This window comes from Epinephelus lanceolatus, chromosome 21, assembly GCF_041903045.1.
Source record: "Epinephelus lanceolatus isolate andai-2023 chromosome 21, ASM4190304v1, whole genome shotgun sequence".
Taxonomy (NCBI): domain Eukaryota; kingdom Metazoa; phylum Chordata; class Actinopteri; order Perciformes; family Serranidae; genus Epinephelus; species Epinephelus lanceolatus.
Window position 1 is genome coordinate 9,133,463 of NC_135754.1, and position 144,179 is coordinate 9,277,641.

The 144,179-nt window shown below is 40.2% G+C and overlaps 3 protein-coding genes across 5 annotated transcripts; all 3 read left to right on the forward strand.

Annotated features, from left to right (window-relative positions):
- The first annotated feature begins 1,725 nt into the window (after positions 1-1,725).
- abcc3 (ATP-binding cassette, sub-family C (CFTR/MRP), member 3) lies at positions 1,726-84,173 on the forward strand. Of its 2 annotated transcripts, none has more exons than XM_033612279.2 (31): positions 1,726-1,990; positions 25,239-25,415; positions 26,748-26,873; positions 30,553-30,690; positions 37,696-37,854; positions 38,061-38,122; positions 42,519-42,650; positions 48,387-48,629; positions 51,474-51,651; positions 51,876-52,037; positions 53,399-53,491; positions 53,769-53,972; positions 55,203-55,349; positions 55,436-55,523; positions 56,326-56,392; positions 56,494-56,620; positions 58,175-58,351; positions 58,579-58,746; positions 60,093-60,276; positions 60,382-60,490; positions 60,708-60,864; positions 61,256-61,463; positions 61,970-62,280; positions 70,853-71,052; positions 73,337-73,463; positions 75,632-75,733; positions 76,336-76,482; positions 76,569-76,727; positions 77,270-77,436; positions 77,540-77,734; positions 83,347-84,173. In XM_033612279.2, exons 1-31 carry the CDS (start codon positions 1,955-1,957, stop codon positions 83,456-83,458), a joined length of 4,662 nt encoding a protein of 1,553 aa, XP_033468170.2. In that variant the 5' UTR covers positions 1,726-1,954; the 3' UTR covers positions 83,459-84,173. The 2 variants fall into 2 exon arrangements, with proteins under 2 accessions (XP_033468170.2, XP_033468169.2); XM_033612278.2 differs by lacking the exon at positions 61,970-62,280 and adding an exon at positions 65,184-65,497.
- An 8,280-nt stretch (positions 84,174-92,453) lies between these two features.
- LOC117247441 (WAP, Kazal, immunoglobulin, Kunitz and NTR domain-containing protein 2-like) lies at positions 92,454-95,341 on the forward strand. Of its 2 annotated transcripts, XM_078163543.1 has the most exons (3): positions 92,454-92,987; positions 93,216-93,822; positions 93,937-95,341. In XM_078163543.1, exons 1-3 carry the CDS (start codon positions 92,802-92,804, stop codon positions 94,764-94,766), a joined length of 1,623 nt encoding a protein of 540 aa, XP_078019669.1. In that variant the 5' UTR covers positions 92,454-92,801; the 3' UTR covers positions 94,767-95,341. The 2 variants fall into 2 exon arrangements, with proteins under 2 accessions (XP_078019669.1, XP_033467898.1); XM_033612007.2 differs by having other exon boundaries at positions 93,216-95,341.
- A 42,621-nt stretch (positions 95,342-137,962) lies between these two features.
- Positions 137,963-139,719, forward strand: LOC144459404 (uncharacterized). Its single transcript, XM_078163357.1, has 2 exons — positions 137,963-139,243; positions 139,322-139,719. The coding sequence occupies exons 1-2, from the start codon at positions 139,129-139,131 to the stop codon at positions 139,603-139,605; spliced, it is 399 nt and encodes a 132-aa protein (XP_078019483.1). The 5' UTR covers positions 137,963-139,128; the 3' UTR covers positions 139,606-139,719.
- Positions 139,720-144,179: the final 4,460 nt, after the last annotated feature.

The following is a 144,179-nucleotide window of genomic DNA, read 5'->3' on the forward strand; positions in this document are numbered from 1 at the left end:
CTCTTCCCTCTGTGTCTGCATTTTGGGTCCTATTCCTAACTGCCATCACAGTGCTGGTCATTATCTTGAGGTTTCTCATTATTATGAGATTTCTCAATATTTTGAGAGACTTAGTCATTGTTTTGAGATAGGTAAATCATTATTGTAAGAACTAATCTCATTGTTTTGAGATACTAACTCATAATTCCAAGAAACTCTCTTATGTTGAGATACTAAGTCATTATTTTGCTATCAGTCATTTTTCTAAATAGACCAGTAGCTCATTAAATCAGAAATGTTCTCATTATAATGACTTACAGGCTCTTTTTTTTTCATCACTCTAGTGAAAATGGGTATGAGATCAGGGTATGAGCTCAGCTAGAGTTGTGGAGGAACAGGTAGCCTCTGAATGGGTGGGGCTGAGCGGTGAGTATGTGCATCTGTGAGGTTGTGTATGTGAGGACTATGTGTCATGAAATCCAGACTCCCGCTTTCCCTTTGCCCTCATTTAGCCCTGAGAAGTTGCACAATGGACTTGTCTACACTCTGCCATTTACCTTGTTGCGCATATTTACACAACCACCCACATGTCATCTCTCACACACATACATTTGTTTGTAACGGCTTTAACCCCAAACCTCTCCTCTTGCATGGAACTGATATTGAATTTATTTGGCCATAGTGAGGATCATTAATGTTTCACTTAGGGACTGTTCAGCTTTTTTGAGGGGGGAGGGATGGTGCAAAAAGGGGAAGGCATGTCAAATATTTTTTTAACCATTTGGGAGGGACTTATGTTTTATTTTTTATTTATTATTTTTACTTTGGTTTAAGGAACGGGCATATGGATTTAAATGGTTGTATTTTGTATTTATTTTACTGCAGTCTTTTTTTCCAAAAAAAAAAAAAAATTACAACATTTATCATTTTATTTTATTTATAAGGACAATGCACATTAATTAACATTTCTGTAAACGTGCCAGTGTTAGCCAGCTGGCTAATTTTCAACTGCCATCCTTTGGCAAGATGTTTAAAAACATAAAAAAGGATAAAGTTCACAGGACAATTCACATGACAGCCAGAAACTGTAAAAACAAATTATCTGTGGATTTCAACTTTCCAGTGGCCCTCGGACACTTATGTGTTATGAAGGCTTCTATCAGGAAAAAAAAACAAATCAAATCTGAGCTTTAGATAGTGATATTTCATCAACACCACTTTATTCTACATCTTATTTAAAATTTGCCAAAAAATAAACCTTTTCCACTGACTAACCAGCATGCACAGCCAGAGTGAAAAACCAATGCTTTTTTCAAATCCAGGATTTTGTCTTCAATTTTTCACTTTTACCTTTCAAACATCAAAGAGTAAGAGGCTCAATGAAAAATAGGCTACTTGTAGCTCTGGAGAGGATCAAAATAAAAATCAAACACAAAAAGTCACACCCCAGCCACTCCTGTCCTCTGATAAGTACAGAACAGTCCCTCAGTGCCAATTTCACTTGTAAATGTGTAAAGCTCACTTTCCCTCACCTCTAAAGGGTGACTACATGAGTCGGCAAAAACGAGTGATTACATGTTGTTGAGTCATGTTGTGTGTGTGTGTGTGTGTGTGTGTGTGTATGTATGCATGAGAGAAGAGAGATAGAGAGAGTGGAGGAGGCGGGGCATCATAAGCTGACGCCCTGCCTTCTCTGCCATCACGACAACTTCCCATTGAAATAATTCTTCGCTGGCTCCGGATGACTTTTCTTTTCCGTTTCTCTGCAGAGCGGAAGAAGTGGAGCGTTTCTGACGCAGGTCCGTCCACGCTGTCCGAGGCGCCTCCGTAACAGATACCTGTCTGTGTGGCATGTGACAGCTAGCGAGCGTCTTTATACGCCGAGGAATACATAAGCCGGTCGGTAAGAAGGGGCTCGACCGGTCGAGGGGTTAAAGAGCTCCCCGGTGGTTCCCGGTCTCCCGCCGCGACGGAGATGGAGCGGCTGTGCGGACCAGACAACCCTTTCTGGGTGAGTACGTTTCGTTACCGGTGTCAGCGCCGGTGGGTTGTTATGACTGCCGTGTATGTCACAAGATACACCAACTCCATTGGCCTTGTATATACTTCGCGTACTACCTGACAAGGTTGTGCAATGTTATGTCATGCTTTTGTTTTCTTTCCGGGCAGCCATTCAGAAGTAGCCTACACCACCGGCCATAGCTAACTATAAATAACCCACTTAATAGCATTTACTGTGTTAACGAGCTCCTGAATGTCACGCTGAATTACCTGCTTTCGTTTGTTGAAAAAGTCACACACTGTCCTCTTCTTTCCTCGAGGACCAGCACTCCTGGCAAGTACAGCTAAATGTTATTGTTATTGTAGTATGTGTGATACACCTCCGACATGATAAGGCTCATAACTTATCTCAGGCTCAACATACAGTAGCTACGTCCCTCCAATAATATTAAAGTGAAAAAACAGCAGAGATAACACCGTAGCCTGTTACAGATACACAAGTGTCACTGGGAATATTTCTCCATGGTGATAAAATCACATACAAGACTAAAGGCACTGTATCCTAGGATAGTGACTCCCAACCCGTCTCCTCAAGGGACACTTTTCTATCACTAAGTTAAGTGACAACCCCTAAAAAAGTGACATACTTTATGGATTGTTCGTTTTTTATTCAATGCATAACAATAACAGTACATAACTGATTAGCTGCTTAATTTAGTCAAATAGTGAAGGCAATAACTGCAGGAAGCTTGTGTAAAATGAGCAATTTGGATAATAGCTAATGATAATCTAAACTTTTAAAATAATTTTATTTTGTTTTCATCATAGAAATAAATGAACAGCTGAGATTAAAGTTTCCTCACCCCACCTTAAAATCAAGAAGGCTTTGCAAGCTTTGGCAGGGTCATGACCCTCAGGTTGGGAACCGGTGTCCCAGGAGACCAAATTGTCTGAAACAAGAAATCGTCACATTGATGGAATACTTCACTTCCCAAATAACCATTTGTATACCAATTACTCACCCTGTGTTCTTTTTAATATGGGAAAGAAACTTTGTTAGTCACGCATGCCTCCACAGTAAATGAATAATCCCCCCTCCAAAAACAGGGAAAATTCTTCATGATAAAGTCATAGGGGTCCATGCAAAGCTATATCAAAACATCCATCTACAAACTCTGTCCGGTTAAAAAACTTTAGGTTTAATTTCAAAATGCATAGAAATATAAATGAATGTTCAAACTTTTTATTTATTTTTTTTGGTAAGTGACCATGGTATCAGCGGGACGAGGTGTCCATTATCAGTTTTTAATGGTCTTCACAGAGGCCTCTGCTGCACGTCTGATGGTTCACGCCTCCACGATGGGCATTCAAAACTGATAATGGAGCACCAATGTTAGGCATTATCCTTTACTTTAAAGGTATAGTTATCATAAATATTACAGGAAATGAGAAATACCATAGGCTATAAAGTAGGATAAGGTCACTGCTTAGTAGTACCACAAACACATTAAATTCCAATGGGAATATTGTGGAAACTTTCAATTTCTTACACTGTGTAGTTTTCTTTAAAGACCCACCTGGACAGAGACTACCTGGATGTTGACCTCTGTGTTAGAGGTAACTGGAGTCATGCTCAGTGTCTTTCTTTTCTCAGAAATAGGAATGCAGGTTTTATCTTGCAACGGTACAAGTTTTTCTACAGCCATAACAAAACATACCACAAGCTCCTGCTTGTACACAGATATTGATGTCTGACACATCTGGTGCTTAAATTGATCCTGAACATTTGTAGATTTTGAGAATGAAAATTCTGCCGTGAGAGGACGTTGATAATTCTTGAATTTAATATTGGTGTCAGTGTGACAATGGGGAAGTCTGTTTATACATCTGCTGCTGTGATATATCAGTGTTCCCTTCTAGGCCTGGGCGATAAAGAGAAAATGTGTGAAGTGTAAATTGTGACTAGGATGTGAAAAGTGAACACAGACGCGTGTTTCAAATTATTTTGTTCTGCAAATCTACATTTTGTTTTCTGTGTAATGACAGAATCAGAACAAGCATAACTTTGAACTTTAACATCAGATATGAACATGTAACATTTCTAACAATGTTCAGTATGTTCAATACATTAATGAGCGAAAAACACCCTCAGTTACCAACTTCACACATGGATGTGTTTCACGTCTGCAGTTACTTTACAGTAAACCTGTGGTGCCTCCTTGGTAGTTTTTTGGAGGTTGGGTCTCAGGGTTCATCACTATGAATGACCCATTTCACATTAAACATGGTCATTTGAAACTGCTGCTGTTATTATGAAAATATGACACCAACTGTTGTGTTTGCTGGAGCACCAGGCTGAGGTACCACTACAGCTTTGTTTTGCTTTTTTATGCCAATCAGATGTCGTCATGCTTGGGGCATATGTCATTTGTCTGTGTCAGGCTGTATCCATTAAAGGAACACTTCACCTCCAAAATGTTTATTTGTATATCAATTTCTCACCATGTGTTACACTGAATTTATGAAGAAAAACTACGTTTTTCTCGCATGACTCCACGGTGAACCAAGAAACCCAAAATCGAAAAAATTCTAGGTGAACTGAAACAAATGGGGACCGTGTTTAACAACAGCATTTAGCTTGTAAAGTGTCATTTATCCGGTTGTATGCTTGTTCATTGCCCAGAAAGCAACAGGTGTGGGTGAGTGACATCAGAACTCTTGGCCAATGAACAAACTGGGAGGCAAGATTTCAATGGAATGTATGAACAGAGTTCAAATGCATGTGTTTGCCCAGGTGCACTACTTGTGCATTCATTAGACTGTTTATGCAGAAGTGTTTTCAATAGTACTAAAACTAAAAAGTTTTAGTGAAAATACATGTGTTAAGGAAGTACTGAGCATTCAATTGGATAAATGAGACCTGGATTATACTGCATGATTTGTGCGAGAATTTGCAAAGGTAAAATAAAATAAGGTCCCCTGTGACTTCAATTCATCAAGAATTTCCTCAGTTCTTGGATTCTTTGTTCACTGCAGAGGCATTTGAGAAAAACACATTTTTCATCACAAAAATAATGTAACACAGAGTGAGTAATTGACATAACAAATTATTATGTTGGGGGTGAAGTATTCCTTTAAGAAACACCTCTGTGCAACAAACTCAAGAGCTTTGAGGGTTGTTTCAAAGAGGGGTAAGACTGTGCGCCACAGGGCTGTCTTGTTTTTGAGGCCATCTGAGGTGACCTAAACTAGTTGCTGCTGTTTACTTCCACTTCAAACAAACTGTACGCAGTTGTAATCCTCCATCACTCAACAATGCAAGTTCAGTGCCAGTCAGGTTAAACACTATGAGGCTTGACCAAGGATTTGATTTGCAATCTCTTTGTTTGTGAAAATGTGTCATATTTAACCTGCATCTTTACCTCTACTTTATAGGTCAAAAAAGGTTTACGCTTGTAAAATCAGCACTCGCACTGGTCATTGCTTTGCTGGTAGATTTTAAAATAAGCTTTTCAAAGAATGCCTGGTCACAGTTTTAAGTGAAAAGGAGGTGTGAATGTCTAGGTACGCTAAATGGTAGGTTTTCACTTTCGTGCTTTACAAGAGAAGATTGGAAAATGCGATTGATTCAGATCTGATTTTTTTATTCCAAAACACATCAACGTTGAGACCCAAACTGTTGCTGGACAAGAACTTTAAAATCATTGAAAACCGCTTGAGTTTGACATTTGTGTCAGTCTAACTGCGGGGAAGTGTGTTTATAGTTGGCAGTGGTAAATCACTGTTTCCCACATGAAAGCTGTGTGATGAAGAGAAAACTTGCAGTGTGTAAATATTATGGGGTGCAGCAGTATCAGTTTGTAATTGTGATACAATTATGCTGTTCTACTGTTCACTTTAATATCCCAGTATTTTGCAATGTCTTGTGAAAATCCAGAGTATAATTGGGATGAAATTGAAATTGTATTATTTTTGCAGTAGTGCCCTGAATGTCGAAGATTTGAATCCTCAGTCAGGAAGAGGGGCTTTCACCAGTTAGGCTCTGAGATAATGTTATTTTCTGCCTTCTGTTTAAACATTGTGAATTTACAGCTCACAGCAACTTAACATGATACAATCTCTGGCTTTTGTTTGATATCTAGTGTGGACGAAAATTGTTGTTGCACATTTCCGATCTATCATAAGTGTAGTGTTTACCGACAGTGCAGATGCATTTGTTGTACTGGGTGGGATAATGTGTCACTCATCAGGAGCATGTAGCTGGATGCTGTGGCTGGAAAAATGATTTGCATGTTGTGTGATCTTTGCTTCCTGTCTGACTCTGCTGGGTCATGAAGGTCCAAGATATTGAGACTGAAAGTTCATTATTGAGTTAGCAAACAGCAAGAGGTGTAACATTCTCAAAACAAATACCATTAGTAAGTGTTGTAACTTTATTTTTAGTGCTTCTCATCTTTGTTGGAATAAAAAATTGCGATTGAAAGTTAACCAATAACCCTTGAAACAGCAGTTGGCAACTTTGAAGCCAACATTGTGGTTCTTATCACATCACTGTGACTGCTCCTTCTTGTTTCAACACTCCCTTGCAAAATCAAAAACACCCACTAATGGGAAATGTTGAAAATTACATGATCTTGTTTTGTAGACTCATATTTGATAAATGATTGCAGTAAGTTCAAACCACAGTGACAAATACAGTGTTTCCTGTCGCTGCAGAAAAGCCACCCCCTGTTACGCCAATTGAATGCTGAAGCAGCAGCAGGATGTTCTGTTTGCATTAACCTAATACAGCTCTGATACAGCATTAGGAGAATGGACAGTCAGGCTGGTATCAATGGGCAATAAAAGCTACTATATATAGAGGTAATTACTGAATACATTGAATGGCTATTGCTGACAAGATGTTGACCATAAATAGCATCATCAACTGGATTAGATTTCATTAAAAAAAGCTTAAAAATGGAACTTCATCTGTTGAGGAAGATCATGTGATACAATCAAACACTCCTGAACAGCCTCTGATGGACCTTTGGGTGAGATTGTTTTCCCAAGTCCTCAATATGTTAAATGACAAAAAAAATACCAGCGCCTGTTCAGCCGTGGCACCAATAACTTACTCAATAAGGAGAAAATCTCTACTTTTCCAATATGCTCTCTGATATTTTTGACAACACTGCGCCATATATCAAATATCAATTTATCAATACATATTGATTCTGAATATTTGAAATTATTTCTGTACTAATTTTCTGCAGTATTGATACACCGGTACCAGCTGCACTTCTTATCGTTCTTTACAACAATCATTCTGCCGCTCTCCACTGCTTACCAAGAAGGGTAAGCAGGGCGTGACATGTAGCACATCATTGTTGGCCTTTTTGTGTGACATAAACCATTCACGTTAGCAGCACTCTCTAAACAATAACAATGGCATTAACGTGTCAATAATAATAACTTACCATCCCTGTTCAATGGCGGCTGATCTCGTCCTCTGCTCAGAGGGCATTCAGAGGGCCAGATCTCATTGTTTTCCCAATTTGCGGACATTTTCAGCTGCTGTTCTTCTTCTTTGAGTTAGCTAACTGTTATTAGCTACTTTTTAAATCTCCTGTGGTGGGTCGTAGTGACACTCATGCTGCCCATAATCCCATCCTGATGGCTGTTCCTTTTATACAGATGTCTCTTCAGGGCTGTTACTACAGCCCCTTTCACACTGCCAGATTTTCTGTGAATGTTGGGCTGTTTTGCCGGCAAGCTTACAGCGTTTAGACACACAGAGCCGGATTGGCGAGTTGATCCGAGGTGCCCAATTTTCTGCCTTTTAGGGTAGTGCTATTGGCAGAACCCTTTTAGTTTAAAAAGACTGAGGCAGCCTTCCACCACGGGAGGGGCTGTTGAAGACTTGTGGGAGGAGCTGTTGATGACGCCGCACGTGCGACCCACTGGCGGTGGATAAACAGGAAACAGCTGATAGCAGGAATTAGCGATCAGCTAGTAGCAAGAGGGAAACGCAAACCTGACAGACACTGTAAAGATTAACAACTGAGGAGACAAGGAATTGTGCGCCCTCCTTGCCCTTGCAAACGAAGAGGCCATTAATTGTCAAGTGACGGGGACAGTGAAGAACGGGCCGACTTACGAGAGAATCGCCGAAGGACTGACTAGCCGCAACTTCCCTCCCACGTCACTGTTTACGTCATACGCTGAGCTACACGTTTTGTTACTTGCTCACGCCCCCTATTGCCCTGAAATTGCCGCCTGCCTACAAAAGTAGGCAGGCGGCATTTGAAAAAAGAGTGATTGTGCTTTCTCCTGCAAGTTTGCACAATTCCTATCTAAAAGGGGCTTACCTCTGATGTCACCTTAAAGGAGTGACAACTCTGTCCCCCTGTTCTGCAGTTGTACCTTTTGTACTGAAGCGGAATAACAGCATGAAATTCCTGCCTTGAGGAGGCAGTATAAAAGGGACTAATAATTCATTGACTACTGGTGTCATTGAAGTGTGTTAAAAAACAAAAGCAATGGTGGATCAAGTGTACTAGGATGTAATAACCACTCTACTGTTACTGTTCTACGCTGGTGTGAACACGCCCGCTCACATGAAGCAACTAACACATGTACTGATTGTGTGTACTCCAGTACCAAAAGCTATGAGACAGGGAAAAAATAACACCTAGCAAGCGCAAAAGTGCAAGTAAATTTTCCATTAGGTGGAAGAATTCTAGAAGGCTATCTGCCACACTGGTGGGTAGATGTTTGTACCAAAATAGTCATAGTCATAAAAAGCTGCTCTGCTGCTCCTCTCTTGTCAGTGTCACAGTTTAACTCACACACAAACACTACAGATGTGTTTTTATGCAAAATGTACTGTGTGTACTGCGAAACTAACTGTCTTGAATGCACCTAGTTTTGTAGCACTGTTTACCGTACTAGACATCAACTGATCTGCTAAAATATCACTTGCTGCCAGTCTGCTGCTAGCTTCAGTTAGGCTAATGTAAATCTGAGGCTCAGCAGTTGCACCCAAACTTATGACAGTGATAAAATAATAACAGGCACTGTAGTTTGAAGCAAACTTTTTATTGCCTCCCGCATTGTTAATGACAGCACATCAGATTTTCTGCTTCCATTCTTACCTTTCACAATAAAAGTCCTTGACATATACACCGCATCGCTGCTTACCAGAGGGAACTTATTCACATGCTGAGGCTGTGGTGATGAGTTGTTTAATCTATTGAAAATATTTTTCTTAAAATTTTGCTTTGTCCTCCATTTAAGCTTGTATTCATGTAATGCCTTATTATCATAATGGAATGTACTGAAACAAATATATGACAGAAAAAGGCAATGTATTATTTCGGTTGGTAAAATATGCTCGACCAGTGGATTTTTTCATCTATCAGTCGCCTCGGTCGGCAAGTCAAAAAGTTAATTTTGGACACTGCTATTAGTAGTGTACAAGAAGATGTAGCAGATGCGGACAGCATGTCTGGCATGTAGTACACATGAAACAAGCTAGTCCAAAACCTATTTATCAGCAGCAGTAAATACCAACAATTCAGTCTGTCAGCAGCAGCTTTGATTACAGTTGTGTTGATAGAAACGCAAACAGAGTTTACTTCGAATGCACTGTGTTCTGACAGACTGTGTAAACTATAAGGGATTGCATAAGTCCGGAATAATTTATGTCTTTGATAGTTAGGTTGGGTGCTGTTGGCTGAGGCTGGATGGAAACTGAAAAAGAGGAAGCTGTTGTAATTGAAGAAGTCAGAGTCATGATTGACAGGGGACATTTGGTGGGAAATGCTCACCAGTAGTTAGTGTGCATTTGTTATGTTGTGATTCCTTTTACTTAAAATGAGAGAAAGAAACATACTGTAGCTAAAGGTCACACTTTCCACACTTTAAATGGACAGTCTGACTGTAGTCTGATTGTAGGTAAACAATAGTAGTATTGATAATGACTGCATAATGAAATGTAGAAGGAGATTAGGCAATTGTTTTCTACTTTTGGCTTGTCATTTCTTAGCTCCCAAATTTTGTCTAAAAATCACCTCCAACTTTTCATTTTTATTTCTATATGTAATTGTGTCCCATTAAAACCAACTCCCAGAACTTATTTTTTTTCTTAGACAATTGAATAAATAAAATAGTTTGAGCCAGAGTGCACAATTGTGACTCCATAAAAATAGAAAATGTTACAACATCAGAAGTTGGAACCTGGGAAGGATCAAGAGCTTTGACAGTTTCTGACTTTTGCATTAAAAGTTCTTTGATGATTAGACAGATGCTCATTCATTTATGACCAAATCTGTGCCCGGCCACGGCTTTCCTTAGCAACACAATCGCTCCCTACTGGTCAATTGTGAAATCAGTTTGGGGACATCTTTTAACAGCTTAATTAAAAATATCAACTAAGTTTAGTGACGTTTGGTCTTTGATTTGTTGACAAATTTTCCATCAGGCAAGTGCACTTGTTCTGAACTGGTAGCGCCCTTTATTGAATGATTACAAAATAATTTTACATACAAGGTCCAACATTGTTATGAAACATATCCTGTTTGTAATGATTGGACAAAGAATTTATGATTTATAGTCTGATTTATGTTACGCCACGCACATTTTCTTGCATTTGTATCCCCCCCAATGGTCAGTTTCAATGAAACTTTCAGGTTATGTCTTAGGTACTCATGTGGACCTATTTTGCAAGTTGTGATGACTGGCCCAAGTGTTGTAGAGTTATGTTTACTTGTTTGCATATATGCCGAGCAAAGCCCTTTTTTCTGTTCATTGGTCAGTATCTTCAAAACACAGTAAGATATCAACAAGCTTTAGCCTAACATTTGATAAGTTTGGTTCAATAATGACAGGAAATTTGGTTGCAATCTGACCTACAGTTTAGTAGATGTCAAAAATGTGTTATTCAAAAAATTTATAAATCTTGTCAGGTGGACTTCAGTGGTTCTTGAGGCTTTAAGGAGAGGACACTGAGCTTGACTTCTTTGCTGAAATTCAAGTCAGTCGGACTTATGGAGTGAGGAATGTGGCCTTTCCACAGTTGCATTTTTGGGCCTTAATTATAGCGCCCCCATTAGGTTGATTGTGGTCATGTTTGTTGAACAGCATATTTGCACTCACCTTCAGTCATTTGTGAGAATTTCATGTGTCTTCGATCTACCATCTCATGGGACTTAGCAAAAATGTTAGGGAAAAAGAGTAATAATGATAATGATAAATTGGCATAAAAACAAGGGTTTCATCTCTGAGAGCTTGAACCTCTAAGTAAGTCCTACTTAACTTAGCTGACTGGTGTACAGCCTGTGGAACTGCAGTGTCATGAATAGAGAGGGGGATGGGGATCAGTGGTAGGTCGTTGGGTCCACACATTCGCAGCTCAGTCAAGCTCCTGTTTGTAACATTTAATAATGTCAAAGAAAAGCCTCCTCTGTTACAGCTATTTCCTGAACTGAAAGCTTGCCAGCCCAGCAAAAAAATCAGGAATTGAGAATGGTCAAGTGGTGTCTTTTGAGTCTTAGAATGAAAGGGATTTCCCAGCCTTGTGACCAAATGTTGCTAAAAAAAAGTGCTAGTGGCAATATGCCAAAATGCTTTTCAAAAATGCAATTTACATTTATACAAATAAAAACACAAATAAGCCCTTTCAGAACATCAAAGCTAGTTATTTCATGTTATCCATGTCCTCCTACAGGCTGGTCTGTGATTTATTATCCTTACAGTCTGGGTCACTTCCAGTGTGTTCTGCAGCTGTTTTTATTGGTTTTCATTCCTAAGTAAGACATCAAAATCCCTCTAATCAATCAAATCATAACCATTGCATTGCGAATAGGAATGTCTATCCTATAATCGGCATTTCAGGAATATGGTAGTGTCCAGTAAACTATGAGGAACACAGATCCATGAATAACATTGCAAATGTTTTCCATGTTGGGAGTGTAAATGAAAATGGCCAGCAGCAATTCCTGTCCTCCTGCGGTCTTTATTGTCGTCAGCCTTCCATTCATACTACTCAACAGCTTTTCAGTGTAACACAGAACAGATGGACAGCATGCTGCAGTTTTAATAGTCCACCCTCTAAATTCACTAGAAAGCATAAGTGCGTCACCCCCACACCACCTGCACTACTTTAGAAGTGTGTTAAATGTAACTGATCAGTATAACAACACTAATACAAATACCTTGTTTTTTTAAATGATCTTCCTGGGTACATAACATTGCTATTAATGCTTTGAGCAACAGTAGGAAAGCTCATGTGATTCACTAGATCCACAAAATGATACAGTAATTTAAACCAAAATGACACAGAGGTGAAATAATAAGATAAGAGTTAAGGAAATTGTATCACACTATCACACTCTCCTGGTTAAGCATGCTTTAGCCTCTGCAGCCTTATACCCAGGCATAGTGATATTAAAGAAACTAATCTATGGCCAGCCATCTATGGCCTCTGAGAGGCAGGCGGCTGCGAAAATAGCAGCACGCAATTAACCGTAATCGCATCACGATTATTGCACCAATGCTGGCAGCACTAATATCAACATTTCAGGAAATAGGCCAAGCATTAGATGAGAAGATTGATATCATTCTCTGTGGTAAATATAGAACTTCCATCAGCTGCTGGTTAGCTAAGCTCAGCATGAAGACCGGAAATGGGGAAATAGCAAGTCATCTAAGGGTGAAAAAAAAAAAATCCAGATATGACTCAAAATGTTATCATGATAAAGCTTTCAGACAATTTTGATAATTAACACAATAAATGTCTAATTATCATTTCTTTCAAGTTTGAAGGCTGATTTTTGCCCCTGAATGAAAGTTGAAGACACCAGACAGTTAATTGTGGTTTAAACTATTATTTATTGTCTGAACAGTCACTTCACATCATGACATACACTCGCTAAACAGTGGACATTGAACAAATCTGAGGTAGATTCGGCAGCATGTCAAACTCTTTGGGCAGATGGTTTAAACATTTTGTCAGTGTTTTAGCTGACAATGGAAAAGGAATAAATAGACAAAAGAAAAATCTCAACTGTGGTCAGTGTTCTCTGTACAAGTTTTACACCTTGTATTTGCATTAGACTGAAATCCAGCTGGGGAGATAGCCAACAGCCAATTGGGGAGACCCAAGTCAAATATTCACTATCTATCTAGCTTAGAATATGCCGCATAGTAAATGTGCTGTAAAACCAAAACAGTGAGCTAAAACATGCTTAAAAGCTCAGCAGAATTGCAGAGCAGGATAAAGCTCTAAAATGAAAGAAAAAAATCTGGAGATGTGGAGTACCAGACTTCCTACTCCTCCTCTCTGCCTGAGGCTAGATGCTTGAGGCTACATTAGCTGCTACACCTGAATCTCCAAACAAACTCTTGCCAGTCAAGTTGCATTGTTGGAAATGTAGGCTCAGGTTTCGACATGGAAGAATGTGTGCAATAAAAACAACAATGTCTCTGGTTCTGGTGCATCAATTTTAATCATTTTTGAAAACCTGTCTCATTGTGAGCCTGACAGTGTTCCTGGAGCGCAATGCTAAATGGGTGGAGTACAAATCAGCTCTGACTGTCTCAGTGTGGAATCAGTTAATGTTTCCTGACCGAGTCCTGTAGAAATGTATCAATCACTGAGTTATGTATAAATGTTCAATTTAATTTTTGTCTGTGTGATTTACCAAATAGTTTTTGACCTGGCACCAGCTTGCTGCCAAAGGCTTTACCACTAATGTTGTCTCAGTCAATTATTCTCCATAATGGCCACTTACTGTATAGTTCTATATCATTTTCTGACATGACATGAATCGAAAATGGTTCACTGCACATGTTTCCAGGAAATCTCTGCCGGCCATATGGCAAGTCCATGTTGTGGGCTCACACATGTGACATCTGGAATAGCCGTGGGGATCACAGAGAAAATCATTGGCAGTATTTTCACAGCTTCATTTTTCTGTCAGACAGCGTGTTCTGACGGGGAAGCCGTTAGCAACTTCAGTTCCCCATCTATGCTCTTGTCAAAACCATCAGACACCATTGATAAAAACAGTCATGTTAGCTTACTGAACGTGAGCTGCTGGTCTGTTGCTGCTATAGTCAATTAGTTCGTTTGTGTTGTTGTGGGACTTTGGAGAGTCCTGACTCACCCTTTTAAATGTACAACAGCACACCAACACAAACAAAATAACTTCTCGAGGCAGTAGTAGACCAGCAGCTCCGCTCTTTACGGGGAACTGCCCATTGGTCCGACAGCCCATTGTTCCGACCATATTAAACCCATTGTTCCGAAGTCTGTTCCGAAATCATCATGATGCCCTGTGGTTAAGGTCTGGTTAGGTTTAGGCACAAAAACCACTTGGTTAGGAGATCATGGTGTGGGTTAAAATGAAAAAGAAAGTGACAAACACATAAGCCATGAGCCTGCTTCGCCTCAAGCCTTTCCCAGCTGACCCAGAGCTGGTCGCGGCGCACCATCAAAGTAGAAATACGCCCGCTGGGAGCCGTTCAGCACCGCGGACAGTCGGACTAATGGGATGTCGGACCAATGGGCTGTCGGACCAATGACATGGACCCCTCTTTAGGAATGTCAAATAATGTTTTTCTCAATAGAGGCTGGCTTTAAAATGGCTGACAGCAAAGTACACATTAAAAATATTATAAATATAGGTTAAACGTAAAGTAACAATTATAAACCATAAGTAACTACTGTAACATTTGTACTGACCTCCATGCTGCTTTCTACTGTTTACTGACGTTGAATGTGACAACCCAGGAAAAAAACAAAAACAGAAAGGCATACTACAGACAATGGGAAAGGAGTCTGTTGCATATTCACAATGGGTGTTCCTATGTTTAAAAACCCTGTATGCACTAATCTTAAAGGAACCTTGCAACCTTGCTCACCATTTTAACATGCTTTTCAAATTTTAGATGGGAATCTAATACAAGGCTGATATATATATATAATTTCTGAAACCTGTTCAGTACGTTTCCCGTTAATCTTTAAATTTAACCCATTAGTTTCTTTTAAAGGGCCAGTGTGTAATATTTGGCATGGTTTATTGTCAAATCTGAATCTGAATCTTCTACCCATTAATATGTTTATATAAGTGTATAATCTCTATAAAATAAAATTCGTTTGGTTTTCGTAGCCTTATAATTATGCTTTTATTTATATATATATATATATATATATATATATATATATATATATAGCAAGGGCCTTGCTTTAGAGAGGTCGCCATCTTGCACTGCCATGTATGTAAGGCAGCCCGAGCGGACAATCCAGCCAGCCAGAGATTTGCGTGTATAAATAAACCAATGAAGACAGCGGAAGGAAGGAAAAAGGAGGAGGAAACAGCAGGGAGTGTTAGTAGTTCGTCGAGAGAGTAGTGAAAAGTTTTTTTAGTTATAAAGTTTGCGAATGGACCACACTTACCACGCAACAGGAGAGAATGAACCCGAACCGTCATCTGCGAGGAAAAGAAGACGCAACTTCACTCCTTGTGATGCACTCTCTGCGGCGCTTTTCTTTGATGATATATCTCCCCAACGATGGTAGCACCGAATCCCATTCTGTGCAGCAAAATGGGAGCGGAGGATTCAGCCTCTCTTCTCGCCCGCTCAGCATCCAAGTTCCTCATCTGTATGCTCCGGCTCAAACAGGTATGGCTCTGGATCTGTGTCCGCTACAAGAAACTCTTCAAAATCACGTTCAAAGTCGTCCATTGCAGCTACTATAGTCCGGAGATATTGCTAGGCTAAATAAACAGCTGAGCTCTGTTTACCGGCTACGCTGTCAGTCAGTGTGCGGGCTGGAGATTGGTGGAGCACAGAGAGGAGGGGGTACCCGCTAGGTACTGTAAACGAGTATGTGTGTATGAACTGTGTGTGTTTTACGCTAGAAGAGTCAGAGTTTGGGACGGAGTCTTTTACCCCCTGGAGTGCTACCGGAGTTTTTGGAGTGCTCAAATAAACTGGCCTTTTTCCCGAACGCTACTCTGGTCTCCTGCTCGTGAGGGATCCATTACAATATCGTAACATGGTTTAGATTTCTAAATAAACATTTACCTCGTCGCTAGATAGACCTACTCCTGAAAAACTCGTGTCTGCGCAAGGCTTTTTGTCCCTACGAGGCCACCGTCATTTACCCGACGGGAGGGGTGAGCGAGTGAGCCCTGCAATCTAGAATTTGACCACTGATGTCACTGTTTACAACCCATTTTACACACTGGCCCTTTAAGGGCCTAACCCTGGAAGAAAAGCAAACTGACAACTTTTAAGCATCTGTGCCGACAATAGCCATGGCCAGAGGCATTGTGTTTTTGGTGGTCTGTTCACTGTGACCTCACAAAACCCATTTTTGGGCATACTTCAAGCATTCATATGCTAATTATGACAAAGTTTCACACAATGTCTACTAGAATAAAACAGTGAAGTACTGACAATTTAAATCCAAAAGGTCAAAGTACTGTGACATCAAGTTGTTCTGCAAAAACTCTGGCCAAACTCTCTGGCCATTATTCAGTGTCATATTTTAGTAACTTTTGTGGGATACTGAACTTGTGACACTAATCTTGGGTGTCAGCCTTGAAGCTGTGCTGATTGTTTGGATCTTCTATGCTGTCTGGTTGAGGATGTGTGTGAAGCATCCATGCATTAGAATTTGTAGCTTCTTTGCAGCAACATTGATATTTAAAGCATAGTCAACTGTCATGGCTACATGAGTCTGGACAGACATGGATGTACACTTAAAATGCAACCTGACTGGTTTGCGGAGGCATACAACCACAAGGCTCTCAAACCACGCTGCTATGGACTGTAAATGATATGACAGCTGTGTGGAAACTCTCTTCTATTAACATTGATTCAGTTCATGCTCATTAGCACTGATAATTAATGTAACTTTGTGTTTATGAAATCAGATCCCGGCAGCTCTAAAACCATCCTTCGATAATAACTAGATGCTATGCAACAATCCCAGTGAGTGATGAGAGTCACAAGGGTGGGAAATGCCTGACATGCAGGTTAGCTCTCTCTGCTTCATCTTCTAAAGTTGATTTGTTTTGGACTCCCTGCTCTGTTAGTATTAGGTTTTAACTTACTCACTCTGTCTGTGTAAGCCTCTACTGGCTGGCTGATACTGCAAAGTGCCGCACCCTTTTCATGTCACTTTTTGTTTAAGTTTCAGGTGTCAGGTTTCAATGTAGTGAAAACTGCCTGAACCAAGTCTGTGAAATGGAATAAAGGCCGACCATTCTGGATTTAGCAAGTGCTGCAGTCTGTTCAGAGCAGTTTTCCTCATCTTTTCCATGATAAACATCTGTAAAAGTTTACTTTGTGATAAAATCATTGTAATTTCTGATGCCTTTTTATAACTGCTAATTGTCATTTTTAATTTTGTTTATATGCTTCTTGCAGTCAGCGAATTGACTGTTAAGGTTTGTGTGTTTGGATTACAAATACTCATTATCAATTGGCTTGTTTAACAATATTAATCGTTTCAGATTCTGTGTCAGATTGTATTGGTAAGCTTAATCATGTTCAGGCCACGGCTTTGATAAGCCCTGATGGAGAAACCAGCCTCCGTATCAGATGAAATATTTCAAAAGGGAGTGAGTTTATGCAAGAACCACATGCTTTCATAGCAACCAAATAGCTAACAAATCATAGCCTTTTTTCTCCTTTCATCCATGAAAACAATCTCTTCTTTTACTTTCAAAAGAAAACGATTGTTAGTATCTATTAACGAACATTAAAATATTTTCCACAATCTCTTATATGCTCACATGAATGTTTTATTTGAAAGGCGAGCCAGCAGCTAGCAGAAACTAATTAAACCACGTTTTATGTACATTCACTGCCTTTGTTACCAAGATAAGTATTAATGTGATGTGTGTGAGCAAAGAAAAAACTCCTTGTCTGGTATGGTTAGTTATTAAACATGGTATTGCTCACTGCCTTTTCCCCAGTGTGCATTGGAGATACCTGAATGCTTTTAAATTTGACATTTACTTTTCAGCACTCGGTTCCAGGCCCACTGAGATAGGGATGTGTGTTACATACGGTATGAAAACAAACAATGTGCTGTTGGCTGCTCAGGCTGGCATGAGGGAAGGAGAAATGTGGGAATGGAGGACATATTAGTTGTCCTGAGGGCACATTTGCAATGCAAACACTGCATAAGCCATTATTTCACAGATATTATAGCAGAGGCAAAAGCCAGTAATAAGAATAGACCATCAGTATGCTCTGTTTGGCTCCACTGTTGTTTCTCAGGTTAAACTGAAGCCACCAAAACTTTGACATTTTGTAAAACAATAAATCAATTATCAAAATAGTTTACTCCCTATTATATCTTGTGTTTGTAATCTGTATAAACATCAAAGTGTAAAAATAACAACTTGGCTTTTACATGCGGTTATGTGAGGGGTTGAAGCTATGACTTTGTTTTATTTATATCTGCATACATGGAGAAATAAGTGTTTTTAGAATCAGTAGTATTTATATTGTTTAGAATGAGTAGAAAATATCTGATTATTTTAATCTAGCTGACGTTATTTGGTCATTTAGTCAAACATTAGCATAATGTTTTGTAATTTGAGGTATGTTGTGTTATTTTTGTAAAGGATATTTTAAAATCTTCCCAGTTGATTGCATTATTAAGCATTATTTTATCTAGTTCAAAACTAGCTAAAATGTGTTGACCATTAGCTCCCATTACTCCTGACTATATACTGGTACACATACTGTATAAGTTAGATATTAGCAAGCTAACAGTCAGATAGCTATGCAACACTTACATGTAGCAGTTACTCTGTGTTAATATTTACTTACCACTCATCTTTACATTGGAACAAGTTTGTGTGGTGCAGCCTGTTATAATTTAGTGATAGGTAGATCTTCACTTAGTAGGTACTTGTGTTATAATTAGGCAAAAATTGAACTGAAGCTGAGAGTTCAGTTGAAAGACTAAACTGACTGGCTGGGCACACCTACCCAGTATGCCTTGTGGAAATACCCGCTCCTACTCTGCCTCTAATTGGCTATAGACTGAATCACAATATATGTTTTCAATAACTTAAGAGTAAACAAAAAAAACCAAACACAAATCACGTTCATAAAATGAAATAGGGTTGAACATACTCAGTAGGGCTGCACGATATATCGTTTGAACATCGCCATCGCGATGTGTGCATGTGCGATAGTCACATCACAGGACATGTGATGTTTTCTCTTTTTTTAGAACACGTATACTTTTGCTGTAGTGTGCTCACCTGTGTGTGTGTGTGTGTGTGTGTGTGTGTGTGTGTGTTCACACGTGTGTGTGAGTGTGTGAGTGTGTGTGTGTGTGTGTGCGTATACAGAGAGCAGAGGAGAGACAGAAATGACATAATATAAATAACATAAGGCTATTTAGTTTGTTTAATAAAAGGACAAGGTATAGACATGTTCAATAGGACAGGTAACCTTAAAGGACTGATGATGAATCTGTTAAAATTAAATAAAATTAACTTGCCTGGATGAATAGAAGGGTATTATATACAACAGTGTCATGGTGAGTCAACCTAATTCTTTCCAAATAGAGCTATTCAAGTCATCTGGTGAAAATTCTTGTATTTTTTGATATCGCAATATACAGTATATTGCAAAAAAATAAAATAAAATGGCAGTGTCAGTTTTTTCCAATATCGTTCAAACCTAGTATTTAGTATTAATTGGTTAGTTTTTATGCCCCTGTGCTGGCAATACTGGCCAGAAGCATTATGTTTTTGGATTGTCCGTCAGTCTGTCCCATTCTCGTGAAGGCGATATCTTAAAAATGCGTTGAGGGAATTTCTTCAAATGTAGCACAAACGTCCACTTGGACTCAAGGGTGAACTGATTAGATTTTGTGGTCATAGGTCAAAGGTCAAGTTAACTGTGAACTTGCATCTATCTCACTCTCTTGAACAGGATATCTGAAGAACACCTTGAAAGAATTTTTCTCAGATTTGCCCCAAATTTTAATTGGACTCAAGGATGAACTGATTAGTTTTTCGTGGTCAAAGTTCAAGGTTACCGTGACCTAGCGTTCGTCTCATTCTCGTGAATGCAATATCTCAAGAAGTCCTTGAGGGAGTTTCTCAAATTTGGCACAAACGTCCACTGGGATTCTAGCATGAACTGCTTAGAATTTGGTGGTCAAAGGTCACTGTGACCTCACAGAACAAGTGTTTGGCCATCACTCAAGTATTCATACGTACAAAGGTCAACTTCACTGTGACATCATAAATGTTCTACAAAAACTCTTTTCTGGCCATTACTCAACATTGTATCTCAGACACTGAGGGGGGAGATATTTAGGGGCATACTGAATTGGTGACACTAAACTGGGTGTGAAATTGTGCTGATTGTATAGATCTTCTGTGCTGCTTGGAGGAAGATGTATGTTAAGCGTATATGCTTTCAAAGACATGGATGTAGACTGCAAGTTCAACTTGACTGGTGCACTGAGGTATACAACTGTGTGGCCGTAATTCTAGTTAGCCACCTTTACAAAAAAAAGACTGACCTATAAAGATCAATATCAGTGTAAAAGTACACCATTTTTAAGATATTTTAACCACTTTAAAAACAGTGAATTTACTTAACAGAAAACAGGAGTTGCTGGCCTACCGCTGTCTTGATTGGTTAGTGTGTGTACAGTGATGAAATATAGCTTATACTTCAACTGATACTGATTTCTTTGAAGTGGGTCTTTTTAGGTGGCTAAAATATTGTTTTGCTGCAGCACTCATCCACAGCAGTAAATTGCTTAGCTTCAGTGCTTGTAGATTTGGTTTATGAAATAGTAAGGCAACCCAATACATTAAAAAAAAGCACAGCAGAAATGTCAGATATGTCGGACTAACGTGTTTAACTATATGTCTATAAACGTCCCAGTAACGGCTGAAAATGACAACAGAAATCAACAAGTTTGCCAATTTCACATATCTCCACAATTCAAATCAATTGTCAGTTGTCTACCCGGAAGTGATTGTTGTTGTAAGTGCAATGTCACTATGATTCGGTCTGTACCTGTCCAGGCATTTGCTAAATGCTAACATTATGCAAACTGGTGCTACGTTCATAAAACTGCTAATATTTCCTCCCGGATCTGTTTAGTTCATAGTGCCAGTTAGCATCATAGCTAGGCTAACATTTGTCAAACACCTGAAAGACTATAGAGTTGTGCAGGAATGAGTCCTAAAACACGGAAATTAGTTAGCATTTACTGTATCACTCCTGGTTCCCTTGTCTTGAAGACAGTGGGTTTTTTGAATTGTTTTTTGGTTAGATGCCTGAGATAAGGTCTGTAATGAACACAAGCTTAAGAGACTTTCATGTTTGTCCTACAACATGGAATGCGTCAGTTAACAACCCCACTTGTGAAATGTGAAGCCTTAGGTGTCTTAAAACTGGTGTCTGCTAATAAGCTACTAAATAAGACTACTGCACCCGGACAAAAGATAACCCCTCACATAAATACTAATAAAAACAGAATTTGTAGCCCTAATACTAGGGTTTTTCTAGGGACTAAGCCTTTGGAGGAGCTAACAGGTGGATTTTGTTACTCTGTAACAGAGCGAGGCTAGCTGTTTCCTCCTTTCCGTTGTTTATGCTAAGCTACCCAGCTGCTGGTGGTAACCTCATGTTTACTGCATGAACAATAGAGTGGTAAAAGTGCATCAAACTATTCCTTTAAAAGAAAACTAAAGAGTTCAATTGTTAAATGAACAACAAACCCTACTTTATAGAATTAATTATGTTGTATTTCCTCCCTGGGATTTCAGTTAGATGTACCGTTTGGAAGCACAGACACTTGCTAAAATGGAAAAGTCCAATAGAATAACAATATGTTTATATCTGCTGCAAGTGTTTATTCAATTTTTTGTTGAGTCATTATAGGAACTAGAGTGCATTTTTGTGGTAAAGCTTAAAGATGTGTTCCGGGTGTGTGACAGACATGAGGAAAATATCTAGAAGATTTTTACAAGATGTAAAATTCAAAGGTCATAAATAACAGAAGCTTTTTGCCTGTGGTCTGTGAAACCCTTCCTGTGAAGAAGAGTGATGATACCAGCAGCTCAACACACTATGTGTTTAGAGCCCATGTGCCAGAATGACAGAACTTATGAAGCAGAGATGGACACTTTACAGCTGCCCTCCACACACAGCAGCTTGAGCAATTACCCGTCACCTCTTTACCACCGCAACACTTTTCTCACACACACTTAGCCGTGCACGCATGCTTCAGCAGATGGGTGTGGTGGTGTGTGGAGAGTCGGAGGCTGGCAGCTGTGTTTATCTTGGTTCCATCTGTGGGTGGGCCTTCAACTGTGTTTGACAAGGGGAGCACGATAACCGCTGTGTCAGGGCTGTATCTCACTAGGATTCATGTTTACTTTACCTTTCTCCTGCGGATGTCCCCTGGATTACTCAGTTATTGTTCTTCGGTAGCAAAATAAATGAATCATATTGTTTAAATACAATGATGTGGAAAAATTTAACATTCACACATCATCACATGCAGACCTTGTCTTAGAGAAGTTCCTTAACCTTTAAAAACCTATGGCCATGTTTTCAGGTCCCTCCATGCTTTTGTTATTATTTTTAAGAGTGTGTAATCAACAGAAGTGGCCTAAAAAGTTAGGGCATGTTCGCACTTTGCTTGTGTCACAGATAAACCTGTACTTGATGCAGGACACCGCTTGCTGTTGCTTTAAATATTGTTGTGTAAAGCCCTTCTCTGGGCATTGATTAACCCCTAAAAACTAATCTCTGTTTCCAAAATTGCCTGTTAGCATTTTTTCATGTGATAGCTGTTGGCAAAGGCAGTATGTTTTCTGGTTGTCCGTATATCCGTCTCATTCTTGGAAATGCAATATCACAAAAATGCCTTAAGGATTTCAATCAAATTTGGCAGAACGTCCACTTGGACTCAGCAATTGAGTAATTAGATTTTATTGGTTGTAGGTTAAAGGTCAAGGTCACCGTGAGATTGTCTCATTTTTGTGAATGAAATATCCCATGAAACCCTTAAGAGAATTTTTGTCAAATTTGGCACAAACGTGCAGTTGGACTCAAAAATGAACTGATTAGAATTTGATGGTCAAAGTTCAAGGTCACTGTGACAACACCAATTTTTTTTGTCCTTAACTTCAGAATTTATATGGAAATTATAACAGTATTTCACACAAATTGAGAAAATAATGAAGGTATGAAGTGCTGACATTGTATATCCAAAAGGTCAAAGGTCACCTTCGCTGTCACATTATAATGTTCTGCAAAAACACTTTTCTGGCAATTATTCAACGCCATATCTCACAAACAAAAGGGAACACCGATACTGAGCTGATGACTCTAATCTTGGGTGTCCACCTTGAAACTGTGCTGATTGTATAGATCTTCTGTGCTGCTGGGTTGAAGATGTGTGTGAAGCATCCATGTTTTCACAGACATGGATGTAAACTGATCCGATCTGTGTGGGTGCATGAGTCCCATGGAAAGAGGAGAAATCACAGTGAGGACCACTGGCTTGTCCAGAGGCTTTGCCTAGATGATGGTCGGTTCAAGGCTTATTTTAAGATGAGTCAGGGACAATTTGACAATCTGCTTTGAATCGTCAGGCCTAATTATTTTTGGTGAAATGTTAGAAAGCAATTGAGGCAACAGTTTCAGATATGTTTTGCAGCTTGCCTCGGATGTCGCTGAAAGCAAGCGAATGTCAGCTTCGCACACACTATGTACAGTACCGCTTGTTGTCATCGCGTCTACAGAAGGCCGGCCTTTCGATTCATCTGATTGGACAATGGGAAAAAGAGCAATGATGTTGGGCGCTTTTTCCGCTCTGATTTGAAGATTTCTCAACTTGGGGAATTCAGGGCGCTCTTGCAAAAAATGCGGGGCACATAAGTCGTAAAAATGTGAGGCACTTAACAGTAAGCAAAACACTTCACTCTCATTGAAAACCATTACAAAAGCTGCCACAGGCTGCTAAAATACGTCTGATTCGGGCCTTAAAATGGCTTTGATGTAACTCTACACCTTTGCCTAATTAACCACGCCCCTCAACAGCTAATAATGTCTTGTTAATGTTAGATAAACTTTGGTCCCGATCGTCAGCTCTGGTGAGTTGAAGTGAAAGTGAAACTTAGCTTGCAAAATACCAATATCGTAGCTACACCTCCTCTTATAGCCCTCATTACACTATAGCATTATGGAAAGTTCAACCCCACCTTGGTTCCTTAGGTTTGTGTTTAACAAACTCATGAAGTCCACGTTCTTGAGATTATCACTGGTACCAGTGTTGTCCAAAATATCCATAGATGGATAGATATGGATAGATAATGATTCTGAATATTTTTATATTCAGAATCAATGTCAATACTGTCTAAAAAACAAGACAACAGTCATTTTCCGCATCTTTTGACAATGAGCAGTTAGATAAATCGCTGCAGGCGACAGGCTGAACACTCCTGTTTACGCTCAATCCTAATACACCCCTTGCCACTACCACTTAGTATTTACCCCTCTGTTTTTTGCGTTCACGTATCTGGGTAGATTGTCCCAAATCTTGTAAGAGGCCACCATACAAGATGCCACCTGCTCATCAGTTAAACAATGACATGCGCAGCCTTCAGGAGCAATCTGGGGTTCAGTATTTCGCCCACAGATATTTCAACATGCAGACTGGAGGAGCAAGGGATCAAACTGCCGATCTTCAGATTAGTGGATGACCTGCTCTATCTCCTGAGCCACAGCCGCCACACACTTACATTCCTGCTTAATAAATATTCTGTAGTTAGAGGAATGTCGCCAGGCTGCTGTGGCTCTGACCTTTAACTTGCATCTCAGAGGTTGGTTGTAAAGCCGCTAATCTTGGAATGTAAAGTAAGTATGTTTGTGCACTGAGGGGTGTCAGCCAAGTTTCTAATGTGAAGAACTCTTTCACATCATGTTTCGTGCCCTCTGACCATGGAGACTTGTAAATATTGTCAAAGTGTTTACAGATTTCACTTCAGGAAAACATCTGGTCGGATGAAGTTGTGGTGGTGTGTTTGTGTGGGTGTTGGAGGTGTGAAGATGCATGTGTACACTGTTTAAAGTGTGTGTCTGAGTCACAATCTCAGCTGGTCAGTGAGAAGGTGTAGATAGCACTCTTTGGGGTTGTTTGATAAGAGATTAAGGAGTGTAAACTAAAGTGCCATTTTCCATGTTGTGTGTCTCCACAGGACGCCAGTCAGACGCTCAACACAGATCAGCCTGACCTCTCAGACTGTTTTCAGCTTACTGTCCTGGCATGGCTGCCGTGCATCTACCTTTGGGTTGTCAGCCCCATCTACCTCTTCTATCTCAAGAGGAACAACAAAGGCTACATCATGATGTCCATTATGAACAGAATCAAAACGGTGAGATGGGACTTCATAATAGTTTATGAGTACAGCTGGTCAATTAGTACTTCATTGGCTGGCTCTAAAACAGTTATTGAAACCTTAAAGTTGACCTGAAATTGGGATTTTCCTCACTTAAAATTATAACAAAGCTGCAGCCATACATGATTAACAATTCAAAAGAAGATTTTTTTGGCATTTTTGCTTGTTTGTAAAAACAGAGTCAAGCTTCAGACTTGATGGTGGGCAGCTGATTGACATTTGAGATGCAACGTTGCACGGACACATGCTGTAAACTTTGATATTTGTGTTGCACTTTTGCTCATTACTTTTAGTCACATTTTAGTTGTATTTATCCTACATAGTTTTAGTCGATGACAACTTAAAACTTTTAAGTCCAGTTTTAGCTGATGAAAAGTCATTACATTTTAGTCACCCTTTAGTCATTACTTATGGTCAAAATGTTTTTCCTCTTTAAACTAATTTAGTTAGGCTAATACAAGTGACTGCCTTATTAAGCTCACTGTAAAGATGCAGAAAAATAGGTTTAACCTGAATTCTTTCTAAATCTACAACATGTTAGTCTGGAGGTTTTAACTCATGTCCTTTCACAGAGTCTGTGGCTAAAACTGGATTTCGTCTGTCGGTTGGTGGCTGCTCTCTGTGCTGCTGTTCAGCAGCTAATAAGCGGAGCTAGCGGCTAACAGCCACCGCAGCAACCAACAAACTCTACAAATCCACAGTTGCATATGGCAGGTGTTGCTCCGGTATGAGTGTTTCACAGGCTCGCAAGGTGTCCTGGCACTGACTATTTACCGGTGTTTCTCAACCATTGGCACTCCGAGCTCATACCAATCATACGGCATTAGACAATAATTGCAAGCTTGGCCGTTCTTGACTTCCTTATCTAATACATTTCATAATATTTCTCCTCATCTCATTTTGAATGTCCAGTAGCCCACCAATAACATTTTAGTGCCGTCTCGTTTTGTCAATGAAAACGAAACATTCTGTACATCAATCAATCAATCATAGTTTTTATTATCAAAAATCTATATGTCCTAAGTTTTGTTCATGAAATTATAGCTGCTACGAACTTTAAGTACAAAAGTCAGAAAAAAAAACACCCAGGATAAATATACTGACTTAGCACAGTTTGATTTTATTTTCAATCAAATCGTAAGTCATTAACTCCTGAACAATGAGCACAGAACTAGCCACTGGCGTTCCCCCACCCCCTAATGTTTACATAGGTTACCAGCCAGTTATTCATTTCCCTTACTTCCCTCTGTTTTTTAAGTATTTAATGTCTTCACTTTTTCTAATTTCTCTCTCTCTGTCTGCTCTCAGGTGTTGGGCTTGTTGTTATGGATAGTGTGTTGGACAGATCTCTTCTACACATTCCACGAGCTGCGGCAGGGCCACACTCAGCCACCCATTTACTTTGTCACCCCGCTGGTTCTCGGCATGACCATGGTGAGGAAATGTCCATCCAAAAACAGGCAACTGCAGGCTTCTATTTTAAAATGTGCTTTATCACCTATGCTGCACTGTTAACGTTTTTTTAAAAAGCTGTTTGCCTCTGCAGTGTCGTCAATGTCCGACAAATTACACCATCAGACAGTTGATGCTGTTTTAAATTTAGCAGAAGTAGCATACACAAAGTTCTGTTTCTTTTTGGTATTAATTGCCTGTTGCAAGATCCTGTTTGTTATTTTTTTGGTGCAAATTATTTTAAACAGTCCTAACTCAATAGCAAGTGACTTAGGTTAGTATGAATCAATACTTCCTCTCAACTCTACTGCTATGTGTGGAAAGTGAAGCAGTTGTTGAAGGCTACTTCCATCAGCTCTCATCTGATTCATTTTAGTCATAAGTGCATGTGACATTTAAAGCAATGCATAGCCTGCATCTCTAAGAAACCATTTGTACTACCTGGGGTTGATGGGGATGTAAATGGATAGATATTTAGGTATAGCAATTGATTTTTATATTCATATGTGGAGGTATGTTTCTGACAGTGTTGGTATTTTAATATTTTTTGTTTATACATTTACAGACAGGAAAGGCAATTGTGCAAACGGCAATAATTTGTCTTGATTACAGGAAAAAAATACTCTTTCCCTGAAAAATCCTCATCTCAATCCTTACAAAAAAATAAATGTGATTCTTGTTTTATCAAGAACTGTGCAGCCCTACTCTACACCTAACCAGAGGCTGTGGTAATAGAGATACTTTTTACCATGTTCCTGTTCCATCCAATCCTGTTGTTGTAACTGTTTGCATATAATTGCTCATTGGAGAAAATTATTTGAGGAACTAGTGTCAGTGCATTCTTACAGCACTTTTACACTGGCTGACAAGTCTGTGTCAGCGTTGATAAAGTTTTTTTTAAACCCAATACCACCTTAACAAGGTGATCAGTTCCAGTCACACTGGTTAGGTTCATATGCAGTGAGAACACAGTCTGTACTTCCACAGATATATAATCAATGTGCATGCATTAGTGTTGTCATTGTGAGCAATTAGCTGGCACTGCTGTGTCTTAGTGAGCTGTAGCCTCTTATGGTGTGTCCCAAATCCATACTACATACTAATTCTCTACAGCACTGCATACTCATCATCATGTTTTACTGTTTTAACAGTTACTAAAATACAATAAAATAAAACATCAACATACTTTACGATTATATACTAACAGGAAATCACTCTGTGCAACATCAGTTATCAGTTAAACAGGACCTTTGTAATGTCACTGCCAATTAAACTTTGCAAAGAGATTTTTCTTGATCTTTGTGGAGCCGTCTCACCACCAGTCACAATTTATTTTTTCCAGCTGTTGGCACCCCCTCCATTTCCTCTTTACATTGTATATGCATAAGCATATGGAAGAAGAATGTCCATCAACACCACATGAAGAAATCATGCATATTTAGTACACAGTCTGTTTGGTTTGAGTATACCTGGTTTTGACACTTTTCCAGGGTGAACACACCACACACACCTGCTTACAGTCAGTATATATTACGAATTTAGGACACACGGTTTGTCTTGTCAATAGACTGCCATCATTTCCTGTCAGAGACATGCCAGTGTTTTTAGTCACCCTGTGTATGGCTGAAATAAGGTCTGTCACAATATATTGTCCCATAAGTAATTGTGATAAACAATAACATTGTGATTCTTAGACTATTTTAAGTCACTGATATATTGATAACAGAATAGCATAGTAATGCAAGAAAGCCCTTTTAAAGAGCAATGAACTTTTAATTAGGAATTCCAGTATGTTATTTCCATGGCCTTGGAAAGTTCAATCAGTATTTGTGAACATGAGCTCCTCTCTCTCAAAGCCAGAAACCAGACAGGTAAGTTTCAAACTTGTGATGTCATCGGGTGTAAAGTCTGGAGCTGCTCCATAGACAATGAATGGGAGACTAATTTTGTGGACCCACTGAATGTCTGTTTTGTTTTTTATAGCCAAAGGGGCTTTGTTCTTTTGTAGTGTTCTCAGTTGTGAAAATGTACACATATACGCAGAAAATTCCTTGGGTGCTCTCACTGTCATCTAGAACATCTGTCTGTCTCTGGAGCAGCTCCAGACTCTATACCCGATGACATCACCCATTTGAGTTATAGCATTCTAGCTTTGGATTTGGTAGATAGTTCATGTTCTACCAATATTTTTGGACTGTCTTAGACCATACTCATAACATGTATACATTTTTTTGAATGAGCTTAATTCCCTTTAAAGAATATTTAGACACTGGAATTAGACTATGAATTTTTTAAAACATATTTTTAAAAGACAAATTAATATCTGGTAATATGTACTTGAAAGTATATATATAACTGTAGTACATGCATAGGAGTAATCCAAAAAATTACTTTGAGACTTAATACAAACATTGGCCAACAAAAACAAAACCAGGTGATGCCTCTTGCCAGTAAAGGCTCAGACACACCAAACCAACTTCAGAGAACTAGCGACAAAGAAGGCCCCCTGCTGCGCTGCCTGACATCACCGTGTCTAGGCCAAAAATGTTGCACATGAAGACACCCTGGACAACAGTCAATGGCCAACCAGCACGTACATTCTGCTCCTGTGTGAGAGGAAATAACTCTCCACATCAGCACACAGTGGCTGTCTAGTCCTTATTTAAAAAGCGAAACCTGGAGGGCATCTTGAAGATAGTTAGCCAGTTAGCATATTAACAACACAACCTGATTGAAAGAACAGAGCACATAAACCATCAGGAAATGCTTCTGCTATAAAGCTCAGTGACTAAAGAAAAATCTGTATGTTATATTACAAGTTTGTTTTGGTCTCACTCCCTCAGGACTTCAGCTGTTTGTTAATTTTCCTCACCTCTGTTTCTTTTGTTGTGCACTGAGCTGGAGTGCCAGTCGGCAGCACACTGACATGGGTGGCAGACGCTCGCCAATGGTTTAGCTTTGGATGATGGCTGAACTGTTGGCTCGGTGTGTCAGGGCCTTAATAGACAAGCTTAATGAAGCTCAAGGAACACTGCAGTTTCCTATATAATCTGGTCGTTATGCTGCCGTCGGCTCCTGGGGATAGACAGCCTGGGAGCTGGGTGGTTTGCTGGTGGATTTATGGAGAGTAGGAAGAAGTTATTGAGGGTAAAACTATAAACGTATACTTTTTTGGCTCATTGCCAGGGGTTGTGAGCCAACGACTATCAGGACTGTGTGTCTTCCACTTACAACCTTCATAATAGAATAACTTAGAATTAATCATAACTTATTTTGTTGGTAACATTCTTATGTTAACAAACACAACGGGCAATATCGAGGTCAGCAAAAAGATCAAGGTCATGTCCATATATGGTACGATAAGTCAATAACGTAATTATCATGATAGGCCAAGCCGAAAGCATTCAGTTAGAGCAGTGTACTCATTGTTCAAAGTTCTCCTGAGGGAAAAGCCAGAAAAGTCGTGTTTCAGCCTGTCTAACCTGTTGTTTGATGGGGGAGCAGTCAGCATGAAAAACTGACCCAGTCAGCCCGTGGTTTACCTTACATGCCCTCAGTGATTCTGTCCTGGCTAATCTAACTCAGTCTCTCCCTCTGCACCCCCCCCCCCCCCCTTCCTTTTTCCTCTCTCCGTGTAATATCGGCCTCCCTCCACTCTCAGCTGTTGGCCACGTTTCTGATCCAGTTTGAGAGGTTACGCGGGGTTCAGTCCTCAGGGGTCCTCTTCATCTTCTGGTTCCTGTCTGTGCTGTGTGCCATTGTGCCTTTCCGCTCCAAGATCCTGAAGGCCTCCAACCAGGTGAGAACACACCATCACCCTCAAATGCCTCTTACATGTCTGTAATCATCTTCTCTGCCTGGTGCCCTTTCATCCGCCCCCTTTCACTGTCTTCCTCTGATTCTTTCCCCAATTTTCTTGTCTCCTTACCTACTTATACCTCATGTTATCTTTGATCCTTCTCAGTGCTCTCATTTAGGACTACTGTCTCAGGAGGTGGTTTGGAGCTTACAGTGTGTGGATGTTTTGAAGGGGTCAGCCCAGGGCACCACTAAGCGGAGAGGGAATAGTAGGCCTGTTGTTCCTAGCATACTTGTCTCACCTCAAGTGATTGCAGATTAGTGGCTGTTGTGCCACATGATGCATGGTACTTGGCATTTTTTCTAAAAGCTTTTATCTTAGCATATACTTATTTCACCGCTAGTGTTGCACAGCTGGCCAACATAGCTGCAGTGACAAAACAAAACAGTCTGTAATGTAAGCCTGGAAAAAAGATACACAGAAGCATGCACCATAGATAAACAAGGTAGAAAATGTAAAATATGTGTCAGAAGCAGCCCCAAAGGCACAAATTTATCCTAACATATCCATTGGGCTTGATACAGTACAGTTGTTGATGAATACCACTAACCTAGGTGATTACTTGGCTAGGTGTTGAGAAAGCCAGCTACTAGAACTAAAGGGCTGTAATCTATTGGAATTACAAGACTCCTAATAATTAGTGACCTATTAAACATTTTTACTACAAGGCAGAAAAGTGTTGTTTTCAAGGTTAACTTACTGCTGCTATGATCATCGAGTTGACGACGGCCATGGCCTGAGACATTATGTTTTTGGGTTGCCCGTCCGTCAGTCTGTCCCAATCTCTTGAATGAAATATTTTAAAAACTCCTCAAGGGATTCTCTTCAAATTTGGCACAAATGTCCATTTGGACTCAAGGATGAACTGATTAAATTTGGTGTTTAAAAGGGCAAGATCACTGTGACCTTGAGAAGCGAGGTAGTGGTGTGCTCAAGGACCGATTGTTATTGTCCAAAAACTCAAGGAAAAAATGCAGGTGCTCTTGAAGAAGAGGGCTCACTGTGACCTTGTTTTTGCCCCATTCTTATGAACAAGATATCTTAGGAACGTCTTGATTAATTCTTTCAGTTTTGGCACAGATGGGTACTTGGACTGACGAATGAACTGATAAGAATTTGGTGGTCAAATGTCAAGATCACTGTGACCTTGTATCTGTCATATTCTTGTTAATACAGTGTCTCAAAAACACCTTGAGGGAATTCTCTAAATTTTGGCACAAACGTCCATTTGGACTGAAGGATGAACTGATTAATATTTGGTGGTCAAAGGTCAATTTCACAATGATCTTGCATCCGTCTCATTCACGTGAATGCGATATCTTAAGAAGGTCTTGAAAGTACAGTACAGGCCAAAAGTTTGGACACACCTTCTCATTCAATGCGTTTTCTTTATTTTCATGACTATTTACATTGTAGATTCTCACTGAAGGCATCAAAACTATGAATGAACACATGTGGAGTTATGTACTTAACAAAAAAAGGTGAAATAACTGAAAACATGTTTTATATTCTAGTTTCTTCAAAATAGCCACCCTTTGCTCTGATTACTGCTTTGCACACTCTTGGCATTCTCTCCATGAGCTTCAAGAGGTAGTCACCTGAAATGGTTTCCACTTCACAGGTGTGCCTTATCAGGGTTAATTAGTGGAATTTCTTGCTTTATCAATGGGGTTGGGACCATCAGTTGTGTTGTGCAGAAGTCAGGTTAATACACAGCCGACAGCCCTATTGGACAACTGTTAAAATTCATATTATGGCAAGAACCAATCAGCTAATTAAAGAAAAACGAGTGGCCATCATTACTTTAAGAAATGAAGGTCAGTCAGTCCGGAAAATTGCAAAAACTTTAAATGTTTCCCCAAGTGGAGTCGCAAAAACCATCAAGCGCTACAACGAAACTGGCACACATGAGGACCGACCCAGGAAAGGAAGACCAAGAGTCACCTCTGCTTCTGAGGATAAGTTCATCCGAGTCACCAGCCTCAGAAATCGCAAGTTAACAGCAGCTCAGATCAGAGACCAGATGAATGCCACACAGAGTTCTAGCAGCAGACCCATCTCTAGAACAACTGTTAAGAGGAGACTGCGTGAATCAGGCCTTCATGGTCAAATAGCTGCTAGGAAACCACTGCTAAGGAGAGGCAACAAGCAGAAGAGATTTGTTTGGGCCAAGAAACACAAGGAATGGACATTAGACCAGTGGAAATCTGTGCTTTGGTCTGATGAGTCCAAATTTGAGATCTTTGGTTCCAACCGCCGTGTCTTTGTGAGACGCAGAAAAGGTGAACGGATGGATTCCACATGCCTGGTTCCCACTGTGAAGCATGGAGGAGGAGGTGTGATGGTGTGGGGGTGTTTTGCTGGTGACACTGTTGGGGATTTATTCAAAATTGAAGGCACACTGAACCAGCATGGCTACCACAGCATCCTGCAGCGACATGCCATCCCATCCGGTTTGCGTTTAGTTGGACGATCATTTATTTTTCAACAGGACAATGACTCCAAACACACCTCCAGGCTGTGTAAAGGCTATTTGACCAAGAAGGAGAGTGATGGAGTGCTGCGGCAGATGACCTGGCCTCCACAGTCACCGGACCTGAACCCAATCCAGATGGTTTGGGGTGAGCTGGACCGCAGAGTGAAGGCAAAGGGGCCAACAAGTGCTAAACACCTCTGGGAACTCTTTCAAGACTGTTGGAAAACCATTTCAGGTGACTACCTCTTGAAGCTCATGGAGAGAATGCCAAGAGTGTGCAAAGCAGTAATCAGAGCAAAGGGTGGCTATTTTGAAGAAACTAGAATATAAAACATGTTTTCAGTTATTTCACCTTTTTTTGTTAAGTACATAACTCCACATGTGTTCATTCATAGTTTTGATGCCTTCAGTGAGAATCTACAATGTAAATAGTCATGAAAATAAAGAAAACGCATTGAATGAGAAGGTGTGTCCAAACTTTTGGCCTGTACTGTATTTCCTCAAATTTAGCGTAAACCTCTACATGGACTCAACAATAAACTGATCAGAATTTGGTGGTTAAAGGTCACTGTGACCTTACAAAACATGTTTCTGGCCATAACTTAAGCATTTGTAAGCTAATTTTGGCAATATTTTCCACAAATGTCTAATAGAATAAAATGATGAGGTGATGATATTTTATATCTGAAAGGTCAAAGGTCAAGTTCACTGTGACATCATAATGTTCTGCAAAAACACTTTTCTGGTGATTATTCAGTGTCATAACTCAGGAACAGCATGGGAGACATTTGGTCAGATACTGAATTGGTGACACTAATCTTGGGTGTCCACCTTGAAACTGTGCTGATTGCATAGATCTTTTGTGCTGCCTGGGGAAGATGTATGTGAAACATCCATGTTTTCACAGACATTAATATAAAGTGTAAATTCATCAGTTTTTATTCATTGACCAACTCATTAATTTTATGGTACTGTGTGACACCTATGCTGGATGGAAAACTCAACCTGTCAGTTTTTATAAAATGCATTCCCGTCTTCTTAAAAGCTTTCCATAAGAAACAGGGAATCTTCTTTCCACGACATCTTAAATTTGCTTGAGTATTCCTTTCTTGCAGCTCTCTTCAGCGTCATGTGCATGCCATGAAACAACATTTTGTGTAGTTGTATTGTTGTCCAGGTGAGAACAGCAGACTTTTAGAGTCTTAGTGTTAATACACTGTACAGTGCCATGTACAGGTTGTGATAATGAAAAGGAAAAATAGGTATGTTATAAATCAGGAGAAGTACAGGACAGTTGTGATCCCGGGAGGAAACTGTGGGAGGGCAATGAAAGTCTACCCAGGATGCTAATGTTTCTCCAGTTCTGCTGCATGTGTAAATATGCAATTGTTAAATATGCTGTGACTTGTGTTGTGTTAAAAAAAAATCTGAACAATCCCTTTAATACAGGTTAAAGATTTTGCGCCATTATTTGTTACGTCTTAACGGGAACCTCTGTTGGATCTCTGCTGTTATTAGCATAGTTGCTCATCTGTATTGTGAGATTGCCAGTGGCTGTGTTAACATGCATGTAATAATTGGATTATGGTCAATAATCACAATAATGCTTACTCTGATTAAAATGTGGGATAATCTGATTTATGGCAGCAGTCACCATAAATTTTTAAGGTGGCCTCAACATAGTAAAGCATGTAAAAAAGTGGTAAATAAAATCAACTAGACTGGACAAATGTATGTATGATAGCACTAAAAAAAGGGCTAAAATGTCAACTGCCTGTCGGACAATTGTTAAACAAATACTCTCTGTGTGGGTGAAACCTCTTTTATATCAGTGCATAGCAAACAACACCTATCCAGCCTGCAGATGTATGCCAGAGAACAAAAGGTGTGTCCAGCTGCTGCCACAGACTAGTGGCCACAAATGGATGGCATTTGGGATTTTTCCTCAACACTTTTAGCGTTCTTTGTTTATGCCAAAAATATCTCAAATGAAATTAATTCAAACTGAAACTAAAACTAAATTTTAAAGTCTTATTTTTTTGTAGCTGCTTTAGTGATTAAAATCAGACCAACCCCAGGACATGCAGCAGCATGGACGTCAGAACTATTTTCTGAGAGGGGGGGCGGGATTTTTGTTGGGAGGGGCGGGGGAAGCACGCACACTTATCAATGATTAAGGATTTGATTTGAAATTATTTTATAATAACATGCTGTTATAAGAGAACTAGAATGTATGAACACGGCATCTTTATTGTTAAGAAAATTAAACTTTGATAACTAAATCAAGCCATTTAAGGAACATAACATTATTTGTAACCTTGAATGAAAAAAAGAAAAGTCTGCACTCCTGACTCAGGGCTTTCATGCATTTCCAAAAGTGGACCTTCTCTCAGTTGACCTACTGACGAAGATTTTAAGCAGGGTCGAGACATCGCTTTCATCCATAAGGTCACTGTGAGCGTTCATAATGGCCAAATGTGTTAGTCTCTCCTGCGTCATGGTGTTGCGCAGCCAGGTTTTCAGCCTGCGCAAGGCTGAGAAAGAGCGCTCGGATGGTGCGACAGATACGGGCAGGGCCAGACAGAGCTTAATGAGCTTCTCCACCTCTGACAACATGGAGTGGGTTTGGGGCTGCAAGGTTTGCAGGATGGATACAACATCCTGGATGCCAAGGCTACTGTATGTAGTCAGGCAGGTTGCGTATCACATCAAAAGCATAGATCTATGCATTAATGATATGAAAGAGGTAAATGTAAGTCCGACAAATTGAGTTTAAATTCAGATTCTTTATTTTTTTTAAAGCGTAACGCAGTGGGTAGGGAGGCTGGGGTGCAGGGGTGCGGATGGGAGGGGGTGCGGCCGCACCCCCCGCACCCCTAGTTCCGACGTCTATGTGCAGCAGGCAGACAGACGTGAGAGCAGAGCCTCAAGCAGTTAGTCAGTCAGAGTGTAAGGAAGGCAGCCATGTGCTGAGGTCAGCCCAGGCTACTGCCGACCTGTGCTGCTATAATCATGTTGACCCAGAAAAACAGCCCATGGACAAATATGATTCAGAAAAAGTAAAGTGATTTTGTACTGTCAAAGGTGACTCCTTGATTTAAAATCGCGTTGTCAGCTTATTTAGATGTTTGTAAAGTAAAGTGAGTAGTCTCCCACTGTGTGAGTGTGTGTGTTGGGAGTATTATTGTAGGGAGAACTCAAATGGATGGATGGCTGAAGTTGACCTCTACTTCACTTGCATGTACGCAGCACATCTTGACAACATCTTGATTATTGTGAATGCACAGAATAAAGTAATATAGCTTGGTTAAGGTGTTTACACAGTAACTTAATTTCCCCAATAGACCTAAATGACAGCGACGCAACTCAAGCTCTGTTCCTAGTTTAAATGCAAGCTGTGTTGTTGTTGTGGCCCCAAAAATGAGCTATAATGTTAGTCATCGGTAGCGTCGCTTTGGCAAAAGATTTTGTACAGAAAGTCATGTTTGGCGCAGGATGCAGAAAGCACTGTAGATCCTCTGACTTTTCTATCTACCACCATCATCAGGTCAAAATGTTTAGTGCATTCCCATCAGTCTCAGCAGTACTTTGTGTTTAGAAACAAAGTGTGTTGTTATTTAGCAGATTTTTGTGTGCTATCATGCTAACCTAAGATGTTAACATTATCTGCTTAACATGTGCATTAACATTGTCATTGTGAGCATGTTAGCATGGTGGTATTAGTATTTAGTTCAAAGTACAGTATTGTGTAGAGCGGCACAGAGCTGTTAGCATGGCTGTACACTCTACTTATTTCTTATTTCACTGTGCTGCTGTTTGTTGATGCCACATTGCATCTAGCTAGCGGCATGGCTTTAGGGATGGCAATGTTGGCTTTTAGGTCAGTCCATCAGTCTAGTTCAGACTGAAATATTTCAACAAGCATTTTTATAAAATTTTGTACAGATCTCTATGGTCCACAGAGGAAGAACCCTGCTGACTTTATGACTTTGGTGATCCTGTGACTTTTCATCTAGAGTCACAGTGATATTGATGTTTGTTGGGAAAAACATTTTCCCCATCTAATGAATTATAACAATCCTGGTTGTCCTCTGACTTTCATCTAGTAACATCATCGGGTCAAAATTTTAAAAACTTTGACAGACGTCACACAGATTACTGAATACCTGCAGAAAGTACTCCCATCAGCCTCCGCTGGACTTTGTATTTGGTGCCACTTAGCAGTTGTTACCATGCTAACATGCTAAACTAAGATGGGGACCATAGTTAAACATCAGCATATTACGCTTCAATAAAGACAAGTCTAATAATACCACAAGGAGGAAAGTAAAAGCAGAAACAGCCACAGTGAGATATTAGATGAGGAGCTGCAGACAACAGGCTCTTACTGCACCTTTACAAACGACTCACCCCTCACAGGTTACCACTTAATGTCTGAACCCATCTGTGCGTGTTGGTCTTTGTTTTAGACTACATTTCCGAGCAAAGATGACGAAGTGACAGGCAAAGTGACCAACACGCTGCGATTCACCACGTTCTACATCTACTTTTCCCTGGTAGTCTGTGAGCTGATCCTCTGCTGCTTCAATGAGAAACCTCCTCTCTTCTCCAATGTTGTCACAGACCCTGTGAGTTATGTGTCATGCTGCAGTGTCTGCTCATTACATGAATTCTGTGTGTGTCAGTATGTTTTATGTAAAAACATCTTATATTCCTGCTAACATTATACATATAGTGTCCTGAGTGGTTGAAAGTCTTGAATGTGTGCTTTGGGGCCATTGTGTAACCTTGTGTGTGTTTGTCTGCATATTTTCCTTTTTTTTTTTTTTTCCAGAATCCCTGCCCTGAAACCACAGCAGGTTTTCTCTCCACCATGACATTCTGGTGGTTCACAAGGTGGGTTCACACTGCTCTCAGCTACTGCATCATCTATAGACCCACACTTGGTGTGTGTGTATATATAGGGATTGGCTTTAGTAAGTAGTAAATACAAAATAAGTTCAATATTATATTTAAGATATAACATGATGAAATTAATATTAATATGTATTTTTATTTCAAAATGCCTTTTTTGGTGTTTTGTGTCACTGTTGTAACAGTTCTGTTGTCACCAGTCACCGCCCCCTCACATCTCAGCCAATCTTGTACCCCTGCAGCTCATAAGCAATCAAGCGCAACATTACCAACATTCAAGGAATGTATAAAAATCCATTTTCTAGAGTAAAGGTGAATGGCACACTGTCTAGAAGGTTCTCAATCCATAAAGGGACAAGGCAAGGGGATCCCCTGTCACCAGTTATATTTGCTATATGCATAGAGGCACTCGCAGAAAGTATAAGGAAAAATAATAACATCAAAGGTATAAATATAAAGGAACAACAACATAAATTGGCATTATATGCAGATGATGTGATCACATCATCTGCATATAATGCCAATTTATGTTGTATTATATGCAGATGATGTGATCACATCATCTGCATATAATGCCAATTTATGTTGTTGTTCCTTTATATTTATACCTGTTGTTGTCCCCAGATCAATCGTTACCAAACTTGATGGAAACAATCTTAGAATATAGTAAATACTCAGGATATAAACTAAATGAAAATAAAAATGAAGTATTAACATTTGGAAAAGATATATCACCAGAACTCAAAGAGAAATGCAAATTGAAATGGCATTCAAAGAAAATTAAATATTTGGGAATATACCTTACTGGAGACATAAAAACTCTGTATATAGACAACTACCAAGCTTTAGAAAATAAGTTGAAAGGAGACTTCAATAGATGGAAATCAATACCAGAGTCAATACTGAATAGAATAGATATCGTGAAAATGATGGTCCTTCCACAGTTTTTGTTTTTATTTCAAACCCTACCAATAACCATCTCACGTAGTACCTTTAAAAGATGGAATACAATACTTTCAAATTATATCTGGAATTATAAAAGGAAAATGAAAAAACTTAGTATACTAACCCAACCTAAAGAAAAAGGTGGGCTTAGCTTTCCAGACTTAATGACCTACTTTTATGCTAGTCAAGTAGAAATAATAATGAAATGGATGAATAATAGAGTAAGAACTAAATGGAAACTAATAGAACAACAGTCAGTATCTATCAATTGTAACACTACCCTACTTAAACTTAAAAGAAATGCAAAAATACAACAGGAACAATAGATGTATAGAAAATACATTAATAAACTGGAGATGTATTCGAAAAATGTACAACTTTGATAAAGAATGCATTTACTTGAGAGAGATGGCAAATGATCCTGACTTTTTGCCTAGTAAAATGAATAAAGTATTAAAAGACTGGGCAGGGAAGGGATTACAACTGTATTCACAATTGATGACAAATAATGTGCTAGACTCTTTTGAAACAATAGCAAATAAATTTAATGTAGGTAAAAATGATTTATTCCAATATTTTCAAATAAGGAGCTATCTCATAAAGAAACAGAGGGAAGAACAGAGTCAGCAAACGTACGGTTTAATGGAATTCATTAACAAAAATAGAAATAGTCTTTGTAGTAAAATCTCAAAATTGTATAAACTCTTACAGGAAACAAAGGAGACTGCGGATAATACTAAAGAAAAATGGGAAATGGAACTGAAAATAACAATTTCGGAAGAAGAGTGGAAAGAAGCATGTAAGAGAATATTTAAGACAACACACTCAAAATACTGGAAAGAATTTGCCTGGAAAATCAGTATGAAGCTGTTTCTAACACCAGTAATCAAATCCAAATATAGCTCTTCAAGAAGTGCTAAATGCTGGAGGAAATGTGAAGAGCAAGAAGCTAACCATGTGCATATTTTCTATTTCTGTCCAGTGTTGGAGGAATTTTGGAGGGTAGTTCAGGAGAAAATTAAAAGTATTTTTCATTTAAAGAAGCCATTACAACCAGTTAATCTTGTTTTAGGTATTATCCCTTCAGAAATTGATAAAGAAGGAGATAAATACTTGTACTCAATATTACGTATAGCAGCATTAAAACAAATTACACAAAACTGGTTAGACGTTAAATCACCATCAATTAATACCTGGAAATCAACAGTTGAAGAGATTAAAGAAATGGAAAGAATCACTTTTAAGTTAAGAAATAGAGAAGAAGAATATAAAAGAAATTGGAGTAAATGGGTCAAAAAAATAGATGGAATGGAAAAAAAAACTGAGTATTGAGGTTGAGGGTGCCCCCCCACACACACATACACATGCACACACACACACATACACACACACACACACACACACACACACACACACACACACACACATTATTGTTTTATTATCATTTTTTTTATTAATGTCTACCCCTCCTTATTTTTCCTTTTTCTTTTATTATTCACTTTATTATTTTTTCTTTTTCTTACAATGTTTAAAAAATTATAAATCTAGCAGGATTAATAAACCAATTGATGAAATCATTCTGTAATCTCCAAAACCTGCAATACAGTAATAAAAAAAAAACATTACAACAACAACAAAATTAGCCTGTTAGCTTCTATTAGCTGGAGTAACAACAATGCCAAAGTAATTCCTAAATAGAGCGCTGCAGAGATGACGTTTTTCTGTAGGCAGATGCAGAAATTAGCCCTGCTTCCCTCATCAAAAAACCAATGGGTTTTTTCCATTGGATTTTGGATTATTGCCAAAAATAAGCTCTCTGGCACACAATACTTAAACATTTTGTTCAGCAAGATAATCTTAAACTTGTGTTAACCACAGACCTTGTTTCAGACATCTAACCAAAAACCCATTCAAAAAAATCCATTGACTTTGAGACGTGGGAACTGGGATTGCTAAAATGCTAACTCAGCTCTGTGTTTAGAGGTCCTTTCTGTACCAGTCTGTAGAGGCTTACCATGGTTGTATTTTTTGATCTGGATACCCCAAATGCTAAAAAAGTTTCTAGTTTCCAGGTTTACTTCCAAGGTATGCAGCCCACTGAATATGCGTAGTAGTGTTTCCCTCGCTGGCCCCACCTGCAAGTTCCTCTTCAGGCCATAGACTTTACACTGTGGTGACATCACAGATTTTTCGATAGCTCCTCTTGGCTTTTATAAATATGAAACCTTCATGAATCAAAAAATCATGATAGAAAGAGTCATAATTGACCTTGTTTGCAGTTTGAGGTGTCCTGTCAACAGTTTTACAGGCATCTCTTTTACAGTGGTGGTCTATAGGAAAATGTTTTTTTGGGCACGGGGATTTTTTTGCAGCAATCCTGCGATTAGCCACTGGGAAATATTAGAAGCAAGGCTAAACAGTTGTGCTGTATCCAGTCCTCTAATACATCCATGGAGCTAACTGGCTAAATTTGGTAGCAGTTGGTAGAAGTTGTTAAGCTTGCCAAGAGGCTAGGAGCATGTGATTGGCTTAAAGATAAGGGAACAGTGACTAGTGACATTAGCTCTGTCTTGGAAAGGGATATTATGAAATATATGATGACTCTATGAAATGAAAAGTGTCAAGAAATAATAGTATCATTGGGAAAGATGCCATAATGATAAATTAACTTTGAATTATTTCTAGAACTATTTCACTTGTTAACGGTTAATTTCTATCTTTTACAAAGTGTATTCATAATCATATGATTATTTATTTTAAATGTTTTTTTTTATTTATTTGTTAAAGAAAACTGAATGTTGGTGCTCTTTGACATATTTTATTATAACAGTCATTATTGCAGTTTTCATTCCTGAACGTTTTTTTGTTGGTCTTTTCATTTTCAGTATCAAATTATTACAATATTAAGCCATGATAATTACTGTAAACAAATGAGACTGTGTTTGAGATGATTGGTAGCTCCAGTCTCACACCAGCTGTTCTGTAATTATATTTTTTTGTTACTTTTGATTTCTGCAACAAATAAGACATTGCTCTTTCTTGATGGAAGTACAGTATCTTCTTTCTGTTGTCTTCTGTAAGCCAATCTCTCCTCAGGCCGTAAAATGCATCAAGCCAATATCCGGTGAAATCCGATCCATGAGAACATAATGATGATTAGCAAATTGAGGAAACTCAATTAAAGATTTTTGTGGAGAGTGTTCTTACTGAGTTGCCTCTGAAATAAAGGATTTTAGGTTAAGAATCATACTTTGTCCAAAGAATGAAACACACATCAGGGGACAGAGGAAAAATTGCTGGCAAAGACTGAAAAGTGAAACAGGTGGAGGCTGATGACCCTTGAATGTCTCATTTGTTTACAGCACTTACACTTGTTAGTGTTGAATTGCTTAATGTACCAGATTGAATTAACCTGCTGTTTCTCTCTCTTTAGGATGGCTATTAAAGGCTACAAAATGCCTCTGCAGGCCAAAGACCTTTGGTCTCTGAATCAGCGTGACACCTCCAAGGTGACAGTGCCCAAACTTCTCAAAGAATGGGAAAAGGAGCAGGCCAAAGCCAAGAGGTACGTTTGTAAAAGATGACAGTACATTAAAGTACAAGCTTTAACATTTCCCACTATGTCTGTGTTACTCATATGTCAGCTTCACTTGGTCGCACAGTGCATGAAAACAATCACTATGTTTACTCACAAAGACAGCAGGGGCCTGTATCACAAAGCAGGATTAATGTCTTAGCGAGGTAACTTCAGGGTTAACCCTGGGTTTTCGGTTTCACGAAGCCGGTTCAGTTCTTATCGGGGTAGATCACCATGGTAACTTACTCTGAACGGCTATCCTGCTCCGGAGCAGGGTAAGTTCAGGGTTGAATCTGATCCTATAAAAAGCACCACCCGCTGGCCAATCAGCTGTTTGGAAAAAATTGACTCCACTGACAGAAATGCAGCCCAGTCATGACGGGAAGTTTAATTCATTTGTTCATTTGTTCAAAAAGGAGTGGAAAGAAGTCGAAATTTCATCCCACCCCTTCATAAGAAAGAAACTGATCATTTGCGGACACTTAATAGCACCATTAATTAGTGCCAACATTTTTTTTGTTGGAGGAAATGATCCCTGTTAAAGAGAATGGGCCTAATTGACAGCTTTGCTGCTGGAAATGTGGAAAGTAGCCTATATGTCTACACTTCATGGTGTTTGAGGGATTTTCCTTTTTGTTTTTTAAAGAGCGAGACTAGGTATATTTTTGCGCAGCTGTTAATTTCTAACACAGCTCAGTATCAGGATGATTTTATTCAGACTATCAATTTGGTGTTGATATGATTTAATTGTGGCGTCAGCTTTAAGCTTTATTGTAGTATATATAACATTATGACAAAGAAGACCAATTTATCAGACGCAATGATGTTAGACAATAATTGTAATACACGCAATTCATCTGCGCAGCATTGATTTCATGGGATTCAAGGGTATGATCAGTGTCAGATGTACAGGTACAGGTACTGTAGCTACTTGAACCAGTGATGAGTAATTTAACCTACACATCATTTTATTTGCTACCTTGTTTTGTCTTGATTTTTCCCTCTCTCCTCCTCTATTTCTTCTTTCCTTACCTGTTTTTTTTGTTCTCTATCATGTGATTTCATTGATGTTTTGACAGGGGAATTTCTTTGATAAGCTTTTAGTGGCTTCTAACCTCTCCGGCACTTTTCTTTTTTTAATCTTGTAAATTTTATACTGTCTGTTTTAACATTATGTGCAAATAAACTAATCTAAACTAAAACTAAACAGTATTCATCCCGTTATGCGTTGCCACGCATGTTTCCTCCTCCTGCAGCTGCCACAGTGTTGGCCTTTTCTGTAATGTTGCTTTTCTCCTCCTCATATTTTAGTAGAATTAATCTCTGATCCTCACGAGAAATACTTTTTTTATCCTCACATACGGCGCTCTGTGAGGATGCTCAGTGAGGATGCTCAGTGACGCTCAGTGACGCTGCGCTTCTCTCATGATTGTGATTGGTCCGCTGCGTGCGCGTTCACAGCTCTTGATAAAGCAACCCTGGGTTGTGTTACCGAGTTGATATCCAGCGTCGTGATACCGATTATCCTGATTGCCATTGTTAGGGTTAGTCAACCCAGGATATGTCTGGGTAACCCAGGAAAGGTTGATCTCGCTTCGTGATACAGACCCCAGGTTATTGAGAGAGATCAAGTGAAAGCAGGAAACCTGAGAACTTCTGTGACCTGGATACTTTAAAATGCACAGCTGGTCATTTATTAGATTTGTCCGCTACCATATTTTTGAACCAAGGCTGGTCTATTGTAAGTGCATTACTGACATATGATGCTGAGCTTCAAGTGCTGTTTATTACCTCTGCCAAGGAGGTAATGTTTTTGGTTTAGTTTGTTTGTTGGTGTGGAAACCTGGTGGGAGGGTGTAGTATGGGCGAATGAAGAACCCATTACATTCTTTTGACTGGAATCTGAATCACAGGACAGATACACAAGTCGTTTTTCAATTTGGTTAACATTACAAGATCGATCAGGCCTTGGCGGAGGTCTGTGTCCATGCGCCCTTGTAGTCATGTGTTGTTTTTTGTGGTTGGAGCATCTGTACGATGCAGTGCAGTGAGAGACCAGGCTTTGTGGTGGGCACACAGCTTTTCCTTTACTGTGATAAGGTTTGTGTGTTCAGCTGCTCTGCTGTAGAAACATATTGTACTTATTTATTCTCATTTTAGTATGATTCTGGATTAAATTATCTTGGATACAGCTATCGATAATGATGTTTCCTCTCAACTCTCAGCATTCCCGCCACACCCTGTCTGAAGTCTGTCAGCCCCAAGTTCACGGGTTCCCATGCCCCCAAATAATGATTTTGTAGGTTAAATATTCCTTTAAATCACAATAATCTACAGTGTGTTTGTCCATGATAATGGAGGAACATGTAACCTACTGCAAAGCTCATTGCTGTGTTTTTAGTAGTTTTCGGAAAACAGTGGAGCTCTCTGGCACAGATGATGACGATATATCAGACTTTGGATGCATATGCAGTACTTGTTAGCACAGTGGGATCAATTATTTGGTTGTTTTGACATTAAGAAAAATAGAAAATCACTGGATCTTTCAAGGTATAGATAAATGCTTATTTCTCCAGCAGAATATTATTCATGTTAACATGGTTTCTTGTTTTAAGGACGTTGACATCAGCTTCATGCAGAAACCGGACACTAACCAGGTTACTTGAGTGCATGTAAACACTACATGAGAATTGAGATTTGTGGTCTCAACAAACTGTAAGCTAATTCTAATTACCAGAGAGAAATGTTGGCTCTGATTTACGTGCTCTGAAAAAGGCAGTGCTAGCCGCACCTTCAACCTCTTTGTCAGAGCATTGAGGGGAGAGCATGTCGTGTTTGAGGGCAGGGCTCTTTGAGTGTGTGTGTGTGTGTGTGTGTGTGTCTTTTTGCACAAGTGAAACCATGAGCATGCTTTTTGTAACCCTAGCAGCAGGGTAGCAAGATCTAATATCTGAAACTGGTACCACTGCTGCCACTTATCAACTAAAAAGAAAAAAAGAACACATATAGATTGCATTGCATTCTGTTGATAGAGCACACATCACAGTGAACATATTTTTTGGAGCATTGTAGCCCTGATGGATTCTGTATGTTCATGATGTGGTTTTTCATTTTGGTTTTAAATATCAGAGCCTTGAATGATTAAATCCACCCCCCACTGCTCTGTATAATCTGCTGCAGAATTAATTACTTTTCTCATGTCTGCAGTATTGCATTCCACGGTTTAACCATATTCAGCTACATGCTGGAGAAATTAGTTAAGTTGCTTGGTCATTGAGAACAGGATTTAGCTCTCCATTTTGCTATTGCAGTGAAAATCCAATGTCAGGGAAAAACACACTCAGCAGGACAGGTGAACTCTGACCTCCATGAGGCTGCTTCCTCTCTCTGTTTTCCTGTCACAGTTTCATTGTGCTTTCTCACTGAGAAACTTGTAAAGTGATATGGCAAAGCTCCATTAGGCCTTTTCACTTGACGTCTGGAAACCTGTTTGGTGTTAAGCTGAATTCCATCACAGTCGTCCCGTTGAACTGTAGCTGCCAGCAAATTCACTGCTGGAATCCGACTCCTGCGCTTTAAGCTGGTATTAGAATAGATTTTGTTTGCAAAACATTCCTTTCACTGAAAACTTAGAGTGTGTCGTACATTATGTCTCACTGCCTAAGATCTTTCTGAACAAATGAACATTCTTGTGGACAAACAGGTTAAGGGACGCTCTGCAATATTTAACATATTTTGTTTTTGTTTTGCACTATTTGTATTAGTACTTGCTATTGTACTAAGTTGATCCAGCTTTGCCGAAAGAATTTATCATATCTTAGAATGGCATGTGTTCCAAACTAGGGGTGTAAATTACCAGCTTCATCACAATACGATATTATATCGATTTGTTTGGTTGACGATACGATGTTTGCCGATATCACAAAGTCTGTCACGATATGATTTTGATTCGATTCGATTCAGGAGCCTGCGATCGATATGACACGATATCATATGCCCATCTAACACAATCATTTACATCAACTCACAAAAACAACTAGAATATGATTTGACTGTTTTATTTCTGAGCTGTTTGTTGTTTGAGCGGAGGCGCGCTTGCCCAGAAATGATGACACAGACGTGCTATGTGAATTTCAAAATAAATGTGTATCTTTAAGATGACGATATGGATCGATGTTTTCATTTTGCATCGATATAAACGGATCGTTAATCAATGAATCGATGTATCGATGTGGATCGATGTATTGTTACACCCCTATTCCAAACCACATTTGTGGGGAGTTTGAAGTCTGACTCCAATCAGGTTTCTACAGATGCATCTCAGTGTGGCTGCTCTGGCTACTGAAATCGGATTTCAAAGTGTCTTTTGCGTTGAGACACAAAGCACAACAATGATGTTAACCTAGAGTAACAGAGGTGCTGAGCAGAATCAGTGTTGCTAGGAGCAGAGATCTATGAAGGACAAAATGGAGAGTAACAGTCCATCGACAGATGCTAAAAAAAATGTCTGTTGGCATTTAAGGGGGATACTTCTGTAGAGGTGATTGTTTGGAAGGCTATATAATGGACCCTCATTTTTCATGCTTCTGAGTTGGAAAGCCACGTCACTAGCGCAGCTATGGAGATACTGACACCTATGGTGTTTACGCAGCAACCCATGCAGATAGGCTGGTGATGTCTGGACACACAAATCCAGTCTGATCATTTGGAAATAACAATGCAGACGGTCTGTCTTGATGATCTGATTTGAGAAACCAATCTGATTAGCCTGCCCTCCGAATGTAGCCCAAAAACTCATTTATACTTCCTTTACGTATGAAAATATATGTCAGTTTCAAATGTTGTACCGTAACAACCCTCACTCTTCCATGCGTCCATAATGTTGGCATAGATACAGCCAATGGATAGCTCTAGAGGGCAGGGTCAAAAGTTTCACACAACAACAAATGATGCAGCGGTGGCAGAGGTCATAATATTGTACTTTTTAATGGAGGCAGCATTGTAGACGGCGTTGATCTACATCCCCACTTGTGGACAGAGAATTCTTTTTACTATTTTCACTATATATCACTACATATTATTAAATTATTACAGATTTGTTCCGTTTCACCATTATTTATAAAATGTCTTTGTTGTCTCTTATGGTCATATTTGGCTTGAACTATGCTACACTGCTTCCACAATCTCCGGTGGTACTGCTCTGTTTCATCCATATCCGTAAGCTTTCAGAAAACACTCACGCATAAATGAGCCCTAAGATGTGAGGAAAAGATGTCAGTTAGGGAAACAGCTATTCAATTTAAGGAATTGCGATAAATCCAATAAATAGCAGCTTATTGCTGCACCAGCTTTTGAGATTGTATGTGTGAACAGCCTCTTATGCAAATCTAGCCATAGAACTCAGATCTCCCCAATCCTGATTTCACTTCCCTGGTTGCCAGTAAGATACAGGATAGATGTATTTTTCTAATCACCTACAAGGCCTTCAAAAATGCCTTTCATTGATGTTGTCTGCTGTTGTAGTGTGTTGTTATTATTGGTTTTATACACTGTCTTTCGTATAGGACTGCCCTTTATGACATCACTCTAGAGAGATGCTATATATATTTTCCTCTCTTACTTACTTACGATGAGAATTCCACATCCTCACATAGCTATTATTCTCTCCATCTCTGTCTCTTTCCTATTTCCTATCAAACAACCTCCCAAATTCCAAATTCTCAGTGAACACAGTCTGTCCAGCCAGGCTGTGTACTCAAAGCCCCCGCCATCAACCACCAACCACATAGGAGAAGGTGAAAGCAGCCCGGAGGAAGTAGAGGTGCTGCTGTCCAATCAGAAAGCTGCTCCCTACCAGCCGTCTTTCCTACGTGCCCTCATCAAAGCCTTTGGACCCTACTTTCTGATTGGCTCAGCCTACAAGCTCCTGCAGGATATCATCACCTTCGTCAACCCTCAGCTGCTCAGGTAGACAGAGAGGTCATGTTACTACCATGTGCTGTCTTTACTACACCCTATTTGCAAGATTGGGACACCAAACAAGCTACCATTGTTCCAGTGTTGCCAAATACTATTTCCAGGATGTCTTTTTGAATGTATTTTTGCATGCTGGGTGGTTTTATCCAAAGTATGGTAGCTGCCTTTATTTAAACTGCATACTGTCCTTGTTAAAGATGCAAAGTTATTATGTAAACACTGTGTATGTTTCATTAACGCATCTTGGCCAGGGTGGATATATGGTGATAGCTGTTCTGTGAAAACCTTATCTTGATATAGAGATAAGGTTTCAGAGCTGGCTGACCACATAGTTTTCGTGCATGTATTTTGTTACGGTCATGTGGTTGATAAGGCCAGTTAATTCTGATACCTGCTTTTTTCACTGCTGCCATGGGAAACAGTCACCCTCAGCTACTCCACCTTAGCAAACAACAATGCATACACTCCCCTCACATATCACATTAGGCTAACTGCAGTCCTAACATCATGCTAGGTTAGCTAGAATCCCGCCTGAGCTACCAAATAAACCAAACAACAAGCAATATGTTACGCCAGTTAGCATGGTAAGTTAATTAGCATGCTGCGTGACCCATCAAATACACTAAATATTCCTCCTCAGCTACTTTACCTTAGCAAGCGACCTAATATACACTCTCCTCACATTTCACATTAGGTTAACTAACAGACTAACAATATGCTAGGTTAGCTAGAATTCTGTCTGAGCCACCAAATAAACCAAACAAAAAGCAACATGTTAAGCTAGCTAGCATGGTTAGCTAATTAGTATGCTGCGTGAGCCACCAAAAACACTAAATATCTCCCCTTAGCTACTTTACCTTAGCAAGCAACCTAATATACACTATCCTCACATTTCACATTAGGTTAACTAACGTGCTAACAACATGCTAGGTTAGCTAGAATTCTGCCTGAGCCACCAAATAAACCAAACAAGTGATATGGTATGCTAGCTAGTATGCTAAGCTAACTAGTATGCTGCCTCAGCTAGTAAATAAACCAAACATAAACACACACACACACACACACACACTAAAAAAACATTTCTCCTCAGTTAACACACCTGAGCAGGTAATACACTATAAGCTGTGTTCAAAGAAACCTATGAGCTTCTGTTTACAACATGGGAAGTTGTGAACATGAAGTTGTGCTAACTAGCATGCTAACAAACCAAACAGGCAATATGTTAAGCTAGCTAGTATGCTAGGCTAACTAGTATGCTGTCTGAGGTACTAAACAAACCAAACATAAAAAAACACAACCAAAAAGAAAAGCATTTCTCCTCAGTTTACACACCTGAGCAAGTAATTAATTATAAGCTGTGTTCAACGAAACCCTTTAGCTTGTGTTTACAACATGGGAAAGTTGTGACCATGAAGTTGTGCTAACTAGCATGCTAACAAATCAAACAGGCAATATGGTTAGCTAGCATGCTAAGCTAACCAGTGTGCTGCCTGAAACACCAGATAAACCAGACATTCCTACCTCACCCTAGCAATCACCAAAGCATACACCTCTTTTTATAGGCATGAAGAGCTTTGAAAAAGAGCAGACAGCTAAGTAAACAGTGCATAAAAATGTAAAAATATAAAATATTAAAATGTTATCAAAGACAAGTGTGTTTGGTTTCCTTATGACTTTGAAGAGAGGTCACAGAAGACATTTTTTCATTTCCTGAATGTAATTTCTGTTTTGCCAGCACAATGTCAACAAACTGTCACACGCAACGAGATGGGCTATGAAAATATAGGGCATGTTTGTTACTGATAACAATCTGTATGTTTCATAGAAGCCACAGATAAGATGAGGCGGATCTGAGGACAGTATGCAAATTTATTGAAATGAATCGAATTTTTTTTTTTTTTGTGCAGGATATAAATCCTCCACATCAGACTGTCAACAAACCATACAGCAAAACAAAATTACAATATACATGTTCAAGACAGCAGTCATTTTCCCAAATAATCACCAATCAGCTAAAATGGATGTGTGCCAAATCCTCTCACAGCATGGCGGCAATACAGCTGCTAATGCTTCTGTTGATGTGACAATTCTAAATAATGAGTCTGTGACTATGCAATATTGACTTGCACTGTCTAGTGAAAGATTGTTACAACTTTAAGGTGGTATTAGGGGTCAGCAGTTTCCTATGAGTGCAGTGAGGCCAGACTGTCTCATAGTCAGAAGTCATATTTTAAGATCTTGCTGAAAGTTTATAGGTAGGCCAAGAAAAGACTAGAAAATGCATCATCTGGTATCTATTTCTTGTTTCTTTGTAAAGCCTCACTGCGGTGTTCTCCAGGTTAATACCAGGCTGTGCAGACTGTCTGAGGCAGGTGTACACCGTGTTCTTAGTTAAGTAGTTGAGGCGTAATTTAGTAGAAGAATGGAAGAAACTCTCCATGCAGAGTTTTAGTGACTAACTGCTTTGTAGGTAAATAATGAAGACCTGAATTCACTTTCAACTTTTAGTTGTCCAAGGAGGATAATATTATATTACCATCACTTCAAACTAACATTGTGTCTATACACTACACCCTTGGTCTGCCGCTAAAACAGTAAACTCATTATAATGCCAAAAGGTTTATAAACTCCATGGATAAATAGTGTGTTTCTGCTAACTCATGTTAATATTTTGCATGCAAAGAATGTGTGTGTTTGTATTCACAGACCATGTGAAGGAAAAGGAGCGGTTACATAAAAAGTTAGCTGTGTGCCATTATCAACACAGCTCTTTCCAGATTAGTTGGATGTTGTGTGTTTAATCTAAAAGAATTGTTCTTTTTTTCACTCTTGTAGGATGCTGATCTCATTCACAAAACAAAAGGGTGCTCCTGATTGGTGGGGTTACTCGCTGGCCTTCCTCATGTTCTTCACAGCCTTCCTGCAGACTCTCATCCTCCACCATCACTTTCAGTACTGTTTTGTCACCGGCATGAATGTACGAACCGCTATCATAGGAGCAATCTACAGGAAGGTATGCTGAAATTCTCACATCTTCGATTTAGGACTGTTAAGCTTTAAGCATAAATGCACAATCTTTAAAAAAGCCCTAAAAACTTCACTTCCATCAATAAAGTGAGCGAAACTTTAGTCTTAAAACACATTTTATGCTCGAGGAGATAATAGTATGCTTCACAGAAAAGAAATGTATTACATTATTAAGTACAGTTGTTTCTCTACTCCATCAATGTCCTGCAGGCGCTGGTGATAACTAATGCTGCCAAGCGTTCATCTACAGTGGGAGAGGTTGTCAACCTGATGTCTGTGGACGCACAGAGGTTCATGGACCTCACCACTTTCCTTAATATGTTGTGGTCTGCTCCTCTTCAGATTATGCTGGCACTGTATTTCCTCTGGCAGGTAATTGCAGAAATTATACATGGGTTACTCTAGATCAGGCTTATTAAGCTGTCAGCCTGTGGGTCAACTCTGGCCCACCGATCAGTTCTGTGAAAAAAATAGAATAAAATTAATACCTAAAAAAGAAAAAAATCATGCATTAATGTACATTTGCTACAGTGAGTCCTTCAAATGAGCAGAGTGCTCCTGTCCACTTTGCCTGTTTTCCTTCCCTACAACCAGCTAGCAGGTTTGAAAGGCATGTATTCTGTAAAGGATCCCAAAAATTACACCATTTATCACAGCCAGAACCTGTAAAAACGACTTTCGACTCACAAAGTCCCGATTCAAAGTTATCTTCACTTCTTTGTCTCCACCGCAGAATCTCTCCTCTGTGTTTGTGTGCCTGTGTGTACATAAAAGCACAGACCGGAGGAGGAGAGGCTGTTGCAACATGATAATAAATTACACCAAAACATACAAGTAGTAAGCTATCCGTTACAGATAAAAGATCCGGTAGCATTTGTGACTCTCAATACTACAGTTGTTAATAATTTAGCGCTGGGGACCGTTTACTACTGTGAGATTATTGGGATAAAAGCTTCACACATCTGTGGGAAAATGTGCATATTATAAGATAGATCTTGGATTTTATGAATCAATATCGGGTCATTCAAATGATTTGATCAATTTGAATTGGATGAATGGATTATTTTTACTCAGCTCTATTACAGATGGTCCTTGAACAAATAATGTGTGACACATGCTTTCATCATGAAACGTAAGCAAATCCAAGTTTAAAATTTAATTAAAATTACTATATTCTACGTCTTATTTAAATTTTTACCAAAAATAAATTATTTGCACTAACCAGATCCTGTAAAAAAGAAAAAAAAAATCCATCAAGTTCTGCACTCCTCAGCACTACTGATAAGCCACACATGACTCAGCTGTGACCAACAATCATGTGACAGAATCTCTATGAAACTTTCACTGAACTGCAGGCTGTACGCAGAGCAGAGAGAACAAGCGAGGTTTTGAGTAGAGATTGTAAAAATGCAAATAGTACATGTAAATTGCAGTCTCATGAAATGAAAGTTTTGAAAATGTGCTGCCCTGCTGTGCCAGGTTTACATACATACTGAAAATAAAAGCTTAGGGAAATGTTTGGCTCCAGGGCCCTTGAGCTTTCTGGAAATTTGGCACCACTGAACAGTATAGGTAAAAAGCCCTCTTGTAGAAAGGTATGACAAGGCATTTCCCTCCATATTTTGTTACATGTACACTTGATTTATTGAACACAGGCAACTTTTGTCTTTATCTCTGTATTGGTTTTGAATTATATATTCAGTAATTTACTGACTGTGTGTGGTATTTTCCAGAACCTTGGTCCATCAGTGCTGGCTGGGGTGGCTGTCATGATCATGCTGATCCCTTTTAATGCTGTCATTGCCATGAAGACGCGAGCTTACCAGGTACAAGCAGTCAGTTAGAATTTGGCAATAACTCAGTTTTGTCTGTTGACTTTCAGTGGGAGCACATCAGTGATACAAATATATTTGGTTTTGGCATGTTCTTTCTGATGAATTATCCCGAGCAAACTGGGTTGCCAATGTTAGTTTCTTTCACATGGGAAGAGAAAAATTATGACGCTGACCTTTGATATTATGATATCAGACAGTATGTCAAGCAACACTTGGTCAAACACTGTCTGGTCTTGTCCTCATGTTTGTCCTCTTCCTCTCTCTTCAGGTGGAGCAGATGCAGTATAAGGACTCTCGTATCAAGCTGATGAGCGAGATCCTGAATGGCATCAAAGTCCTTAAGCTGTACGCGTGGGAGAACTCCTTCAAAGAAAAGGTCCTGGTCATTAGGCAGAAGGAGCTCAACGTGCTGCGTAAGACAGCCTACCTGGGAGCTCTGTCCACCATGGCCTGGACCAGTGCCCCTTTCCTGGTAAGCTCAGTCCACATGTCTGGGTGCTGGCTTTCTTTCAAGAGCCTGCAATGTGAAACTGATGATTGTCAGGATCAACTGAGCCCTTTACTATTTCACTTTGTTGTGTGAACTAAAAGTTAAAACAAATCCAAACAGGCTTCATGAGTCTCAACCAAAATGTCTTCATGTTTGATATTTTCTGAAGATGACAACATGAGTACCTGTGCTGTTGTTTCCTGTTAGGGCTTGTTGGATGAAGTCTTGTTGCCTCCAGGCAGCCGACATAAGCCCATAAGTCATGTTTGACAGCTGTACAGTAAATCCAATCCAGCAAGTGTTAAGATTGCATAGTTTGTGGTCAGATATTACAAATGAGCTTTATTGGAAACATTTTAGAATCCTGGGGATAAAGAGCTCATTTCTTTAGAAACTGAATTCACTGTATATTAACAAATCAGCTAATATGAGAATGTTCTTGGGACCATGGTCATTAACAGGTAAGTTTGTTTTTTTCCAACCTTGACCCTGTTTTCCCTTTTTTTCCCCATGTTTTTTGTCTGAGTTCCTTTCTGGAACTTTTATGTAACATTTAACAAAATTACCTGCTTATATAAAAGGTGGTTAAATAATCTTACAATTGGCTTCCCTCTCAGCCTACTAGCAACACCAGAGACAAATCAGGAATCATTTACTGCACAGCAAAAGTGGACACGCTCAAGTGCAAATGCCCGAGCAACATAACACACCACTTTTTATCAGCTGACTGCCTGTTTGCTGACCCTAAACATAACCTTTGAGAAAAGCATGACCTGATCCAAGAGGTCTGCTAGTTTTGTTTAAGTAAACAGAGAAGATGTCTGTGGCTACGGCATGACAGCCAACGAAATAATATGGCTGTAGTGTAAATGTACTTTTTTTTTTTGGTTGGTGTCTACATCAGGTTTGTCTGTATCAGGTTTTATAGGTGACAGCATTTAATAAAAAATTTCTTGATCGATTTTATATGTCTTATTTTTAACATTGATATGCACTGTACCAGCCAAAAGCCTGTGTATATCAGTTGTTACAAACTCTGCAGACTATAATGTGCTTAATATCACCAGCTGTTGATAATGAGGTCATTGCTGAGTCACAGGTTGACTCAGATTGCAAGTGTGTGCAGCATCACAGCACTGACTGCTGCACATCTCTACAGTAAATTGATGGATGTTGATGTCTAAGCAGCCTGTTTGCCCGATGTGTTTCCAGGTTGCCTTGACAACATTTGCTGTGTATGTGACTGTGGATGAGAATAACATCCTGGATGCGGAGAAGGCCTTTGTGTCGCTCTCACTCTTTAACATCCTCAGGTTTCCACTCAACATGCTCCCCCAAGTTATCAGCAGCATGGTTCAGGTAGGATTTCTTTTTTCTCTTCATTTTTTTTTGTGTGTTTGTTTACAGGTTTCATTGAGTGCTTGTGTGTTTATTCTGCGTCGCAGGCCAGCGTCTCACTGAAGCGAATTCAAGGTTTCCTTAGTCACGATGAGCTGGACCCAGATTCCGTGGACAGAAAGAACACAGCCACAGGTGAAATTAAACACTGCTACTCCTTTGATTAAAGGGACACTTCACCCAAAAAAATTTGTATAACACTCACCCCATTTTACTTTAAATTTATGAAGAAAACTTTGTTTTTTCTCGCATGACGCCTCAGTGAATGAGGAATCCAAAAACTGAAAAAAAACTTTTTTAAATTGAAAGTCCTGGGCATCTGTGTTTAACAACATTAAAACTATTTCCAAAACCCACTTTAAAACTCTCACACAGGTCGTGCAGTATAATACAAGTCTTATTTATCCAGTCCTATGTGCCAAAACCTCACTATTTAAAACAATCCTGCAGCCTTATGTGTTTTAAATAATTCTAGTAAAATTGCATGTGTTTTGGAAGCAATCAAGGAATCAATGAGACTTGGATTATACTGCATGAGCTGTGTGAGAGCTTTTAAATGGATGTTTTGATATAGTTTTGCTGTTAAACACGGACCCCTACAACTGCAACTCATCAAGAATTTTCTCTGTTTTTGGATTCTTTGTTTACCGTTGAGGCATCCAAGAAAAACAGGTGTCTTCACCATTATCTCATTGCACATGTTTAGACAGACTTTAATGATCGCAGTCAATTGTCATTTCCTGTCATCATTCCATTGTGTACACTCAATAGGCTCTTTAGATAAAAGACTTGTACCTTTCACCCAGTGACTCAGAGCCTGAAGAGCTTTTCGATGACTAATACTTAAGAAATGCCCTCCAGTCTTTGGTCTCATCAGAGTACATCTCGCCCACTGATTCCAAAGCTGCTGAAAATAAGTTCACGACTTTTTTTGCAGACTTTTCAGTGACAGTTATCAACGGGAAGTTCACCTGGGCTAAAGAAGATCCTCCTATTCTGCACAAGTATGTCTTGGAAATTCACATGCTGTATGTTTGCACTTGTTATGTGTTTGTGTCGTCATACCTGAGGCTTTAACATGTGACTATTGACTGTGTGTCTGCAGTATTAACATGATGGTGCCCCAGGGCTCCCTGATGGCAGTGGTGGGCCACGTTGGCTGCGGGAAATCCTCCCTTATCTCTGCGCTGCTTGGTGAAGTAGAGAAACTAGAGGGAGAGGTTTCTATCCGGGTAGGACTTCATTTCATATTCTTTACAAAAAAAAACCAAGCAAGCAGCAGGTTATGTTAACTTCTTCATCTTCCCTTTCTTTCCTTTAAAGCTGCTCTAATCTTCCAACTCCTTGTTTATTCACAACTTCAGATGTGTTGCCAACATTCATGTTTTAAAAAAAATATTATTATTATAATATATTATTGCACCATTTGCACATATATTACCAAAAGAAGGGGAAAAAAGAGGAGAATCAGTCAGTTGGACTTTGTTTATAAAGCACTGTATGCACAAGTTAGCACATAAGTGGTGTAGAAGAGTCATGTAAGTTCAGAGTACTTAACAAGTAAATGCAGTGTCATTGGCAAAACAAACTAGACACTCAAAAAGGAAGGAAAAAGACAGTAAAGCACAAAAAGTTTCTTGCAGAGAGTAAGATGAGAAGATTGATACCACTCTCATTAGCTAGCTATTAACTAGTTAGCCTAGCACAAAGTTTGGAAGTAGTGGAAAACAGCTAGCCTGGTTTGTCTTTCCTACAGTTTGGTTTTTATATTAATCTAACAAAGAACACTGTGTCAGGGAGCTTTATGGGTCCTGGGATTTTTTTTAACTTTGGACAGCTGTTTCTGCCTGCTTACTGTTAAGCTAAGCCCGAACCTGTTGACTTTAGCTTCATATTTAAGAGACTTACATTAGATTGGTGTTGATCTTGGCTGTTCCATTAACTGAGCCTTATTACCACACTGTACCAAAAACAAATGCCACTGACCCTCTTTGGTCATTAACATAAAGTGAAGTGATGCATTGAAATAAATGTTAATGTGTGTCCAGTCTACACATTGTATAGCATACCTTTAATAATAACAAATTATAACACAGTATTTCAAAGGTTATGAATTTGGTAAACTGCAGCCCGAACTTTATATTATCATGCTTTAAGGGACAGTTCACCCTAAAAATCAATATACATATTTTTTCTCTTACCCGTTGTGCTGTTAATCAGTCTAAATTGTTTTGGTCTAAGTCACAGAGTGTTGGAGATATTGGGCATAGAGATGTTTGCCCTCTCTTCAATATAATGGAACTAGATGGTACTTGGCTTGTGGTGCTCAAAGCGCAAAAAAATAAATTTGAGAAACCCAACAGTGATGTCTCTTTTCAGAAATCACCACCCAGTTACTCAAAACAATACACAGAACTTGTTGTGAGCAGTTTCATGTAGGAACTATTTTCTTTCTCACCAACTGTGTCACTGTGCAGAAGGAAGCGTGTATCTGCTGTATGGCTGATATCTCCAACACTCAGAAACCCACACTAAAACTGTCTAGACTGATAAATTGCACCACAGGTAAAAGGAAAAATATGCATTTTTAATTTTGGGGCAAGCTTCCCCTTTCATTATATGTCTTCAGACAAAATCAGTTGAAAATCTCTTGAGAGTGTAAGGATACCCTTGGAACTCTGGGATAAGATTTTGATTTGGTAGGATATAGTTGTATGTGTATTTAGGAGACAAAATACTTATTAAAGGTCGCTATATTCCAGTTTTTCTGCCTCTCCTTTCTTCAGGGATCAGTGGCATACGTACCCCAGCAGGCCTGGATACAGAATGCCACCCTGCGGGACAACATCCTGTTTGGGAATCCTTACAATGAGCAGAAGTACCGCTGCGTTCTTGAAGCCTGTGCCTTAACTCCTGACTTGGAAGTGCTGCCTGGTGGAGATATGACTGAGATAGGCGAAAAGGTACAACAGAGAAGCACTGAAATTTTCCACTTTCTTACTGGGTAACTGCTTTTGTTTTAGTTTCTTTAGTTATTGTTTTCTTTCAGGCTTCAGACATTTAATCAATTCAGTTTCATAAACCCTCCCCTCCTCTTCCATCTGTTATATTACTGAATAAATTCACATGTTAGATTGGCAAATAACCACAATGATTAAAGCGATTCTGCTAATGAGTCTCAACTTGGCAGGGCATCAACCTCTCTGGTGGGCAGAGACAGAGGGTGAGTCTGGCCCGAGCTCTGTACAGTGACGCTGACATCTACCTCCTGGATGATCCGCTGTCTGCTGTGGACGCCCACGTGGCCAAACACATCTTTGACAACCTCATTGGTCCAGAAGGAGTGCTAAAGGGCAAGGTGAGGAGTGCCTAAATCCAGGTTTTCATCTTTTTATACCTCTGTGCCGGCTGTAGCTGTGGTTGGAGGCATTTCTTTTTTGTTTGAGGTGTCCGTAAGTCCGTATGTCTGTCCATCCCACACTTATGATTGCAATATCTCAAGGATGCCTTGCAAGGATTTTTTTTTTTTCTTTTCAAATTTAGCACAAACGTCCACCTGGACTCAAACATGACTGATAGGAATTTGATGGTCATAGGTCATCACTGTGAATCCCTGTGAGAATTCCCTATATCCCTATAAATATCACAAGGACACCTTGAGGGAATTTTTTTTTTTCTGACACAAACGTCCACTTGGACTCAGTGATGACTAATTAGGGTTTTGGTGGTCAAAGGTCACGGTAACTATGACCTTGCATCCATCTCATTCTCATGAACACAATATCTGAGGAACACTGAGGGAATTCAAATATGGCACAAATGTCCAGTTGGACCCAAAAGTTAAACTTGTAAGAATTAGGTGGTCAAAGGTCACTGTGACCCCATAAAACTTATTTTTGGCCATACCTCAAGAGTTTATATGTTAATTATGACAAAATTCCCGCAGTGTGTATTAGAATAAAATGATGAAGTGATAACATTAATATATCCAAAAGGTCAAAGGTCAACTTCACTGTGACATCATAATGGTCTGCAAAAACACTTTTCTGGTCATTACTCAACATCATATCTCAGGAACAGAAGGGGAGACATTTGGTCAGATACTGAACTGGTGACACTAATCTTGGGTGTCCACCTTGACACTGTGCTGATTGCATAGATCTTTGCTGCTGGGGGGAGAATGTCTATAAATGTTATCACAGACATGGATGTAAACTGTAAGTGCATCTTGACTTGTTTGCAGAAGCATACAACTGCAAGGCGGTAATTATAGTTTTACTAAGAAATGTACCTCCATTAGTTTGTGATACGTAAACAACACTGCCGAGGTAAATGAACCACTACTACTACTATAGCTCAGAGCATTGCTGTGACTGAGTACAGCCTCACAGAACAGCTAGCTTGTCAGTAGTTTTAGTATTGCTACAGTAGAGGAAGTTGTATCTTTTATTTTACCAGAAAGGAAATTGTATGTTGCATCAGTTTATTACCCTTGGTTTTTCATATTTATGATGCCATTTTCTGATAAGAGGTGGTTGAGTTCCTGTTTGACTGGATCCTGCTGGGAAGATGAACATATTATATTACTGAATATGTCACTGAAGTTGAGCTCGTAGTAAAAGGTTTTTGTCCGTTGGCTTGCTCTGATACTGTCATGTGTGTAGTTTATGATGTAACAAGGTTTCTTTTGTTGTCTAACTACAGACCCGTATTCTAGTGACGCATGGCATCAGCTTCCTGCCTCAGGTGGATAACATAATGGTGATGGTGGAGGGCAGGGTGTCAGAGATGGGCTCCTACCAGGAGCTGCTCAAACAGAATGGAGCCTTCGCAGAGTTTCTCAGGAACTATGCCCTGGAGGACATCATAGAGGAGGAAGAGGCCACAGGTGGAGCATCACTTCCGTTACTCTTATATAACCTCATGTCTCATATTTTATGGTTGAACTTGTTTGAAAAAGCTGTGTAACACACTGTAAACAATGCTTTTACAGAGGACTTGATCGAAGATGAGGAACTGTATCCTGACGATGCCCTTAGCAACCACACAGACATGGTGGACAATGAGCCAGTGATCAACGAAGCCAAGAGAAATTTCATAAGGTAGAGGAAATATTTCTAGCCACCTACCAGACGTGATATTTTTGTCATACATTCTGCCCTTTTCTGATAGATAAGATTGAAGAATAAAATTTGGTCAGGGGAGCATTGTCATCTGTTATCCAACACAGACAGGAGACACATTCTTGAATTATCTTCTGGTGGAATTTTTACATCTTCCAAAAATCGTACCAAACACGGACATAATCTCCCTTTACAGGCAGATCAGCATCATCTCAGCAGACGGAGAGAACCCCAGATCCCGCTCAGTGAGGAGACACGGCTGCAGCCAGAGGAAACACTCAGAGCAACTAGACAAAAAGAAACCACATGAGATGCAGAAACTCATCCAGTCTGAGACCACGGAAACAGGCAGGGTCAGTCTTTTCTCATTCACATTTCTCTTATTGTCCATTTTCTATTTGACTAACAGACTAAAAAGATGGGTCCAATTGAAATGCTAAGATGTGGTGGCTTGTTGGGAGTAAATATTCATCCTTTTTATCCATTTTAGGAGGCATTACACTTAATAACATAGATAAAATAAAGGCAGAAGCTATTAACACCCAGGTGTCCATGGCCAACAATACTATTTACACCAGGGTGTCTTAGCCATGTTGGAATTTGACATTAACACAAACGCATCTACTCAGCTATTCTGCTACCGTTTATGCACATAGTTTATGTAATAGTTTTAATTTATTTTTTATTGTCGTCATTGAGGCTGTCTGAGCTGACCTCGGCTAAACTCTTGTCACTCCCAACCAGGTGAAAACAAAGGTATACCTGGAGTACGCCAAGGCAGTGGGACCTCTGCTGTCAGTGCTCATCTGTTTGCTGTATGGCTGCCAGAGCGCAGCGGCCATCGGCGCGAACATCTGGCTCAGCCAGTGGACCAACGACGCCTCAAGAAATCAGACAAAGGAGAATGTTAATATGAGGGTGGGGGTGTATGCAGCACTGGGCATTGCACAAGGTAAGAAACACTGAGTGTCTTAATAAAAACTGAATTGTCATTTTTAAGTCAAGCTCCATTCATGGTGATGCATTTATTGTGACATATAAACATTTTTATAGAAACAGCCTTTTGCAAAGAGGTGTTTTCAGGTTTCATGTGCACATGTGATGTTAACATTGTCTTTGAACCTGAACAGCTACTTAAAATTCCAAATGCCGCTTCCTGCCACACAGCTTCTTGTTGCAGACTCGGTGGAAATAAACTAAATGTCTTTGCTTTGCAGCCAGCTGAAAGGTTTTTCTCCAGTGAGCTCAGTGAAGAGATGCTTTGGCAGAGAGGACCTTCAAGTGGCTGTGGATGTGTATTTTGTTATTGTGATGTTCTTTTTACAGTGAGCTGTAAATGGACAGATGCTGACTGTGTCTACTAGGAACTCCATTACTTTCTCATTCCACAATGAAACCTTCATTTCTCCAATATCTTTTTCCTCCACTCCTGCTCCTCCTGATTCACCCCCATCCTAGGTATCCTGGTCATGATCTCCTCCTTCACATTAGCCATGGGGAACATCGGTGCAGCCAAGAAGCTGCACCATAACCTGCTCACCAACAAACTTCACACGCCCCAGTCTTTCTTTGACACCACGCCTATAGGGCGCGTCATCAACCGCTTCTCCAAGGACATCTACATTATCGATGAGGCTCTTCCAGCCACTGTACTCATGTTCCTGGGCACCTTCTTCGTTTCTCTCTCCACCATGATAGTTATCGTTTCCAGCACACCCATCTTTGCCGTTGTCATAGTGCCCTTGGCTTTCATATACATCTTTGTCCAGGTACTAAGAGATGCAGATCCTCCCTTTTTCCTTTCATCTTTCCTAATGCCCCCTTCCTGGGATGGCATGCCGCATGCATGTTGGAGCAGCAGCTTGATTAACCTTCCAGTTTCAGCTTTTGTTTCTCCGTAGCCTGTGATGTTGTCCGTGACGAGCCTGCTTCCACACTCTTCATGCAATCACAAAGACATATACACTGTCAGGTTGTTAAATACAGCTGGGCCCGAGTATGCACACAATGTACTGACTTTAGGGATGTAGCACCTCCCTCTAGTGGTAGACCAGTGTTAATACAATTTGATCTACTTTATTTATAATGGGTCTGTATTGTAGGCCAGTGTGCCTGGATTTGTTTAAGGGATTTAGGGTGTGTAATGTGCAGCCTATGCATGTAAGGGTAGGGAATTATGCTGTTATGGAAAAATAGAGCAGGTCTGAACTGAGTTGAAATAGTTGGCGGTTTAGATAAAAGACAGTTTGTGTATGTAACAGAGTATCTGTGTGTCTTAACAAGAGCCTAATAATTCCTCACCTTTGTTTTAAATAGAATTTAAATACAGAATGATATTTAGCCAGATATAGGGTTAAATTTAATGCAAACTATAAAAAAGTCAGTGACACAAATTCTTCACATCGGGTTATATTTCATTCAGGCAGAGATGGCAAGTACTACAAATGCTTGGTGTCTGCATAGGTAATTGTAAATAAGTAATGATTCATTGGAAGTGAGATTATTTTCTATTACATTTAGGTAAAATACTAATACACATGATTAAAAAGGTTTTAAACCACTTTGTCACACACTGCTTTTAGCTGCATTCTTTCATTAAAGGTGAACAGCACCTAATTTTAAAATTCATACATGTTTTCCTATGGTCTAAGACTATCCAAAAATATCAGTAAACATAAACACCTCTCTCCCAAATTCCAAACCAGAGTGGTAAAACTCAAATCCTGGGGAATGTTTTAAGTATAGTCTAAATCACAGTGTGTGTTTATAATAACTTCCAAATAGAAAATGTTTGCATCATGTACATGAAATGAAACAAGCAAATGCTGCCTCAGTTGGTTGGATTTAGTTGGTTAGTTTGAGACAATGGCTTTAGTTCTCCATCAGAATAGGGCTGTAAGATGGCATTGTAAAGCAGTGAAAATATTCTATAAGTGAAGTACACTTACACTGCTAATCATATTTGGCTAAAATCTGTTTTGCTGTGGCCCCATCATGGCAGTACATCACTTAGCTTCAGTGCAATGAGATTTGGTTTATCCCTGCTGCTAGCAGAGCAACACAGTACACAACATAAGCACAGCAGAAACGTCATATAGATTGGGCCACAGTGTTTAACTCTTTAAATGTTCCCCTTACAGCTGAACACATCAACAGGACAAATGTTAGAGTGACATCACAGTAATTTGGTCTTTTCTGGTACATCTTTGGTTTTGGAACTTAGAAAACTAAAATAGAATAGAGCTCATTTAGGTATAAAAAACAAAACAAACATTCTGTGGTTCCACAAAATCAGACACCCATTGGAACAGCTTCAGACTTTAGACCCCATGACATCACAAATTTGGGACTACTTCTCTGGGTTCTGGCTTTGAGAGAGAGGAGCTCATGTTCACAAATGTTGATTAAACTTTTCTAGGCCATGGAAATAACATATTGGAATTCATAATGTCGGTGGTGTTCCCCTTTAAAGAGACATTTGCTGTACTAAACATGCAGGACACTCAGTGCAAGCTTGACTTGCAGATGTTTGTCAGTGTCCTGCTCAGACGCACAGCTCTGATGTATTGAAAGTGCATTTTTATAAGATCTTGGATCAAGATGCACTGATTTAGTCCACTGGACACTTATCAGCAATGATGTGACCAGTTCATATTAGATGCAGTTTCTCCAGTTTAATGTCATTCTACATAGCAATCCTTGGCATCATGTTACCATATATGACATTATAATGATTTTAAGAGTACTGGTATTGTGTAAGTACTCTGCTTCAACATATAGTTGATGTACTGGAATCAGTATGAGTTGGGAATTTTTAAGCACCTCACAATCCAATTCCAATTCAGAGGGCCACAATGCGACTATAAAATGATTATTGATGCATCTTTGTATTGTATTAATGAAGCAGACTCAGAGGCAGCATCCATTCACTTTACTAGGCCATCACTCTCAATGCAGATCGATGCCCAGAGCACCACAACACCTTAACACAGGCCCCAGTTCACAGAGGTCCAGAAAGCAATAATACACCTTTTTACATGTTTATGTCAGTTATATTGCACCCTCCAATTGGTTCAGCTATAAGGAATGCACAGCCCAGTCTTACAAAACTGGTAAAAGTGATCATAATGTAGAGAATTGGGCTTAAAATTTCCAGTTACTGACTTTTCTGCATCGAGACATTGATGTTTTCCCTCTGTCCTAGGAATCCAATTCAGGACAGAAAATTGGCATATCTGTAATTAGGACAAATACATTATGTGAAGGTAAAGTGGTAGCACTACTCTCATCAACGTTAAAAGCAGTGTAGTTTTTAGTACGGAGTCACAAGGTGCCAATGTATGGAATGGCACCCACAGGAGGCAGATGACGACTTCACACTTCTGGAGATACTAAAATCTTTGTGGGTGGCCATGTGAAGTCACAAGTGATCAGGCATGTGGTGGTGGAAGATAGATGGAAGTTTATTTTCTGATACCAAAGTTGTGTTGTACCATTGACACTAACCTCCACTTTTAGGGCATTGTGCTGGCACACAAGAAGTGATGCATCTTCTGTTTTCTGTTTGTCTGGTGCACACATTTTTAATAGGAACGGGCCCTAATCCATTTAACACAGGTGTTGTTGTGCTGTCACACTTGACCCCTCCCCCTCCCCTCCCCCCTTCTCGCAGGTTTGCTGTTGTTGGTTAACTGCCTGCTGTGCCGGGCCTACAGTATGCTGCGGGCAGCCAAGGTCACACACAGCAACATGCTTCAGGGGGTCTTGCGTGCTCCGCAGGCCTTCTTCGAGAGCAACCCCACTGGGCGGTTACTAAACCGCTTCAGCAAAGACATGGATGCTATAGACTCCCACATCCCAGATAATATTGACATATGGATGCGCACTTTCTGGTACACACTGAATGTGCTGCTCATATGCTCTGCCCTCACCCCAATGTTCCTCATAGTCATAGCCCCATTAATGGTGTTCTATTGGTGGGTTCAGGTAAATAGGAAACAAGTCTGCTAACTCATTAATACAACATGCATGTCTGAGAGTGTGTGTGCTGGTAGACTGTTGCATGTGGTTGAAGCGGTCACTGTTTTACTAGCGCTGTAGGTGAAGTGTAGTTTGGTCTCTGACAGTCCAGTAGTCATAGCTGACCGGGGCCTTAAAGGGACTGTTCACCTCAAAACGAAAAAGAAAAGTTACCTCTTAACTGTAGTGCTATTTATCAATCTAGATTGTTTTTGTTGCTGAGTGTTAGAGATATCGACCTTTGCAATGTCTGCCTTCTCTCCAATGAAATGGAACTAGATGGCACTCAACTTGTGGTGCTCAAAAGAAAATAAATATGAAAAACTTAACAGAAATGTCTTATTCCAGAAATCACGATTTTCTTTCTACTGAACTACAAACACCAACCAAATCACTGCGCAGAGGAAAGCATGCATCTACTCATGGGCAAGAGGCTCATGGTCATGACAGCGTGAGTTGTAAATATTTATTGAACTCCTCGGCTGAGCTGTAATGTCAGCTAGATCAGGTGAGGTTACAGTAGATGCATGCTTCCTTTTGGGCAGTGATACAGTTGGTGGGTGTAAATAACTAGTTCCTGCATGGAACTGCTCACAACATCTGTGGATTATCTTGAGCAACTGGGTCATGATTTCTGGAGAGAGACATTGCTGTTGAGATTTTCAAGTGTATTTTTTTGGCGCTTTGAGCAGTCCCCAAACCTGAGTGCCATCCAGTTCCATTATATTGGAGAGAAGACAGACACCTATACGGCCAATATCTCCAACACTCAACAACTCGCACCAAAACTATCTAGATTTCTAAATAGCGCTACAGGTAAGAGGAAAAATATGTATTTTGATTTTGAGGGCAAACCCTTGAATGGCTCAGTGGCCAGTTGTAGTGTAAGGCCCTGATCACACAGACAGCATTTTAGCAGTGGGAGGCGACTTTTTGTAATTGTTTTCAATGAGAATGAAGCTTTTTACTCGCTGTTTTTGTGTTGCTATGCGAATTGCATGTCTGCACTCTAGGTGTCTGGCATTTTTGCCAGAGCTATCTGAACTCCTTGAGATGAAAAAACTTCAGCTGAAAGCAGAAAAGTGCCTCACGTCATCTCCATTTTTTCCCCCATTGTCCAATCAGATGATTTGAGAGGCAGTCCTTCTGTGGTGGTCACGACAACAAGTTTACAGTTGATAAACAATGGAGGAGAAAGTGGTGGTAGTGATCGCTGGATACCCAGAGCTATACGGCCCAACAAAATACAGCAGGTTATCAAACTGTCCCAGAGTCATCCCAAAATATGCCTGGAAACAGCCATCATGGAGGTGAACCTCCTAGACCAACTGGTGGTACTCTCAGTGATCCACCCTCTTTTTTAGGATCTCATGTACCCACACAGATCTCCGTTTATCTGTGCTCAACAAACTGTTTGCTGACAGCCTCTCACCCTTAGCCAGAGCTACAGCAAGTACCCGCCGTCTGTCCATTTTAGTAACTAGATACTAATTACTAGTGGCATTTAATTTTTTTTAAAAAGTTAGTGCAGTGCGCCTCGCCTTTGAAACTTGAAAAACACTTTCTGTGTGATCAGGGACTAAAACTGTGGAAGATGTAGTCAGCAGCAATTTTTTTGGCAGATTAAAATTCTAGTTATATCACATTTATTCTCAGAGACAGGGCTACTCTGGAGGCGGAAATAATCTCACTAGTTATGCTCAACATGTATATTTATTAAATTCATACAGGAAGTGCAATGTCCAGTGGTGACTACACTTGGGTTTTGCTACTCAGCTTTTTACTAACTGAAAGAAGCTGCCCACAGTAGGTTGTAATACAACCCAAATTCAAAAAAAGTTGGGATGCTGCGTAAAACATAAATAAAAGCAGAATGCAATGATATCCAAGTCCAAGTCCAAGTTGTTTTTTGTAAATATACACTCATCTTGAGTTTGATGCCTGCAACACATTCCAAAAAAGTTGGGACAGGGGCCACAGAAGACTGGAAGAGTTGTGGAATGCTCTAAAAACACCTGTTGGAACAATCGACAGGTAAACAGGTTAATTGATAACAGGGTAGTATAATGATTGGGTATGAAAAGGGCATCCTCATAAGGCTCAATCCTTCACAAGTAAGGGCAGCGCAGGTTTCACCAATTTGTGAAAAGAAATGCATGAGCAAATAGTCCAACAGTTTAAGAACATTTCTTAATGCACAATTGTAAGTAATTAAGAATTTCACCGTCTACATTCATAACATCAAAAGATTCAGAAAATCTGGAGAAATCTCTGCATGTCAGGGGCAAAGCTGAAAACCAACACTGCTCATGACCTTTAGCTCCTCAGGTAGCACTGCATTAATAACTGTCATGATTATATAAAGGATATTACTACTTGGTCTCAAGAACGCTTTGGTAAACCATTGTCCATAAACACAGTTCGTCGCTTTGTCTACAAATCCAACTTAGGACTCTAACATGCAAAGTAAAAGCCATTTATCAACAACATCCAGAAACGGTGTTGACTTCTCTGGGCCTGAGCTCATCTGACATGGACTGACACAAAGTGGAAAAGCGTGCTGTGGTCTGACGAGTCCACATTTCAAATTGTTTTTGGAAATCATGGACATCAGGTCCTCCAGGCTAAAGAAGAAAAGGAACATCCAGATTGTTACCAGCTCAAAGTTCAAAGCCAGCATCTGTGATGGTATGGGGGAGTGTTGGTGCCAATGGCATCATGGGTAACTCACATCTGTGGCACCATGAATGTTGAAAGGTACAAACAGGTTTTGGAGCAACATATGCTGCCATCCAGATGACCTGTTTTTCAGGGATGTCTCTGCTTTTTCCAGCAAGACGATGCAAAGCCACATTCTGCACGTGTTCCAGCAGCATGGCTTCATAGTAAGAGTTCTGGTACTAGACCGGCCTGCCTGCAGTCCAGACCTGTTTCTCATTGACCATTTGTAGTGCATTATGAAGGACAACATACAACAATAAAGACCCTGGACTGTTGAATGGGAAAGAATTTAACTTTCAAAACGTCAACAATTAGTGTCCTCAGTTCCCAAACACTTACTGAGTGCTAAACATGCCCTCAGCCCAACTTTTTTGGAACGTGTTACAGGTATCAAATTCAGAATGAGTGTGTATTTACAAAAAAGTCAGTGAGGTTTATCAGTTTGAGCATTAAATCTTTGCACTGCATTCAATTAAATATAGGTTAAAAAAATAATTTGTAAATCATTACATTCTGTTTTATTGATATTTTACACAGCGTCCCAACTTTTTTAGAGTTGGGGTTGTACATCTAGGTGAGCTCAAGTCTTTTCCCAAACATACTTGCTGGTCTGCATAGACCTCTGGTGCCAGGAGAGACCTCTATGCCAGTCAGGCTTGCCAGATAGCTACAGTAACTTGTGCCCACTGAGGTTTCATGAGGTTATTTCTGCCACAGGAGCTGCTCTGTCTGTTGGGAGACTGTGGTGTCAGAGCTGGGTGAACTGTGGTAGCTGAACAGCAGTTGTTAATGGTGGTGTGTGTAGTGTTCATTGCTGCAGTACTGATGAATTTTTAACAATAACAAGGCAAACTCTAAATCATCCAACACTAATTTTTGCAAAATAACTGCTCGTGGTTTGCATAATGAAGAATTATTAATGTGACTAGAATGTTATTTTCTACTAACTTAAAGACAAATAGATCATCGTCCTTTTTTGTGTTTATTTTGGACACTGTTGTGATTAAGAACTAACATGTGTAGGTGGTCACGTAAAAGGTTTTCATTAGTGTTTCACTGGCCATTTTAAAGTTGAGAATACGATATGTGGTGATCAAAACAAACAATCCTGTACCTGACCTCAAGATGGCACAGTTTGGCATATTTCTGCTATTACATCTGGTTAAAGGAGCTCAATTTTACACATGAGCCCAGTTAACTTGTCACAATGAGTACTAAAAAGCCTTTGAAAACAGCTGTATAATGTTTTCTGTGGGGCTCTGGGGGGAGCTTCCCTACATAATGTCATCAGCTTGGGCTTGAGACCTTAATAGAAAGAACGTAAGAAGTAACTGCAGGTGCTGAGTTTGAAAGTATCTGGTGCTTTAGGAGCTTGACCCATACCAGGGAATAAAAGTCAGATTCAGCCTCTGCTGCTTTGGTTTTGACAGTTCTTTTTTTAACCTTGTGATTGCCCCAGACTTTATTGAAGTGACATACTAAATCATTTGAGCCTTTTTAACCAGGTAGAGATCACACAATGTTAGCTGTTTCGTAAACCAGATTATCTCATAATCAAGCCTTCAGGTATTAAGTTAAACAATCATTAATCACTCAGTCAGTAGCACATTTCATATGAGTCTGTGCAATGTACGGTGCCTATTCACTATACATAGGCTTTTGTCTAACCTTAACAGGACAGTTTAGCCCTCAAATGACTATTTGATTATCAGTTACTCACCCCATGTTTCATTGAATTCAGGAAGCCTCTGAGGTGAATGAAGAATCCAAAAACAATGAAAATCCTTGATAAATTGATGTTAGTTGGAGTATACCTTTAAGGATCATGCAGACTTTGAGGATAAGAAAAAGTCAATCAAGCTTATAAGCATTTCCTAAACGTGCTTACACTTATAAATCTGTTACATTGTATATGATCAGTCACAATCAGCTGTACTAACACAAACCTCATATTATTCCTATAGCTTTGTCTTGGCATCCATCATGCATGGCCTGTGTCTTTGCTGCATCATTCGTCTATAACCTTAGCTTCTGTTTGAATGATATATGTCGAACTTCTGCAAATGAAAGCCAAACCGCTTACTAAATCAGTATAATGGCACATAAAGATACTAAGCTAAACTAAACTTCTAACATTTTCAAAGTAATTGCAGCTTTCATTAGACTAAATTCATCATTGAGAAATCTTTGAGATGAAAAACAAAACACCTGCAGTTTGAAATAGCACACATTTTATTTGCTGTATAAAAATTGACAAAGTTTTTGTGCAACAAGTGATTACTTGTTCATCTGGCTTCACATGCAGTATAAAGACATTCCTGAGGAGAGCTGATTTATATTTAGACTTTGTATTCGTCACCTCTGTGGAGCTTATGTAACCTTCGCTGGCTTCCTATCAAAAATGTGTAAATTGGAATATCAAATGAGCTCTGCAGGTGTTTTGTTTACACAGTCTTTCTTTATTATCCTGCATGCGTGCGAGTGTGTATGCGTGTGGGCTCGTCTGTGTGCATCATGATTGTTTTTGAATATCTGGGCATCTGTGACACCATGTTCAGTTGTAATGTTGTGTTTTGTTTCTCTCCACCTCAACCCCTGTAGAGATTTTATGTTGCCACGTCTCGGCAGCTAAAGCGTCTGGAGTCAGTCAGCCGCTCTCCCATATACTCCCATTTCTCTGAGACCGTCACTGGATCTAGTGTAATCCGAGCCTATGGCAGACACTCTGCCTTTGTTCTGATGAGTGATATGAAAGTGGATGAAAACCAAAAGAGTTACTACCCTGGTATAGTGTCCAACAGGTAAGTGTCCTGTTTCAGCTCAGCAGAACAGCAGCTGTGTTCCAGTATTGTTGTCTCCTCTTTTATCCTTCTGTACACAGACACTGGTGTGATGGATGAGGCCTTTAGAGGAATAGTTAGGATTTTTTCAGGGAGAACAGTTATTTACTTTCTTGAGTTAAATGGGCATATTGACACCACTATCCTATATGCACAGTAAATATGAAGCCAAAGTGCAGCCAGCAGCCGGTTGTCTTAGCACAATGATTGGAAACGGTCTAAGGGTAAAAATGACAATTTGTTATTTTACAGGCGGTTATGTGAAGGCCTGCTTCTTGTCTGGTCACAGAAATATTGTACCCCCATAAAACCATAAAACCACAATTTCACATTTACACTTATGTGTCAGTGAGGATGAAACAAACAACATTAAACATTTAAATAGTCACCTTTAGATGCTGGTTTGTGGATAATACACTGTAAAATGTGACAAGTTGATCAAACTAAAAAAAAAATATATATATCTAGGACACTGGTTGCCTTGAAAAAGGCAAAAAAATATGACCACTAGTCTTAACTTATCCTACTTTATATTTAATCATAAAGTTTAAGATTTAGTTGTATGTACTTAATTTTGTGAGGTTGTTACAAATTAAAAATGACAAGTGAAATGAACTTGTTCTAAGTGTTACTAACTTAAGTAAACAAAGTCTGAAAACAAAGCTTCAGCCAACTTACAAGCTAAATAAAACGTCACACTATGCATATCATACATATGCTTTGAACTGTAACAAACAACACTGTAGTTGTTGACAATCACATGTCAGTATTCATGACATGTTGACAAAACAGAACTTGCAGATATCCTTACTCCACCACATACAAAATCTCATGTGTCATGATCAAGTTAAGTTAGACTAACCTGATTACCTTAAGCAGCTAGCACTCTGAAAGAACATGTTAATTTCACTTTTTATTTTTACATTGCAACAACTTCATCTAATTAAGTAAATACAACTAAACTTTGCGTAAAAATAAACAAAAAGAAATAAATTTAACATAATTTAAAATCTGGGTAAGGCAAAAATAAATATTTGGCTTGAGTTTGTCACATTACAGGAAAGTGTGTTATTAACCACCCAACCAGATTTGGATGATTAAAAAACTTTTCCAAGTATATAAATTTGGTTTCAGTATTGCTTTAAAAAAAAAAAAAAAAAAAAAAAAGAGCAGTATTCTCTGCTCTGAAACACTAGGGGCGTTTCTGCTGAAGGCGCTGCATAGAAACAGTCTCTTGTTAGCATCTAACCAGTAGAACACAACATATACATTTGTGATGGCTCTTTCTTGTGTTTTTATGATAGTGAGATTTAAAACAGAGTTATTTATTCATTTAATTATTAGATTAAGAGAGCTAAGACAGCATGTAGAATGTAGCGGACTTGTTGGATTTTACAGTGTAGAGACGAGAGGTATCAATCTTCTCATCCAACTTTCAACAAAAAATCAGGTGTATTTCCTAAGTATTTTCTAAAAGCACCAATGTGCATGTTTTTACCTAGCTACCACATTATGTGTAGGTTCATTTAATTGTAAAAGGGAGAAAGGCACCTCTTCCTTCAAGCAGCTGTTTTTGCACTAAGTTTGGTAAGTGGATAGGATCTCCTTGGATCCACATTTTTTACTAGGATGGCGAAGACGTGACCCACCTTACTCTCCCTGTAATTGACTGGTACTTGTTGCCTTTGTTGTTGGTTGGATTGCTTAGATTTAGAGATTGGGAAGGGTAAGAATGTCAGGGCAACCTAACCAGAGGGTAGGGTCAGTCATGCCTTCCACAAAACTCCTCAAAGCTAGCTCAGCTCTTTGGCACTGCTTTCCCTTTGTTTTCTCAATGCTTCATCTGTATGTGCATACTTATTATGTTTTATGTTGCTACAATGTATGTTGACAATTTGAAGAAAAGATCAGAAACAGAAACTAGCTCGCTAATCTCAGTAGCCTACAGACATCATGGCAGAGGCGAAGAGAGTGAAGAGAACGTTGACGGAGGATGCAAAGAAATGTAAAACAAGAGAATCGCTGAACAAGAGGCCCGACATGACTGAGCTAAAACAAACTCATGCAGGGAGTTTTGTCATTTTTCCAGATGCTAAAAATCACATTCAAATGCTAGCAAACTATGTAAAATTACATCGGCTGAAAACACTCGTCGTATTTCCTGTCATACCAAAGGCTCAGTTCCAGAGTTCTCCATTCGGTCTAAATCAAGACTGTAACCCGTCTGTAACACTCTGTCCTGCAGATGGCTTGGAGTACGTATTGAATTCATTGGGAACTGCATAGTGTTGTTTGCTGCTCTGTTTGCTGTGACTGGAAAGGAGAACCTGAACCCAGGCCTCGTGGGTCTGTCAGTGTCCTACGCTCTACAGGTACACTACAAACTAACCACTGTAATATGATCTATCCATAGCATTTAACTGTTAATACAATAGCTTAAGTAAATTAGAAGCTGAGTTTAGTTTTGTGTATAAGCAAGTTAGCTCCATATATGGTGTCTATGTTACCAGATGTGACTTCAATATTATAATGGATAGCATTAAGTCAATAGTACCCATGTCTTCGTAAACTTTGACGATGTTACAAAATAACGTAGGGAACCTATTTAGGTCATACTGTGTTTAAGGTTTCTGCTAGAACATGTTTCCATGCTTTAATCAAACTAAATGGTCATAAAATTTTTATTATTATTTTCCTCATACTGTCTGTGCTGGAACACCTGTATTCACTCTTTGTCTGAAATGCTCTGTTTCAACACCTGCCTCTTTAACGCACCTCCCAAAAAAGCCCAGTCTGCCTCGATTGGTCAGCAGTTCTGCGTCTTCCCTATCTCTGTGTTGCCGCAGAGGCACTTTTTCTCATTAAAAATCACCAATAAATTATTCTAAACACAACTGAATATGTTTCAGCAGGAATACGATGGGAAATTGGGGAGAAAGTAACAACATCAACAACCAAATTTATATGTTTCCCTGACATTAGCATGGCGCTACATGTAGCAGTGTGCTTGCAGCCTGACAATGACAGTGTATAGCTGCACTTTCTCCCTTTAAAAATCACCAAAAAGCTTCTAAACACAACCGGACATGTTTCAGATGGAAATTGATCCGAAATTGGGGAGAAATTTACAACAATGGCAACCAAGTTTACATGTTTTCCTGACGTTAGCGTGTAGCTACATGTAGCAGCGTAGGCTACATATTGTAGACACTTGCAGTGGTATGCCTGGAGCAGATGACCATTTAAAGAAATCTGACGTCAGCTTGTAGCCAAAGTAGGAAAACATTTTAGAACAGTTTGAGGCCTGAGGTTTTTCTCACAGGGATAATTTTTAGTTTATGTTAGCAATGAGTACAATTATTGTGGGTAATGTGTAATTCTGAATTGGTCATACTCACTGAGAATTACCGCCCAGTGCTGCAACAGTTACACTCAGTAAGGAGTCTGTAAGCCATTCATCTACCTTTAACTATTTCAACCCAGTGTCAGAAATTAGCAAAGGCCACGGGCCATTTGGCCTGCAATTTATCCAATAATGCCCCCAAAAGCCATGTTCCGGGGGCCAAAATTGCCCCCAAGTTTTCGAAACAACTATTTGTATTTATATTTTTAATGATATTACAATCTGACATTAAAGTATAATTTTATTTTCATTAAATTAATTTACCGTCACGTCTACAACTCATTTTCCAGACATAATCAACAAGATTGCACTGATTATGTGAGAGTAATCTGACAGAGAAGGGGAGGGGGCTTTGCTGTACCATAAGTATAAATTAACCATTTCTTGGGTGATCTGTGTCTACACAATGACAAATGAATGAAAAATTAAGGTAGAATGAATGTTAAATTTTAAATTAACTTACTTCCAGGATTGCATCTAAGGAATTTATAGTAATTTGGCCTTTTTAACAGTAAAAGTAACTGTAATGTGGTGAAACATTAGTACTGCTATCAGTAGATTAATGGTTAAATCATCACATTTAAACTGGTTGAATTATAGGAAATCTGAGTGATATTTTGCAACCATAACTTTATGTGACCCATTATTTGTTTCATTTATAGTGGTTTCTACTGAAGACACTATCTTAGTTGGTTTTGCTTTTCATGTGCTTATTGTTAGAACATAATTAAAATGCCCCCATTTTCTAGACTGTGGGGGCCAAAATTGCCCCCAAAATATTTTGTTAATTTCATACCCTGTTTCAACCATTCATCCACCACTTGTAGCTACTCATTTCCTATGGTTGGCTAATTATTTCAACCCTTACATGACTAATAGCTAACTGTTTAGACCTCTCTGTTCTGCCCTGCTCTGCTTTTCGGGCACTCTAAATTGCAATACATGGTGGTCTGGAGTTACAGTTGATTTAACATGTGGATGTTTTTTTAACCAAAACATAATTTATGATTTTTCGAAATAGTTGAACTACTTCATAATCTTTCCATGTACCCTCAGTAAGAGCAGAAGTACCCACTATGGAACACTGAAATACATTGTATGGCACTGTAACAACACTTGGCGGTGTTGTTTTCATAGGTGACCATGTCTCTGAACTGGATGGTGCGAATGACTTCAGATCTGGAGAACAACATAGTAGCAGTGGAGAGAGTGAAGGAGTACTGTGAGACCAAGACAGAGGTATCTGATATTGTGTGTGTGTGTGTGTGTGTGTGTGTGTGCATGTGTGTGTGCATGTGTGTGTGTGTGTGTGTGTGGTCGTGTGTTTCCCTTACTAATATCCTACAGAAGCTAAAAGCTGAAGTTGGATTGTGCGTGTTTTCTTTGAAAAGTAAAATAGTGTTGGCTTTGTGCTGCAGTTAAAAAGTAGGAATTTACCCACATTCCAAAAAACTGTCCTGCTGCCAAGTCATGTTCTCAAACAACACAAGACCTATAAACTATAACTAGATCCAGAAATGTTAGATTACCTAACAAGGGCCCTTGTGTTACAAGACAAACAGGGCATTTGTACTGTACACAGTGTACTTTTTCAGCAGCCATCACAGAAAGTGCCCCATCTATAGCTGGTAGAGTTGTTAGTGAAAGCTTTTGTTTGGAGCATCCCGTGTGTCTCAGAGGTGAAATAAATGTTTGGCAGCTCTGAGTGACTCTGAACACACACAGTTCCAACTCTCTGAGTTTTTCGAGTGATAAACAAATCAGTTCTGCTAAAAGCCAAGCAGGCTGATGAGTTGTTCAGAAAGTTTTCCTAGTCAGAAATGCTGTGTTTGTGTTCACAGGCCCCTTGGGAGGTGGAGGACAAGAAGCCCCCACCTGAATGGCCCACGAAGGGGAACGTGGAGTTCCACGACTACAGCGTTCGGTACCGAGAGGGACTGGACCTCGTCCTGAAGGACCTCACTCTGAATGTCAAAGGAGGAGAGAAGGTGGGGAGGGTGTGATGAGGTGATCAATAAGCAGTAATGGGTCAACAGGGTTCACTGATCACAGCTCTTTGTATGTTTCTGTACAGATTGGTATTGTAGGTCGTACAGGGGCCGGCAAGTCCTCCATGACACTCTGCCTCTTCAGATTGCTGGAAGCTGCAGCAGGAGAGATCACCATTGACGAGGTGAAGATAGCTGAGATAGGCCTGCACGACCTGAGGTCCAAACTCACCATCATTCCACAGGTACACAACACATTCACACGCACATTCCTCACAAGATGGGTGAGAGTTAAAACTTTGGTTTGACAGATGTCAAATTTTAAAGCCCAGTACATTTGTTTTGACATGGAGCCCCTGAAAGCACCATTTACTTCTATTAATTAATCACAGTTCTCCACATAATATAATTCTTGACAGCAGCATTGCTGACATTGTTTCTCAGGTGGTGGTTGTTCCACTTCTCTGAGACTCTAGCACATAACGTAAAAATCTTATATATGTTCAGTCTGTACAAGAAGCTCAATGTCAAAACTACAAGTTGTGGTTTCCCTGGGCTGTAAATGGTGCTGTCTCTTGGTTTGGAGTAACTTCCTGTTGTCCTGTTCTCATCGTGAGGTTTTTTAAGCAACCACTGACAACCAAAACTGACAAGTCACTTCTGTGGCCATAAAGTGAGAAGTGTAAATACTCTTGGTTTTTACTGCGCATTACTAAAAGCTACTAAAACTACTATCAAGACACTGAAAATTACACAGTTTCTCTCATTTCTCATTTCTGTGCCACAGGAACCTGTGCTGTTCTCAGGCACACTGAGGATGAACCTGGACCCATTTGATAAGTACAGTGATGAGGAGGTGTGGGCAGCTCTGGAACATTCTCACCTCCACAAGTTTGTCAGCAACCAGCAGGCAAAGCTGGAGCTGGAGTGTTCAGAGGGAGGAGAAAATCTCAGGTTGGTTCAGAGGGAGAGAGATACAGTAAAGCAGCATTTAAATGAACAGGTGTAGTTCTCTGTGGCGCTGTGTTTCATGTGTTGTGTGCTGGTGTATCTGCAGTGTGGGCCAGAGGCAGCTGGTGTGTTTGGCTCGAGCACTCCTTAGGAAGACGAGGATCCTCATCCTGGATGAAGCTACAGCTGCTATCGACCTGGAGACAGATGATCTCATCCAGTCCACCATTCGCACTCAGTTTGAAGACTGCACTGTCTTTACCATCGCTCACAGACTCAACACAATCATGGATTACACAAGGTTCAATATATATATGAATATTTGCTTTAAACTTTAAACACCATAATTTTAACTATCTGAACTAATTTCTTTAACAGCAGTCAGCTACAAGACAAACAGTTTTCTGTTTCTCCATATTCATGGATATGGAGGATATCACAAACATTCAGTGTTGATCACCAGAAGTCACTGTGTGTATTCTTTGGCTCTAACAAACACACAGAGTGCATTTCCTTCTTTATAAAACATTTGCAAAGCAGATTTTTCATGGGGTATCTTAAAAGCTGTATCTTTAACATCCATTTTACTACTTTGTGTTCTTCTTCACTGCTTTTGTTGGCGTTTCTTGGCGTGTTACTGTCACCTATCAATCACTGAAATAGTGTGAAACCATTGGCAGTAATGTATAATATGTCACTTGCATGTTAGTCTCACATTGACAGACGCACCACTCGCAGTTTGTTTTAGCACTATGCCAGCGCTGGAGATAGGTCTGGCTCAACCTATCATATTTCTGCACTCTGGGCTGTTTGTTTTTCTTTAACCCAATCATAATCATCTTGAGCAACGCTACACTCAGGATGTAGTGATTGTGCTCTTGCAAAAATAGTTTTGGGAAGGATTTTATTTTAGTGAAACATTTGCACTTGGTTAGGTGAGCTGTGGCATTAATCGTCTGAACCCTGCACTGTTTCAGGGCATTTTTTGATCCTGCCACATTTTGCATGCCATGGCCTCATTTTTCAGGGCAGTATAGAAGTCCTGCATCTCTATGGAAACCGTACAATCGTGGCATGAATAAGGGAGATCTCAGTGCTTTTAAACACAGTTGTAATGCCAGAAATCAGGAAAAAAATTAGAATTACCACCTCACAGTTTTAAATCTCCACAAACCAGTCAAGTTGCAGCTACAGTTTACATCCATGTCTGTCCAGACTCATATGTAGCCATGACATGTTATGGCATTGATTAATGGCCAGAAAAGTGTTTTTTCATAACACAATGATGTCAAAATGAATTTGACCTTTGACCTTTTGGATATTTAATGTCATCACTTTATCATTTTTCCTGTTTGACATTTGTGAGAAAATTTGTCATAATTAGTGCATTAATTCTTGAGTTATGGCCATACTTTGACCTTAGACCACCAAATTCTAATCAGTTCATCATTGAGTCCAGGTGGATGTTTGTGCCAAATTTGAAGAAATTCCCTTGAGGTGTTTTTGATTCTCATATTCACAAGAATAAGACCGATGGGGTCACAGTGAGCTTGACCTTTGATGACCTGTGCCTGCTAAAATCTAATCAGTTCTGTGTTGAGGCCAACTGGAGGTTTGTGCTTAATTTTGTTCTTGAAATATCACATTCAAGAGAATGAGACAGCATTATGTTTTTGGGCGGACAGCCCAAAGAGATAATGCCAGCTGTCGCCATTTAGAAGCATAAAAAAGAAAAATATGCCATTGAACTTTTTTTACTAATTCATTTTACAAAAGTTGTGGAAATATTCAACTTTTTTTTTTCCAAGTGTTACCAATATTAGAATATAAAACAGGGATGCTACAATCTATACATATTGATCTATTTACATTTTTACAACCTTTACTTACACCCTCTCTTGCCCTCTCCTGTCTGCTCGGTATAAACAGCCTGCAGTTCAGTCCAAGTTTCGCTTTCATTCTTGTCTCGTGACTGTTGGTCCCAGTCAAGTCATTTATGGCTTCCCAGTTGCCAGAGGAACACAGAATGTATTGTTTTCTCCAGGATCTGGTTAGTGCAAATGGTTTATGTTTGGCAACATTTTAAATGAGACATGTAGAATAAAATGATTGTGATGAATTATCACTATTTTTAGCCCTTAACTGGGACATTCAACACACATTATGTGTCAAGGACCATCGGAAACTTGAATCCAATGATAATTTGTTTGTAAAGTTTCTGGTTATAATAAATCCTCCTCTCCCTTTCAGACAGCTAATTTTATAAATAAGCAGCAACCTCGGAAAAATTAAGCCTAAGTGGATGTGCCAAAAACCTGCAGTTCATCTAATGACCACCTGAGGCTGGATCCAAAACAGAGTATATCCCATTCCCCATAGACCCCCATGTTAAAATGCCCAACTCTCCAGCAGCAATATACATGTTCACAGTCTGGTACAAGAAACAGTTTTGGTTTCTATAGTTAATATCAACATTTATGACAACTGTACAGAGGGTGAATTTTTTCATAGCTCATCCATTTGCATTTTACACTGCCTGGCCAAAAAAAAAGTCGCCACCTGGATTTAACTAAGCAAATAGGTACGAGCCTCCTATTGGATAATTACTGCATGGGCGATTATCTTTCAGCTGGCAACAAGTTATTTAACCCCAACTGGTGCAATGAGTTGCTTCTCATTTCCTAAACAACCATGTCGAAAGACACATCCCGTGGTCGTGGAAAAGATGTTAGTCTGTTTGAGAAGGGTCAAATCATTGGCATGCATCAAGCAGAGAAAACATCTAAGGAGGTTGCAGAAACTACTAAAATTGGGTTAAGAACTGTCCAACGCATTATTAAAAACTGGAAGGATAGTGGGGACCCATCGTCTTCGAGGAAGAAATGTGGCCGGAAAAAAATCCTCAATGATCGTGATCGGCGATCACTTAAACGTTTGGTGAGATCAAATCAAAGAAAAACAACAGTAGAACTCAGGGCTATGTTTAATAGTGAAAGTAAGAGCATTTCCACACGCACAATGCGAAGGGAACTCAAGGGATTGGGACTGAACAGCTGTGTAGCCTTAAGAAAACCACTAATCAGTGAGGCTAACCGGAAAAAAAGGCTTCAATTTGCTAGGGAGCATAAAGATTGGACTCTGGAGCAATGGAAGAAGGTCATGTGGTCTGATGAGTCCAGATTTACCCTGTTCCAGAGTGATGGGCGCATCAGGGTAAGAAGAGAGGCAGATGAAGTGATGCACCCATCATGCCTAGTGCCTACTGTACAAGCCTGTGGGGGCAGTGTTATGATCTGGGGTTGCTGCAGTTGGTCAGGTCTACGTTCAGCAACAGTATGTGCTCAAAGAATGAGGTCAGCTGACTACCTGAATATACTGAATGACCAGGTTATTCCATCAATGGATTTTTTCTTCCCTGATGGGACGGGCATATTCCAAGATGACAATGCCAGGATTCATCGGGCTCAAATTGTGAAAGACTGGTTCAGGGAGCATGAGACATCATTTTCACACATGGATTGGCCACCACAGAGTCCAGACCTTAACCCCATTGAGAATCTTTGGGATGTGCTGGAGAAGGCTTTGCGCAGCGGTCAGACTCTACCATCATCAATGCAAGATCTTGGTGAAAAATTAATGCAACACTGGATGGAAATAAATCTTGTGACATTGCAGAAGCTTATCGAAACAATGCCACAGTGAATGCGTGCCGTAATCAAAGCTAAAGGCGGTCCAACGAAATATTAGAGTGTATGACCTTTTTTTTTGGTGGTGACTTTTTTTTTGGCCAGGCAGTGTATTAAGGCTAGGGCTGGGCGGTATAACCTAAAATTTATATCACGGTATAAATCGAATCCCTTCACAGTAACGGTATATATCGTGGTATAAATTTAAGTGTAAAAGTTATAATAGAAGTGTTTCTGAATGGGTTTTGTAGTCCCTTAGCAAAGCTAAATTGATTAAAAAAAAAAAAAGCAAAGATATAATGTATTTTTTAGAGCATTTATTGTGCAGAATACAGATCTCAAAACTCAAAATTAAAACCCAGTACTCTATGGTGCAAAATGTCCCCTGGGATCTATATCAAAAGGTAATTTCCTTCTTTTAGCAAAATCCTAAATGACTGAGTTGTGTTTTTTCCACCTGGACCTTTATACTCTGCCATTTCTCCTCTAATCATCAGGCTGTAACCTGTGACAGGCTGTTATGATACCACAACTATCACACATTCACATATGGAGTTTTTTGTGGAGCCCCTAGCGTCACATAGGTTTACATTACCAAAGGTTTATGACAAACTCTCTTGCCGAAAACCAACTCCCGTGTGCGCACGGCGAGAGAGGAGAGGGAGAGACGCTGTGCTGCTGCCAGAGGAGACGCTGAATGAGTTCCCTCTGGGCGGTAAGTCGAGAGTCTGAGAAGTCCGGGGCTGTTCATAAAACATTAACTCACTCACTCACAAGTTCTCCAGCAACACATGTTGCACGTGCTACGCTAAATCACGGACGTGAACCAGCTCCTCTTGCTCCGCTGTCTCTGTGCTCGCAGCCATTTTCACACTGAGGCAGGTGCGATGACGTCATCGACAATAGGACGGTAGAGCGCAAATCTCTACCGTGGGCCAAATTTATATCATTTCTACCGTCTACCGCATATACCGTGCAGCCCTAATTAAGGCCCAAAGTTAAGTATATATAAGGGTCCGCTTTTTAGTGACAGGCTGTCTGTGAGGCGTCGCTATAGTCTATGTGTCAACTCCACCCCTCGTTCCTCCACAGCTCCACCCTCTCATCCAAATATGGTCACTTCTGGCGTAAAAAAAAACCCAATATGGCGAAAGCTGAAATACTGACCTTGAGGCATCAAAATGGCAGATCAGAAACTAATAGGTGATGTCACGGTAGCTACATCCAATATCTTTATACAGCTTATAGTTCTATACATATTCTTTGTATGTCTTTACAACCATTTACTGAAAGAACCAAGCAGCCCTGCCTTATTCTCCAAATTTTAGTCAAAACTTGACATTTTTCAGTGTCAGTTGCTAACTGGGAGGTTGTTGTTGTTTCACGTGCCAACCGTGATTTTTAAACACGGTAACGCACTGATAGTGTCTAATGGCAGGCATATACTCACAGTCTAAATCCTGTTTGTCAGACTACTCTCATGTGCGTCTTACAACCACCTGCCAGCCACATGAAAATATGAACATCTTGCAAACTTAACATCCCAACTAAACATCTTGTCATTCTGTTTGTGCACTGCTGGACAAGTTAGAATAGTAGAATAGGCAGTAGAATATGTTGTGTTCTAAATGATTAACTGAGGGGAGGTGAGTGTTCCTCGCAGTCAAAATAGTCATTAATTAATGTGTCAGCTGCAAGGTAAGTTTTAGAATCCATCAGTGACGAAGGCTGTGTGAGGAAGGAGGATGCTGTTTTTCCTTTTAATCATAACTTTTCTGCTCACAGCTGTTCTAGCGGTGACACAGCTCCCTCAGGCACACCAGGTGCCAAATATTGTGTAACCATCGTGGCTCTTTTCCTGTCCTGTCATGTCTGAATGAAGTCATGAGCGTTATTTATGTAGTGGACACCTCTGCCTGAATAACAGAAAGAGCCATTACTTCAACAGATAAATGACAAAGACAGCAATGTTACATACTTCATGTCTGAAAAGTATAAAACATATATAAATGTACATATCATGTTTTATTTTATTTAAACATTACATAAATTATTAAACCTTGTGAACCTCATAAAACAATACTAATGCCATGCCAATAAGGAAAAAAATAATTTGATGATAATAAGAAGGTGAAATTTATCCATGTGTATATAGATGCACATGTCATTGTTCTGAAAGGTATCCAGGCTTTGTAAATGACTCGTTTTCTCCTCTCTCTTCTTGCAGAGTGCTGGTGTTAGACAAGGGAAAGATAGCAGAGTTTGACACTCCGACAAACCTCATATCACAGAGAGGAATCTTCTACGGCATGGCTAAAGATGCAGGACTGACACAGTAGAACCGCCTTTTCTCCAGATGTTACAAACAGGGTTGAGGATGAGCTCAGTTCGCTCTGACTCTGGGTTTCAAACCTGCCAGTGGAACTGAAGAGTACTGTTTATGTGCACTTGGTATTTTTTCAGGGCACTCACTGCTGGTTTTGAATTAAACCTGAACTCTGTTGCAAACTTGGATCAATTAGCAGTTTCAAACATTTGTAGTGTTTGCCTGAACCCACATCAGGACATCAACATACCCTTCTGTGATTGTCTTAAGTTCCTGGCACTGACTCTACTGTCCTGGGTGGCAAATGTCCGTTTGGAATATAAATTGGAAAAAACAAGCCATATGTAAAGACACTAGTTGATCCAAGTCTGCCCTTTAGTGCCTTCTGCCAGTGGGATGAAGAAAGCCAGTGAATGTATCATTTTCTATTCGGCTGTCTGCTGCAAAATTAAATAAAAAGGAGCAACTTTTTTATTTTATTTTTTTCTACAAAGAAAAATACTGTGCCACTGTACTTTCCTCATAAGAAAAATACACTTTTGTGATAAACCCACTTATTTTTGTACTGTACCATTATTTAAGCTACTTTATAAAGAATTGTCTCAACTAGGGAAGTTTGCTCAGTTAATTATGTGATTCTTTTGTGAACCAAATCTATTAAAACTTGAATTCTGTACCACCAAAATATGAAATATGATAATGCCTTTATTAAAAAAAAGGAAGAACAATGATTGTGTGCTGTCTTGGTGTGATATTCCAGCTCAGGGTAATCGAATCTATTGTCCTAATGATCAAAGTGTAGAACGCACATAAACAAGTAGAGCAACAACTCTCATAATGCAGCAGAATTTTAGAAAAGTTACACTTTTATCAGAAGGTGTTTTTGCATGTAATATTTTTTAGATAAAATTGTCTTTATTAAAGTGGGATGTTGCCAGTTTATTAGGTACAGCTAGAGTGTGCTCACAGTCAGACTTTCTTAAACGTTTTGCACCACGAACCACCTTAAAAAATATTTGTCTCTTCCAGTATCACCATCATGACTGACATTTAAACACAGTAGCATAGACCTACCCTGTTCAGCTACGGACAGTTCAAACAGGAGGTTTATTCCTATTAAGAGTATTTATTGAGGCCATCTCAAAACCTATCAGGGATTATGTGATTACAATATAACCTCTGGGGGCAATGGCCAGCAAGGCCAGACTTGGGCAAGACTTCCTCTTCCTTGCGTCGGTCATGGTTTACAGTCCAATTAGCAACTTGGGAAAGGTGCAGACAACATTTCAGCTGATCTCCATAAACAGACATCTGCATATAAATGCAGCTATTTCAGGAAAAAAAGCTGCCTGCTCTCTCCGGTTTTACGCCAGGCTCGGCTCCTTTCAAAGACTCCATGCGAAGCACTCCTCTGGGGTTTTTTTGGACCTAATTGTATTGCGGAGTTTTGCACAGCGGCGACCGGATCTTTGCTCTCAAACCACAAAAAATGTGATGGCACAACAGTCTCCTTCAGTACATTATTCGATGCTTTCTTTTGATTTTCACATTGGCTATTCATCCTGTTTAATTTGTCTTCTGATTAAATCGGAACCGTTGAAACAAGTTGTAGGAAGCCTCTGCAAGTAATTGGTTGCTGGCAGACACTCTGTGCTGCAATAAAATGGTTAATCAGCAGTGCCGTGCACTGTAGAGCCGATGTGCTGCTGGTTCTGCCGGCCTGAATAGAATATAGTGTCTACTGTTGTGTACAACATTTATAGACTGAGCTGAGTAGTGATGCGCGGGTCAACCTGTGACCCGCAGGACCCACAAATGGACCTGCAGGTCGGGCAGCAGTGATCGTCTGTTAAATCGGTCTGTAAATGATATTTTGACATTATTGGCTATTACTGTCATGGCATTTATGATTTATTGTACAAAACGGGGGAAACAAACGTTGACAAAAACGGTTACATAATTCATATTAAATTCAAAAGATAACGAAAAAACAGCTACAAGTTAGAGGGAATAGTGATAAAGTGGTAAAACTTGGCATTGATCCACAGCCTCAGACGGATGCGCTCAAGCCTGCCATGCACAAGCTCCGTTGGTAGGCGATACTATATTTTCACATTTTTAACAATGCAATTTAAAAGTTTTGATTTTTATTGATAACCTACATTTACCAACAATAAAAGACTACATTTAGCACCAAAAAAATATGTAAAAAAAATAATAATAATAGTAATAATAATAATTAAAAAAAAGTAAATAAAAAAACGAATATTGAATACCAAATTTTCATAACAAATACCTACCCACAGAAACGAATATTCGAATATCCGAATATTTGGGTACAGCCCTAAAAAATCTAAATCACTGACAGACAATAGCCCATGGGTTCTGAGATTGCATTTCAGCCAATGTGTTCCTCCTCTTTTGCTCTCCACCCTAGTTGTTTGCTTGCAAGCAACCAAGGTTTTATTGGAGTCTGAAAAGTTAAGCCAATGCGGAAGTGCCTTAAACCTGCATTCTCTCCAATGGCCAGCACGGGGCACTGCACTGGTTGCAAAAATAAGTCCGTTGTATAGACGACAAAGAGGATATCACTCTGTTTCACACTTGATGTATTACCTCAGTTAACTTTTTGTAATGAGTTTATGGTCTCAATCGCTGGTGTCAAGTCAGTGTTAGTACAGCATGACGTTCCTTTTGGAAATTAGTGTCCCATTTAGAGTAAAACAGAATAAAGCAGGGTCGGCTACTGTAGAGGATATGGCTACTTTATTATTGACACCAAGATGGCTACAGCTAAAATGCCAAACTCAGGGCTTCAAAAGAGTCAACAAACCAATGGGTGACGTAACATTGTGTCCACTTCTTTTATACATTTTATGTGTGCAACCAAAGCCTGCTCAAATGTGATTGGTCAATACTACCTGGACTACAAACTGAGTCTAGAACACTTCTGTCAGGCTGATCATATCTTGTCCTATTGCCCACAGATTCTACATACATATGCAGATATATGATTATAGAGATAACGTATTGAGTAACGTGTGTCATATCTTACTGATTAACACTGTTTGCTGCTAACAGGTGCTTTGGAGACTCTAATAACCACTAGCACTTGTCCACTTCAGTTTCAACAGGACTGCTTGAAATATTCTCCTCCTGATCCACTCTTCCCCTTCCAATACTTCTTAGTTTTGATCCATTCATTTGACCTCTGCTTACTATCCTTCCATCACAGTCTAATTTGTAACTTGTCATGGACACACTTGAGCACTATGTTCGTGACATGACTATATAGCAAGCTGGTACCAAAACAAAACATTCAGTAAAAGCAAAACTTATTTTAAATTACACTGAGTGATCCCAAAGTTTGAGTATTTGTATTCAAAATTCTGTAGTATTTTGAAAGTGTTTATGTTTTAAAATCAATATATCTATTTTTTTTAATATATTTATATTCTGGGTGTTCCTCTGTCTACCACTAGAGGGAGCTCACATACCACCAGTGGAACTTGTACCATCTTTGAGAGCCAGTGCACTAGAGGCACCTTTGTCTCCAGTCCCTTCACTAAAATGTGACTAAGTATCTCTATCACTGAGTCAGATCTTGTGATCTCCATTAATGAGGATACCATCAGAGGTTTTTTACCCCTAGTTTCCCAGTTAGACTGACATCACAGAGTAAAGCACCATGACAGGACTCAGACTATGAGTTCACCTCAGATCTCTGCTGCAAGACGTCTCTTGCCCCACACACAGACACACTCTGTGGCTTGATACAGAGAAGCTGTGGTTTTCATTTCTCAATGTTTTTTCTCCAGTTACTGTACCAATGCCATACACACTCTCTTTGCCTCAACAACATGCCAAAACTGACAGATGCTGATAACCCAATATGAATGTGCTCGGCTCCCAGCTTGTTCAGTAATGTCCCTGCCTATAGGCACATTGAGATGAAATGGCAGAGGTTTGGCTCTGGCCGTCTGCTGACTTGCCCCATCAGTTTGTGCTGCAGGCGCAGGAACCAGGAGTGAGAGGCAGATTGAAAACAGCCTCAGCAAAGTGGTGACAAAGCAAGACACTTGTTTTTCTTTCATGATATTGCTCAATGTTTGTCTGCCGATACCAACCTGGTCTGTCTTCTGGATGTTCTTTTGCTACATTCAGACCACCCACAGCTGTGTAAAAGGATAAAGGAGTAGCTCAACATTGTGGAAATACATAAATGAGAGAGTTCAACAGGAAGGTTGGTATCATTCTCATCCATGTTAAATATGAAGCTATACCACTATACCACCGCCACCAAAGGCGCAAAAGTTTATAGCGCCACTGCACAGCGTCAGTTTGAAACACCCTTGGTAACAACTAACATAAGGAGCAGATGTAAATACGAGGTGTTTTACTGATGTTGTAAGTTTAATTTGTAAAGGATTGCATGTGTCTAACGAGCAAAAACTGCACATTTCCTGTAAAAACAGAGGTGTATTTTGAAAAGACACGATGCATTTACCAAGTGTTCATTGACCCATTTTTGCTATTGGCTGTTCTGGTGACAAATGGTGTATATGGAGGCAGCTTTCGTCATTAATCAAGCCCCTATGATGCTGCCCCATCACATAAAAGCAATGTCGTCTGACCCTGCAGACTGGGGGAGTAGTGGATTGAGCGAATTACATGGATTGAAAGGAGTGCTTGTGATTATGGATTTAGCATCAACTTTAGTTTGATTAGGTGATTAGTTTGGTGGTTAGTTGCATAGTTAGTTAATCGGTCAGCCAGTCAGTCAGTCAGTTAGTTTCGGTATTTATTATTTAGTTTTGCAAAATGGGTCGTCACTGCTGCTTTCCCGTGTGTAGAAACATCACTGGACTGCACAGCTTTCCAGCAGACCTAGCATTTAGGCGCCAGTGGTTGCATGTACTGGGACTGTTATCTCCTGCCTAGAGCCAGAGTTTACAATGATCATTTTTCCCAGGACTGCTTCTCCAATCTCATGGAGGTAGACATTCATGCTGAAAAGCAATGCAGTGCCAAATGTGGCTCTCCCAGTGCCGACAGCAGCACATGGTCACAGCTGCATGTTGTGCTGAGTGCACAAGTGGGTGTGTATAAATTATGTGAGTAGTATGCATTGTATTGTCAGTGACTAACGTTATAGGGTAAGAAACGGCTCTGGCAAGGTTAGCTTACACTGCCAAACTTAGGCTAATGTTACCTTGACAGCTAACCTCGGGTGCTGTTGTGTCACTGTACAGCAGAGTACTGGATACAGCGTTAAACACGGGGCTCCGTTCATTCCTATGAGAGTTGCCAAAATGGTTCAACTGCCACGTATAAAATGACGTGATGATCAGCACTACTTTGGCACTGTGTGGCCCATAGAGCAGGCGCACAAGAGACTAACAACAAAATTCAGTTGGCCGGATGGCTAACTTCAGATATAAAATTATTCAATTGTACAGCTCTTCTAGACTTTTGAAATTTCAGTCATGTCAAGGGGGTTGTGATGGTAACAAAAAAAAAGAATCACTAATTTACAGACATCTCTTTTGCCATGTAATTTAATTGGGAAAAAAGTCTTTTTAGGCCACAGGGTATCATGTGACAGTGTAATTCCACTGTTTGGCCACTACAACAACTGGCTACAAAGCCTGGTGCACTTGCTTGGGGCCTGCAAAAAACCCACAAAACCAAACCATCCAACCATTAGCAGATGCTTAATGTTGTGATGTGAGCCAAGCTGTGTTTCTGGAGCTCTTCGGTTGGATAATGCACTCACAGAGCTGGTGAACTTGCACCTTACATTGATCTTATATCTCATCTAAATTGACTGGTGTGGGCTTCATTCCCCAAATTACCAAATAATGTAGTTAAAGAAAGTTTCTGCTAGCTGTTACTTTTGATTAAATTCGAATCCTCAAATAACCTCCCACCTGAGGGCGTGCAATTGGATGATTTTGTGTTTTTCAGGTTTCCTATTGTTTTATTGATGTTTTCCTGAGTACAAAAAATTAAGCCTATAATTTCCTACGAATTTGTAGCCCCGAGATGTATCCATCTTTACTGGGTTTGACAAGAGTTTATTAATTCCGCCCCAATGTGAAACATTTGTACATAACAGGTTCAGACTGTGTGAGGGCTGTGTAAGGTGTGCCGATGTCTTCCTGTCCGGGGGATGTGACGGGATATATTTTGTCTTTAATTATTTAGTAGTATTGAGCTCTTCAGATATACCTGGTGAAAAGTTTGTATATGACATCAAGGATGTCAGTCCATAAATCACAACAAGGACCAAGATACACACACACACACACACACACACACACACAGTAAATAGCCGCTCAAATAAGCTGATATAGTTAATCATACATGCAGAATGTGTGCAGTTGTTTGTCATTGGCAGTGAAATGGAGCAAATATAATCCTTCTTACAGGATTGAGACCTGCAGCTCTGGAAGCTCTGAAGGCTCGAGATAAACAGCCTTTATTTATTTTCTTGTCTTGCAAATACACACATACACAAAAATCACCACGTCTGCATCATGAACAAACAATCTCCTGCACAAACACTTTGACGCAGCGTGAGTCCACCGTTATTGCACTGGAAGGCTGTCTAATAGCTGCGCTGTCCTCAGCTGAACTGTGGAGGAAACCAATCAAAGACGTTTACACAGGAAAGGAATGAGCAGTGCAAATCATAATTACACCTTCATTCATTAAATGCTCTGCCAACGCACACGCCCAGTGTGGAGCACATCACCTGATCTTCAGAGTATCGTTTTTTCTTAGTTGCATTGTCCTCATCTCACCTCTGCGAGACAGATCTGAAAAGGGGTGTATTCAAAGTTATGTTTGCTACTTTAAGTCCAAGACATGAAGCCAAACTCGTAAATTAAAACCTGTGAGTGTCAGGTGATAACCTGTTATAATGTTGCAATGAAGTTTTGTCAGTGTAATGTCTTCCTGCTTGTATTGGCAGCGGCCTCAGTCAGTTTATTTTTCTGGAATTTGTGTGTCTGTAGATTTGCATAAATCCACACAAAGTGCTTGTACTGACACAACTAATCCTGTGTACAAAGACACGCTTTGTAGAATGTAGAACATGCATACTGTTGAGTTTAAGTCCACAGCTGAATCTCAGGGAAAGAATGGATATAGTTGTGCAGCAGCAGTCACGTATCACGGGTCACGTGTACTGTAGAGATGGGAAAAACTAATTTAATATAACCTTTACTGTATATGCAATGAATCATTTACAAGGTTATGAACATGTCTTTGCACATCTTTCAGTTTGCAGTGTAGCATTTACTGTGAGCTGATTTTCAACAGTTGATATCAGACTTTTAATTAACAGTAACTCAAAACAAGTTGAACAAGCATGAAGAAAAACTGTGTGGCAGCTGTAGTTCTTAATGTAGCCTATGTGATAGTCCCTTAGTCATCTGTGACCTATACTTTTATTGTTGTCCTCCTGAAAACAGGACCACAGTGGATATGTTATCTTTTACTTTTACTGTGTTATCCTCAGCATTTGTGACAGTGTAAAACTTGTCACATTATTATGTTATTTGATATTTAATAAATCACATTAAATCCAAAAATCAAATGAAATCAGTGTGTTCATAACAAATGCTCAAATAAGTCAGTCTATTACAGTGAGGCTTCCTACAGTATAGAGCAACATGCATCAGCTCCTTCAGTGTTGCAGTGTGTTCTCTAAAGCTGCATGCAGTTAGATTTAATTAGGTTATATTTATTTTTGCTCCCAAAATATCTCAGGTTGTATTGTTTATTTTAGCAAATCTTTTGTAATATTCCCTTCTTTTTCTTTTGTTTTCATCATTTATGACTCAACAAAGATGTATAAAAACTATTTTTTAAGATGCTTTGCGCAGACCAGGGGATTCTATAATTGCACCAGCATGAGTCAGTGTGATCATTTAGAAAACTGATGCCTTAAGATGTGAAGGTGGATGGATTTACAATTGCAACATGAGCAGGGTGAAATTAATCTGTATTGGTGTTTAATGATTTTAACTTACTCCAATTTATATTATATTCAGACTATGGCAAAATGTACATGCATTTATGATCACAATTCAAAGAAGACCATTTCCCCACTTCCTGTCTTTATGATTCATAAGTTCAACTTAAGTTACAATAATGTGCAGGAAAACACACACATACATTAAAAAACAAAAACAAAACAAAACAACAACAACAACAATCTCATTGTTAAACATATCTTCATACATTTCCTGTGGGACAGCACATAAAATAATAATAATAATATAATAAATAATAAAATAATAATATGACAAAAGACAATAAAATTAAATATAATCTCTCTGCAGGTCTTGGTATAAAGCACCTATAGACTCTACCATGTAAGCTGATCCTGGAACCTCTGAAGGGTTTATTAACAAATGTATTTTGCTGCAGCAAAAATAAATGTGTTGAAATTATCAGACCTCAGAATATTAAGAAAACTGTCTCTTATTACTTTATGATTTAAAACAGGAATTTTGTTGGAAAGTGTTTATATTCTTTCAACAGATGATAAAATATATTAATATATATATAAAATAATATATATAATATATAGAAACATTTTAATTTACATATGTAAATATAGAAAATACTCAAACGTTTCTATATAGAAATTATATACCGCCATATTTAAACCAACATACACTTAAGTACAGCGTCATTTCTAAGTTTTAATACTATAAAATGAAAACGTGGTGTCGTCGTTTGACCTACTTTTATATTCAGAATGGAGTTTGATACATAGTTGATATTTAGCTATTCTCAATTTATGTTAACTGAACATGAACATGTTCGGAAAATCGTTTTTAAAGCCACAAATTGCCTGAGTCTTTCTTCTCTCCGTGCGTCTTTACGCACACTGCGCTCTGGCGCCGCTGGATCCTACAAAGGGTTAAACGGGGTTACAGCAATCTTTTAACAGGCAGGTGCCCCGTCAGTTCCAGCCCAAAGCTTACCGCTGACTTCTTCAAAAGCTTCTTTCAACAACTCAGCACCAACTCCTATGTCATGATGCGAGGAACTTGGCGAGTCACGTTAACGGTGATGGCTGCGCATCGTTGGTATAAATAGAGCATCACCGCTGCACGAGAGGGACATCAAACTGGATAAATCAGCTGACGCACATCGTGCTGACCCGCGGACTCACACGCGTGTGATGCGATATTAAGTTGCGTCGTCTTTTCACCATATTTCCTATTTAGAGAAGAAGAGTTTGCTCACTGCTGCTGGGTCTCACAGAAATCTGCAACTTTAAAAGAAAAGGAGAAAAAAAGTCTTCAGCACTTGCTGAGTTGTGTTCCGCTCTGAAGATGTGGTGGATGCTGTTTCCACGGTGGATCTGGTTCCTGGCGTGTGTGTCAGTGTGGATGGAGCACCAGGTCGGAGTTTTGCCCCATATCACCTACTCACACCCGGGCATCTGCCCCAATGACATGAACCCCAACCTGTGGGTGGATGCCATGAGCACCTGTACACGAGAGTGTGAATCTGACCAGGTAATTAAAGTAACCTTTTAAAATCTAGTCTTTTCGACTGCTAGTTGAAGTTATTTTGCATGCAGTTTCTGTATTATATAAATGATTTATGTTTTCATTCACTTGCTGCCGTCAGTTTTAATAAATCTCAATTTTTATTTTCTGATTTTATTTTTGTTGACTGTATAACAATGCTTTCCAGATGTCTGTAGCCTCCTGCATCTGTAACTCGCTCTTCTCTTCTTACAGGAGTGTGAGTCCTTTGAGAAGTGTTGCCAAAATGTGTGCGGGAATCGGAGTTGTGTGGCAGCCCGTTACTTGGATGGGACGAAAGGCCCCATGGGAATGCCCAAGGAAGCCACCTGCACCAGTTTCATGTGCACCCAGCAGGGCTCTGAGTGTGACATCTGGGATGGCCAGCCGGTGTGTAAGTGCCGGGACCGCTGCGAGAGAGAGCCACACTTCACCTGCGCGTCTGACGGCATGACCTACTACAACAAGTGCTACATGGATGCGGAGGCGTGCTCCAAGGGCATCACCCTGGCTGTTGTCACCTGCCGCTTCCACCTCACCTGGCCCAACACCAGCCCCTCGCTGCCCCAGGCCACCACTCTTCGCCCTACCACTGCTCCTCTTCAGGCGACCATCCCACCTCCCACCGAGCCTCAGACGCCCGTCATGGTCAGCAGCCCTGCTCAGCAGACTGTAAATATGGGTGACACAGCCAGCTTCCTGTGTGATGTAATAGGTCGCCCCCGGCCTGAGGTCACCTGGGAGAAGCAGCAGCCGGAGGGGGTGGAGAGGGTGGCCATGAAGCCTAATCATGTGCGAGGGAATATGGTGGTCACTAACATCGGTCAGCTGGTCATCTACAACGCCCAGCCGCATGATTCAGGTGTCTACACCTGCACTGCTCAGAACCCATCTGGCTCAGTGAAAGCTAACCACCCACTTACTGTGCTGCCCGCAGAGCCGCCCAAGACCCCCGAGCCCAAGAATGTGACCCGCTGCCTGCCTGAAGAGTGTCTGAAACCCCCAGATAACCCAGAGGACTGTGGGAGTGAGATGGAGAAAGTCAGCTGGTACTACGAGCCCAAAACCAACAACTGCTTCTCCTTCACCCACTGTAACATCAACAACAACAGCCCGCAGCCCAGGAAGGTGTTCGAGACCTACGAGGAGTGTATGCAGTGCTGCGGCCCTGAGCTCTCCGGCCCCTGCGGGCTCCCCAGCCTGCAGGGCCCCTGTAAGGCCTACGAGCCACGCTGGGCCTACAGCAGCACCCTGCGGCAGTGCCAGTCCTTCATCTACGGAGGCTGTGACGGCAACGACAACAACTTTGAATCCAAAGAAGCCTGCGAGGAGATGTGCCCCTACCCCAAAAACCACCACTGCAAGGCCTGCAAGCCGAGAGGCAAGATGGTGACCAGCTTCTGCCGGAGTGACTTTGTCATCTTGGGCCGCATGACGGAGCTCACAGAGGAGAAGGACTCGGGCCACGCTCTTGTGACTGTGGAAGAGATCCTAAAGGACGAGAAGATGGGGCTGCGCTTCTTTGGCAAGGAGCCTCTGGAGGTCACCTTCCTCAACATGGACTGGAACTGCCCCTGCCCAAACATCACGGGCGCCGCTGCTGAGGGACAGGTCATCATCATGGGCAACGTGAATGACGGCATGGCCGTCCTTCAGCCAGAGAGCTACGTGGGTTCTTCCAGCCCTCGCCGTGTACGGAAGCTGAGAGAGGTCATCTCTAAAAACACATGTGACATTCTCAAAGCGATCACCAACAGCCCTCAGTAGCCTTAATGTGGACAAAAAGTTTAGACTCAACTGCAACAAGCTGTTCTCCTCTGAACATTAACTGCAGTCATGTTTTGAAATTTAGGACCTTTCTTACATTTACTAGTTTCTTTCTGTTGTTGAAAGTTTGCAGGAGTCATTGGTGTTGTTGATTGAAATACCATGTTTGTGAACACAAGAGACATCCATCATGATCCTCGTGTTGCCTTAATCCCCCAGACTCCGACTTCCCTCATGCCCTCTCTCGCCTCCAGCAGAAATGGAGGTTGCAGACTTGCATTGAAGCACAAAACAGACACGATTGAGTTTGACTCTCATGTACATACTTTAGAAAGTGTCGCGATCTTTAAATGCTTTTATTTGCCAGCTGTATTCTCACCTGGCGCTTGATATCATACATTTACTTCAGTTTTTTTATGTTGTATAAAAACATCCAGATACCTGTGCTTGTTATTGCACATACAGTAGGTAGATTTGGTTCATCCAGATGAATGAGTTGTAATATATTTTATTAACCACCACATTTTCTCACAGTCAGACATTTATTTTTTATCTACTTGCTATTACTTTTTGGCTATTTATTATCATGTATGTAAGCTTGTCTTTGTTTTTTTTTTCTCTGAAATTTAAGTTTTGTATAATTTTGCAAAGAAAATAAAGATTTTGGATTTTTCATCAGCTTCCATTTATTGATCTTTGTGCATATTTATGTACCTTTGAATTATAAACTGAATAATTTTATCTTTTGGAGCTCACATGATGAGGTACACACAGGATGAGGTGTGTGACCATATGAAATTGAATTTTAGCTTGGTTTTGGTGCCTGTGTGCCTGATGGAGGACAGAGAGCAGCTGCTCTGTGGCTCTGTGTGGTTACTCTGACAGGCTGTGATAAAAGAGACTTGGGAATAGTATATCCCCAGCCCCCCTGCCCGCCCACCCCATCCTCAAACCCCCCAAAACAGAACCCATCCATTCTACAGACTCCTGTGGCGTTGTAAAAACTTCACCCTAGTTTGCTTTGCCTCCATGATCCAATCTAATTGGGTAACGAGCCCAAGCTGTAAACCTCAGATCCAATCCCATACGAGAGTTATGTGTTTCATGCCGTGCCAGCAGGCGTCTCTGGGTTACTAGGAACAGGCCTTGGTGGGCTTCCACGAGGGTGTTCTACTTCCCAGATGAGATTCTGTTTCTCCCATCCAGAGCGGCGAGGGAGGCGGGAGATCAGCCCATGTTCGGTGTTCCTTTTCTGGCAAAACCACCAGGGAGCACAGACCTGCACTTCAGCAGCTGTTGAGACTCCGGAGCAGAGAAATATTAGATCTGCAGCACCTTGGATCACATCAGCAAACAAAATAAACAAAGTTCATATCAACAACACAAACACACCAACAGACGTTTTGTCACTTTTTGATACACAGCAAGAACACTGTTCAAAATCACACACGTCTTATTTTTCCCCTACAGTGATGTGTCAACAGTTTAGCTCCTGTGCACATCCTGAGGTCAATGAGTTGGACGGGTTCATTCATACGTACATTTATTAGTGATTATCTACAGCTGATATGGTGATTACATTATTGTGACTTTTACAGAATTTGACTCAGGTAGCATGATCCTCAGGATAGGGTTGGGGTTATTCAGAGGTTGGAGCAGTGATACCCAGTGATGTAAGGTGGTTACTAGTTACAAAGTGCACACAGACACACACACACATACACGCACACACCCTTAGGCGAGCTTTGCTGCTATCTCCTCCTGTACTTTTCTCTCTCTTCCTCTCTTACTGACGGCTCACTCAGCTTGTCAGTCTTTCAGCTCGACAGATTTGACTCTAAATTAGCAGTCATCACTGCATATCTGTGTATGACAATAACCCCAAAGAAGAAAAGAAAATAGTCATTTAATTCAATTATTTTTTATATTTATTTACAGTTTTTGTATAATAAGCATACTGATATAGATCGCTACTGACTATTTTATCTTTTAAAAAGAAAAAAAAAGACAGAGATTGATTTGTCTTTTCATAGGCATATATAGCAAAAAAAGTGACTCATAAAATGGCAAATCCGAATCATTCAGAAGGGTCCATTCTCCACCCAACACACCCTTGGAGGACCTGCTCTCCCATCCCACAGGCCCCTGCACAACCACACTCCCCACATGGTATATAGATAGATGTAGATCTATAGATGCACACGTATGGGACATATGTAGATTCCCATTGTATACTGGTGAATGCTTGTGTGCATGTAGGTTTGTGTGTGTGGATCCTGTGAAAGCTCATTTCAAAGATGGAAAGATGGATGAAAATGTATAGTATGCATGTTAAAAATCAAAGTACTAGTACAGATCGTGTCTTAAGTCCAAATTTTGAATCCAGAATCATGTGATAGTAAATCAAATTTTGACCTCCCTCATATAAATTGTATAAATTTGAAATAAATTTGACTTACTGTCTCATAACTTTAATTTACAAGGAATATTTTTTATTTGATCATGCTTAAAGCCACAGTGTGTAGGAATTTCTCCCATCCAATGTTGAAATCATATATTGCATTCCAACGGATAGCGCACTCTAGCGCCTCACTGTTTCAAATGCGTATTGCAACTACGGTAGCTGCTGTGTACCAAAAAGCTATGATAACATTGATGAAACCATGTCATCCGATACTTCATGGAGTATTCTTTCACCCTCCTACACAGACACACGCGACGCGAGTTGACAAACCCTCTCCTCACCATGCTGGCTGTGTTTACAACATAGGACTGTTGGGGCGAATGTAAATTGAAACAAACCAATCACGTCTTGTCCTTTGACAACTGACAAGTGGCTCAACCTCACACACCTCATCCCTCTCCTTGCATCACTGTGGCTAACAGCTGGTAGCTGCCAGCGTAGCTGTTAGCGCTGTTAGCTTTGATTGCATTACCTTTCTCCTTCAGCAGCTCTCTCCACCTGGGAAAGTCTACCCCAATGCTGACCCTTGTTTTTTTAATTCGCTGGTCACGTTGCCTTTTTGATTCCCTTTTGCGCTTTCTTGGTGACGGGGATTCCGTCTCCCATGATGCTGCATAATACATAATCCTGCATTATGCTCAAAGAGTGGGACTTTGTTATGCTGCAGGAGTGCCGGGGTACTAGTGAAGCGCCTCTTGCTCCTCTCCTTCGGCTACTCACGCACGCAGCGCCGGCCTGCCTCTCAACGAAAACACCGAAAGCGGGGCTGTATGTCTCTTGATGGCGGGTGTATTCTCAAGATGGCGAAACGTTATGGAACCCCCCCAGACGACTTACCCGCACAATGTACAAACAAATCCAAAATTCTCCTTTTACGAGGATAGTCAGATTATTTGTGGAGGTAATAATACACCAATGATGACATATTTATGAATGCACACATCAATTTTTGCCAATAAACAACTGAAAATGTTACACAATGTCTCTTTAAACTTTTATGTATTTTTCCTTAACTGCAAGAATGACTTGTATTTTCATTTACAGTATGATGTAATGTAGTTTATCAACACTTACCTATGTGGTGTATCCAACAATAGAAAAGAAAAGAAAATTTTTGTTACACCCCTTTGACAAAAACAGTAATTTTACCTGGCTGATCCACAGGAGCTGTTGGTCTACCACTGCCTCGATCTGTGGTCTGTTTGTGTTATTGTGTGACTTTGGTGTTTTAAAGGATCAGTTCTGATTTGCCAGTCACACAATAACACAAACAAACAAACTGATTGAAGCAGTGGTAGACCAGTAGCCCCAGTGTTTAGCGAGGTAAAATTACTTTTTTTTCCCAATGGAGTCTGGCTTTAAAGGGAGCATAGATCCACTTTACTTTGGGTTTAGTTCCCTGCTGGACAGGGCTGTTGGTCTGGAAAGTACTGAGCATGCGACTAGATAACTGAGACTTGGACCCCTGTGACTTCAATTCATCAAGAATTTTTTTCATTTTTGGATTCTTCGTTGACTGCAGGCATGCGAGTAGAACATGTTTTTCTTCATAAAGTCAAAGTAACACACAGTGAGCAACTGATAAACAAATGGTTGTTTAGGAGGTGAAGTATTCCTTTAAACCACAGACTAGTGCTTATTGGGAAACTTTTGGTTTTCTAATGGTTGTCAGTGGTACAGTTTAAATTCTATTGTCCCTCTAACGTAGCTTGGATTGAGTCCAGCTGGTGGTTTCATAATCACAGGTGCAACCTACAGTTCAACTGAGGGAACTAGTTAAACTATCAAACTAAAACCCCTCAAAAACAACCTCAATTATTTTTCTTCTCCTCTGATTTTATATCCATTTAAAAAACACCTTTAACCACTTCAATGCGTAGTGTAGGGTCTACAAAAGCACAATTTATTATCAATTAAAATTCAGCACATTCAAAACATGTGTGATCCTTATTTTTCGAGCACTTTTATGCTTTTCTAATTTGAGTTGGGCCAAGGAAAAGGGTACAAGAGTTATGCTTTGATATGCTGTGCAGAATTTTTGCTCCCATATTTTTTTTCCTCTCCTTCCTCTCAGGCTTTGTTGACTTGATGGGGTCATTGCGTTCACAAGCTCAGTTCACACAAGGCAGGAATAGTCAGTGTGGTCCACGAGAGGCTCAGATGTAGACCTGCAGCAGGTAGAGAGGACACAGCAGGCAGCAGAGACTGGGACAGTGGAGACAGTTATACTCTGTGTGTATTTCTATGTGGAGCCTCCATGTTATGTATCCAGAGGAGATCGGACAGTAGCACCTGCTGAACAGATCAGCTAGCCGGGTGGTTTAGGACCTTTGATTCATGACCTGCATCTGTTATGGCCATATCATTTGGAACATCTATTGAAAAGATACAGTAGCCACTCACACGCATTGAATGGAGATGAACAGCATCCCATGGCAGTATATCATCCCGGGGCAGCAGCAGCTGAAAGGTTTGAAGCTGGTAGGTGGTAGCTGGTCTGCTCTGGATGGGGAAATGATTGAGAGACACCTTGAATCACACTCAGAGGAGGCCTTAAGCAAGGCACTTCACTAATAAATACTGCTTTGACAAAAGTGACAGACTCTCTGACTCTCTCTCTGAAAAGTCAACCAGTGCATGATTGAGTAAGAGCCAGGAAAAGATTCATCCATATAAAAGCACTGATAGAGTCATCGTTCCAGTGTTTAGTCCCAGGATTTTATTTTTCCCTCATAATCAAATCTGATGCCTTTTGCTTGGTTTTCACAAACATGCAAACGTGGAAATGTATCAGTTAAAGGAATATCATCAGGAAGATGTATATCAGTTACTCACCCTGTGTTACGTTAAATTTGTAAATGTAACCTGATAGAAATAACGAATAAAGTATTCAAAAATGGAGAAAATTCTCGATAAATATACGTAAAAGGGGTATGGGTTTAACGACTGCAAAACTATATTAAAATATTTAAAAACAAACTCTCACACAACTCGTGCAGTATAGTCTCATTTATCCAGTGGTATGCTCAGTACTTCCCAAATAGACAGTGCTTTCAGAAGGGGAATTGAACTAAAGGTGAAACTTGTATGCTCTCTTCACAGCCAGACTCCATTGACAAAAACAGTAATTTTACCTCACTGAACACAGGAGCTGCTGGTCTACCACTGCCTTTACTGGTAGTTTGTTTGTGTCATTGTGTCACTTTGGTGTTTTAAAGGGTTACTTTGCAAAGTCACACAATAAGACAAACAAACTAAATGGTGGAGGTAGTGGTAGATCAGAAGCTCCCATGTTCAGCGAGGAAAAATGAGAGCATAGATATGTTTTAGTTCCACATTGGAAAGAGCTGTCTGTTCAGGAAGTACTGAGCATATGACTGGAAAAATTAGACTTGGATTATACTGCACGAGTTGTGTGAGACTTTGTAAACAGATGTTTGATATAGTTTTGCTGTCGTTAAATACGGACCCATATGACTTTGATTCATCAAGATTTTTCTCAGTTTTTGGATTCCTTCTTTACTGTGGAGGGGTGTGAGAAAAACAATGTTTTCATCTCGAATTCAGTATATCACGAGATGAGTCACTGATATGTAAATGATCATTTGGAGGGTGAAGTATTCCTTTAAGTAACTTTTAGCTGGAGGCTTCTTCCCCATTTCAACACTTATGTAAAGCTTTCGTTTGATCTCATCAGTGCAGAGCAGTGCATTTGCCCCTGTTCCTGCAGTGCAGGTAAGGTTGCACTGTATTTGACAAGGTTGTGTGAGCCACAGCATCCTCTGGTGTTGGCTGAAGCTTGTTTACATAAGGCTGTTTGGGCTGCTGCAAATGTTCAGCACATAGATCCATCGATAGGAGGTTGGAAATACTGAGTAAGACCAAAGTGTCAGTGTGAGTATTGGTTGGTTGTGTCTGAACTATTCTGTACTGTAAGTGTACTGTAAATGTGCTGCCCACAAACACTACAGGATAAATCAGTCCCAAAAACCCCTCCACTGTAGGAAATATCTGATTAAGCTGTCTGTTATATCTTTAACTATACTTATCAGCCATGGCACTGCAGGAATATCACAAATATTAAGTATTTTTTAGAGTTTGCACTATATCAATAATTGATATAGTTTGCACTATATCAATAATTATCTCCACCAGGCGTAGGCCTTGATGGGACCATGTGTTTGGTCGTGTGTGTGTGCCCATGTGTGTGAGTGTGTGTATCTGTCTGCAGCTTATCTTGAATACTACTGGACCAGTCAGCCTAATGATTTATGTGCACATTTACGCCTGTATGCTTAAGGACCTCTCATGGTTGCAGTGATTTACAGTCATTGAAAAACCTGTTTTATTGTGTGTTTCATTCTGTCATTGACTGCTGACTGCTGACTCCTCACTCCTCTTAACAGCTCTGTTCCGTCCTCAGCATGGTGTCATACCACACGAGGAGCGTTTCAGAAGCAGAGCGTTTTGCCTGCCTGATTTTTTATACTTACAGCTTTTGTGGTTTTGATCATTTTTCCTTTATATTTGTGCTTTAACCATAAGTAAGTATGTGGGCCATGTTGTTAAAAAGTTTTGTGTTTATTGTCTATCTCATCTATCTAACCCTAAAGTCCAGTCATGCCACGGTTGCGTCAAAAATGGGCAAGGCGCATATTTTGCTTAGCTTCTGGAAGCTTCTGAAATGCATCTGCTAGATTTTCAAGAATTGTCTAGAGTTGCTGCAATCAGTGTGGGTGTCCACTGGTGGCCTGGTAGAGATCTGCACTGTGCTGAGTGCACTTCTCTCGTTACTGTAGCTCTTGTCCATTGTGTTTGCTGCTTGAAATGTTGAATACGTATGTAATATACAGTACAGGCCAAAAGTTTGGACACACCTTCTCATTCAATGCGTTTTCTTTATTTTCATGACTATTTACATTGTAGATTCTCACTGAAGGCATCAAAACTATGAATGAACACATGTGGAGTTATGCACTTAACAAAAAAAGGTGAAATAACTGAAAACATGTTTTATATTCTAGTTTCTTCAAAATAGCCACCCTTTGCTCTGATTACTGCTTTGCACACTCTTGGCATTCTCTCCATGAGCTTCAAGAGGTAGTCACCTGAAATGGTTTCCACTTCACAGGTGTGCCTTATCAGGGTTAATTAGTGGAATTTCTTGCTTTATCAATGGGGTTGGGACCATCAGTTGTGTTGTGCAGAAGTCAGGTTAATACACAGCCGACAGCCCTATTGGACAACTGTTAAAATTCATATTATGGCAAGAACCAATCAGCTAACTAAAGAAAAACGAGTGGCCATCATTACTTTAAGAAATGAAGGTCAGTCAGTCCGGAAAATTGCAAAAACTTTAAATGTGTCCCAAAGTGGAGTCGCAAAAACCATCAAGCCCTACAACGAAACTGGCACACATGAGGACCGACCCAGGAAAGGAAGACCAAGAGTCACCTCTGCTTCTGAGGATAAGTTCATCCGAGTCACCAGCCTCAGAAATCGCAAGTTAACAGCAGCTGAGATCAGAGACCAGATGAATGCCACACAGAGTTCTAGCAGCAGACCCATCTCTAGAACAACTGTTAAGAGGAGACTGCGCCAATCAGGCCTTCATGGTCAAATAGCTGCTAGGAAACCACTGCTAAGGAGAGGCAACAAGCAGAAGAGATTTGTTTGGGCCAAGAAACACAAGGAATGGACATTAGACCAGTGGAAATCTGTGCTTTGGTCTGATGAGTCCTAATTTGAGATCTTTGGTTCCAACCGCCGTGTCTTTGTGAGACGCAGAAAAGGTGAACGGATGGATTCCACATGCCTGGTTCCCACTGTGAAGCATGGAGGAGGAGGTGTGATGGTGTGGGGGTGTTTTGCTGGTGACACTGTTGGGGATTTATTCAAAATTGAAGGCACACTGAACCAGCATGGCTACCACAGCATCCTGCAGCGACATGCCATCCCATCCGGTTTGCGTTTAGTTGGACAATCATTTATTTTTCAACAGGACAATGACCCCAAACACACCTCCAGGCTGTGTAAGGGCTATTTGACCAAGAAGGAGAGTGATGGAGTGCTGCGGCAGATGACCTGGCCTCCACAGTCACCGGACCTGAACCCAATCGAGATGTTTGGGGTGAGCTGGACCGCAGAGTGAAGGCAAAGGGGCCAACAAGTGCTAAACACCTCTGGGAACTCCTTCAAGACTGTTGGAAAACCATTTCAGGTGACTACCTCTTGAAGCTCATGGAGAGAATGCCAAGAGTGTGCAAAGCAGTAATCAGAGCAAAGGGTGGCTATTTTGAAGAAACTAGAATATAAAACATGTTTTCAGTTATTTCACCTTTTTTTGTTAAGTACATAACTCCACATGTGTTCATTCATAGTTTTGATGCCTTCAGTGAGAATCTACAATGTAAATAGTCATGAAAATAAAGAAAACGCATTGAATGAGAAGGTGTGTCCAAACTTTTGGCCTGTACTGTACGTATTTCGTAAGATGAGAAGAATGTTCTGGAATCAAAAAATAATTTCTGTATATACAGATAAAATGACAGACCAATGCTAGTGTTGCTCAGTACTTGCTGGATGTGTAAACAATTGTCTTCTAACACCTTTGCCATTACAAAACTTTTTCAGCCTGTTCAGTTGCCCCAAAATGGCCAAAAACCCAAAACAAAACAAATATAAGCTTAGACACAACACAAGGCTGAGATCTCATTTAATACAAATAGGGGATGTCCACTTTACAACTCTGTGATTTTACCTTCACGCTCATATTGCCCATAATCACTGCAACTTACTGGGACTTTCAGGGTGCTTCCCAGTGCATACTGGGATATGCTCCTACCTCTTGTGACCCTAATAAGAGCAAAACAAAATGAATGAATGAAATTTCTCTGTGTCTCAGCCTCTAGGGATCATGTGACCAACTGAAGCAGTAAACCTTCAGCTCCACTAGAGAGCAGCACAGTCTTACATAATGTGACTCACATCCACACTGAAGCTCAGTGACACAGGACTGTGTGCTTGCTGCGTCCTTTCACTTCACATCCTATCTCTTAATGTATTTTCTCATAAACTCATGAAGCATTCAGACTACTTCAGAGCCCAATGGCCCATTGTCAGAACCTTATTACCCGCAATGCAGGAACACGTTCAGGAAAAACAGTTCTGGTGCTGCTTGAGCTTTACTGTCCTCTGGTGGAAAAGTGCTGTTATGTAAGGCCCAGATAATTGACCATGTAATGAAGACACTAAAGGGAGCCATTCAAATGGACTGCAGGCTTCTGTCTCTTATCCAGCTGCTAGATTATGCTTTTTACAACCTCACACTGTGAACCAGTTATTGAGCCTGCGGTCATGTCCTTTCCACTGCTGCTGCTGTCCTTATGTAATAAAACGGCTGGGACAACATATAAGCACACACACACTGACACACAATGCACACTCAGCAAGTTTCACCGCTTGGAGCAAAACAATGAGTGACTGGTGGAAAATGAGGGGGGAAGGTGCATCCTTCCTTCATTTATTTCCATGCCATGTGGTGATGAGATAACCGAGTGACACTTTCAGAAGCAGTTTGCTGGCCTTGATTGACTGCTCCTGAATATTTCATTGGTGTCATTAGTTTTTTCATGCATAATGAGATCCCATGCTGACTGTGTCATATGGAGATCCTCAGAACACTAAATATCAGCAAAGATTATTTAATAGTAGAGTGTATTTCACATTAAACATTTAACTGTGAAAGTTCTTGAGATGAATGTCATGTGCTTGATTACTAGAGGTATAAGGAGATTAGTGTTACACATATGATATAAACAGAGGAAGGACTTGTGCATGTGTGCACTGATGTTTGTGGTCAAGGGTATATGTAGGCTACAGTAAATTCAGGCCAAGCTTTCAACTAAAGGTAGCGAAGAAACCTTTAGCTGCAACTACAAGTTTGGCCTCTGTTGTTAAAGTAAAACTGTTTCACATTTAACACCTTGATACACAGTTTCCCCTTAATTTTCCACTCGAGAAGCTTTAAAGAACATTTTGGGAAATGCACTTAGCCTATTTACATTCTTTTTAAGAGTGTCTTTGCAGTCAGTATGGAGCTGGAGTCAGGACATTAAGTAACCTTAAAGGGACAGTTCACCCAAAAATCAACATCAATCAACTACAATCAACAACTACATATTTTTCCTCTTCCCTATAGTGCTGTTTATCGGTCTAGATTGTTTTGGTGTGAGTTGCAGAGTGTTGGAGATATTGGCCGTAGAGATGTCTGCTTTCTCCCCAATATAATGGAACTAGATGGCACTTGGCTTGTGGTGCTCAAAGCGCCAAGAAAAATACTCTGAAAAACTCAACAGCAACATGTCTCTTTCCAGAAATCATGACCTGGTTACTCAAGATAATCCACAGACCTTGTTGTGAGCAGTCTCGTGTAGGTACTATTTTCTTTCAACTGAATTTCTTCTGCCAACCATATCATTACAAAAAAAGGAAGAGTGCATCTACTCACGGCTCTCAAGGCTCTCACTTGTGACAGCGCAGATGTGAACGTTAATGGCGCCCTCCTTGGCTGAGCTGTCATGTTAGCTAGCTCAGAGGTGCTTGGTGAGCTAGCAGTAGTTGCACACTCACTTTTGTGCGGTGATACAGTTTTTGGGTGTTGTTCAGGAGAAACAAAATAGTTTCTACATGAAACTGCTCACAGCAAGGTCTTTGGTCTAGATCCATTATATTAGAGAGAAGGCAGACGTCTCTTTGGCTGATAGCTACAACTCAGCTCAAGCAACTCACACTAAAACTATCTAAATTGATAAATATCACAACAGGTAAAAAGGAAAAGGAAAAATGTGTATTTTTGATTTGGGGGCCTGAGGATATTTGACTACCAACCCCTCTAACATTTCCAAATTAAAATGAGAAGAAACAGCTCTAACATGTAGCTCGCCCCTAAAAATCACAAAATGCCATTGTTACATTTTGTTCATTTACTGGTTAAACTAACAAGACAGGCTAGTTTATGAGTTAAGGCCTTAAGTTGTTTGGCCAAAAAGCAGTGAAGAAAATATGGCATAACCTGCAGGACACATACATCCACAACAAGAGAGAGAATCATTCATAACTCAGATAGCTCACTTTCAACAGATAGTAATAATCAGGTGGACGATGATGACAAGGAGGAGGATGTAATAGAGGATGTGCACTGCACACAGACAGAAGGAGAGAGTGAAAGTGTGGAAACAGAGAGGGAGGACAGCTCAGCCCCTTCAGGTAGCCACGGTGCCAAATGTAAGACTGTAAGAGAGTGCTGACAACTCAAGTGGAGAGAAGCAAGGAAGCAAATATGTCTTTACATTTTGTTTTGTATCACAATGCAACAGATAGAACAGTCTTTAGCCACAGCTAAGCTAATCCTGTATCCAGCTATAGACACGCAGAGTGGTATCAATCATTTGAACTCAGTCTTGGAAAGACAGTAAACATACTTTCCAGAATATTGTGCTATTCATTTTTTGATGTGAAAATATAATCTCATTCCATACTGTGACAGTATTAAATATTCTACCCAGATGGAAATATACAAACCCAAGAGGTCCACATTTCCTCAAAATTCAGTCTCATGTATCTTGGAAAACTTTTATCTCAGTTACAATTTAGAATACATTTTGGTGGGCCGATTGGACCCACCATCTAATCAGTGAAGTTGTAAAATAAAAAGAAAAAAGACAGTCCACTATCAACGTTGCTATATGACACACAGGAGAATAAGTCCCTTGTTTGAATTTCTATGTATAAAACATCCAAGCAGTCTAGAACAGACCAACTTGTGCAACCAGTGACAACAATGTGGGAAAACTAAAACTCTAAGGAGAAGTCTGATGTTGTTATTTTACCTTACAAAAGAATTTTAACAAGTTCCTATTCTCTTTTCACAATTTTTCCTGACAAATCCGTCCCTTTGGAGAGACATCTGTTTGAGCTATCCATCTTACCACCTGAGAGGGGCAGCCTGAGTGACACAACTGATACTTGTTCTAAATGTAAGTAGTGAGTGTGCATATGAGTGTGTTAAGGGGAGGAGGGGGAGCTGCATGTGCAAGCGCTCGCCCATTCCTTCATAGTGTTTTATTTTTGGAACAGCACACAGGCCGGTCAGGAATAGAACAGCAGTCAAGTGGAATGGGTTGACAGGCTGGAAGCCCGCTCTCTGTCTGTCTCTTCTTCACTATCCTCCATCCCTCCTCTCCAGACAGGGAGCGAGCTTGCGTTGCCTGAGTGTGTCTGGTCTAATCACTCACACTGGCTCCCAGAGCCACCATGACCTGAATCCATCCTTTCTCCTTCCTTATGCAATCCCTTCATCAGAGAGAGAGAGAGAGAGAGAGAGAGAGACTGCTGTTCTAAATCTCCACTGCCCTGCTTCTGTTGCACATATTATGCAATCTGCTTTAGAAGTTTAATCAGGGTGCTGGCACACCAAAAAGGCACAGTGTGTGTGTGTGTGTGTGTGTGTGTGTGTGTGTGTGTGTGTAAGAGAGAGTGTTCAATACATGATCTATCAGGGGCGTTACACACTCAGCCATGTAACTGCAGTGTAAACACCAGCGTCATAAGTAAGAGGCCTGATTTAGCTCCAGATTAGAGCTGTATGGAGGGTACACTCCACTAAACTCCAACAAACCATCTATTTTTGGCACCGCAGAGTTGATCCACCTCAATCTAAATCTGTGTGACATAATTTCTGATGTAAATTGGTGCCAGGGCTGGGACATAACTTTCTTTCTTTCCTTTTTTTTTTTTTTTTTCTTGTCTGACCGGCCCATAATCAGATCAGCCCATTGTTGTTTTTCTTAATCGACTCGTTACTGATCAAAATATTGGTGATTACAAAGGGTTTACATCCAAATATATTATTTTCAGTGACACATTTATACAGTATATAGAATATAACAATCATTCTGTTGCTTTGCATCTTTTCACCATGAAGGAATACCTTCTCTTGACACGGCCCATTTCTGGACATTTTTCAGCTTTATTGCAGAGTTTTAAAAGTAATCAAATGTAATAAATTGCATGATTTTGATGACATAATTAAAATAGTAATATTACTTATTACATTTTCAACATGTTAACTATTAATTTCTTAAAAACCTTCCCAACACTGTATATATATTTATACATATTTGAGCAATATCACACTGGAGGTCATGCTGTTGTACTGTATGTCAGCATAGCTACAATTAGGTTGTAGGCACAAGGCTGCAGGCCGAGTGACGAAGGTTATCACAGCCGTGCTGATATTCAGTAAAACAGCACGACCTCCAGTGTTATATTTAAGTAAAGGGTATGAGTACTTATAACTGTTGTTATTGCTGGTGATAGATAAGTCACCTTTATCACTGTTTATGATGACAACCAATTTCGGCATAGTTCTTGTTGCATTAAAAGAAGGAAAGTGTCTCGCCTGTTGCTGGAATATTTATATGCGACCTTTCTGTCTGTTTCATCTTAATCAGATGTAGTTGCCATTGCAAAAACTAAGTAGAATAACAAAAGCCGTTTAGTACAAATTGATGTAAATGGTGGTCTCTGCAAACAAAAGTTTTTACTCAGCTTTTGTTAATTGTATGACAAATCGGCAAAACAGACTAAAATCATCCTGTCTTAATCAGTGCAGCAGTTGTATTTGGAAAATGAAGTATGAGACATTTCTGTTTTATCAAAACACAATTAGGAGAGTGTCTCCAGCCTCCAGACCATCAAATCTCTCTGCTGTGTGTTGGTGGAGAACTTCATTAATTCCTACATGGTGTTGATCTCAGCTGAGTCCTCTTCCTCTCTTGGCTCCATTGTTTGCAGGCTCTGAATAATTTGCTTGTGTTAAAGCGGAGCAAAGCTCTTAAACCCAGATTTCCCTCGCTCATCCCGTTGGTTCCCTCATTTCCTCCTTCATCTCCCTCTCTTGCTCTATCCACCCATCCCTCTGTCTCTATCAGTGTTTCTCTATCTCATTGGACGCACCTTCCTCCTCCCTGATCTGGGAGAGTGTCATCCCGAAGAGCCGCTACTGCAAACGAAAAAAAATCCATCTTAACAAGTAATTTAATCTTGTATTGACGCTTCAAATCTCCTGCAAGTTTAACTTGAAACAGTTTAACTTGCCTCCAATAAAAGCCCTCTTTCCTGCTGTTAGAATTTTCTTTAATCAACTTTGATTTTCTTGACACATGACATGCCTTAAAGGGTACTTTTTCCAACCTGGACTCTATTTTCCCATGTTTTTGTGTTTAAGTGACTAATAGGAACAACAGATTTTATAATTACTCCAGTACTGAGCGAGAGGGCTGCAGCCTGTGCCCTTGATTTACGTCCACTAAGAGTGCTTGTGTTTGCCACTGACAGACTCAGCTTGTTATTTTAAGTATCTGACAACATTATGGACATGATCCCTACAGAGACAGAGCTTTTTGTTAAAGAGTAAGATCCTTTTTGTTTAACCAGAAACAGCCCTTAAATCACCATTGCAGGACACACCAAACTTTAAATAAACAACAATTTTGTCAGCGTAAAACACAAGTCGACAGAAACAAAATAAAACAAAAGTCATCTTGGTTCGTCTGTTTGTTGTTACAACCAGGGCCGTCCACAGACGTTTTGTAGGTCAGGTGCTCAAGCTGAAAAAAGGGCACACCTGCGCATGTGCAAGAGACAAAAAAAACCTGTGTGCTGGCAAAGCGTGCCCTGCTGTGACGTTTCTATGTGTCTGCCAGCACCAGAAGGTCTCTTGGGGACTGAGTAAATACAGTACATTTGTGCACAGTAATGAGAAGAGGATGTCTGTTGAGCTTACATATGAGGTGTCTCTAGATCTGTATGCACCTCGCAGCTGCTACACATAAACTTTCACTTTCTTCATTTATCATTTATTTATAACAGGCAACAAACAAAGAAAACAATGCCACATTGTGCACACTTTAGTGGAATATAAAATAACCATTCAAAATCCACAAATCTAAACACAATTGTAAAATGCTGTTCTCTAGATAAATAACACAATAAAGCAACCAGTCCACCCTCCAAACTTTAAAGCAGGCCTGTGTTCAATTGCACCAGACAGGCTAAGTGAGTTCTGCTCTCCTCTTCTACTCTCCTCACTCTATTCTCCACTCGTTTCCTTTGCTCTCCTCTTCTCAATCTGTTCTTCTCATCTCATTTTCTTCTCTCCCTCTTTCTTTTTAAATACTCATTCTTGTAATTATCTTCTAAATAAGCTTTGAATATTCTTAAAAAATCCCAGAGAACAGACTCATGCAGCAGCTGAGGCTCTGTGCTCCCCTTCTCCTCCTTCGCATCTTTGCGTACAACATTAAACATTGTAAACAATATTTCAAGTAGGGTTTTGGTTTATAGAGACACGTGGAAGTGAGAGAGTAATTCCGTGTCTGTCTCTGCTTGCACCGGGCAGTTGATGAACCCGAATCTGTCAGAGAGTTGGAGGGAGACGCTGTGATTTTACACCAGACTAGCTTACTTGGTGTTAATCGTAATGGTGGGAAGTTGTCTAATTAGACCGGCTGTATGAGATGTTTTAATAGTGGTTTAATTTCACAACAGTGACAAATAATGCAGAGGCTTAGAGCAAACACTATCGTTACCTGGCTGTTCATTGAAGAAGGAGACATGGATGTTGCTCTGCAGGGCACTTAAATTGCATGAGTAAACTATGGTGGCTGTTTCAAAGGAAGTTAAAGAGGGAGGGCAAGATGCTTGAGTCAAAGTAGTCGGGCATACAGCATGCTTTTAATTGAGAACTGATGCCATTGGCTACATTTAAAAACTAAAATGTAAAATAAAAAAAAAAAAATAGAAATCAATGTCTGGCCACTTGGCACTTATCTAGTCAGAGGCCAAAAGATTTCTGTTTGCCTGATTTGGTTGAAATTAGCCCTTCATTCACCCAGTTAGATTTGAAAATAATCTCTGGCTGTTTCTGGTTACACAAAAAAAATCTCTGTCTCTGTAGGGATCCTTTCCATAATGTTGACAGACAGTTAAAATAACAATGTGAGCCTGTCAGTGACAAAAACAAACACTTTTAGTGGACATAAATTAATGGTGCACACATGCCCCAAGTGGTTACTTTGCAGCCTGTTTTGCTGTGGCCAGCTGCAGGCCTCTTGCTCAGTACTGGATCAATTAAAAAAATTGTTAAGTCCATTAGTCACTTAGACACAAAGACATGGGAAAATAGGGTCTGGTTGAAAAATACTGAAATTAACCTTTACTCTGCTTCGCTTGTTCCAACATGCTGACACTTGTCTCTTGGATAATCATTGTGGAATCACTTATGACATAATGTTCCTTTCTGTAGGTGATATTTTGCTGCTCTTTTGTTATATTTTGTTCTTTTGATATAGGAAAATAGTGTTTAAGGGCTCAGGACAACAAAAGGGGCACCTCCACCTCAGGCAAGGACAAGGGTTCGGTGGATTTTTTGTTCCAGTACTACATTTGACTACTGGCTAGGCTGACACTGCCACACCATACCAACTGGTCCCTCATGGGAGAAATACTCTGGCACATAAGAGTGCTTTTTTTGGAACAAATAGAGGAACTGTAGTTAGAAACTTCATCAACAGAAAGGTCTGGGCCACAGAGCCAAACCCCTCCGTAATGACCGCTTAGCGCCAGACGTGTTGCCAAAATAAAAACAAGAGGATCTCAAGGATTACCACTTTAAATTCTCAGTGCACGTGTTGGTGTAGCGCTTAAGAGAGAGAGTGAGAGTGTGTGTGTGTGCATCAGTGTGTATTTTAGGGGTTCTTTTTTGTATTTATGCCACTGGCGCCAGCCTGCAGGCTTGGCACAGGAGACAGTGTTCACCTCACATGACAAAACCTTCTACTCCACTAAGCTTCCAGAGGACAAGTGAAAGGTAGGGAGGAACGAAAGACGAGGAGGGAGAGAGCGGGGACTGTATGGGTGGAGGGGAGTTGAGGGGTGTAGTACAGAAACCATTAAAGGACTGCCAAAACCCATGAAAGGACTCAGGTCAGGTTTAGAGTAAAAGGGCTGGAAATGAGGAAAGAAATGAGACAAGACAGGACGTCAAGGGCATTGGAGGGGTATCAGTGGCAGTATGTGTTTGGGGGGTGGGGGTAAAGAAAGGTCACAAGGGCAGATCAAGTTAGGATGAGAACAGAGAATGGGGGGGATGTGTTGGGAGGTGTCCCCAAAATACATAGCTGCAAGCAGACACTTGGACATGGCCCAGGAAAACTGTGCCTGGGTACATCGTGTTCACTCTCCCATTTCTCTCCCTCACACACTCAGCACATACACACACACGCACACACACACACACACACACACACAAAACACACATACTGAGCACACACGAGCCAGCACACCAACACTCCCACGCTTAAATTTGTTCGGCATTGCTGAGACATATTGACACAAATAACAGCCTAAACACTGAAAACAATCTGCTCAGCCACACATACTGATGTACACACACACACACACACACACACACACACACAAACACAAACACACACACACACACACACACACACACACACACACACACTGTGACTGTTTACCTCATGTAAACTGTAATCAGGAACAAAATCCATAGCAGATTCCAAATTTAGCGAGTATTTCTGAAGCTAATCCTCTAATTGGTCATAAACATTGCGGGATTTGATTGGAAGGTAACACAACAGATCACTGTGGGAAATATTCCTTTAATCCTGCCTGTTATAGGAGGCACCTAAAGTGTGTGCGGCATGTGAAAGATTGTTTCTTTTATTTAGCCTACCCACGCTGATACACATGGGGTGAAGAAAATTAGAGAAACACCTGTCAGTATAATGCGATACAACTCAACAGCACTGTGAACTACATCCTCCAAAACTATCAGACATTTGAATCAACTTCTCTCTAAAACTGTCTCAACAAAAACTGAGCATTATAGGCGCCCTTATTTATTTGAGCCAGAATACACTGACGAAGAGCTTTGTGAAATTGAAGAACGGAGGAGGAGAGAGAGAGAGAGGCGCAACAGGTAGACGATGACAGAGGAGGAATGGCTGCTGGAAGAGATCGGAGGTGTAACGTTACCTGTGAATGCTGTGCCCCAATGCCCACAGAAGAGGAATACCTCTGTTGCAAGGAATGGAACCGGTTACAGCCTTAGCTAAATGGTAAACAACAAACATGGCACCACACCGGTAAGGTAAGACAACACGTTTACATGTCGTTTTCTATATGTTCTCTGACATTTATCCTAACGATATGAGGCGGTCTTTGTGGAGAAAAAGCTTGTTTAGTGGACTAACTTTGTACTTGAAAGGATGCCCGTTCAATTAAGTTTTAACAGGTCTGACGCTACGGCTGTATCTAGGCTAATGGCTAACATGCTAACTATTATTTCTATGTCACTAGTGACTTGAAACAAATTTAGGACAATAGGAGACGGGTTGAAATAAACCGAAATTTCCCTTTAAAACCTTATATGGGTGACTTATATAAAAAAAAATTCAGGTTTTTGTGCCTGGCTGTTTATTTCTGCTGTAAAGTTGGCCATTTTATCCAAGTGGCAACATTCGGGGCTGAAAAATGAAATCAACTCAGAAGTGCCAAAAACTGCAGTTCTTTGAATGACACTTGAGGCTGGCTCCAGGAGCGAGTCAATCCTCATAGACCCCCCATGTGAAAATGCCCAATTTTACAGCAGAAATGAACATGTTTACAGCCTGGTACAAAAAACAATTTTGGTCTTGTAGCTAATTTCCTCGTTCATGACAAATGTTTGGGGGTAAATTTTTATGTAGCTCACCTGTTTAAATTTTACTAAGGCTTAAAGTTCTGCATAATTAGGGGGGTAGCCACTTTAAATGACAGGTAGGTGCAATTCATTAACAAGTCGCTACCACGGCGACAACATTGGTTGGGTAACCTTGGCGTAACCCTAGATTTACACAGCATAGGCATAGCTATTGTTTTGCTACCAAAAATTAGCATGAGCAATAGTAGTAGTACAGTAAACCAGTTGTAAATACACAATGCATATCAAGCTAGCAGCTAGCGTTAGAGTTACCTCCTCCCTCCCCTCCAAATATGGTCACTACTGTTTCCAAAAGATAATGACAGCCAAAATGTCAAACTCGAGGCCTCAAAATGAGAGTCCACAAAGCAGTGGGTGATGTCACAGAAACTATGACTATTATTTTATGCAGTGTATAATTTAACATGGGGGTCTATGGGGTTTGACTCGCTTTTTTAACAAGCAGGGAACGGCAGTTTTTGGCACCTCATACTGGCTTAATTTTTCAGCCCCCGAGGTTGCCACTTGTGTTCCTCCGGTCCTTCTGCAGGAGTAAGGAAAACACACCGCTAAAAATACTCTCTACACTGGTACTAATGTGATGAAGTGAAGTGCAGACGGACGGTAGATGAAGAGAGGCTCCACTCTGTTAGATCTGGCCTGAGCTGATGCCACAGCAGCTTCTCTCCTCCCCGCCGGCTGGAGTTGACTCCCTCCCTTGGCCCCTCAGGAGCAGCCTGATGAAACTTAAATGAGTCTGTCTTAAAAAAAATCCCCACTCCGCTCCATTAGAGATTTGCAGTGACGCAGCACATACACTTGACGGGGAAAGCCTCGGCAGCGACTGTTCTGTGTGAACTCACCAAGGAGTGGCATTGTGGATCCACAGACAGACTTGCTCCAGGACAGCTGCTCTGCATGAATACAGATGGAGACAGTGTTAAACCAAGATGAAATGAGTCACTGCCTTTTCATGTTTCTTATCTTGTCTTCTCAAGGTTTAAGGTTCATCTCCAGGGAAGCCGCCAATATGAATCTCTTCTTTTTCTATCAAGCTAACCTCGGGCCAAACTCTTGTTCACAAGTCTTCTGACTATGTATGCAATTCTCCAGTGCATTCATTCCAGCTTCACGACAGCTAATGCTAATGGCTCAGTAATCATACAGGCTTTGGTACATTATGTTCTTGTGTGTGTGTCTGTGCATGTTTCCTGATGACTGTTGCAATAATCTGCTCAGTCAACCCAAACATCTAGTAAATGCTGGCATTGTATGTTTCTGCAAACCACAGATAAGTTAATGTAGATAAGTTAATGTATAGAAGAAAAATTATGTTTCAATTTTCAATTTTATGTCATGACATCATTATGGTTAACATGTGGTTAGGTTTAGGCACAAAAACCACTTGGTTAGGGTTAGGAAAACATTATGTTTTGGCATAAAACATGGTTTTGTCCCCACAAACAAGTCTGGAAGTGTCCCAAACTCTAGTTAAAAAACATCCACTTTTGTTGCCACCAACATGGCTGGAAATGTCCTGAACTTTACTTTAAATACCTACTATTTTCACCACAAACACGGCTGGAAATGTACCGAACTCTTGTTAAAAAATATCTGCTTTTGTTGGTCTCAAACCTTGCTCTACTGCTGTCTGCTGCTGTTCTCTTCCTGATGAAACACTTATCTCTTTATATGTAATCTGAACAACATCATATGTATGAAACATACAAATGTAACATATAGTTTGCAGAACATTTTATCCTGGTGCCTGGGCTGGCTCAGTCCTTAAAGGGGTCAGTTCACCCAAATTACAGAAAACATATTTTCTCACACCATAAATCTGGCCAGAAAGGCTCAGAGTACAAAGGAGAGGTATTTATACCAGTTCCAGATGATCACACTCAAAAGCAGGCTGCTATCATAGTCTCGTCCTGGCTGCACCACACTGCCTTGACAGTCTCTCTCCAACATTTTGGTGTGTTTTACGTGTCTTTGTAATCTTGACTTGATAACTCTTATGGGAATAGAGTGCACACATTCAGAAAGTCTCTCCTCAAAGGCATTTATGTTGTTGCACAAATGTAGCTGTGTAAAGAATGAAAAAAGGAGCTTGAGAAAGAAGCACAAATCCTGTATTCTTTCACATCTTCATTCAACCATTGGGATTGTTTTTGGCACTGTTAGACAATCAGGTAACACTTTGTTTTTATGCATACTGAGCTATTGTTCCATACTGTGAGCACCACAAACAAAATCCCATTTACTGGCATTGTTTTAGGGTGGAGGCAGAAGCCTCAGAGATGAATATCTCTAAATCCAGACAAATAAATCTAAAATATCTGCATAGATGAATAAATGTATAAATAGTACATTGCACAGTACATCATTTATTTGAATACTGATTACTTTTCAGATTAAGCTTTAATTAAAGTGTAAAATCCAATGCATTATTGAAGATTAAAGCAGTTCACAATCTCGTTTTTCTTGAGACCCTTTACATAGATGCAGTGTGTATGAGTTCAGACAGTGTTCAGACAAACTGTGTATCAGGCTGTTGAATTGCTGTTTCTGCTCTGATGTTTTGGTATTAAAAATCAAGTAATATATTATGTAAGCTTATATCTCAATCACAGGTGCAGACAAAGTACTTTACTTTTTTTACTAATTCAAGAACATTTTGCTGACAATATTATAATAATAATATATTTGCATTTTCTATGCAAATGATCTCAGTTCTCCCCACCACTGAAGATATAAGTGAGAAAATCTGTTTTTAAGCCTCTGCGTGGGTTATGGCCGTGGCTGGAAACATTATGTTTTCGGGTTGTCTGTCCATTCTTCTTCTCAAGAGCACGCTGAGGGAATTTCTTCAAATTTGGCACAAACATCCACTTGAACTCAACAATGAACTGATAAAATTTCAGTCATCACAGGTCAAAGGTCAGTGTCACTGTGACCATACTCTTTATTCTGGTGAAAGCAACATCTCAAGAACAGCGTCAGGGAATTTCTTCAAATTTGGCACAAACATCCACTTGAACTCAACAATGAACTGATGACATTTCAGTCATCACAGGTCAAAGGTCAGTGTCACTGTGACCATACTCTTTATTCTGGTGAAAGCAACATCTCAAGAACAGCGTCAGGGAATTTCTTTAAATTTGGCACCAACATCCACCTGAACTCAACAATGAACTGATGACATTTCAGTCATCACAGGTCAAAGGTCAGTGTCACTGTGACCATACTCTTTATTCTGGTGAAAGCAATATTTCAAGAACAGCTTGAGGGAATTTCTTTAAATTTGGCACCAACATCCACTTGAACCCAACAGTGAACTGATTAGATTTTGATGGTCAAAGATCAAAGGTCATCATGACCTCACAAAAAAGTTTCTGGCCAAAACTCAAGAATTATTATGCTAATCAGGAAAAAAAATATCAGAAATGTTTAATAGGATAAAATTATGGCATGTTAAATCCAAATGGTCAAAGGTCAGCTTCACTGTGACATCATAACGTTCTACAAAATCAACTTTCTGGCCATTATTCAATGCCATAACTAGTTTAGACATTTGGTTAGATTCTGAATTGGTGACACTGATCACACTGATGTTCTGTGCTGCCGGGTTGAAGATGTGTGTGAAGCATCTATCTTTTTGGATTTTGTAGCTTCTTTGCAACATATCTGAAGCATAGTCAACTGTCATGGCTACATGGCTACATATGAGTCTGGACTAGGCATGTAACAATATGTCGAATTTCGCGGTGTCACGATAAAATAAATTCTCGATACCGTCGTGGGAATGCCACGGTAGTTATATAGCTGCGTTCTCCTACAGAGCCGGTAATATGACTGTGTGACTACATTCCCCATAATCCTTTGCATGCAACTGCGCGCGCAGGTGAGAGCAGACTCATGCAGCTCAGCCTCCGACTCTGACCCGTGCGTGACCGGAGGAAACAGCAAATAAAAGTAAGGAGATTGACTGTTCTTCTCTGTGGATTTTCTCCGTGACTGTTCGTCATAGCGAGAAGCCACACATATCACGTGAAACAGCGGAATCGTGGCTTTCCGACAAGACCAAACACTTGTCGGTAGTCCAATGTTTTCATATCGAAAAAAATGTTTAAATAATTACACTAAAATAATGTATAACAAAGCTTTCATACGGCTTTGCACACACATTACTTTTGGATGGATTACTCACGAATACAGGGTCGCACAGAAATGCCACGCATATCACATGAAAGCGCAGGACCAGAGCTTTCCTCTCCTCATCTCCTGTTCTGAGAAAGTGTTAGGGTCTCCTTGGTGTCAAGATTGTCAACCTGGCGTGAACAAACTGAGTGAATGTGTGTTTTTGAGTTTTTCTATGACTTCCAGGGAAATGGCTAGGCTTTATCTATTTTGGTTTTCTTTTACACACATCTCTACCCACCTCTCTCTCTCTTTGTCTCTCGCTCTCTCTCTGTGTCTCTCTGTGTATCTGTGAGTGAGGGATTGTGTGTTATTGAGTTTACATTATTTCTAATTTGTTAATTGTGTTGTTGTTGCAGGGTCTGATTGTTGTAAGTTCTGTATATTTGATGAATATTAAGACTACTCTATCCTCATAATTTGATGTCATTCAGATGACTTTCTAGTAATAGTACTACACTACTTTTGTTCAGAGTAGGTTAAAAAATACTGAATGTTTCCATTTTCATATTCTGTCACTATAGTTTTAATTGACATGACTTTGTTATGGCACTTTAATGTCTGCCTGCCTAGCAGTAATAGGGGGGAAATGAAAGCACATGTTCAACTGTGTGTTGATTTGTTTATGATACACCTCCAAGTTAAAAAATAACATGCTGTACAGTGTACACGCACTATTTTTGAATAAAATAGCTATTTTTAACAATACATTTTCTCTTTTTTTCCCCCTGTATGAATATTGTGATATATATCGTATCGTGGACTCTTTATCATGATAATATTGTATCGTGAGTTTCTGGTATCGTTACATCCCTAGTCTGGACAGACATGATATAAACTGTATCTGCAACGTGACTCGTTCACATTAGCATACAACTGGTAATTTTAATTTTTATATAATTTTGGTGAAGTTTATTCTGCTAACATTCATATAATTACTTTAAAAAAACTCTATGACATTTAAAAAAAAATACAAATTTAGTATCCTACAGCATGTTAAGTAACTCAGAACAATATAAGTAGATACATCTGATGTGTACTGCAATTACATTCTATGTGTGTAAATTTAGCAGTGCTTTTTTGATTCAGACACTTAATGTTTCTCTACCTGTAAATATACTGAGTATACACACACACACACACACACACACACACACACACACACATACACACATGCATCTGTTCAGTTGATCCTGATGACTCACTCACCCCCCTCTCCCTCCTCTGCTATATTTGGACTTATCTCCAGGCCTCAGCTAAACATTGAAAAGTGAAAAGAGGCAAGCGGAGGAAGAGGAATACATCTTGTGTGTGTATGGGGGTGGGTGAGGGGGACAGACGGGACATGATTACATTCACAACTGAGAACAATTCCTGCTGTGCACACCGTGTAAACTGTGTGACGTCAATGCAAACACCTCAGAGCTGGGGAGACACTGGTTATTTGCAAAGTGGTGCTCTCCCCTGGCGTTTCTAATTCTTCAAGTAATGGAGTATTTACACAATCCATCATGATGCTTTAAGTTTGGACTCCAACTGCAGCGTGGCAACAGAGCTCTGCTAGTGCCAGGTCCAGATATGGGCCTGCTGTCTGGCTTAATTGGAAGCAATAAAAATGGCAACACTTTGAGAATTTAAAGGGACAGTTCACCCCAAAATAAATAAATGTATGTTTCCTCTCTTACCTGTAGTGCTATTTATCAGTCTAGATTGTTTTGGTGTGAGTTGGATATATCAGTCATAAATGTATGCCTTCTCTTGAATATAATGTAACTTCAATTCAATTCAATTTTATTTATAAAGCCCAATATCAAAAATAACAATTTGCCTCAGAGGGCTTTAAAACATACGACATCCCTCTGTCCTTTGGACCCTCACAGCGGATAAGGAAAAACTCCCCAAATGCGTTCAACTAGCTCAAAAAAAAATACATTAGAAAAACTGTACCAACCCACCAAGTGTATCACTACACAGAAGGAAGCATGCATCTACTCATGGACAAGAGGCTCGCGCTCATGACAGAGCGAGATGTAATCATTAATTGTGTCCTCCTCAGCTGAGCTGTAACATGAGCTATCGCAGTGGTGTGAGGTAAATTAGCAGTAGATGCACACTTCTTGCTGCATGGTAATTTGGTTGGTGGGTGTAGTTCAGTAGAAAGAAAATAGTTCCACGCAAAAGTGCTCACAACATCTTGAGTAACCTGGTCATGATTTCTGGAAAGAGACATTGCTGTTGGGTTTTTTTAATGTATTTTTTTTTTTGGCACTTTGAGAAACACAAGCAGCGTGTTATCTAATTCCATTATACTGGAGAAAAGGCAGACATCTTTACAGGCGATATCTCAAACACTTCAGACCAAAATAAATATCACTCCAAGTAAGACAAAAAATTGGATTTTTCTTAGCCGTCCCTTTAAGTTTACAGCAGTGTTATAGTGTGTAACACCCAAATTTATTATTTATTTAAGATGTCTGTCACAATACGAAACACAAAAAGTAATCTAAAGTTGAGGGTGGAGGCACGAAGGCAGAAAATACATTCCAATGTTTCATTTTAAACACTTTCTTCAGCTTATTAGACTGTTGGTTAACTCAGACTCTCCACAGCTCTGAACAATAGAAGCCTCGGTATCTACTTCCCCCTCCTGCTGTGTTCCAGCGCTTACACTCATTATTTCTGCGATCCTACGCGGTAATTAGATGGCTATTTCTGCAAATCAGCATGCTCGCTCCTTTTTAATGTGACCAAAATACATTGATGTTGCCACCCTTGATCTCTCTCAGAGTGCGATGATTGTATGAGGGTTTAAAGGAACTGCAGGGGGGGATACATTGTGTGTATGCGTGTGGGTTTTTTGCTTAAAGACCTGTTTATCAGTTTGTTTTTAAGCTGTAAACCTGATGACCGAGCAATTGAGGTTGTCTTGAGAGGCGGTTACTGTACCAACACATTGTGATCTGCGCTGCCTTGTGACTTTTACTGCACTGTGATTTCATTACTGCTGCACTTATCACTCTATCAAGTAAAATGCCAACGCACAGAGATAAAGTAACACTTCAGCACTTACTGTAGGTGGGTATGTGGATTCACAGCATTTTAATGGAACAGGGGTCATAATATTCTTGCATTTCTAACACCAGGCCAACTAATTTTTAGAACCTCTGAGCCTCTATTAGGACATGTTCCTGTTTGTGACTCATTTTTCAATTTATTTCCAAGGATCAGATTAAACTATTTTCTTCTCCTTTAAAGGGATAGTGCACCCAAAAATGAAAATTCAGCCATTATCTACTCATATGCTGAAGGAGGCTCTGGTGAAGTTTTAGAGTCCTCACAACACTTGCGGAGATCCGAGGGGGGAGTGGGTTGCAGCACAACTGCACACCTAATGGCTGACAGCACCCCAGATTGCACACGAGACCAGCGAAAGCACGTGAACACACATGAAAGCGGTGCCCATGTCTCACAGTCTCGCGCAAGCGCACACATGTCAGCGCAGTCAGCGAGTTCAAATGATTTTTTTTCAAACAACGTTTTATGTCGGGGCTTCAGGACACTTGGATCACTATGGACAAGCAGTATGGAGATATTTTGTGGTTACAATTATGTGTTCTTGGACGTTTTAATCTGGGGCGCCATCAGCCATTAGGTGTGCAGTTGTGCTGCTACCCCCTCTCCCCTGGGATCTCCACAAGTGTTGTGAGGACTCTAAAACTTCACCAGAGCCTCCCTCGGCATATGGGTGAGTAGATAATGGCTGAATTTTCATTTTTGGGTGCACTATCCCTTTAAGGTTTGGCATGTAGGATTTAGTGCAATAAATTAATGGAATGGAATGGAACGTAATAAGTATGTTTTCTTTAGTGTATTGCGTTTTTGTTACCTTAGACTGAGCTGTTTATATCTACAAAGGAAGCGGGCCCTTATTCCCAGAGATCTCCATATTGCACCACCATGTTTCTACAGTAGCCCAGAACGGATAACACCAGCTCTGGATAGGGCCATTCGTGCTTTTGCATTGGTCACTGTAGTAAGCAGCCCCTCTGCAACGACAGTGTCATTAAAACACAGTTGTTGTTTTTTTTAATGTGAAACTGTTTTATTCTGTGTTTTTTTGGGTTTAAGTAGCTGAGTCCATTTGTTATGGAGAGAACGAGACCTCTTGTGATGATTTGGCTCCCAAAAAACATCTTGAACATCGGATCTGAAGTTATCAGGGAAAAAATGTGAGCACACATTAGCAGGTGCTGGGCTAGTGGCCTGTTTGCAACATGCCAAACAGCATAGGAAAAACACTGATTTGTGAGACGAAACTGCTTTACTCAGTGCTTTTACTGGTTTAAATCACCAGGTTTGCTTGTTTTGGAGAGGAGAATACCTCTGCAGATAATTCGTCTGAAAGTAAAAACCTCCTGAATGTCTGGATCACAGTATGATGAGCACACATTAAGTTATCAGAGAATATAGGTTAGCACACATTAGCAAGTACTAATGTGCTTCATGCCGATCAGTGTAGGAGAAACTCTAATTTGTAGAATGAAACTGCTTTATTTTGTGTTTTTACTGGTTTTAATCACCTGGCCTGCTTGTTTTTAAAAGGGAGAGACTCTGTGGATAATTCAGCTTGCAATAAAAACATCCTGAACAAAGAACACTGGAGGCTTTCTAACTATGAAAAGTTTGAGCTAGTTACAATCTGTAGTTCTCACTCCTAGATGCCACTAAATCCCCCTAAATCTTACACACTGTTTCTTTAAATGAGCAAGTGGCTTGTGAATAACAGGGAAACTGTGCATCTTGGGGAAAATTCCTCTGCCAACATGCAGATCCAGTCTAATTGGTAAATCTAATCAACCAGAACTGGGACTCAAACTTCCTCCTACTGGTACTCTGAAGACTTGGTGAGCATGCCACATAACAGCATGTTTGGCCCCATAAAAAATGGTGAAAAGAAATCAAAAACTCAACACAGAGAGACTCATAATCCAGTTTCTCTGCAACTGTCAAGTGAATCTCAATGTAAAAAACAAAATTCAAATTAGCTGAGCTGAAGGAAATAATAAGCTTCCTGAAGGCATATCCATTAGAAAAGTGGAAAGAATCCTTTAGGGGTTGATTAGCAGCGGGCCAGATGTTATTGTTCTTTCTGTCAAGATTAATGTTGGCAATAATTCATGCTGTCTGCCAATGGAACAAAGCCATGTCTTCATGCATCAACTCTAGACTGTGCAGTCATGATAGGTATCTTATATAAGGTTTAAACAGCAGGTGTGACATCAGAGGGAGGTGGACAGATTGAACACTGCTAGAAAAAATCCAACTTCATTCTTCAACTTTATATATCCACTGTCCAAACATCTCTGAAAATATAAGCTTTCTTTTATATTCACTTCAAATGTTTTTCTTTCTTACATAAACCTGTCATGTCCTGCTGTGTATGTAATGGTCGCAGTGTATTGATTGTTCTATATAACTAATATTCAGCTGTTACACAATCAGACTGAGCCTTGCTGTCAAATTGATCACACAAGCACAATTAAATTAAATACAATGACTTTTTAAATTCTATTATTATTCTGTTCATTGCGCATCTGTCTAGAAAACATTATCTGCTTCTAATCATTATAACAGTGTTTTTGACATTTTAATTAGATTTTCTGCTGTTTTCTGAAGCTGAAACAGTGTAATTAAAGCTTGATAATCAATATTTTTTACATGAACAAAGGATCAAATACTAAGTGTAATGTCTTGGCCAAAGCCAAACATTGAATGAAGGTAGAGGATAAATCATTTAAGCTACAATCTCCTTGTTTGATTTTGACATTAGCTTTCATTTTCTGGTGTTGAAAGCTGCACTAATCAATATTTTTGCATTAAAAATTAATCAAACGACTACTTGCATTTTGAAATGAATCACTTTTAGCAACTAATCCACAAAGAATTCTCATCCAACTCTGCAATCACCCTTAGCTTTTTAACCACATTTAGCTCATTATTTTGGTTTGTCCCACAAAATCTACTACCTGCCCGACATAAAACAGCAGACAAAGTAAGAGACTTGCTGGTGAACATAGTAGCATTTAGCTGCCAAAGAACTATTTTTCTCTGGTGCTGCTTTAGATTAAAACAAAGCTAAAAGGAGATCCAATATTGCTCATTTTTGTAGACAAACTCACTACTCCAAATGAATGCTGGTGATGCTTGGTGTCCATTCTGAAGCCTTCGAAATCCGGCGCTTGGGCAGTGACTTGTGGCATCAGAAACCAACAAAAAAAGGTGTCCTTTAATGGTGGCATGATACGTGGCGGCATCGGGGGAAACGCAGCTGGGACAAGGATGAAAGTTGAGGCGGCAAAAGTTTGACTGGGGCAGGCGGGAGGGGTGGTGTATGGGTCCAACAAACACTGACTTTCACCCAAGAGAGAAGTGTTCGTGTCCTGTAAGATTCTAAAGCCAAACTCTGTTCTTTTTTCCTAAACCTAAACACTTCCTTTTGTTGTCTAAACCTGACCATGTGTGTTTGTTGTTGTCAATTCGTGGTCTTATACTGATGTAGTGTGTTTATTTTGAAAAAGAGACTGTATGTTAAAGTTAAATTTCCTGTGAAAATGGAAGTGTATTTTGAAGGCATGTAACAGGCAGAACTTGACACGGTGTCCCAGAATGTCAACAACCAACACACCCAGGGTACCTTACACATTATGTGGACGTGGGAAGTCCATGACCAAACATCAATATGTGACAAGGTCGGAGTGAGAATGTGTTGGCAAAAACTGATACTCGATCACTGTGGGCAGACACAATAAATGCCAAACACTGTCATCTCTCTCTGTTTCATTACTTTTAAATGTAATAAAAAGTCAAAAACTAGAATGTAGGCAAATATCAGTGCTGTGTAGGCTATAGGTTATATTTTTTTGTAGTGTTAGTATGTCATAAAAAAGTATTTAATAAAAAGGTATTTTAAGGTCATACTATAGTATGGCATAAAATAGGTCATTAAAATGCCACAGTCAAAAAACAAAGTCATTAAAAAACAATAAAAGCGCCATAGTGTGTACACTGTGCAACCCTGATTCATAGGATGGCTTCCTAAAATGATACTCAAGTCATCAAATCTTTGAAAACCCCTGAGCTAAGATTTTTGTTTCAAAAAGCTCTAAAAAAAAAACTATTAAATTTAGCTTTGAAAAGCATGTATATTAAAAAAAATGGATGTAGTTTCAGATCTGTCGACGCAATTTAATACACCTGCTTCTATGAAAGAAAAAAAAAAACCTGAATTTTTAATTTACATTGCGTCACAGCTAATAACAAGGTCCCTTCTGCCAAGAAATCCATAACTGTCTTGTGACCTTCATCAACAGGACGTGCTTCTTTTTCATGCCCTCCTCAACTGACAGAAATCCACCGGAGGATCAGAAGTGTGTGCTTGTGACATGACAGTATACACGTATGTGGCGACAAACACACCAATTAAGAGTATTAATGTTCCTGTGTAAGGCAACTGCTCACATGCACAAGAGACGTGCGGAGACAGACTAGAGTTCCCTAGTGACAGAGGGGGGATGAGAAACAGGCCAGGGGGACATGTGTTTATGAATAACTGCGCTGCGGTGGTGAAGAGCCAAGCAAGTGAGCAACCGTTTGAGATTAATGAGCGAAGATGATCTCAGCTAACAGCGGATACTGAAGCACCATGACCGCAAATGAATCTGGCAAAGCAGATAATCAACACTGTCAGTCAGCTGTGAAGGTGGTGCAGCCCACCATGTTAGAAACCTCCACCTTTTCACTCTGGTCTTGATTCAAAGGTGACTCTTGTGCAGGAGCCAAACCTGCAATGTGACATCAGCACTTCAGTGCTTGAGTAATTTTGCTGTATACCACTTTATTCATGTACTCCACTGCATTTCAAGGGGAAATATTGTGCTTTTCTTCTGCACTATAGTTGTGATAGCTGTAGTTGTTAGTCACTGCAGATTCAGATTTTACATCGAAAACCTGTGATGACCTTATAAAACATGATGCATGATTATAGATCAAAACACCCAAAAGTCAGGGCCAGATTAATCTGCTAGGGGGCCCTGAGCAAAAACTGAGCTGTGGGCCCCTCATCAGACCCCCCTATCCTCTCCATTTCCAGATTACTTTGGTAATAACTTGATTAAATGTAAAATCATTTAAGAATATGCACCATGTAATCATAATATCAACTGAAATATTCAATGTATTTATGAGTAATAATGCCAGGACCACACTGCCAACGAAGTGCTGCGAAGCGAAGCGCAGCGCACCGATATTCTTGCGCGAGCCCATTCACATCAGACGCGCATTTCTCCACGTCGGTCGACAAGCGCTTCTGCTCCCAGCTGTTGTCTCCGTCACATTTGGGGCTGTTTTCCATCATGGGTATCTCTCTCTGTTTGCGTGTGTGTGCCCCAACCCCCACTCCCTATAGCCAGCCCACTCTCTCTCTCTCTCTCTCTCTCTTTCTTGTGTGTGTGTTCATCTCTCTTGCGCGCTGTTTAGATAACACTGACTAATATGTATATAAACACACACACATAAATACATCGCATTTGTCAAATGGGGTGTTTTATTTTGAAATTTATTTTATTCTGAAAATTGACCAGATGCTGTTGTTGTTCCTTTGTTTGACTTCCTGCCCGGCTTGACACATTCACTTGCGGCTCACACAGAAAATAGACCAGACGCCGAAACGATCGCTGCAGCGCGTGTGGCTGACACAATCGGTTAACATGGGCACCGAAAGGAAACTGGCTTCGCTATTCAAAAATCTTGGCCTCTGCTGCTTTAATTTTGACCATTTCTTTCATACGTTGTTTCTTCTGAGTCCTCTAGCTTTATGGAAGTGCGAAAAAGCCTGCAGCACATTCACTTAGCCTCTCCATCTAGCCTCTTCTCTTTATCAGAATACAAATGAGAAAAGAATTAGCTAGCTAGCCATCCCTCTTTCCACTACTGTTGACTTCTTTGTAGGAGGAGAACAGACAGTGGCTCAAACTCAGCCAGCACAAACCCCCCCACACTGGGTGTCACAGTAGGCTAATAGCCAGCAGCAGTGCCAGGTCTAACCTGCGTAACAGCAGCAACAGAAAGTTTGCTGGTCTGGTGGAGAGTTGGGACTGTCCAGTCCCCCAGAGCTGGGGTTTGTCCTGGCTGTAATGGGGTTGCTGCTGCGCTGACTGGGGGTCTGTCTTTAGAGATGCCGATGAGGTGGTCTCTAGCGGTGGGAAGTGAGGCGAAAGACACACTTGAGGCTCTAGCTAATATTAGCTACATGAATGTTTACTTGAAGCTGCAGCTGTGAGCCTTTAGCTCCAGTTAGCAGGAGGCTGAACTATAAGCATTTTTTTTGTTTTATTTCATTTATTGTCAGAGTCTCTTTTAGACTCTATTTTTGATGAGTCCATCTTCCTTTTTTTGTTTGCTTTGCGGTGAACGATTGCTAACGCTGGTATGGTAACTTCCTCTTCAGGATTCTCCACCATTGAATCAGGCTTTCAATGCAGGGACATGCACAGGCATCTACATTTGTAGACCAGTAGGAACACCATCTCTCTGAAATGACCTATGATCAGCCAAAGTCACTCATCGTCACAGGCTAGATTTTCTAAAGCCTGAAAACAGAGTGAAGAGGAGGTGCAGAAATCCAGTGTTCTTTCAGTCCACTTGCATTATAATATGCTTAGAATAAGTTAATTGGGATTTTTCCTGGATGACGCAAAAGTAAACCTGCCTACCCCAGTTTTGGTTTAACATTATGAATGCGGAACTTTTAATTGGACAGTAACTGAGTATTTCTACTTTGTGTTAGATACCTCTTGCATCACTGCGGTGAACTGCACATGGCGTGCTTTATGCTTGGCAAGTGACACTTTACGCCAGCAGATACCAAAGGTCTGAGAGAAGTCAAATATTCTGCTGTCACTAACTGACTGCTGTTCTAAAATATATTTTGCTCTTAATTCTGAGTGATCATTTCATGTGGGAGGAGAAGTGTCCGTACCCAACAGCAGAATGTAATTTGGGTAAACAGAATGTACAGCTTTCCAGTCAGCGTTGATGGGATGCTGCTCTCTGTTGCAGTGTCACTTTGTGATTTAAGCTGATGAATGTGTTTTGACATTAAAATCTTACTTACTGCAGCTTTGACTTTCTCCCCTTTATGTTCTTGCCACTCTGTGCTTTTCCTCTCGTTTACATCTGCCTCAGTCACCCCGCCGCTCCTCGCCTCCGTTGCCCGTCAGCGTCACTTGTTACCGTGGGAAGAACAATGCTGACATCACACTCATTATGCAATTCCATCAACTCAGAGCAGGGAGAGATGCTTTTTTTAGCAACCGCTCAGAAGCAACGGGTCATTCAAGCTTGCACATCTGCCCTGAGAGGGTGTGTGTGAGAGTTTGTGTGTGTATGTGTGTGTGTGTGACTGCAGTGGCGTGTGCATACGCTAGTAAGCACGTCTGCATGTTTATGTCTGATACAATTACCCAGAAGATCGTGAGAGAGAGAGAGAGAGAGAGAGAGAGAGAGAGAGAGAGTAATAAAGGGCCAAAGAGAGTGAGAGAGAAATACTGCAGTAACCCAAGGGCAGCTTGCTGCTCAAGTGGAGGGATGATGTACCTCCTCCTGACACACACTCACGCAGAAGATAGCCCAAAACAAACAGCTCCACTGACTAGCCAAGGTTAGCTGTGGCGCATTGAAACATATGTTTCTCATAAGGGAGTTCGACTCTCCCCTTGCTATAATGCTACAGGCTCTCAGATGCCGTGTCACTTTGAAATATTGCACCAGCATGCACTTTCACTAAAAGCACACCAAAGCTAATTTAAATTCTCAAATATCAGGCTGTTTTGAATGTGCACATACAGAGGAGAAGCTTTCCATGTGATGGAGAAACTGTTGGCAACTTGTGTCTGCCTGCCATGCAGCCCCTGGAGTGCTGATACAGAGAACAGTCTATCTCTCCTGCTCTCCCTGCTTCACACAGACAGAATAGAAAACAGAGGAAGAGGACTGGAGCTGAATCTCAATATTCCTCCTGAGCCAGCTCCTTCCTGTGCTGAGGTACTGGCCCTTAGTGCCCCAGACAAAACAAAGAATTTCTAGTTTCCCTCTCCTCATTCTCTTTATTTATCTCTCATTTGGTCTGTCTGCCCAATTATTCCTCCAAGGTTGTATTTCCTCCCACATCCACCTCTTTGTTGCTTTTTAGGCATGCTAGCTCAGTGAATGGCAATGTTGGTCGGGACATTGGTCACTCTGCCACTTCAGTCCAGACTGAAAAATATCAAAACTATTCAATAGATCGCAATGAAATTTGATTCAGACATTTATGTTCCCCTCAAGATTAAACTTAACGACTCTGATGATCCCCTGACAACCATCATGTCAGTAAGTAGACTTGTACAACACTTTGGTTTATGACCAAAAAAGCTATGAAACCAGTGACTTTCCTTTTGGCCTCAGTTGTACTTTCGCTGTAGTGCTAGTTAGCAGTTCATAGCATGCTAATACACTAAACTAAGATGGTGAACATGGTAAAAACCATGCCCGCTTAACATCAGCTTTGCCATTGTTAGCATGTTACAAGTAACATCATGTCAGTTTTTAGTGGGCTCATCTCTGTGTTCCCAAGGTCCTCCAGCCTTGTAGCAGGTTTTGAGCCTGCATCTTTTGATATAACTGTTCAAATTGGAAAAAAAGAAAAAAGGAAATGAAGGGAGATGTAGCCTAGGTTTCAAATGTAATCTGAACTGTAAAAATCCATTAAGCCACTATGGAGATATTGATGTCTAAAGTCAAGAAAAGAGTTTCAAGGTTTCAAAGAGTATAACATCCGCAGGCTTTAAGCTGTGGGAGAGTGCTTTCAACCTATTGACCCAGGGAAACATACACTGTACATTTGACTATGGGCAAGAACAGTGTTGAGAGCATAAAACCCTTTGAAAGCGTTGAATGGATTTTCATTTGTATGGAGCCTTTTCAGTCTTTCAACTTCTTCAAGCACTTTTACACTACATGCCACATTCACCCATATACACACTGCTGGCTGAGGCTAACATACAAGGTGCCACCCGCTCATCAGTTTAACATTCACACGCACTGACACACAGTTTGGATTTTGGGCTTCAGTATCTTGCCCAATGGACCATTTTCACAGCAGACATTTTGACTTGTCATAGTAGAAAAGCACAGGTGAAACTGATAACATTAACAATAGCTCTGTTCCATTATATGTCCCAGTAAGTTATTCCAGCTAGCCAGCATACACAAAACCAGGACCTGCTCTAAATGGAATATAGCTAACATTAATGTTATTGAATACACCTGTGCTTTTGCTACTATGAAATGTCAAAAATTCTATTGTAAAATAAAGATCTGTTGGTGGATGACCAGCTCTATCTATTGAGCCACAGCTGCCCTCTGAAAGGTCATCTTACTGTGTCATGTTAAGATATTGAGCTGGGGAACACAGGACCCTTGGACCACAGATACACTTCCATTTTAGCTTAAAGCACCACTGTGCCTTGTACAGCCTAACATGGCTGCTGACTCTTAGTCTTGCAACATTATATTGTACATCTTAGTTTTTCAGTTGCTGTTGATAATATGCTCTATTATCTGAAACACCACTGGAAAAGTAGTTTTATGGCATCTCATATCTTTCCATGCAGATGACATTCAATTATACATCTAAATGTAACATCAAAATTCAGTAAAATTTTCAATTTACATAACTGCCTGATGTGATGCCTGCCAAGCTGCAAATCAATGTTTGAGGCCAACAAAAGACAAAATCAGTTGTTTTTTAGCAAGTCATTCCTGTTTTCAACGGCTTTTTAGCTACTAGACATGGGTGGTTATTAGTAACCCATCACTGTGTTTCCACCAGGGATAGAGCCACAAAAAGTGGTTTGTTTTTAATCAGAGGCATCGCTGCAGGACTTCTCAAGATGGCAGTTATCTGGTTAAGTATTCAGATGACACTGCACTGCTGTCTCTTCTGCAGGACTCATGATCAGAACATGACTGGGCTTTACCTACCTTTGTCATGTGGTACGATAACTTCCTTGACTTTAACATGACAAATATTAAGGAATTAATCATTGACTTCAGGAAAAACAATGGTAAACCTAAAGCTAGCATCATATGTGGTGAAGAAGTACAAATTGTGGACACACAGAAGTACCTAAAAACAGTATTTGACTCCCAACTTAAACTTGATGCAAACACAGTTGATTGCCAAGCAATAACAACAAAGAATCCACTTGATGTGGAAGCTGAGCTCTTTTAGTTTCTCTGAAAAATATTTCATGTAATTTGTATCAGTCTTTTATGGAAAACTGGGAAGGGTGTCAAACTAAATTGCCCATTTGGGATAAATAAAGTTTTCTAAACTGAACTGAACTGTACTGCACTGCATTTCCAGCCATGATTGTGCCACCAACACTGGGTGTTTTAGCCAAAACATGATCTTTTCCTAACCATAACCAAGTGGTTATTGTGTTTAAACCTAACCACATGTTACCCACAGTGGTGTATAAATGTCAAGAGACATAAAGGTTTAGCATATCTGTTTCATAGTAATGTACAAATGTAACCTTTCTGTGGTTTGCGGAAATGTGCAATGCTGACATTTATTCTGGCAATTGGGTTGTGTGATTCCTTGAAATGAAAGTTTTGTTGGCTTGTGACATTTTGTCACCGATGGCGTCATACTTTGTCAAGACAATTGTCACCATCTTCACCTGCTTTAGCAAGACATCCCTGGATTGTAATGTTGCAGGTTTTTCACACTGACTTCCCATCAAACCCAGAATCCAAATCAAGAGTCTTGTGATCACATGTAAAGGTCTGCAGGTATAAGTACCTGCTTACATTAGAGAGTCACTGAGCTCTGACATCAGCAGTAGGTCTCAGGTCCTCCGATCAGGGATTGCTGTTTTTCCACACCTTGGAGAAAGACAGCAGATACAGGCTGATTCAGCAAAAGTTGACCTGGTTATTGATAACTTTTGCTCAGCTGCTCCAAATCAATTAATTGGACATGAAATAGATCCACTCTCTCATATTTAGGGAAGACAACGCGCACACACACACACACACACACACACACACACACACACACACACACATGTCCTTGGGGTGAATTGACTTGTAGAGGAGACTGCTCTGTTTTGCAGCCTCTGTTAATGAAAGCTATAATTATCACACAGCAAAATCAATACTCTCAGTTCCTTTTAGGGAAAGTGGTGGGGGGTTGTCTTGTTTGAGGTAAGATTGGAATGAGCCGTGGGACTCACAGCCCGAAAATAAGATTTATGGAAAGGCTGTGTTCATAGTTGATTGGCTCTAATTGTCTCCCAGCTAAGCAAGAATCCCATTCTGCTAAATGAGCCAGCAATCAAATTCAAATTCATTTATTGGCTGGCAAGCACGCAGAATATCTTCACTGTTCAGCAGAGATAGTTTCTAGCATTTTTGTGTGTTTTTAGGGGGATAAATAAAAACAGTCATTGTAACAGCTGTGTGGCTGAAGATTAAGGAAGAGCAATTAACAAGTCTGGTCAGGGCTTCTGATGCCAGGAAGCACTCTTCCAACATACACTGGGGACTTAAACCGCTGAGGCACAACAGCAACTTATCTATTTGGCCCACTGGTCACTGGCGAGGGGATCAGCAACAAATCATCCATGTATCTGCAGATTAAGATGATTTCCAATAAGTCACCCTTTATAAAGGGGCGTACAAGTTGCAACTTAATTATTTAACTAGTAAATCATTTAGATAAATAACAATAACTTTTGGGTTGTTGGAGTGCGAAAAATTCCCTTGACTGGTTGCACCACTGGACCAAAATCTATTCATTAGCACCCATCAGCTATTGGTCCAACGATGATGAAGCCTTTGGGGGCAATGGCCAATATTTCAGGGATTCCAAGCGTAGCCAGTGGGCCTCCTATTCAGTACAGACATAATTTTGTGCATCCATATCTCAATATATTTTAGCACTGTTTAGTTGTACATATTTTTCAGTATAACATTTTGATGGTCAGTTTGAGAATTTATCAGTGTTAACAGTCATTTGAAAATATGCAGGAAAAGTTGCAGCAGTACCAGCAGTACAAGGAGCAAAACTTTAAATGTATCTTTGTAAATCAATGATCACAAAATATTTAAAAATCCACACTGTATTGACAGTGAGGCATCATGTCTTCTGTGGGTTTAATCTTGGGGTTAAGGCAAAGATTAGCTAATAAACAACTTTTTCGGCTATGGTTTTGCTAGTTTATATGACAACTGATGAGACTACCAACAACCCAATGTGAGTCGATGAGAATGGGCATCAGGCATACAACACTCTGTTTGACGAAGGACATAAGGTAGTGCCCTTCAGTAAAACCACATGTTTTTAGGGAGTCCTGAAGCTCTTGAAGTTTGTCCCAATGTGCGCAACTCCTTGTTTTTCCAAATCTCTACAACAGAGGTGGCAAGTACAAAGTTAGCATGATCAATAGAGACACAATGGCTACACATGTGGGAAATACATTAGGATGGGAACCTACCAGAATTGTTCTTTAACATTTACAACATTTAATTAGAAAGTGAGAATCCCTTAGCATTTATGGAATGCTAGATGAAGAAGATGCTGTTATTAATATTTTATAACTAATTAAGTATTATTGAACAATACATTAACATAACACTGTAACGTAATAAAGCCAGTAGTTACATTTTATTAACCCATTATAAAGGATGACATTAGAAAGTGGTACCATCATTTATTTCAGTAACTATTTGACTTGCTGAAGTGAACCCAGATTTATTCTGCCAGTCCAGTTTGCTTGAATGCGTGTCTAATAGATACATGAACGGGTGTATCTACGAGACACAGTTAGAGAAATCTCACAATAAAGCAATTGATCAGCAAGTTTGTCCCGGCTTTGCCAATCATATAAAACATACTTAGCATATAGCGTTAAAGTTGCTGTGTTCTAGTTCTAGTTGTTACTTTTATGCTCAAGTTACATAGCAACAGTTCACAAGTGCTACATTCTGCATCAGTGCACAAAAACAACTACCAGAAGCAGGAACTAAATATCCGTTGGTGCCAAATATTTCTGCCATATTGGGTGTGGTGTTTCTGATATGGGTGTGTTACTACTCTGTGTTAGTGTTATATTACACTGTTAAGCTTTGCCACTTGTGACACCCAAATAGCAAACAAATCTCTTTCCTTTTATGTGGCCAAGATACACACACTGAGCTGTCAGTTTAAAATAAACTGCAATAAAAACCAGCAGGATATGTGATACCATTTAAATAGTAATGTGTATTATCACACTACATGTCTTGGGTCATAAAATCAAATTCAGTAAAGAGCAGGGTGAAGCTGCTATGTTAAAATCTCTGATAGCATTCAGGACTGGCTTCCACACAGTGAGGACATACGGCACTGTGGAAATGCTGTTAGTTAACGGGGCTTTTATTTTTAACGTAACATTCAGCTCAACCTCACCAAGAAAACGCCACATAGGTCGACGGTGCATGCATTTTGTTATGACCTATATTTAAGTTTATTGTGAGGCTGTCATGTGTATGTGCATGCGGCTGTAGTAATTATTATGGGAGCAGAATAGGAAGTGATGTGATGTATATGAAAAGCGAAAAAGACCACATCATGGTGTATAAAGAAGTCCCTGTTGGATGGGCAGTAGGGTGGCAGATTGATCAAACAAGCACAGGACTTTCACTTAGGAGACTAGTGTTTGTGCCCACAGTCAACGTTGACTACTTTAAATAAAAAGGTAGTGTAGTATGCTGGTCTGTGAAGCATAATATGCTAGTGATGTATGTGACATTTGTCATGTGTCTGGTATCATGTCACATTAGTAACAAAAGTACCAAACAATTGTTTTTTCTAAACCTAACCACCTAGTTTTGTTACCAAACCTTACCACAAAGTTTTGTTACGTAACTGCGAGTGTTTCAACGTTAAGAGCATGTTTAAAACTGTGAATATTAGCAATCATAATATGTCATTTTGGGGATAGTGATATTGTTTTGGAAATTAGTAAAAATTGACCTATTCTGTCATTTGGGTATGAGAGAGTGTTGAACCCTTAACCATGCTAACGTAGCTAGTAAACAACGTGCTCATTGGCCTTACAGGTAACAGTTAGTTACTACTGTAGGTAGTACACTAGTTAGCCAGGTATGCTAATGATTGATTAGAAAAGTGCAGATAAACACAGTTAAACCCATTCCTTCCTTTTGCTCTTGTTTTTTTTTAGGTTGAGGCTACAGAAAGACACCACCCTCAAAACTCTTTAAATGCAGAGTATCACAACAGCCCCATGCACACCACTCCAACATGTTACCATTGCTTGGATTAGGTTGTAGCTGATGGAAAATTTCCATTTCATTTTCATAAAATGCTGAAAAAAATGAAAATCTGGCAAACAATTTAGATGTGTAGGAGCAGACTACCACTTTCCAGAGACGCAGAGAAGGGTTTGGTGTCAATCCACTTCACAGTGACAGGAAGATGTAGTTCACCATTAATACTGTGAGCGTGTGTTTGTGTTGTCTGTTTCAATGAGATTTAAAAGAAGAAACCCACCGAATATGTCAAATATGAGTGCATGTACGTGAGAAAACAAGTGACAGAAAGGTGTGTGACAGTACTGGAGATTAATAGGGGATGATGGGAAGTACAGGCTTGTGGGTATTTCACAGACGTCAGTGTTTTCACTGTGCTTGAGGCTCATTGCATCGACTCTTGTCCATGCTAAGTATCATGTTAATTTGTAGGGTTTTAAACACAACCCAGTAGAGACATTTTAACCCCTAAATACAGTTTTAAATTTCAAATCAAGTTTAAGCGGCTTATATTTGCTTATGTGCAGCACAAAGCGTTGGGAGTAATTATTTGTCAGGCACAGGAGTTGAGTTATCGTATCCCTCCCAATGACATGGCACTCTCAGGGCTGTGTGTGTGTATTTGTTTAGTGATGTGTCATGTATGTCTGAGTGTCCTCCGCCACTGTGAGAGAGCACTCAGGATTTATGACCTTTACAGCTGCTGCGTGTGGAGATAAAGCCAACAAAAGGGTAGAATAGAGAGGCAGGCTGAGGTCAGGATGTCATATTGGATATTCGTGGATGGGGGCTGGTGCATGAGGTGGACAGTCCTCCACTTTCTCTTCTAGCCTAGTGATAAGCTCCACACACAATACAGAACTGTGGAAATATACTATACTACTGTGGAAGTATACTACTCCTTGATAGTGTGAAAAGCTAAATTGCTGTGTTGGGAAATTCACTTTTTATTTCAACATCTCCACATCTGAGATTAGAAGGTTTTCCTTATAAACAAAGCTTAATTAAGATGGGACTGAATTTGTGTTTTTATGGGCCATTTGAGCATTAGGAACCTCCCTGCAGAACTGCACAATAATTTTGCTGATACAATCATCCACACCTATAGAAGGACTCTCCAGGCACCTATAGAGTTGCAGCATATGGGTGAATATGAGCTTGAGAGGACACATACATTTAGATATACATTTTCACACATTCACATGTCTCTGTCCTGTTGGTGTGCATACTAAGTGGGGTTATGTTCTTGTCATCAGCACCCACTCGAGGAAGACAGAATTAGCTCCTGAGTCTGTGACATATCAGTAGCGTCATACTCTTGCATGCCACTCACATGCAGTGTGGGCATGCATATTTGTGGCCTGTAGCTCAGCAGGTGTGTTTCTTTGCGTGCATGTTTGTGTTTGTGTGAAGTCGCTTTGCCTATCAAGTTAACACCAATAAAATATTACAGCTTATATTTTCAGATATTAATGTTATCTCTGTCAACACATAAGACTATTAGGCTACATTGACATGTTGTAGCTGCTACAGTATACGTTTACAGCACAAGCTACTCAGTAGGGTGTTAACTTAATTTGAGGTCTTCACAGCTCTACCTGGACCCTAGGACCAAGACGTGGGGCCCGTATGGGTTCAAGTCCATGTTTTATTGTCAGCCAGGTCCAAGTCAGGTCCCATTCTGTCACCATTAGAATCTGTTTATCATTATGACGTGTAACACAGGAGTGAATCTGAGAAGACTTGTGATAAGCGTTAAGGATCAGATTACAAGAGCAAAAGTAATGTGAAAAAATCACCAGCAGCTAGCACCGCAAAGCAGAGAAAAGGTGCAAAATGAGCCCAACAATATTCACAACTTCGATTAATTTTATGGTAAACCCTTTTCATTCATTTTATTAGTGGATCATTATGGACTAAACGTGTATAAATAATTGAGCAATGGACAGGTATTAATATTTGTTAACTGCTTCAAAGGGAGGGAATCGCCATTTTTTTCCCGTCTCTCTTGTTTACCATGCCCATAAATCTGAATGAATTATACTTTGGTGCTCTCAGTTTCCATAAAATAAACTTAATAAAAATGAATTACAAAAAAAGACAACTGATCCAACCAAGTGTAGCATGTCCATATTGGTGAAACTTTAAACATTTATATTTGTATGCATAATCTAAGCTGTTTACAATTATTGTAGACTGGTTGCCAGCTGGGTTTACAGGGGGTTCACAACACTACAACAACAAAATAAGTGACAATAGAATAAATTAAAATAAAAATAGGCAGTGTTAAACATATACAATAAGATGGATAAGAACAGAATGTTGTATCTGAATGCCATTTTTCTTTTCATGATTTTAATTTCCTGGTTTGTTGGGTACATAAAATACATTCTAGACCCGAGATCCATCCTTGGTTTCGAGTGTCTCTCCTCTCAGACATGCACCAGGTCAGGGGCCTCATTTATAAAACCTGGCGTAGGATCCATACTAAAAGTTTACCTACGCTGAAAAGCTGAAAAGTGCGTAAGCAAAAAAGAAGTCGGATTTATAAAACCATGCCTACGCACACCTGCAAGCACTTTCCCTTTATAAATCACAGTCCAACCGGAAAGTTGCGCAGCAGGATTTGATTCATGTCCCTCCCTCTCCACACCCACAATTCACCATGTATGGTCATGCAAATTACCTCATGAATGTGTTTTGCATATAAATAGGCATGATGGATCCACGGCATTTCACGCTGAATCATGGCAGCAACCAGAAGAAAGAGGAACTTTTCTGAGACAGAGATCGAGGTGCTTGTGGATGAGGTGTCAGCGAGACGGGAAACTTTATTCGGCGGCCATTCAAGTGGCATTACCAACAAACGAAAAGCCACTGAATGGCACGCTGTGGCCACGGCAGTAAGCGCGGCTGGCACAGAGCGCAGTGTCGCCGAAATAAAAAAGAAGTGGTCGGATTTAAAGGTGGAGGCAAAAAAAAAAGTGGCTTTGCACCGCCGGAGCGTGGCGGCTACAGGTGGGTCCAGAAAACACATGAAACATGCACATGTGGTGAAAGTTCTGAAGCAGCATTGTAAAAACACAAAAAGGATTTAGGCACATTTATCTTTAAACAAAATCTGATAAATGCATGTGGAATTTGTTCTCTTGCACATGTAGTCTACATTTGTAAACTAGGCAATAAAAAAATCGGAATCTGCTAAATCAAAATATTCAAAGTGAAAACTGTTGGTCACATTTCAGATTAAAAGTTGTGAATAAGTCCTAAATATAGCTACATCGAAATGTTAAATCTAACGGCACCCAATAGCTGCAATGTGGTTTTATGAATGAAAAATGTAACACTACTTAATCATGCTTGCAAGGTTCATTTTCTGTGATGTTGCCGCCACCCCTTTGTGACTCTTGACTGAGCAGAAAAAGTAGTTTTACACAGGTGGCGGCCGTACCATGGAAGAACCTACACCACTTCACACCAAAGTGGCTTCCATTCTTGGACCAGCCAGCATGTCTGGTGTTGTGTCAGAGAGGGAGGGGGACACAGATTTTGCTCAAGAGGAGAGTGGTAGGTTACAATTTCATATGTTTATTCAATCAAATGTTTATACAGACATGTGGCAATAAATGTGACTTGTGTCCTCAGTCACGTTACAGGTGGTAGCAGTGGGCGAGGAGGAGGAGGAACAGGTGGTGGAGGAGATTCCCAGCACGTCTGGCACGGACCCGTCTGTACCCAGCGCGCCCAGCGGATCCAGAGTGCGCGGAGGTGGCCGGGTTCTCACCGATCGCGTCCTGGAAACACAGCGGGAAACCATCAGTGCCATCCGTGAAGTCAGGGATGAACTAACACAAATACGCATGGTCATGCAGAATATGTGTGAACTGATTTCATCTGCAACTGACGCAATAAAACAGTTACAAAAGTGAAGCGCACTTGCCTTTTTACACACGCCGCATCACTTCCTCACGTAGCCTTGCTCCATGCTGATGTTCCTCATGTCGGGGAGGTGGCTGTGGGTCGGGGTCTACGTGTTGCGGGGGGGGGGGGAGGTCAGGTGGGAGAGGGATTGCATCCCTCAGTGCCAAATTGTGCAGTACTCCACACGCTCTTATAATTTTGCACACTTTTCTGGGGTGGTAGAGCAGCCTGCCACCTGAGGCATCTAAGCACCTCCATCTATTTTTTAGCAGGCCGATGGCGCGCTCCACAACGGAACGTGCACGGCCATGCGCTATGTTGAAGCGCCGTTCCTCCGCACTCTGCGGGTTTGGAAATGGTGTGAGGAGCCACCGCCTCAGTGGGTAGCCGCTGTCACCTGCAAGGTATAACCAGAGTAATTAAGAAGCAGACTCGAATTACAAAACATTCCACGAGCGCCACTCAGTGACAGTGGCAGCAACAGAATGGGCCAAATAGAGAAAAGAATTTACCCAACAGAACAAGTACAGTTGCATTATGTGAGAATGTAATACTTACCGAGGAGCCAACCATCACGACCAGCACCTGCCTGCAGTCTGTTCCCTACACCGCTGTGCGCCAAAATGAATGAATCATGTGTTGAACCAGGCCACCGTGCCACTAAATTTGTCAACACCATTGAGGGGTCACAAATTATTTGTACATTTATGGTGTGCACATTTTTTCGGTTCACATATACAAATTCGTTCTCGCTGGGGGCTCTTATAGCAATGTGGGTGCAGTCAATTGCGCCGATTACATTAGGGAAACCGGACATTGCTGCAAATTGCCTTTTGCTGTTGGCCTGTTCAACAACAGTGTAGGGAAACCTGATGTAGAGACTGGTCATTTGGATTATCCCATCCAAAACAGCTGGCAGTGCAGCACTGAGGGATGGCTGTGATATCCCAGACCTATTCGCACAGGATTTATTATTAATTTCTATTTCCTGAATAGAACAGAAATCTATAAATTGAATTTATATCAATAGACAATAAAAGAAATAGGCATACCTGTCGGATAATTCCCTCTGGAACAAGCCCGTTGCTAGGAAACCCAACGCTGTCAGCACTTTAATGTGTGCCGGTATGGCGCGGTTCCGGTGGGTTGGTCGCTCTAAAATTGGACTCAATTCAGCAATCAGATCCAAGAGCAAGGCTCTAGGTAGTCTGAAACGGCTTATTAGCCAGTCATCATCATGAGCCAGGAAATCTTCCCGATCTCGGAATACCCTCTCCAGTCGGATCCGTCCATTGGCATGGTCTTCGAGAAGTGCAAGTGCATCCATTGTGCCTTATTGCACACGGCTGCCACTGAATGGCTATTTATATGCGCTCTTTCCATTAACCAATCGTTCTCACCTTGTCACAATTGTCTCCAATTGTCTTCTTGCGTAAGAAGTTGCGTACGCACTTCCAAGCCTGGTTTTGTGCGTAAGCAAGCTTTATAAATGAGGCCCCTGGTCTCTAATATCATGGGGGAAATAGGTCGGGTTAATATATTTTTGAAAATGATCAGGTCCAATTGAATCGAGTCCATCTGGGTCTTAGTGTGTCATTTTGAAATCATAAAGACCTCTGTTTTTGAGTACTTTAAGAAAATTGCGTATTTGCCTTCTTGCAGAAAGTTAGATGAGAAGAACAATACCGTACTCAAATCTGTCCATTAAATATGAAGTTACAGCCTGGAGGCAGTTAGGTTTGCTTACCATGACAATGAAAAATGTTTTTATCGATACACCAACTGTCCCACTTCAGCCATGCATAAAAAATGTTTTGTGATATTTCAACTTAATTAAAAAAAAATCTTGTGTTTCTACTCCACTAAAAAAAATCATTATGTTGTTCATTTGATTTTGATGACTGAATTCAATTTTACTGCTTCACTTTAGGATCCTGGTATTGTGCATGCTGGCTCACTGTCATACTACCGGGACACTTGAATAGAACAGAGCCATTGTTCAATGAGCCAACGCATTTTTTTCATCACTGGCACTCAAGAATAAATGAAAAGGAAAATGTGAGATTTTCTAGGAAGGGAGGACTTTGCTACAAATGCTTTCACCAGTTTCTTTATAGAACCCACCACTGTCTCCATTTTTTGACAGGCTGAACATAAAAATCATGTGTCCAGGAAAAAAAAGAGGAAGTTCAAACCCACAAATCTCATCAGAAAATTTCCAGAGTTTCACTCTAGTTAATTTTATCAGGAGACCACTGTTTTCTCAATATTCTGGTAAGTATTGTTTAAGCAATTTCACAGATGATGTCAGTAATTACCACAAGTCACTGGACATTGCCAGGACATTTTCACCAATGCAGAGACGCTGAGCTTGTTATTATCTCACACATTCATATTATGCAGTGCATCCAAAGCCCCCTTGGTCTACCTAATCTCACTATTGCCCCATAGTTTTAACCCCAGCTTGTGCCAGAACTCCCTCCCAGGCTGATGGCTTTTCACTCTATGTGTGTGAGTACTGGTTATTTTTTCCACTGGGTCAGGGGAAGGGGCAGCTGGATTGCTGGCTATTTCCCATCATCATGTGATGGGTTAGTGGTGTCATGGGTGCTGTTTCCAAGGCGCAGACTTACTGACAAGTGAAGTGACGTTAGAGAGGCAGTGGGCCTCGCTGGATCTATTAATAGGTGAGTGCTAAAAGTGAATGTATGTGTGGTCGGTATGTGTGTCTGTGTAGGAAAGAGTTTGTCCATTTGTGTGTGTGTGTGTGTGTGTGTGTGTGTGTGTGTGTGTGTGTGTACAGTGAGAATTTTAGCCTTTTAGAAGCAGAAGTTGGGATAAACAGCGACAGAAAACAGCTAAAGGAAAGAGTAGAAATCTTGAGTGACAGATGTATGTGGGATTATTATATTCTTACATTTCTTACATCTTACATACATTTTTCACATTAACACACCACCACTAATGCACACTGCGTGCCAGTTCATTGGCCTCAGAGGTAATTTCAGGTAACCATTATATGCTCTTCTGTCTCCCTCCCCACACTGTGTTCTTACACATACTTGAATGCACACACTGGACAGAGCAGACACTCACCTCTTTCCCACTTCAGGCTCCAGAGGAGAGCTGCTGTGTGTTGTGTCTACAAAAGCATGACGGAGGAGGTGGAAGAGAGGCCTGACAACCTAAAATACTCACCAAGCAACTTTGACTGAGCTGCCACCTTTCCATGAGACAGAATCTGGTGTCCTTTCTGCTAAAAACACACTGAAAATTATGCTAAAAATAGAGTTAATTGTTAAAACAGGATAATTATGATAACAGCATGTTATGAAAGCTGGTAGTTAATGGGCTACTCCAACCAACAGCAGCAAGGGCCAACAATTATCAGCCTAATGCTAACAGTATGCTATTCAGAAAGACAGACATCAAAACCTGGATAAATGAAACGAAAACTATCTCTATAGCTAAAGGAAAAGGCATGGTTTATCTCATCTTTAGCTGGTAGCCATTGAAGCCATTTGTAATGAACAGTTTAAGTGGCTTTTTGGTTGAAAGTATGAGAAGATTGCTAAAACTTTCCATAGTAAATATGAAGCTACCATTAGACGCCAGTTAGCTTAGCAGCGAGACTGGAAACTGCAAGCTTGGCCTCCACGTGCTGTCACCATAAAGCTCATTAACTAACAAACATAATATTCTGTTTCTTCAATCTGTACAAAAACTAAAGAACAACACATTCTGGTTTTACAGAGGGTTAGATTGCACAACACTTGTTTCTAGTCTTTATGCTAAGCTAACTAGCTGCTGGCAGTAGTTTAACATTTAGCGTACAGACACAAATGTGTGTAACTCTTATACACATGTTTTCCAAAATGTCAGACTATCCCTTTAACTGTTCAGGTGATCAGTTCATCTGCAGGGGTATGAAGCAGTAACTCGTTTTTGCTAGGTCTTAATAAATATATTTATATTTTGATTGCATGACTACGCACGAGGACTCCATTGTCATATACTGGAGAAATGTAGCTTACTTTACTGATCACCTATTTTTTTCTTGTGTAATCTTATGTTTTACATGTGAACATTTTGCATTAAGGATGTGAATCACATTTCTATTGCTCTGTCATCAATTTTCTCTCCTGAAGTGCATTTTGGTGAGAAACATCCAATTACCTAGCCTCTCGCCCATGAGTAGATGCACAATTCCTCCTGTGCAGTGATACAGTTGGTGAGGGCAGTCTGATAGGAAGAAATCAGACTAATGCAGATATTTCCAACACTCAGCAACTCACACCAAAACAATTTAGATTGATAAATAGCACTACAGGGAAGAGGAAAAATAGTTAGACTATATTTGGCTGCCACCATCAGTCACATGACCCTCCAAGTGGTTGTTCTTCTGGGCACTGATGGCAACCTGCCGATGGACAGTAGGACTAATGTTACATCTGCTGTGGATTGTGTTATTGTGATCTGCCCTTCTTCAACTGGGATGATGATTAGGACTATGACTCAGAAGCAGTATCTTGGGCCTTTTGATTACTGCATAAGTTATGTGATTACAGTATGGCACAGGCAA

Bases quoted from the DNA above. Each gene is read 5' to 3' on its own strand.
- abcc3 (XM_033612278.2), top strand. From the start codon at position 1,955: ATGGAGCGGCTGTGCGGACCAGACAACCCTTTCTGG. The intron at 30,691-37,695 runs GTGAGAACACAC...TCTTTGTTTTAG, and splicing joins TCCTGAAGGCCTCCAACCAG to ACTACATTTCCGAGCAAAGA. The intron at 60,865-61,255 runs GTCAGTCTTTTC...ACTCCCAACCAG, and splicing joins AGACCACGGAAACAGGCAGG to GTGAAAACAAAGGTATACCT.
- LOC117247441 (XM_033612007.2), top strand. From the start codon at position 92,802: ATGTGGTGGATGCTGTTTCCACGGTGGATCTGGTTCCTGGCGTGTGTG. The intron at 92,988-93,215 runs GTAATTAAAGTA...CTCTTCTTACAG, and splicing joins GAGAGTGTGAATCTGACCAG to GAGTGTGAGTCCTTTGAGAA.
- LOC144459404 (XM_078163357.1), top strand. From the start codon at position 139,129: ATGGAAGAACCTACACCACTTCACACCAAAGTGGCTTCCATTCTTGGA. The intron at 139,244-139,321 runs GTAGGTTACAAT...TTGTGTCCTCAG, and splicing joins TTTTGCTCAAGAGGAGAGTG to TCACGTTACAGGTGGTAGCA.